This window comes from Bubalus kerabau, chromosome 8, assembly GCF_029407905.1.
Source record: "Bubalus kerabau isolate K-KA32 ecotype Philippines breed swamp buffalo chromosome 8, PCC_UOA_SB_1v2, whole genome shotgun sequence".
Classification (NCBI taxonomy): Eukaryota; Metazoa; Chordata; class Mammalia; order Artiodactyla; family Bovidae; genus Bubalus; species Bubalus kerabau.
The window spans coordinates 88,523,964-88,668,142 of record NC_073631.1 but is presented as its reverse complement, the minus strand read 5'-3'; the positions used below and the strand labels follow the sequence as shown (position 1 = coordinate 88,668,142).

Genomic DNA, 144,179 nt, shown 5'->3' with positions numbered 1-144,179 from the left:
TTTAGTTGTGTGTTTTTTTTTAATAGTTGAGATTTAATTACTTAAATGTGACGATTAAATTATTGGCCATTGATGATTAAACTCAGTCTCCAGCCCCTCTCCCTTGCCTGGAAGTTGAAGGTTGATGCTGAAGGTCCTTATCCTCTCATTGAAAGTGGAAATGAAAATTGCTCAGTCATGTCCCACTCTTTGCAACTCCATGGACTATGCAGTCCATGGAATTCTCTAGGCCAGAATACTGGAGTAGGTAGCTTTTCCTTCTCCAGACAATCTTCCCAACCCAGGGATTGAACCCAGGTCTTCCACATTGCAGGTGGATTCTTTACCAGCTGAATCACAAGGGAAGCATGGGAAGCCCTATTCTTTCATTTCCCATTTGCATTTTCTTGTGATTAGTCCTTATTTGGAAGCCATCTATGGGCCTGCCAAGTCATCTCAGCAGAAGACAGGTATGGTGGAAAAAAGCTTGTTATAAATAACAAAAGATACATCACTCAGTCCAAGAGTTTTAGAATCTCTGTGTCAGAAACTAAGGACAAAGATCAAATATATTTTTTATTATACCACATCTATCCATCTCATGTCTCTCCTATTAGGCACAATAAAAAGTTAAGTTGTCCTTAGGAACCAGTTTAAAGGGGCTCCCACTAACCAAATCTGGGAATGATAAAAGACTGAGGAGGCAAAACTTAACTAGAAATCTCAACTGTGAAATGCTGAAGCAATAGTAAAGTTTGAAAGTAACCGTTTGGCAACAATCAGTTCAGGCCAAAATCATGAGTGGATACAAGAACAAATGGATACCAGTGTGATGAGAAATAGGACATCTAAGTAGTCTCAAAGTATCTCCTCTCAAATACTTTGGTATTTGTTAAAAGAGAAGTATTTTTGAGAAATCTGGCAGATACTACCTAAACTCATAACGAATTCTAATATTAAGAGAAATGAGGCAAATTAATAGCATATGCCTCCTGACAAGATGCTTTGGAAAAACCCAACATTGCTTTTGTAGTATTTGTGCCAAAAATGTAGAACCTGAATCTAATCGTGGAAGAATATCAGACAAGCCCGAACTGAGAATATTCTACAAAGTAACTTACCTAGAGTCTTTAAACATTGTCAGGATCATGCAAGACAAAACAAAACATGACAAATCAAAAAACTGCAGAGGCGCTATTCCAGATTAAAGGAAGACTAAGCCTCAAAACTGCAAATGCTTCAGTATCACCCACCCCTAAAGATGTGTTGAATAGACATGAAATTTGAATATATATAAATGTTCACAGTTCTAATACAGGGAGCTATCTTTGCTTTACAGATGCAGGACATATTCTTTCAAAACAACCCTTTAGCACTATGACTCTTAAAAACATAATTTTTACAATTAAAAGGATATTTTAAAAAATCTCTAATTCCCTAATTATGATTGTTTGAATAAGTGCTTTCCCATCAAATAAATAAAAAGCACTTGATTTTACAAAATGAAGCACTTATTGGAAAAACAGAAAATATTTGAGTTTGATTTTTTTTTTCCTGAATGACTATATATATGCATTTGTATGTAGTTAAAATATATATGAACCAAGTGTGTTTGATCAAGAACTATATTTTTCAGCACAGTCTTAGGCTCAAAATTACATTTACTCTTTAGTTTGATAAGAACAGGCCACAAGTCAAGTAATAAATAAGTAGTTTAATTATCACAAGTACATTTCTTAAATGGCAGTTTTAAGTCTTTGTTGTTTTTCAGTCACTAAGTCGTGTCCGACTCTTTGAGATCCCATGAACTGCAGCATGCCAGGCTCCTCTGTCCTTCACTATAGCCTGGAGTTCGCTCAAATTCATGTCCATTGAATTGGTGATGCTATCTAACCATCTCACCCTCTGCCACCCCCTCCTCCTTTTGCCTTAAATCTTCCCCAGCATCAGGATCTTTTCTAATGAGTTGGCTCTTCGCATGAGGCGGCCAAAGTACTGGAGCTTCAATTTTAGCATCAGTCCTTCCAATGAATATTCAGGGTTGATTTCTTTAGGATTGACTGATTTGATCTCCTTTCAGCTCAAGAGATTCTCGAGTCTTCCCCAGTCCCACAGTTCGAAAGTATCAATTCTCTGGTGGTCAGCCGTCTTTATGGTCCAACTCTCACATCTGTACATGACTACGGGAAAATCCATGGCTTTAATTATACGGACCTTTGTCAGCAAAGTGGTATCTCTGCTTTTTAATATGCTGTCTAGGGTTGTCATAGCTTTTCTTCTAAGGAGCAAGTGTCTTTTAATTTCATGGCTACAGTCACAGTCCACAGTGGTTTTTGAGCCCAAGGAAATAAAATCTGTCACTGCTTTCAGTTTTTCCCCTTCTATTTGCCATGAAGTGATGGGATTCGATGCCATGATCTTAGTTTTTTGAATGTTGAGTTTCAAGCCAGCTTTTTCACTCTCATCAAGAGGCTCTCTAGTTCCTCTTCACTTTCAGCCATTTGAATGGTATCATCGGCATATCTGAGGTTGCTGAGTTTTAAGTCTTGCTTAGTAGCAAAAGCCCTGGTTGTAAAACAATAAAAATTGTGGGCAGGAAGTTATTCAAACTAACCTTACCCATCTCTGCCCTGCTCCTCCTTAGTTTGCTCAACGTTCTTAATGCACTTAGTGCTACTGAACTGTACACTTTAAAATGTTTAAAATGGTAAATTTAGGTTATGTGTATTTACCACAAAAATTAAGAAATGACATGTAACTATTTCATTTACAATGTTTTAGACGTTTTCCCAATTTCTTTATTATTTGGAAAAAGGTTTTCAAAAGTCAGCATCACAGATATTGCTGTGATCAAGGTGCTTTGTAAAAGAAAATTCATCAACTTTTTGATGACTATAAGCCATAATCCCTAGGAAGGCCAGTCAAGGAACTTCAGCTTCGGCTGCCTCCTTATTCCTTCCTACATGAAGCATTAGTAAATGACAGTCTTTATTTGGATGTGGACTGTGCAGTCCCATTCTCCCAAAGCTTTGTCTTCACTGCTTCTATTGTACCAATGTCTACTTCTGTTGTTGTTGTTGTTGTTTTTTTTTACTAGCTGCAGCCTTCTTGTTGCATTCACATTCTCAAAATGGGAGTCAGATGATCACAATTAGTGTCTATCGAAACTATAGCTTCTCTGACTGGCAGAGTTCTTAGAAGTTGCCAGGCCAGACATTGATAAATGCAAAATGCAATGTTTTGGCCAGGTTTCCAGGGGCATATGACACAAAGCATGGAAGCAATTATGGAAAAACTGGTTCAGGATATTTTATTGAGCATTAAACAACCACTTTGAAGGGTTAATGTAGCATGCATTGGATCACTGCTACACTGCATGCATTGAACTTTTGTATCAGCCAAATTAGAATTAACGCTATCACTACATACAGACTCAGACAGAATGCACTGTTAATTGGTGCACTAAGTGAAACAGTTCATCAGAATCAGCTGGGCTGGACGGCAGTGTAATCTATGACCCTGGCTTCGGATTCCTAACCAAACTAAAGGTCTAAAGAACAGCAGCGGATTGTGACTTGTTACATTTTTTTTTAAGATCTCATTTGTCATAATTACTGTATCTTGTACTTAATACATTTCATCACCATCAATTGAAGCCGTACTTTATCTAAAATGACCAGATAATATCACCACTACCAAGATTCTGGACCACAGCCAGTCCTCTGGCATTTCAGTGATCCTTGATGCAATCTAACACCGCTGTGAACAGGATGTTGAAGCAGCTGTTGCAGTAAGCTGAAAAGGGACATTTGCGATCAGTGAGCAGAAGAAACACACAGCAAACCGTACAAGCCAAGGTCAAGTCATGCAATAATGCCTTGAACAAAACATGATCTTCTTGGTTGAGAGTTTACTTGAATAAATGAAGGCAGACTCGGAAATACAGCAGTCATTTCCCAGTAAAAATTCTCCTTCGGCAAAACTTAAGCATTTAAAATTTATTTATGTATTCATGTAAATTAGCCAATATGTGATTTTTCAAATTACTCTTTTGATAATTAAAGAATAAGCTTTTAGGCTGAGTAATATTTCATTATATTGAATGTATCATGTTATTGAAATAAGTTAGACAAAGACAAACACTCTATGTTCTCACTTATATGTGGAATCTAAAAAATAAAACATATGCATGCATATGACAAAACTTAAACAGACTCACAGATATAAAGAACAAACTAGTAGTTAGTGGAGACGGAAGCAGGGAGGGGGGAGATAAGGGTTTGGGATTAAGAGACACGGACTGCTATGCATAAATTAAATAAGCAACAAGGATATATTGTACCACACAGGTAAATAGAATAACTATTTTGAAGTAATTTTAAATGGAGTGTAATCTATAAAAACATAGAATTACTAGGTTGTATACTTGCAACTAATATAATTTTATAAATCAACTATACTTCAATAAAGGAGAAGGCAATGGCACCCACTCCAGTACTCTTGCCTGGAGAATCCATGGACGGAGGAGCTTGGTGGGCTGCAGACCATGGGGTCGCTGGGAGTTGGACCTGACTGAGCGACTTCACTTTCACTTTTCACTTTCATGCACTGCAGAAGGAAATGGCAACCCACTCCAGTGTTCTTGCCTGGAGAATCCTAGGGACGGGGAAGCCTGGTGGGCTGCCATCTGTGGGGTCGCACAGAGTCGGACATGACTGAAGGGACTTAGCAGCAGCAGCATACTTCAATAAAAATAGAAAATAAAAAAGAATAGATAATAAATCAAGGAAGTGAAAAAGGGGTCAAATAGAAGAGTAAGTGCACTTTCTTTCGCAATTCAGGCTTGGAAAAGATACTGAATGTTAAAGAAAAGAAAACTTAGTCCTTAGAAGAGGTGTGAGTGAACTGGGTCATAGACAAGAAGAAGCTGGTGGAGTTGAATCTGAGATAACAATACCAGGACATGAAACCATAAGCCCGGGATTGTCATGTAAATGACAACATCCCTAAGCCAGGAAATCATTAAACATTTGGATAAGAAAACAAACAAAAAAGGTTTCTCAATGTGAGATGGCAATTTTTTTTAAGTCTTCATTGAATTTGTTACAAATATTGCTTCTGTGTTATGTTTTGGTTTTTTGGCCACAGGGCATGTGGGGTCTTACCTCCCCAGTTCAGTTCAGTTCAGTCCAGTTCAGTCGCTCAGTCATGTCCGACTATTCACGACCCCATGAATTGCAGCACACCAGGCCTCCCTGCTGCTGCTGGTGCTGCTAAGTCACTTCAGTTGTGTCCAACTCTGTGCAACCCCATAGATGGCCTCCCACCAGGCTCCGCTGTCCCTGGGATTCTCCAGGCAAGAACACCGGAGTGGGTTGACATTTCCTTCTCCAATGCATGAAAGTGAAAAGTGAAAGTGAAGTCGCTCAGTCGTGTCCGACTCTTTGCAACCCCATGAATTGCAGCACACCAAGCCTCCCTGTCCATCACCAACTCCCGGAGTTTACTCAAACCCACGTCCATAGAGTCAGTGATGCCATCCAGCCATCTCATCCTCTGTTGTCCCCTTCTCCTTCTGCCCCCAATCCCTCCCAGCATCAGGATCTTTTCCAATGAGTCAACTCTTCTCATGAGGTGGCCAAAGTATTGGAGTTTCAGCTTTAGCATCAGTCCTTCTAATGAACACTGATCTCCTTTACGATGGACTGGTTGGATCTCCCTGCAGTCCAAGGGACTCTCAAGAGTCTTCTCCAACATCACAGTTCAAAAGCATCAATTCTTGGTGCTCAGCTTTCTTCACAGTCCAACTCTCACATCCATACATGACCACTGGAAAAACCATAGCCTTGACTAGATGGACCTTTGTTGGCAAAGTAATATCTCTGCCTTTTAATAGGCTATCTAGGTTGGTCATAACTTTCCTTCCAAGGAGTAAGCGTCTTTTAATTTCATGGCTGAAATCACCATCTGCAGTGATTTTGGAGCCCCCCAAAACAAAGTCTGACACTGTTTCCACTGTTTTCCCATCTATTTTCCACCTCCCCAGTCAGGTATCAAATATGCACCGCTTGCATTGTAAGGCGAAGTCTTAACCCCTGGACTGCCAGGGAAGACCAAAGATGGCTAATTTCTTAAACAATGGATGATACTGGCCTTTCTCCCCCCTCTTATCTATGAAAATAAATTCTAGCTATATCTAGTCAGTTCCCTGTCCCTCTGGACCCACCACCACAGTTCTACTGATCTCCAAAAAAGGTCCTGTCTTGTTTCTCTTGTCTTTGGAACTTTCATGACGAACTATTAAAAGAAGAAATGTGGGCCCAAAGAGAACAATTTGAGTACTAGAGTGGCTTGAGGATTAAAACTTTCATGGAGAACTTTCAGAGGAATTTTGGAAGGAGGGGCATGGAAACTACGATATGAGAATGATGCTGATGAAATGGGGAAGGAGAATTTTAAGCATTGCAGTAGAAATATGCTGCCTTCATGGACTTTAAGAAATGTATGTGAAGAGTTTAAATTACTTTAAAATGATCTCTTTGGTTGTGACTCCTTTACTGATCTGGGTCTGAACCTTGTGGACTATGACTCTATAAACAGTGCATTCGCCTGTACAAACATCCTCAGTTTAATCCAACAGCTGTGCATGTATCTTGCTGAAGCTGCAGCGAAGAGATGGAGTCTTCATAGAGGTTTGGGTTGTGAACAAGAAAACACAGTGCAGATAAAATTATTAACTTGCTTTCATTAATTGTCATTGATCATATCTTTCGTGATAATAGTTTCTTTTCTGCTTTGTGTCTGGAATATAAAAGTCTAACAGCTTTAATTGGTTAATTTCTGACTTCAATTACTCTATTTTTCTCAACTCTACATTCTTATAGACAGGAATTTTCAAAGACATGGCCTCTATGGATAGGGAGCTACTTTGTAGTTTTTGAAAATTTTATTTTTCATAAATTTTATTGTTCATCTCAACCGCAGTTTGGTCTCTCCTTCCACACCTAGATTTCAGACACACAGACACATCAACCTACAATTAACTAGACCTATATGAAGATGTGACTGCCTGTCCTGTGCTCTTCTCTCTCTTCCCCCATTTCTGTTTCTCTTGCTATTACACACACACACACATACACATACACTTAATGGCATAACGAAAAAGGTGGCAATAAGATACTTTTATAACACATTTCCCTCTGCTAAATACAAAGAGTTGATGGTACTTCCTATTTGAGCCTTGCAGTTTCAGTCTGAAACTGTATGAAAAGATACTGTAATTTAAAAATAATTAGTGAAGGCCTGGATGCTCAAGCAAAATGTACCTTGAATACTGCCGCAGTCTGAACTGAGTAAGTTTGATAAGAGATCTAGCCACAGTGAAAGAGCCTAGCTTCCAGTGTCTGTATTTATAACTTATTATAATAGTATGTATCTATGTATGTCTGCATGCTCTGTCATGTCTGACTCTTTGCAATCCCGTGGACTGTAGCCTGTCAGGCTCCTCTGTCCACGGGATTTTCCAGTCAAGAATATTGAAGTGGGTTGCCATTTCCTCCAGGGGATCTTCCGGATCTCTCTCTTTTGTTTTGGCAGGTGAATTCTTTACCACTGTGCTAATCTCAAATTTGTAATGACTTTTAATGCCATAAATGCTGTAGGGGAACCACAGCGTTGAATAAGTATCAGGTGAGCCCTGCTGGAGAAGCAGTTATTCAGAGAAGTGCCTGATCAGGCCCAGCCCAGAGAGTTTTGCAAACTCTGTTCTCCAACAGCAACATCTAGTGTAGAGTACCCTTCCCATTAGCTAGGTGTCAAAGAAAAACCAGAGCTGGATGGTAGTTAAGGCTGTAAAAACAGATTTTATTAAAAAAAGAAAAAGCTATTGCAATTGGTGAAAAAGACCTTAGCACAGAACTGGCTGAATTTTGAATATAACCTGGAAAAATGAGAATTTTTTCCAGGGAGCAGCCTAGGGATTGGTGGATGGAAAATTACTGTGGGGAACTATCAGGAGTAAGGGGGAATTCTAGCTACACTGATTTAATAGGATTCTTGGGAAAAGTCAGGCCAGGGCGATCTGACAGAACTTGGGGAATGGTGAAGGATGAGGAACTTGATGTTAAGGGTGATCAGATATGCAGGAAGGGGAATTCTGCCTAAATCCATTTAGCAGGATTCTTGCTAAAATTAGAAATTAAAGGATGAACACAGAAGCCCAAAACTCAAGGTCTAGGTGAAGAAGAGCCTGACTAAATTTCAGTCATGGAGGGAATCTTTGTCAGTAAAAATTGGACAAGTTATCTGCACCCATGTTCTGTGACCCAACTGTCTGGTTCCAAAGGGTGAACATCGAGCTGTTCCTGAGTTTGCCCTTTCCATTAGTTCCAAACACAAAGTCAACCTCTATTGTTTTCTTTGGGCTTTTGATAATGGATATAAAATTTCCTCCAGTTTTGTCTGTAATGTATTTTATAAACACATAATTTGCTATTGGAAATGTCTTCTCCTTTCAATTCTCTTACACAACTAAACCCTTCTGAAGATGGTAAGACCAATTTATCTGCATATGAGAAATACTAAAAAACAAAAAACCGTGTTCCCCCAAGTTTTTGCTTTTCCACGATTGTAGACTCGTCAACCCAACTAGTCAACTACTCTCTCTGACAAGAGTCTTTCTTTACACTCAAATTCCTAATTCTCCTGGGAAGTTCCACAGTGGCCCCATCAGAAATTTTCCCTGAGGTATGCTCCACAAGTTACTCATCACACACCTTCAAAAATACAATCGTTTGCCTCAGTCTTGATTTTAATTAAAAATCACTTTTAGCAAGATGATTTTCTACCTTGACAGGTAAAAGTGTGTGGACTAGCTTTAGAGAGAGTTCTTGGTCTTTTCTCAGTCGTGGGCAGGTGCAGAGCTCTGACCCCTGCCTTTTGGTTAAGGCACCACCACAGTACTATCACTACTTTAGGAACCCTTGTTAGGGGAGAGATATAGTCACAAATTATCCTTTTATTCCTGAGAGCAAGCAGTTCAAACCCCAGAGGCTTTAGGTTCTCCAAACAGAACACTTGCGGGTAGGAGACACCTTTGTTCAGCTGAACTAGAAGCATAATCTCTCACTCTGGTCATTCTTTTACTAAGACCGTGTCTGTGTCTTTAGTTTTGCTTTTCAAGGCAACTTACTTTTCCGTTAGTCTTTCTATTTCTCCCATTTCCAATTTCCTTCGGTACATGATTTTTCTGGAAAGAATAAATGCCACCATGACACTTGATTATGACCTCTATACCTCTATTCAGTAGGCAGCCAGGCCATTCTGAAATCCATAGTATTTTCTTACACTGAATTTTTCTGGCTTACATCAGTATGTTCCACTTCTTGCAAGGATACAAGGCTGTGACATTCTATTTAGGCTGAGATAGGTTTGAGTATGAGGGTTTAATCTGATGGATGGGGATCTTCTCAGCTCCCATTCTGAGGTAAAGGGCTTTAGATTCTCAGTGAAGGATTAGGACTTGCAAGCCCTGAGAGACTGAGACCTTCTACAGAGTCCACCAGTATAAGGGATCTATGAGTTACTCGGGTTATTTCGGTCACCACTGAGTAAGAGACTACTTCTCTCCTCTGTGGTTAACATGGCATTGACGAGTCATTTGAGTGACATATTTCTTTCTAAAGTGATATTTCTATTTTCCTAACAGATTTATAAAACAAGTACCTTTTTGGTACATATCTTTTGTATCACATAGAAATTATATATATTTTATATTAGTTTCTCCTGAAAGAGTCTATTTTTCTGTTACTAAAATTGTCATATATGTTTGATTTAAATACCATTATTAATTCCCTTATTTTAAAAACTATGACATAAGATTGTTTGGTCAATTTCCAATTTGAAAAATTATTTTAAAAACTAATTATTTAATAAAATTAGAACCTTTTTGCTACTTCTGACAAAAAATTTTTCCCATTTTATCAAATAGTGAAAACTGAACAAATGCTAACAGTTGCCAAGCCATCAACTTTCTGCTTATGCTGTACAAAACATACAATTTTAAACAGGCAGACATATGGGCTTTAGATCATGTTTATGTAGGCATTTGTGAATTAAATTCAAAAAATGTTCTGTCTCAAATTATAACTATATCTTTCACCTTAGGGCAATCCATATAAATTAATACATTAGGTTTTTGTAGAGTTAGTATGTTCCAGTTAATGAGAGAATATTTTGCAGTTACTAGAAAATATTTTTCTTTTTTGATGGTGGTGGTATTTGGTTTATATTGAGGTATAATTTGCATATAATGCAAATCATTCTTTTTGCATTTTGAAAAATACACTGCAATCAAGATAGAGTACAGTTCGGCCCTCATTCCAAATTCACTTATGTACCTTATGTCATTATCCTTTTGTCTCAGACTGAGTCCCTGGTATACAAAACCCGTGACTAATGTGTTTTCTGTCCCTGTAGTTTTGCCATTTTCAGAATGCCATGTAAATAGAATCAGACATTACGCAGCTTTTTGAGTCAGATCTTTTTTTAACTTATCATAATAGATTTAGATTCATTGATGTTTTTGTGTTTATCAGAAGTGTATTCCTTTGAATAGCTGAGTGGTATTCCACTGATGGGTATACCATGGTTTGTTAACTCATTCATCAGTTGAAGGTGATATCGCTTGTTTCCAATTTTTGGTAATTATAGAAAACTGTTCTAAACAGTTGGTTTATTCTTTTTGTCTTCTTAAATATCAAATTGAGTGAGGATGAATTTATAGAAATGACAATGGTATAACAAGAAACTCCTATCAAAGCACTACAGTATAGTTTCCTTGGAGATATTTTCCTAAACATGCAATGTATTACCTATGATCAAGGTATAGGTAAATATTTCTTATCTGATATCTTTGTCATCTAAGAATTCTTTACCACAGTGACTTAGGTCTGATCCATCTGGGACTCAGTTGCCCTCAGATTACATAGTATGTATATAATTTATTAAAATCATTCTATCTTTGCTCTTTAAAAAAAATCAAATAATATGATAGGAATCAGAAGATCTTTAGCTAGGTGAAAGACAACTTAATGACAAAGTGATCAAGATGCATAAAATAAAAGAAGGACAGTTTATGCTTTTTCTAACAGCTGTTGGCCAAGACCAAATTCAATCAGCTCTATATGAGGCAATGGAGAGGAATGGGAGAGATTGATCTCTATGTGTTAATGGGATGGGGTCTATGTCTTCTCAGCTGTGTAGTACACCATATCACCCAGTGCTTTGTGCATAACGGTTTCAGTAAATGAAAAAAATAGTGCATCAATATGTGTACATATATATTGAGACCCCAAGGAAGAAACATCAATATACCATATTATACTTCACTCCACTACATTTCCCACATTAAGAAATCACACTTTTTGACTTACTAAATATTTTTCTAACTTCTTTCTGTTTTAAATCTCCATGCTCTAACTCTATAAATACATAGTAAGTCCAGGAAAATAAAAGGATGTATTTTATTAACTAAGCTTACAAACTTTTAACATGCCTCCTGATGAGTTCTTTTGGAGAAATTCTTTCATGGTGAAAAAATATATATAATTTAAAAATTATGGGAATAGGATTTATAAATGAAAGACAGTTATAAAAAATTAGGAGTTTTGTGATATTCAGGATATATAATACAAATTTTTTCTTTTGAAGCTAAGGTTGGTTTTATCATTAGTTGAAAACTATTTTCTCCCACAAAGTTAATATTGAGCATATATTTAAAGAAAGGGAGTAAAATGAAGAGCTTACTTGGTCTACCATGAATTTGTTTTAGACAAATTGGTCATTAAGGGAAATACTTATAACCAAACTAGCTGTAGGTGAGTTGCTTAGAAAGCCATGGATTTCACAGATCTGGGATTAATACCTGAAATCTTTATTGCAAAAAATAGTAATTAGGCTGAAATCACTTTGAAGAACTTATTATATAGAAATAAATATTATCAGTTTGTAAATATTTGCACATGAGAATATTTATTGAAAGATTTTAATGGTCTAAAACTATACCAATTTGAGTGTTATTACTAGAAGAATGGGTAATTAATTTTAGTACTTCCACACAACACAGCTACTCAGAAGTATGAATTCTATTTGTATTTATTGACTCAGAGGCACATATATGATGTATTTTTTTCAAACTTTAAACTTTTTATTTTGTATTGGGTATAGCCAATTAACAATGTTGTGGTAGTTTCAGGTGAACAGTGAAGAGACTCAGCCAGACATACACATGTATCCATTCTCTCCCCAAACCCCCTCCCATCCAGGCTGGCACACAGCACTGAGCGGAGCTCCATGTACTACACAATAGGTCCTTGCTGATTATCCATTTTAAATACAGCAGTGTGTACATAACCTTCCCAGAGTCCCTAACTATCCCTTCTCCCTAACAACCATAAGTTTGTTTTCGAAGTCTGTGTGTCTCTTTCTGTAAGTTCATTTGTATCATTTCTTTTACATTCCACATATAAGGGACATTATACAATATTTCCCCTTCTCTGTCTGACTTACTTCATTCAGTATGACACTCTTTAAGTTCATCCATATTGCTGCAAATGGCACTATTTCATTCTTTTTAATGGCTAAGTAATATTCCATTGTTTATATATGCCACATCTTCTTTATCCATTCCTCTTTAGGTGGGCAATTAGGTTGGTTCCATGACTTGGCTATAGTGAATAGTGCTGCAATGATCATTGGGGGCACATATCCTTTGGGATCATGTTTTCTTCTGGGTATATGCCCAGAAGTGGGATTGTAGGGTCATATGGTAATTCTATTTTTAGTTTTTTTAAGGAAACTCCATACTGTTCTCCATAGTGGCTGTACCAATTTACATTCCCACCAACAGTGTAGGAGGGTTCCCTTCTCTTGACACCCTCTCCAGCATTTGTTGTTTATGGGATTTTTGATGATAGACATTCTGACCGGTGTGAGGTGATATCCCATTGTAGTTTTGATTTGCATTTTTATAATAACCAATGATGTTGAACATCTTTTCATGTGCTTATTGGCCCTATGTATGCCCTTTTTAGAGAAATGTCTATTCAGGTCTTCCACCCATATTTTGAGTGGGTTGTTTGTTTTGATGCTGTTAAGCATCATAAAGTGTTTGTAACTTTTGGAGACTAATCTCTTATGGTCACATCATTTGCAAATATTTTCTCCCAGTCTGTGGGTTGTCTTTTTATTCTGTTTATTGTTTTCTTTGATGTATGTGATGCATTTTTAAAGGAAAACATCTGACTGCATTTAATGAATATAGTGTTACTCTATTTTTTTAAAACAATTCACAAAACCTGTGAGTATGTGTCAATGAGAGAGAGAGAAGGAGAAAGACAGAAACAGAAAGAGAGAGAGACAGAGAAAGAGAAGAGAAGGAGAGAGCGGCTGTGATTTTGCACTGGTTTGTGTGATCATGTGGAAATGCAGGTTACCTCTGCAGAAGGTATGTGGGCAGAAAGGTATTTAAAACATGAGGTAGTGTATCTTCCTCTATTTTTGTATAACTTTTGCTTGGCTCGGTTGCTATAATAAACACGTGTTCCTGTTATAATTTACCGACAGTTAGCAAAATTAAAATTTAAAATTGCTATTTGAGCAAACAGCAGCTTTCTCCTCATTTCATCTAGACCTCTTTTCCCTACAGCAAATTTATGGCTAATCAAGCAAGAGTTCTTAATAACTAACTGCTTTTGGTAATTTAAAGACTCCCCTGCCTAGAGGCTGAACACGATGTCCTCCCAAGTTCCCTCTGATTTGGCACATAAACTTAGATTCAAATGAACATTTACTCATCTATATTAAATGACATGAAACTATATGGCACATTTTAGCCCCAAATATTTTTCTCCGATTTAATCTGTTGATCTCTGTAGAATTAGTATTTTTAAATTGAATCAAGTGAATGGTGGATTTTCAAGAAGTTTACATCTAGAAAATTTCCATGAAAAAAAAAAATATATATATATATATGATGCTAGTGCTAAGTCACTTATAGTCGTATCCAACTCTTTGTGACTCCATGAACTGCAGCTCACCAGGCCCCTCTGTCCATGGGATTCTTCAGGCAAGAAAACTGGAGTGGGTTGCCATTTCCTTCTCCAGTATATATATGTGTATATATATATATATGCACAAATATATATATATGTGTATATATATATATATGCACAAATTGAGATTTAAAAATTGCAATGGAAATAAAGATGATATGAGAAAATAAAGAAGCTAGTTGCCATTTTAAAGGCAATACTGTTTGCTAATCTGAAAATTACATTTATAACTTTTCAGTTGCTTCTTGATTTTTGTCATGCTCGCTTGATTTGTTATATGTAATATTTTCTTCCTATATCAAAACTTTTGAAGCACTGTAAGCCACCTTCTTACAGTAAAAATGAAGGTTGAGGTTAGGAAGTAGAAGGCACTAGAGATGATTTTCTATAGCATCTTAAATTAACCATGGAATGAAATGGAAGTATTCTGCAAGGAAAAGTAGAGCTGTGTTATTTTCTTCCTCATCACACCAAGTGACCACAACTACGCAATTACAACAAAATCTAGTATATATTTCAAAGATTTTCCCTTCTGAAACTGAACTTTGAGAGACAAGGATCAGACTTCCATGTTTCATAAATATTCATGATCTTCACGAATTTATAAACTTTCATTCATAAATATCATCTATCTAACCATATTCAGTAATTCGATAGATGTAGATTTAAAAATCTCCTTGTAAATGTTTTCTGTAAATAACCCAAGTATAATAAGCAAATAATTGCTACTGCAACCTTGGGTGACAAAGAGAAAATAAAAGTACCTTGTCTTCTTCCTTCCTTTGCTTTCCAGGAAATTTAGAGATACAAATATTCTCTGTATGTTATATTCCTATATATAATTGTAGGCATTCCATTTATTATGGAAGAACGTGGGATGTGATGCAGTTATCAAGTGGTGCTTGGTATGTAAGAAATCAATTTAGGAAGATCTGCTCCTGTATGTCTACAGCCGTAGGCTCTGGTAACTTACAGAATGGCCTGATGGGAGACTCTAATCACATGGACACCTACCTCTTCTCCTCTCATTTCTATGCAGAGATGTTGATGAGTTAGTTTCTGTAAGCTCAGCTTCATCATTCTTGATTGCGGTGCCTACTTCATAGGGTTGTGAAGGAGATTTCATAAAGGGTGGCTTGCAAAGTACTCAGCAAAGGGCCTGGCACAAAATCAGTGGTCTGCATATGTTGACCATTAATGATATAAAGTATGTTCAAGCTCATTTTTGAATCCACTGAACTAGAAAAATTGTTTTGTTCTTTTTTTTTTTTTTTTTTTGCTTTCATTTTCCAGGTCCACATTCAAAAAAATCAATTTAAGACCAAGATAATTTAAACAAAAGTATAGCTAAATCTCAGACCAATTAGACCAAGAAAACTTCTGATTCTGAAGGAAACATAATGGGAAATGCGCTTCTGAACTGCCATGGTTCTTAAGAAGTAGTCAAAGGAGAGAGCATCAAAGGAAAATAACCAGAGAGAACTCCGCTTGAAGCTTCTGGAAGACAGAAATAGCAGTTGCAGGTGATTTTAACCAATCTTCAAATTTTCTTTCTTGAAACTGCCACTATGAGGAGTGAGAAAGTGGTTTTACGAAGTACTTTTTTACCTCTGCCCCTAATAGCTGGTTGCTGTGAATCATCAAAAAGATGCAAGAGAGGTGAAAAGGTAAAAGGAAAAAAAAGTAAAAGGTGAGAGGGAAACTATTAATTTTGTATTATTGTAAGCTTATAAAAGCAGTCTCATTTTAAAAAATGCCCAAGATTGAAGAAAAGGTGAAGGAAAAGAAGGAGTGCTTGTTAATCAACTAAAATGTGCTAAGCACTCAGGTAGGTGGTTTGTATATACATATAGCATTGACTTCATCATTTCATTAATCTCACAAAGATGCTTAGTCAGGATAGGGTAGGTTATCCTGTGATAACAGCTCTCAGCGGCTTAAATGCAGCCAGATTCTAGGTTTGGTAATTCTGAAAGGCAGCCTTTTCCACATGATGACTCATATTTGCCATTCCATATCATATCAATACATTCTTCTAAATTGAAAAGAAAGATACTTTGTAAAGTTTCATAATGCCACTTAATGCGTCTTCCCAGAAATGACATATTATATATACTTGCACTCACATTTCATTGGCCAAAGTGAATTACATCAGTCTGTGTCACTTCAACGGGGAACAGAATGCAGTTTTCTCATGTACCCCAAAGCAGGAGACTCAGAAATTCTGGTGAGCAGATGTCTATCACAAAAAGGGACTTCCTATTTTGAAGGTAAAAAATCTGACATTCAGAGACGCTCGCAACTTAGGCAAAATCACTCTTTCTATTTGGTATATTGGAATGTAAAACTCCTAAATCTATATTATTTAACCATTGTAATGTTTTGTTTGACATATATTCACTATTGCTTTGATATCAATGTTACACACAGAACAAACATATTTTCTACTTAAATTAATGTAAAAGTAAGCATTATAAGTTATCCCATAGCTAAATCACACAGAGAACTGTGCCAATTATTGTGAAAACTACTAATATCATAATCATGGACTTTGGAAGGAGTTATTCTTATCTGCTATTGATTCTGAGATCAAAAAGTTTCGATCTTGCAGTGTCTCTGTGTTTTTTGTTTTGGTTTTTGTTTTTGAAAGGATTTTAGCACTTGTGTGTCCTGAAGGAACCTCTCTTGTACACTTACAGCCTAGTAAGATCCATGGCATGCAGTTCAAAGAAATTGCACCAATTAGGCTAAGAACATTTTCCAGATTCAAGGAAGCCTTCTCCACATTTGAGCATAGTCTGAGGATCAGTGGAGATAGTAGTTCAAAGGGACTAGTCAGTTTAGTAAAATAAGTACCTTGGTTACCCATTAAATTTGCCTTTGTAAATAAAGTATAGTGAGTTTCCCTTTGATCTTATGAAGATAGTCCTGCGTGCTATACATAGCACAGAGATGAAAGTAGACGAGGCTGCTTAAAATGAAATATGCTACTGAGTAATATAAAGCTTTCAAACTCTTGAGCAGAAGCAGAAGTAATCTGGTAATGTCCTTGTTTGCAGTATTTTCATAGGGCATTTGGTGTTAATTTCAGTTATTTTCTTATTAAAATGAATAAACAACTGACACTATAGGGAAAATGTTACAGAACATTAGGCATAAATATGATCAATGATTTATGAAAGGCTGCATATATTTGTTTCCATTTCTTCAAAATAGCATCTAGCTTTCATATTGTCTCATCAAGAATCCCTTATCACTGTCCTCTTTGGTCAGGACATTTATATTTTTAATTTAATAAAAATGTCTATATATATAAAATTTTTAATTTTATTTTTAAATTTAATAAAATTTTCTCTATATATATAAATTTTAATTCCATTTTTAAATTTTGATAAAATTTTCTATATTTCTATAGAAATTTTAATTTTTAATTTTAATTTTTAATCTATTTTTAAATTTTTTGACACAATTTTCTTATTATTGATAAAGGATGGTACATTAAAAATTAGAAAAATAAGGAAAATTAGATGTTGTAGTTTCCATTTTAATAAGCCACTCCAACCTTCTGGTAGATTTTTTCTGGTGCACTTCTCTTCTCAAATGTCAAGTTTTATGCTAGTTTTTAACAAATCCAGGCCAGGGTTTTTGCTAATATTTAGCTTATATTCTAAGTACTGGCATTTTAATAGAGGTTTTGAACCCAAAGGAATGAATCTCTCTTGGAGGAATTTTCAACACAAGTGATGGATGGAGTGTAAGGGGTGGTCTGAATAGGGTGCAGTGATGAGCTCCCACTGGCATTCCAGTCACCATTTGGAAAGCTAACCCTGGCTGAGGTATATATATAATATGTACAATAATTCTTACTCTGGCTTTGTGGCAGTCTGATTATATTGTCTTCTTAAAAGTTTATTGGAGAAAATTTATTTTATTAAATCCCTAAATTATAAAGTTCGGGCTTTCAGGATTTATGTGATTTTATTTTATTTGACATTTAAAAAAATTACCTAGTTTTCGACTGTCATAAGGTGGCTCAGATGGTAAAGAACCTGTCTGCAATGTAGGAGACCCAGCTTCAGTCCCTGGGGTGGGAAGATCCCCTGGAGAGGGAAATGGCTACCCACTCCAGTATTCTTACCAGGAGAATTCCCCGGAAAGAGGAGCCTGGTAAGCTCCAGTCCGTGGGGTTGCAAAGAGTCAGACACGACTGAGTCTTTCACACTTTCAAGTGTAAACAATGGTTTCCATTTTTCGTTTAGAAGTTATTTTTAATAAATTCAGCTTATGCTCACATTTGATTATACGTTTTCTGATGAATAAAAGAAATTTCTCTATGTATCTTTTTTAAATTAGAGGGAAATTATATATGGATAAACAGAGAATTAGCAGAATTACATTTCTGTATCTGCAAAGCCAACTACCTTAGGCAGAATGATGGCCACCCAAACATGTTCCTGTCTAATTCCTGGGGCTTGTTACTATCTGTATCTTACATGGATAAAGCTACTTTGAAGATACAGTTAATCTTAAGGACCTTGAGATGGGGACAACTGGATTATCCAAGTGGGTCCAACCCAATCATCTGAGTCCTTTTAAGAACCTCTCAGGCTAAGGAGAGAATTGGAAGGAAGGATGGTTAGAGAGATGGAGGAAGTGAGCTATAATCCACCAAGTATGTATAGTCTTTAGAAGCTGAAAAACACAAAGAAATGTATGATCTTGTAGAACTCAGGACAGGCATGCAGCCCTGCAAAAATCCTGATTTCAACCTAGGAGATCTGTGTTAGACTTCTGAGTTCTAGAATTGTAAGACAATAAATTGGTGCTGTTTTAAGTCATTTAGTTCACAGTCATTTGTTACAGCAGCAATAGAAAAATAATACAGATTTTAGTACCAGAAGTGAGATTTGAACCCATATAAACAGACCACCTGACCTGCCTCCTGAGAAATTTGTATGCAGGTCAGGAAGCAACAGTTAGAACTGGACATGGAACAACAGACTGGTTCCAAATAGGAAAAGGAGTACGTCAAGGCTATATATTGTCACCCTGTTTATTTAACTTATATACAGAGTACATCATGAGAAATACTGGGCTGGAAGAAGCACAAGCTGGAATCAAGATTGCCGGCAGAAATATCAATAACCTCAGATATGCAGATGACACCACCCTTATGGCAGAAAGTGAGGAGGAACTAAAGAGCCTCTTGATGAAAGTGAAAGAGGAGAGTGAAAAAGTTGGCTTAAAACTCAACATTCAAAAACCAAAGATCATGGCATCTGGTCCCATCACTTCATGGGAAATAGATGGGGAAACAGTGTCAGACTTTATTTTTTGGGGGGCTCCAAAATCACTGCAGATGGTGACTGCAGCCATGAAATTAAAAGACGCTTACTCCTTGGAAGGAAAGTTATGACCAACCTAGATAGCATATTGAAAAGCAGAGATGTTACTTTGCCAACAAAGGTCTGTCTAGTCAAGGCTATGGTTTTTCCAGTGGTCATGTATGGATGTGAGAGTTGGACTGTGAAGAAAGCTGAGCGCCAAAGAATTGATGCTTTTGAACTGTGGTGTTGGAGAAGACTCTTGAGAGTCCCTTGGATTGCAAGGAGATCCAACCAGTCCATTCTGAAGGAGATCAGCCCTGGGATTTTTTTGGAAAGAATGATGCTGAAGCTGAAACTCCAATATTTCAGCCACCTCATGCGAAGAGTTGACTCATTGGAAAAGACTCTGATGCTGGGAGGGATTGGGGGCAGGAGGAGAAGGGGACGACAGAGGATGAGATGGCTGGATGGCATCACCGACTCGATGGACGTGAGTCTGAGTGAACTCTGGGAGTTGGTGATGGACAGGGAGAACTGGCGTGCTGCAATTCATGGGGTTGCAAAGAGTCGGACACGACTGAGCGACTGAACTGAACTGAACTGAACACACAATATACCAGATATTACTGTTGCTTCAACTGGAGAAAAAAAATGTTTCAGAATACAATTTAAAAATAAATATGAAAAAGCAATGCTACATGTACAATTTTTGAATAATTTTTTGTGTGTAAGACATGTTTCTTTTTGGTTCACAATGAAAATGGTATTTTATTGGTTTTTCTAATTATATGAATACTATGAGAACAATTCAGCAAAAAACTTCCAAATATAAACAAACCAAAACCCATCTGACTTCTCCCCATCTGGAGAGATCATCTATTGATTTTTTGATGGCTGCTATTTTAGACATCTCTATTTTTATACATAAACTCTATACATAAAATTTTACATAAATGGAATCATCACACTTGCCATTTTTATCATGAATAAGCTATTTTTTATTTTTGAAATGTACTATTCATATATAATATATTAAAATATAGAACTAGTGTATGCATAATAACAAGAAACACCTCTGTACCCAACAATGCAGATTAACTGTACTTGGAAAGTCCCCTGTGCTCCATACTAGTTTCATTTCCCCACCTCTACTCCCAGAATTAACCAGTTTTTTTACTTTTATTTTAACCTTTCCTTGATGTACAGGGAAGCCTTGTGTGCTGCTGTCCATGGGGTCACAAAGAGTTGGACATGACTGAATGACTGTTTTGAACTGCTTAAAAATAAGCTCAGCACTCATGTATTTATTACTAAACAATTATTTTTTTTAATTTTAAAAGATTAAGCTGCAAGCTAGACATGTCTATAAAAAGAAAGCAATTACTACTATTAAATGAAGGTTCCCAGGAGAATGTAACAGAAAAGACCTGTCTGCCTTGTGGTGGGGTTTTATCTCCATGGAGTCTATTCAGTACTTCTCTTATGATTCTGGTGGGACTGTGTTATCCTTCATGGATTTGGAATTGAGGGAATTAAGATTGAGATATAATAATGGATGAGAATAGAGACATGTAGAGTGTTTTGAAAGGCAGAAAGCTTTCAGGCCCATGAGATTTGACATCAACTAGATTTTTTATGTTAACAGAACATAAAAAAAAAAAAAACAACTACAGGTGAGAAAAGTGATTGATCTTCAATAGAAATGTGGGAAAATGAGAATCTTTGTCATGGGCTGTACCATCCTGACTTCATCAGGGTAGATGCTGTCCTGATCTAACCTTTTCCAGCCCTTTCACAGAACAGAGCAATTCCTCATGTGAAGATGGTTGTTGCCAGGGCTCACAGGGCACTTATTCCCTCTTGTGTAGGTAGAACTGAGAAGGATTCCTGAAGAGACATCCTGTTGTTTTTTCTTTTCCTTGTTTCCTTCTTCCCACAGGAGGAGAAATGTCTTATCTAGTAAGAGAAGATGGAAGAGAGAGATGTCTTTCTTCACCCTCGTCTCTTTCTTACAATCCAATGTTTTTATACCTAGATGTGAATACCTTTACTTGTCTTAGAACTCAGGAAAGCAAAATCCAACTGAGAAGCAAGGCCACCTGCAGAAGTTAGAGACTCTAACCTGACTTGAATGTGATTCACTTCTAATGGATATGAGCCACATGAAGTTTTTTTCTTTCACTGTGGAAGTCCTTATTATAAACTTTTGTAATCTACCAAGTTCAGTACATTCTAGCCCTGTCACAGACAGGATCCAGGTTTATCCCAGGACTTGTTTGAGGTCACTGAGCAGATGAGTAGGCAGCTCCAAAAATGCTATGGGGATGTAACCCTCAAAATTGTGTGAGATGGTATGTTTCCTTTGTGGTAAAGTTTTCATATCTGGGAGGTGTAGAATTAGCTGTAGAAAAGAACCAAAATGTAATATTAATACTTTTATAATAATTAAAGTGTGCATACTTGCTATATTAAGTAGATGTAATGCATAAGAGGCTTTAACCTGTTAGAAAAACAGGTCAACCTTGTAACATTGTTTTAAAATGCCTAACTGAGAAGTGATAGAGGATCATGTGTCTAGACTGAATATAATTAATTTTATAAAAGTATTTGAAGATTTAAAAAACTTGAAACCAGTTTTAACGTTCATTTATTGATTTTCTAAGTATTGCTTAAATACTTGAGCAAGTTTGTTAGATAATTTATGTATGCATAGGAAAAAAAGAGCATATTAAATGCGCTAGGGCAGCTTAAAATGTTTAAAAGGAGTTAAATTAACAAGATTTATAACTGGTCCAGATAGCAACTAAAGACCTCCTTTAAAGGGACTGTGAAAATGTTATCTTTCTACATGGGATAATAAGGTTTATAAAATGAACTGAAAACTGCAAAGAAGAACAAATCCCATTTTACATATAAAGTTAATTGCTCAGTTGTGTCCGACTCTTTGCAACTGTAGCCCGCCAGGCTCCTCTGACCATAGCCTTCTCCAGGCAAGAATATTGGAGTGGGTAGCTATTCCTTTCTCCAGAGGATCTTCCCTACCCAAGGGCTGAACTTAGGTCTCCTGCATTGCAGGTAGATTCTTTACCACCTGAGCCACCAGGGAAGCCCCTTTTTACATTTCAGGTCAGTTCAGTTCAGTCGCTCAGTCATGTCCGACTCTTTGCGACCCCATGAATCGCAGCACGCCAGGCCTCCCTGTCTATCACCAACTCCCAGAGTTCACTCAGACTCACGTCCATCGAGTCGGTGATGCCATCCAGCCATCTCATCCTCTATCGTCCCCTTCTCCTCCTGCCCCCAATCCCTCCCAGCATCAGAGTCTTTTCCAATGAGTCAACTCTTCGCATGAGGTGGCCAAAGTACTGGAGTTTCAGCTTTAGCATCATTCCTTCCAAAGAAATCTCAGGGCTGATCTCCTTCAGAATGGACTGGTTGGATCTCCTTGCAATCCAAGGGACTCTCAAGAGTCTTCTCCAACATCACAGTTCAAAAGCATCAATTCTTCGGCGCTCAGCCTTCCTCACAGTCCAACTCTCACATCCATACATGACCACTGGAAAAACCATAGCCTTGACTAGACGGACCTTAGTTGGCAAAGTAATGTCTCTGCTTTTCAATATGCTATCTAGGTTGGTCATAACTTTTCTTCCAAGGAGTAAGCCTCTTTTACATTTAAGTATACTAAATTGATTACTTTTTAACTAACAGTCTATTAATGATTTTTTTCCACTTGGGACCCAATCTGGAAGAATGCAGATTCTCATTCAGTAGGAATCACTTTTAGTGTCAGACACAGATCAAAATCCTGCTATCGAAAAGTTGATGTCAATGTCTGCTGCTGCTGCTGCTAAGTCGCTTCAGTTGTGTCCAACTCTGTGCGACCCCATAGACGGCAGCCCACCAGGCTCCCCCGTACCTGGGATTCTCTAAGCAAGAACACTGGAGTGGGTTGCCATTTCCTTCTCCAATTCATGAAAGTGAAACGTGAAAGTGAAGTCACTCAGTCCTGTCTGACTCTTCGTGACCCCATGGACTCCAGCCTACCAGGCTGCTCTGTCCATGGGATTTTCCAGGCAAGAGTACTGGAGGGGGGTGCCTTTGCCTTCTCCTGAGATCAATGTCTAGATTAGGTAAATTCACTAGAGGATGCCAACTTAGGACGGCCCTTTGAAAGTTAGGCAGCTAACTTTGAATATACTACATTCTGACCACATTATGACCAAGTCCTTTCCTTTTCTGGAACTTCTACAACATTATTTAGTGCCTTATTAAAATAAGTTGTTTCTTTGAAGTACTGAGTATTTAAAGTATGACGTATCCTAATGATTAAAGCACACACTTTGGGTAATCATTGATTCTTATGGTTCTCAAGCAAGTAAGCTCTGGTAATAATGGAGACAGACTTGAAACTTTAATAATGTAATTTACCTAACTTCCTAATGAGTTTCATGAGTTTGCACTTCAAAAGAGCTTTTGCCTCTTCTCTAGGTCTTGTTGTGTGAAGCATGAATAGATCACTGGTTATCAATGGCAGGAGAGTTTTGGAACCAGACAGATGTTAGTATGAATTAGAGTTCATCTGCATACTAGGTCTGAGACCTTGGACCAGGTATTCAACCTCTTAGTTTTCTCATCTGTAAATTGAAAATGATAATATCCACCTTTGATGGTTGTTAGAAAGCTTAGAGATATTATATGAAAAGAGGCAGTAGACAACTGGTCTTCAATGGAATAACACATGTGATTTTTATAAGTAGTGTAAAAACGAGGGAGTGTATGTGTTGTTAGGTGAGAAAGGGTTAATTTCAGCAGTGGGTTGAGTATGTGTGTGTGTTGTGTGTGTGCAGATGAAGGGCCAGCTGCCTTGACAATATGCTGCTGCAGTGAATCATGGCTGGCTGCCAAACGGAGGCTCCAAAGACCCTTGTGCAATGTTAGGCGATGATCTGCAGGGTGTAAATGATACCCTGCAAAAACTTGAACTTCAGACTTCATGGGGTTGGATCTCTGGCCTCATACAATCTCCCAGAGATCACATATCCCATACACCATTGGAGTGAGAAAAATCCCTAAGCCTAGCAATTGTCCCTATAGATTTTTGGCTGCCTACTTAATTCCTTAAGGTCTCCTTCATTCACCAGTCACATGCCCTAGTGTTAGTTTTTTTCCTATAACCAGTTGATGTTTGTGTTTTTTTTTTTTTTAATCCTATCCCCAACCATGATTATTCCAGGCAAAAAACTCTTATGGAAATCATAAAAAATGCTGTCTTCTACATACTGTTGTGGTTGCTGAAATTCTGAAAGGGGCATTTTATATCAGTCTCCAGCTGTAAACAATGTTAAAAGAATCAAATAGAATGATCCAGGAGACAGAGATAGAAAGAGATCAAAGCTGATGAGAATATTTGGATGCAAAAAAAAGCAAGGTTTTTAAAGGAAGCTATATGAAAGGGAAAAGAGCTCTTCCATCAACAATCTTACCGAAATCCACTATTTTTCAATTAAGTCTTTGTCTAAAGCCACCTTTTATTAGGAAATTTTTTTTCAGACTTCTAGGTGTGCATGTACTGTCCTAGTTTCCTGACCAGGAATGGAACTGTGCCCCCTGCTTTGGGAGCACAGACGCTCAACCATTGGACAGCCAGGGGAGTCCCTAAAGTCACCTTTTAAATGGAACAACATGTATATATATAAACATAGACACACAGTATGCATGTATGAGTTTTCTGGTCTATTTTAATATTGAAGACAAAAAAAGTGTTCCTCTGGTCCTTATTCCTTTAAATATAGAATAGCAGTATAATTTAGTAAGAAGAACTCAAAATTTGAACTAGCTGGACCAGTTTTGTGGTTTATGAAATGGGATAAATTGTTGAACCTCTGAGGTGATTCACCTAGCTTAAAATTCTAGTTCTATCCTTTATTGTCGTGTAGCCTTGGACAAATTTATTTACTGTCAGGAACCTCACTTCTCTTTTCTGTAATAATAAGACAGTGATTTCTACTTTTTTTTTTTTCTGGAGAGTAGATTGAATGGAGCAAATATCAGTGTGGCAAAGGCTGAGGAAGTATCCCACTTGAGAAACTGCAGTTTTTTTGACTAGGTGGGTAGCATTGAGTGCAGCAAATGAGACAGATTTGCAGTGTGTTTTACAGTAGAATTGACAGAACTTTCCATTAGAGTGGAAATGAATGGTGATCCCACTTACCGCTTGTTCAGAAGTGATGTAGCGTTCCATCGCTAAGAACTCCATTATGCACATATGTACTTGACATAACCTGTAGCTGGTTGGATGCTAGAAACTGGAGTTCCCAGTAGAAGTGTTCTGGGCTAGAGATGTACTTATAGGAGTCATCAAGATACCAATGCAGTTTAAAGCTTGAGAACTAATTGAGATGGTACAAGGGTGTGGTGGGGAGACTGGAGGAAAAGAAAAAGAAGAAAAATAACGAGAAGGACCAGAGTGGGCTCAGGAAATACAGCTGCTCCCCATTCCATCATCCCCCCAGTGCCCTGCAGGGAGAAAGGACTCTTGAAACTGATCCCACTGTCTCTTTCCAGGGTTAATTTAGCAGAGTAAGAAGAGGACAGTAGAGACATATTTGAAAGCCTTAAATAGAAGCAGCTGCTGACTCTTCTGAGTAGTAATTTGATGACTATTTATTTAGCTTTAGCAGAATAATTTTGTGGAATAGATGAAACATTTTAAAATAATCTTATGCTGACACTATATGCCTTTATGTCTTACCAATATTTTACAACTGCATGGCTAGATTTACAGAAGGGCATTTCCAGGTAGAATTGAGATATTTTTAGAGTTAAAAAAAGTTGGGTATTCTATATGTTCAATTTGAGCTAGAAATAAGTAAATATTTCTGTTAATATTCCAAAGTGCTATATTTATGTTCATGATGAATGATCATTCCTATTTGTGCTTTCCATATTATTATAAAATAAAATAAAGCTATATTGGCAATTTGCATCTATTACGTCTGTGATAGTAAGTGCTCTTTTTGGTAAATAGTGGAAAGCAATAATTTCATGAGCCAATGAGAGGTTTGAATGATTATTTTATGAACTAAGAAACTTTTTATCAATCTTCTGATCTGGCCTGTAAGTTTGGGAACTTTTTTCCCCTTTCTTTCTTCCTTCTCTCAGGAATGAAAGAGATGAAAATCTAAAGCGTCCCTGTTACGCTCTGCACTGAAGTCACTAAGTTAAAAAACAAGTTCAGCAAGTTTTAAAGAAAAGACCTGTTAGTTAAGTAGAAGGCAAATATTTTCATTAGTGCTTAGTGGAAAAGGGAAAGTTTCATGTGACACTTCAATGTTCAGTCACTTCTTACCCCAAGTCCTTTTACCTCAGAGAAGAGGGAGAAAACAAAATGAGGAATTAGAAATGACAGTTTACATCAGCCAAAAAAACAAAACAAAAAATACTTTTCCACTAAATGCAGAAAGAAGAAATGGTACTATTTTATTCAGTACCTCAGGGCTTTTTCAGTTAAATTAGAAACTCAGTTTGGGGGGCGATGTTTTTGATTAGGATGGAACAATTAAGAATAACTGAAAAAAAAAAAAAAAAAGAATAACTGAGAAGATGCTCAATGTAGTAAGGAAGATAGAGAAAGGAAGTAGGTTCCTATAGCCCATCCAATTGTGTGAATGGGGCTTCCCTGGTGGCTCAGAAGGTAAAGAATCTGCCTGCAATGCAGGAGACCTGGGTTTGATCCTTGGGTTGGGAAGATCCCCTGGGAAGATCCCAGGGAACCCTTGGAGGAGGGCATGGCAACCCACTCCAGTATTCTTGCCTGGAGAATCCCCATGAACAGAGGGCCCTGGCAGGCCACATTCCATGGGCTTGCAAAGAGTCAGATATGACTGAGTAACTAACACTTCACATTGTGTGTATGTGATGGAGATCAAAATGAACACCATCTCAAACCTAGATGGTGCCAAGAAGGCTGTATTTAACTTCTAGAAGTGAGGTGATACACCTGGACACAATGCAACTTAACCAAGGCCTTTGAGATATGTCTCTGGAGGAGGAAGGGGTTTCTCTCCACGGTGGTCCTCATCCTAGGGAACTCAGTTTGAAAAGGGGAGAGAAAGCTGTTTCATTTTATTTTTTTATCTTTTTTTTATATATTTATTTTTGGCTATGCTCGATTTTCATTGCTTTCAGGGCTTTTCTCTAGTTACTGCGAGAGAAGACTACTCTCTGCTGCAGTGCAAAGGCTTCTCATTGCTGTGGCTTCTTTTGTTATGGAGCACGGGCTCTAGGGCCCTAGGGATTCAGTAGTTCCAGCACATGGAATCAGTAGTTGTGATTCCTGGGCCCTAGAGCACAGGCTCAATAGTTGTGGCACACAGGCTTAGGTGCTCTGTGGCATGTGGGATCTTCCTGGACCAGGGGTTGAACCCGGGTCTTCTGCATTGACAGGCAGATTCTTTACCACTGAGCCACCAGGGAAGCCGAAAGCTGTTTCATTTTAGACTTGTCCACGTAATTGTTAGTGAGGAGAGATGATCTCTGTTAGAAGTACTATCTTCAATCCAGATCCAAAGGAAGCTTGCAGCAGGAAACTAACTCAAAAATTCACATGAAAATTTGCACAGGAAAATACTGTGATCACAAATTGCTCTGATCATGAACCTAGTAAATACATTGTTACACTGGCTGGAGGAGGACTAGCTCAACCTTCCACAAGCACACCTTCTTCTACTTCAACCAAGAGAGGAGAGGGGAAAAAAACATAAAAAGGGAGACACAAGGGCAGTGCAGTCATGCTTACATCATCAGGAGCAGCAGCTCACTAAAATGCAGCACAAAATTGACAATGGAAGTTGAGTCACCACATTGGAGCCTGTATATAGAACAAGTTCTCACCAGGGACTGAGGGAGATAGGCTGGACCTCACTGAAAGAAAGAAGTGTATAAAAGCTTGCAGTTTAAAAACAAACAGAAAACTATGGTTATCATTCCTTCCCCCTGCAAATATATTCTTTCATATCCATGAAAAACGGCAGCAAGCATTGAGGTTGCACTTGAAATACTTAATATTATGGTCCAGACAACAACAAACTGGAACGGATGTTCCGTAGATCCTGGCAGGCAAGTGCTGCCCCAAATTTAATGCTTTATTTTCTAGATGGTGCCAAGCTTGTGGGAGAGTGGGCCGGATGGCTGGGGAGTCAAAACTCAGAGCAGCAGTGATTTCAGGAGCATTTAATATTTTAATGACCAGTAGAGCCATATCCATGCTTGCCAGATGAATATAAACTCTGATGAAATTATACATGAGTTCCCAAATGTTCCCTCCCTCTTGAAAACTTGACAAGGTTGTGCAGCCTTTTTTTTTTTTTTTTAATATTTTGGTTCAATAATGAATCTGAGCATGCCTCCTTGATCATTCATCGCACATTTACTTTACTACACATTAATTTTGGTGATAGACAAACTTTTAAAACTACTTCTTTTGAGAATTTCTACTTCAGATCTCCTACCAAAATTGAATTATTATCAAATGGCTTTTACAGGTCACAAATCAAGATTTCATTCATATATATAAACAACATTTTAATGTACAGCTGCACTTGAAATATCTCTGAATCTTTATATATAAAGATTTGGGAAGAACTCATTTAGCACAGCCTTTCTAAGCATAGTTTTTAAAAAGCTAGTCAGAATAGCAAATAAACTACTGATCATAAATTACTTTTAAAAGTACTAATAGGAAAGATTGATTTTTTTTTTTTTTTTTTTTTTTGCGCCATTGATGCAAACAGGGGAAGAAACTGATTCAGAGGCAAATCAATTGTGTTAGCATGTCTAAACAGAGTGGATGTCCCGACCATCCAAAAAAATACACACATTAAGTTGCTTTCCAGCCCAGGCTATTCTTACCATCCTTTAGCTCTCTGTTGATTAAGGGCCACATTTTCAGAGGGTTTTACTGGTAGCTCAGCTGGTAAAGAATCTGCCTGAAATGCAGGAGACCCCAGTTCGATTCCTGGGTCAGGAAGATTCCCTGGAGAAGGGATAAGCTGCCCATTCCAGAATTCATGGGCTTCCCTGGTGACTCAGATGGTAAAGAATGCACCTGCAATGTGAGAGACCTGGGTTCAATCCCTGGGTTGGGAAGATCCCCTGGAGGAGGGCATGGCAACCCACTCCAGTAATCTTGCCTGGAGAATCCCCATGGGTAGAAGAGCCTGGCAGGCTACAGTCATTGGGTTTCAACAAGTTAGATACGACTGAACGATTATGCATACACTTTCCAGAGAGAAGCAAGAACACAGGATCCTGGGAAAGAGGATAGACTCTCAGTCTTGTTGGGTTGTTCAGAATTTCCCTGGTTATGGGAGGATGGAAAAAAATTATTAGAGTATTAGGGAACTTGGAAAATTTTCTCTTTTGGAGAATCATAGTCCTATCTTCAGATGCTTTATCCCAGAGGGAAAAGGATGATTTAAAAAAAAATCTAATGCCAGGATCATAGATATATAGGTAAAAATAGGCTTGGCTCAGCAATGAGTGATATGAGTGTAAAACCATCTTTGTATTCCTGCTTTTCTCCTGTTCAACCATCTTATTAACTCTTCCTTTTCTGGTTCTTCTTTCTTTCTTATTTCAACCTCCTCCCCTTTCTTCCCCCAAGATCTCTTCCTCTGCTCCTTTTTCCTGTTTCCTTCCCTCCCTCATTCCTTTTCTGTTCCAACTCCAGTCACACCGTGCTTCCTTAATGCTTTCCTCCTCTTGTAATGTTTCAGCACAAACAACCAAGCATAATCTGGGAAACTGGTCCTGAAGTGTTTTGTGGGGTTTCGAGCTAAGGGTGTATAAGAAAGATTTTATGATGTGGATACTGTAAAAGGTTTAAAGTGGTAAAATATTCAGACTTTCTATAGTTAAGATCTTTAGACTAGAGTATATAAAAAGGGTACAGATTAAATTAAATGTGCCTTAGTGCTGCTAACTAATTAAACTAATCATGAACACTCATGATTTGCCTTATCATTTTTACATTAAGAAAATTTCTCAAATGGAGGATAATTGCAGCCAAAGCCTACTTTTAACCATGCTTTTCTGTTCTGATGCATTACTGATTTCTTTTGTATTATAATTGTTGTTTTCATCAGAGTGCATTTTGTTTCTTTTTCAGTATTCAAGTAGGGGATGCAACATGCAAAGTGGGAAGTGTGCCTTAATGAACCAGTTATTGAAATGAGTTTGATATTTCTAGTCCAAATGATTGCAGTTTTATTATCTGTGTGGTAAAAGAAAATTCCAGAACACTTGGTACTACCATTTGTTTTAACAGAAAACATATCTTTTGAAAATTAGAACTTTCTCTCATTCTCTTCAACTGAGAATTTCAAATGTACTTATACTGAGCTATGAATGATTACCGATGTACTAATTTGTGATGACTGTTAAATCACAAAAATCATATAATATTGCCATTTTTATCTTGAATAATAGTGGGTTAAATGCATTATGATTGATGGTCTTGAATCTGAATGAACAGAGAAAATTAGTAACTATTAATTGGCACAGATTAATAAACTACAATTATACCTTCTATGAATGTCCAAAGTTAAAAAATTATAGCACTAAGTATGAATGAGTATGCATAATACAATTGCATGTTTTGATTCACAGCCATCTTCAGACTTGAAAGATAAAAGAAGAATAAGAAAGAAAGCAAATTTAACACTTATAATGCCAGATACACCTAGAGGAAATATAAGTATTTGATTTATGTAACACAAGCACAATTTCCAAACCCTCTTAGAAGCAGGAGATTGTTTTTAACCAATAGAAAGCAAGTAAAGTCACTCAGTTGTGTCTGACTCTTTGCAACCTCATGGACTGTAGCCTGCCAGGCTCCTCCATCCATGGGATTTTTCAGATAAGAATACTGGAGTGGATTGCCATTTCTTTCTCCGGGGGATCTTCCTGACCCAGGGATCGAACCAGGGTCTCTGGCCCTGCAGCAGACTCTTTACCATCTGGGCCACCAGGGAAGCCCAAAGACAACATGTAAATTAATATTATGTACCTAACTTTGGACTTAAACAAATAAGTCCAATAATTGGTCCAAAATGGACCAATAAGTGGTTTGTTATAATACCAAAACACCAAACTATTGTTATCAATAGAGTTGAAGGACTTTCTCCATATCAGCACTTAATGTTTAAACTTAAGTAAAGGATGACAGGTTATGAATATTTTGCTTCTAAAAAACCTACCATGGATAGTAATTTTTGTCAAAACTCAAAAGGACAGAATTTTAAAATATGTGATCTAGTTGTTCAATGTTGGAACTATAATATTAAAATGAAAGAAGTTTATAGAATGCTGTGGAAACCTCAGCAGTGGCCACAGGACTGGAAAAGATCAGTTTTCATTCCAATCCCAAAGAAAGGCAATGCCAAAGAATGCTCAAACTCTGCACAATTGCACTCTTCTCACATGCTAGTAAAGTAATGCTCAAAATTCTCCAAGCCAGGCTTCAGCAATACGTGAACCGTGAACTTCCTGATGTTCAAGCCGGTTTTAGAAAAGGCAGAGGAACCAGAGATCAAATTGCCAACATCTCCTGGATCATCAAAAAAGCAAGAGAGTTCCAGAAAAATATCTGCTTTATTGACTATGCCAAAGCCTTTGACTGTGTGGATCACAATAAACTGTGGAAAATTCTTCAAGAGAAGGGAATACCAGACCGCATGATCTGCCTCTTGAGAAATCTGTATGCAGGTCAGGAAGCAACAGTTAGAACTGGACATGGAACAACAGACTGGTTCCAAATAGGAAAAGGAGTACGTCAAGGCTGTATATTGTCACCTTGCTTATTTAACTTACATGCAGAGTACATCATGAGAAACGCTGGGCTGGAAGAAGCACAAGCTGGAATCAAGATTGCTGGGAGAAATATCAATAACCTCAGATATGCAGATGACACTACCCTTATGGCAGAAAGTGAGGAGGAACTAAAAAGCCTCTTGATGAAAGTGAAAGAGGAGAGTGAAAAAGTTGGCTTAAAGCTCAACATTCAGAAAACGAAGATCATGGCATCCGGTCCCACCACTTCATGGGAAATAGATGGGGAAACAGTGGAAACAGTGTCAGACTTTATTTTTCTGGGCTCCAAAATCACTGCAGATGGTGACTGCAGCCATGAAATTAAAAGACGCTTACTCCTTGGAAGGAAAGTTATGACCAACCTAGATAGCATATTCAAAAGCAGAGACATTACTTTGCCAACAAAGGTCCGTCTAGTCAAGGCTATGGTTTTTCCAGTGGTCATGTATGGATGTGAGAGTTAGACTGTGAAGAAGGCTGAGCACCTTTTTGAACTGTGGTGTTGGAGAAGACTCTTGAGAGTCCTTTGGACTGCAAGGAGATCCAACCAGTCCATTCTGAGGGAGATCAGCCCTGGGTGTTCTTTGGAAGGAATGATGCTAAAGCTGAAACTCCAGTACTTTGACCACCTCATGTGAAGAGTTGACTCATTGGAAAAGACTCTGATGCTGGGAGGAATTGGGGGCAGGAGGAGAAGGGGACGACAGAGGATGAGATGGCTGGATGGCATCACTGTCTCGATGGACATGAGTCTGAGTGAACTCCGGGAGTTGGTGATGGACAGGGAGGCCTGGCATGCTGCGATTCATGGGGTTGCAAAGAGTCGGACATGACTGAGCGACTGAACTGAGGGATGAAAAACTCTGTCTGTGCAGAAAGAGAGCCATTAAACAGCCCTAGGTTTCTTGGCTCAGGAAAAATCTGGATAAGAACCTCATCTTGGGTTTCCTAGTGCCCTGGTCATTTCACTCACCCGATAGGCTTGAAGATTTGGAAATATTATAATCTGCAAGAAGCAAGTTTTCCTTCAAATATTTTCTCACAGATGTTTTTCAAAAGGTTAGTTCAGTAATACTTCTATGACTGGAGTTACTGATCTTCGAACTTTAATGACACAGAACATAAATGGGTAAAAGCACACACATGTACACACACACCTTGTGCAAAAACAGATATCATGAAATCCTTACACTAAAGCTCATGCATTTTTCTAGACCCTCATTAGGGTGTATTTCTTCTTACTTTGAGTTCCATTTTGTCATCTTGCTTCTTCTGATTTTTTCTGCCCAGAGTAGAGTAGAAGATTCTTCCTTTGCTTCTGACAGTAAAGAGAGCAAGGTGCAGGTAAGAGCTATGTTGCAGGCTCACTGTGATTAAAATAACAAACAAACCAACAAAAACAGCCAGACAGTTAGGAAGACCGTTTTGTCACAAACTCACTCAGGAGTGAAGCTAATAACTTGCTCATTTCTAAAAGCTATGAGAGCCACCCTGAAAAGAGACTTTAAAATATTCACTGTTAAACTGTTAAACTCATGCAAGTTTAAGCAAACAAACACAAAGACACAAAAGCCATCAAATCTTTACAGGTCAATCTAGGAAAGAGCCAGGGACAGTGCCCCAGCTCTGGGGTTTGAGGTATATGTCTGAATGGTCAAGGCAGACCCAGACTTGCTTCTTGCAGGTTTCAGTATCCAAGAAAGTCCAGCAATATGGGTGAGTAAATGTGTGTATGCATGTGAGTAAATGTGTGTATGCATGTGCTTGGAGTGTGGTTAGAGTCGTGGGGGGCTGATAGGGTTGGAGGGAGTTGAAGAACATCAAGAAAATTCCAAGTTGAGTAAGTCAGAGCACTGTAGTAGTTTAAGGGTCCATTCTCAAAGGGTCCTAGAAAAGTAAGAATGCAAATGAAATATAGGGAGCTAGATCTAGCTTCTAGAAAAAGAGATTAAGAATAGTATTAGGGCCTAGGCAAGAAGACAGGCTTTATGGGAGAATTTCTGATTCTAACTAAGAATTGAAATTGGAATGTCAGGTAGGGAAAGAAGGCAGGGGCCCATAGTTAGTTCTGGATCAAGTGTCAGGCCAATAGAGATAGGCCACAGCTAGGGTCAAAGGGAAGCTCAGAAGCTCTGGTAGCAAATAGACTTGGCCTTCCTTCCAGCTTGTTTTAGCACCAGAGTGGGGATCAGGAACTTAACAAGTAACTGCTAAGGAAGATAAGGGCTAGTGTCAAGATCTCTGATGAGGCAGAACAGAGGAATCCCTTCCTCGCTCTGCTCTTCTTCCCATCCTTCCATCTTTCCTTTCTATTTTTTAAAAATTATTACTTTATCTATGATCCAGCAATCATACTCCTGGGTATATACCCAGAGAAAACCATAATCCCAAAAGATACACACACAGCAATGTTCATTGCAGTAGTGTTTACAATATCCAGGACATGGAAACAATGTAAGTGTCCAGCAAGGATAAAGAAGATGTGGCACATATATATAACAGAATATTACTCAGCCATAAAAAGGAATGAAATGGTACCATTTGCAGAGACATGGATGGACCTAGCGACTGTTATACAGAATGAAGACAGAAAGAGAAATACAAATATCGAATAATATCGTTTATATGTGGAATCTAGAAAAAATGGTACAGATGGACCTATTTGCAAAGCAGAAATAGAGACTCAGGCCTAGAGAACAAATGAATGGATTCCAAGGAGGGGAAGGGTGAGCGTGAGATGAATTGGGAGACTGGGATTGACATGTATATACAGCTGTGTATAAAGATAGCTAATGAGAACCTACTGTATAGCACAGGGATCCCTGTCTGGGGCTCTATAGTGACCTAAATGGGAAGGAAATCCAAAAAAGAGGGGATATATTTAAGCATATGGTTGATTCACTTTGCTGTACAACAGAAAATAAAACAACATTGTAAAGCAACTTTATTCCAGTAAAATTGTTTTTTAAAAATTACTATCTTATCACAACAGTCTTTGGCCTAGTCCATTATAGTTTTGCTCCTACCCACCTCTGTTGTGCTATTATTGGCAATTTTTTACAGTTGTATTCCTATATGTAATAGGACACATTTCATGGATATCATGTATTGCTTATACATATTTTGTTTATATATGATCTATTTATATGTATAAATATAAAATGTGTCATTGAGTCTAGAACACTTGCCATTTGGTTATTTTTTACTGACATTGTCTCCATGATGTGACACTGACGTCATACCTTCCTGTGCTTCTCTAGTCATACTTCCTTTTGTGCTGTGAACATATTTATAATGGCTACTTTGACATCTTTTTTTGTTAGCCCCAACATCAGGTCAGTGTCACAGGCTGTTTCTGTTGTCTGCTTTTCCCCCCTGGTGTATGAGTCACAATTTCCTGTTTCTTTTCAGGCCTCCACATTTTTTGTTGGAAACTAGGTATTTTAGATAATTCACTGTAACAACTCTAGGTACTGGTCACTTCCTCCCACGTTGGGGCTTGTGACTGTTACTTGCTTGTTTGTTTGTTGAGCGATTGGTTCAATCTTTTATTTGAGAGAAGTCTATCTTCCTCCATGGTGTTAAGCCTCTCATATTGCTGCTCAGGGAGACACAGCTCTGGGTGCCCCCACCAGCCTGGGTTGACGGTGGGGCTGGCTGGGTTCTCTTCTACTCTGTTCTTGACACCACCAGCTGGTAAACTCCACTAATTGCCTGTTGTTGCTTCCCTTTCTTTCTTTTTTTTCTTTTTTTGATGTGGACCATTTTTTTAAAGTCTTAATTGAATTTGTTATAAAACTGCTTCGGGGGTTTTATAACAAACCCCTGTTTTATGATTTGGCTTTTTGGCCATGAAGCATGTGGGATCTTAGCGCTCTAAATAAGGTTGGAACCTGCAAGCCCTGTATTGGGAGGCGAAGTCTTAACCACTGGACCACTGGAGAAGTCCTTGCTGTTTCTTATATGGTTTTCAATAATGCTGCCAGGAATATGCAGGTTTCCCAGGTGGCTAGTGGTAAAGAACCTGCCTGCCAATGTAGGAGACCTAAGAAATCCGGGTTCCCTCCCTGGGTCGAGAAGATCCCCTGGAGGAGGGCATGGCAACTCACTCCAGTATTTTTGCTTGAAGAATCCCAGGATGAGATGGTTGGATGGCATCATTGAGTCAATGGACATGAGCTTGAGCAAACTCTGGGAGACAGTGAAGGACAGGGATGCCTGGCGTGCTGCAGTCCCTGGGGTTGCAAAGAGCTGGACATGACTGAGCAACTGAAGAACAACAACCAGGCATATATTCCTCTACAACCTAATCCAATCAAAATGTGGCTTCTTGGAAGGATGTTTCCAGGGTCAGGGTTTGCTTTTTTTTCTGATTCCAGATGACTCCTCCCAGCTATCTTAATTCCATGTTCTCTTCTGAAAGCTATCTACCTGCTACGTGGGCTGTGAATCTCTTGCTGATTGCCTTGCACCAGAATGTCCCTTAGGAAGAAAACTGTCTGAAAGTTGAGATCTCTAGAGCATAGTTTGACAGAAGACTGTTGTTTTTCAGGTCCTGTCTGACTCTTCAGGACCCCATGAACAGCAGCACGCCAGGCTTCCCTGTCCCTCCCCATCTCCTGAAGTTTGCACCAATTCTTCAGCATTCTGTCTTCTTTAAATGGCCCAGTTCTTAAAACCATATGTGACAGAAGACAATAAAATAAAAAAGATAGCTATGTCATTTGCATGAGAAGTGACCAGGAATTTGGGGTTGGAATGTAAACAGTGGGAGAACAGTACAGAGAAAGCGGGGTCAGTCAACACGGAAACTCCAGGTAAAGACAACTAGGAAAAAATGAGCAGTGCCAGAATAGCACAAGATTTCTAATATTTGTTTTTGCCATCTATGTGATGCTGCTGCAGAAGTCCTCTCAGATTCTTTGGGACTTCAGTCAAAGACAGCTATGAACAGACGGTTGTGCTGGTGATATTTTGAGGGGGGAAAGGCTCTTTTTCTGAAGATTATTGCCCTTTAGTGAAGTGAAGTTGCTCAGTCATGTCCAACTCTTTGCTACCCCGTGGACTGTAGCCCACCAGGCTCCTCCATCCATGGGATTCTCCAGGCAAGAATACTGGGGTGGGTTGCCATTTCCTTCTCCAGGGGATCTTCCTGACCCAGGGATCGAACCCAGGTCTCCTGTATTGCAGGCAGACGTTTTAACCTTATTGCCCTTTAGAGAAGACAAAAGCATGCACAGGATGAGAAGATGATCTTCAGAACCTTCTAGAAGGTGACCTTTTATATACAGAATTCGGGAAGGACTGTTTCCCCTTCTTCTCACATCCCAAGAATCTCCCAGTTCAGTTCAGTCACTCAGTCATGTCCGACTCTTTGCGACCCCATGAATCACAGCACGCTGGGCCTCCCTGTCCATCACCAACTCCTGGAGTTCACTCAAACTCATGTCCATCGAGTCGGTGATGCCATCCAGCCATCTCATCCTCTGTCGTCCCCTTTTCCTCCTGCCCCCAATCCCTCCCAGCATCAGGGTTTTTTCCAATGAGTCAACTCTTCGCATGAGGTGGTCAAATTATTGGAGGTTCAGCTCTAGCATCAGTCCTTCCAAAGAACACCCAGGACTGATCTCCTTCAGAATGAACTGGTTGGATCTCCTTGCAGAGACTCTCAAAAGTCTTCTCCAACATCACAGTTCAAAAGCATCAATTCTTCAGTGATCAGCTTTCTTCACAGTCCAACTCTCACATCATACATGACCACTGGAAAAACCATAGCCTTGACAAGATGAATATTTGTTGGCAAACTAATGTCTCTGCTTTTGAATATGCTATCTAGGTTGGTCATAACTTTCCTTCCAAGGAGTAAGCGTCTTTTAATTTCATGGCTGCAATTACCATCTGCAGTGATTTTGGAGCCCAGAAAAATAAAGTCTGACACTGTTTCCACATCTATTTCCCATGAAGTGATGGGACTGGATGCCATGATCTTCGTTTTCTGAATGTTGAGATTTAAGCCAACTTTTTCACTCTCCTCTTTCACTTTCATCAAGAGGCTTTTTAGTTCCCTTCATTTTCTGCCATAAGGGTGGTGTCATCTGCATATCTGAGGTTATTGATATTTCTTCCGGCAGTCTTGATTCCAGCTTGTGCTTCTTCCAGCCCAGCATTTCTCATGATGTACTCTGCATAGAAGTTAAATAAGCAGGGTGACAATATACAGCCTCGATGTACTCCTTTTCCTATTTGGAAGCATTCTGTTGTTCCATGTCCAGTTCTAACTGTTGCTTCCTGACCTGCATATAAGTTTCTCAAGAGGCAGTTCAGGTGGTCTGGTATTCCTATCTCTTGAAGAATTTTCCACAGTTTATTGTGATCCACACAGTCAAAGGCTTTGGCATAGTCAATAAAGCAGAAATAGATGTTTTTCTGGAATTCTCTTGCTTTTTCGATGATCCAGCGGATGTTGGCAATTTGGTCTCTGGTTCCTCTGCCTTTTCTAAAACCAGCTTGAACATCTGGAAGTTCACAGTTCACGTACCGCTGAATCCTGGCTTGGAGAATTTTGAGCATTACTTTATTAGCGTGTGAGATGAGTGCAACTGTGCAGTAGTTTGAGCATTCTTTGGCATTGTCTTTCTTTGGGATTGGAATGGAAACTGATCTTTTCCAGTCCTGTGGCAACTGCTGAGTTTTCCAAATTTGCTGGCATATTGAGTGCAGCACTTTTACAGCATCATCCTTCAGGATTTGAAATAGCTCAACTGGAATTCCATCACCTCCACTAGCTTTGCTCATAGTGATGCTTTCTAAGGCCCACTTGACTTGGCATTCCAGGATGTCAGGCTCTAGGTGAGTGATCACACCATTGTGATTGTCTGGGTAGTTAAGATCTTTTTTGTACAGTTGTTCTGTGTATTCTTGCCACCTCTTCTTAATATCTTCTGTTTCTGTTAGGTCCATACCATTTCTGTCCTTTATCGAGACCATCTTTGCATGAAATGTTCCCTTGGTATCTCTAATTTTCTTGAAGAGATCTCTAGTCTTTCCCATTCTGTTGTTTTCCTCTATTTCTTTGCATTGATCGCTGAGGAAGGCTTTCTTGTTTCTCCTTGCTATTCTTTGGAACTCTGCATTCAGATGCTTATATCTTTCCTTTTCTCCTTTGCTTTTCGCTTCTCTTCTTTTCACAGCTATTTGTAAGGCCTCCCCAGACAGCCATTTTGCAATCTCCCAAGAAATGGCAAAGGGAAAACAAGTTTACCCACTGCTTGCAGGAAAGAGGCTCAGCTTATTCTATTTAAACCTCAAAGGACAGTGTAACCCCAGCTAAATTTAGGCCCCTCACATATGACATAATACTGACGACCACTTTAGGAGGTAGGTATACAGATAAGGAAACTGAGGCTTATGGAGGTGAGGTCATTTGCTCATTATCACATTACCAGCAAGAGAGAAGCCAGCGTTCTGATCCAGGTCTGACTTTAAACCCCTGCTATTGTTGGTTATGTTAATTCTTCTGATAACATGGAACGCTTCAGTGGCTGTCATTGCCTCTGAATAATGGGCCAACTCCTCAGCCCTTAATCCGGAAACCACAAGCTTTTTTAATCTTAACATTGTGACTCTTAAAAGTAGAAACTAGAGTTATTTCTCTGGGACTGTGGTTCTTGTGCTTGAATCATGTTTTTCTAGGAAACTGCATTCATCTCCGTGGACCAGGCTCACCTGACAGAGTCTTGGCAGAGAGGGGCTCTATTACCTTGACATACATGTGGTGGAAGTGGGGGGTCCTCTTCATGCCTTTGGGGAACATTTCCATGTTTTTGTTGCCCAACTCCTGTGCCACTGAATTCTGTCTGTCTGCCAGGGCACCTGCCTGGGACCATTTGCTGAGCCTCTCTGATGCTGCCATCTGTCTTCCTGCTGAGATTTCCACTTCGCCCCCACCAACACATTCCCTTCATACTTGGTTCCGCTTGGCTGCCTGAATTCACATTGCCCTTTGATGGGTCTTCACTCCAGTTCCAGTCACACCCTAATTGATTGGTCTAGTTTTTAGGTTCTGGCCATCCCTGTCCGCTCCCATAACTGAACAAGGAGCTGCGAAACTCTGGATGGGCAACAAACGGGATCCATTCATGGGAGAGTTGGCAACACTGGCCTGAATACAGTGAGGGGTGTGGAGGAAGGAAGATGAGAAATGATTTCTAGTGTTCTTAGTATACATGCAAGTTGGGGATCATAAAAGAAAGAAAAGTGCAAGACGGAGTCATGTCCAACTCTCCATGACGCCATGGACTGTATAGCCTGCTAGGCTTCTCTGTCCACAGAATTCTCCAGGCAAGAATATTGGATTGGGTTCCCTTCTCCAGGGGATTTTCCCCACCCAGGAATAAAACCCAGGTCCCCTGCATTGCAGGTGGATTCTTTACCAACTGAGCTAACAGGGAAGCTTCAAGACAGAGAGTAAACTTAAATAGCATAAGTTTTTGGTTGTTACAGTCTCATTTTCATGCCCCATCTAAGGAAAGTTAGTTAAATTAACATATTGATTAATTAAATTAAAATATTGGTCAGCCTTGCAGCCCAAGCTGGCTGCTGCTACGTTTGAAGCCACTTTCTCTGAAGGGAGAACCAACTCATCTTCACACTGGCAGACTTACAAGGTTCCTCTCTATGACCCAGTGCTAAGGTGGCAGAGACTTATAAAACACCATCAATATAAAATTCACAATAGAAAACACAGAATTTAATTCCTAGTAGTCATTCTGGAAAATATGTGTGAGTTTTCTAAAACAAACATATTATACCCTAAGTCTTTTTTTTTTTTCTTTCCAGCTTTAGTTAGTAATATTCCTGATAAAGCTAAGAAATATATTAATAGTAAAAACTCTTGTAATTTATTAAAACTACCTGTATGAGTTATGTATGGATGACTTATGTCCCTGACATGATATCTTTTCCTTTATTACTATGAATAGTAATCATTTGAGACTACTTTCTAAGAAAGAATACAAACGATACAAAGATAGTAAAACAATGGCAATTGTTAGTTCTTGGCAATTAAAAAAAAGCAGTATCATCACTGAAATAAAGCAGGAATGCACTTTTTCCCCCCTTATTTATCAGTCGATCATTCACACATTCATACCATGAAATATGAAATGAAAATTTATTACATCTCTAATTTGCCACACATGGTTATGGCTAATATATATGCACACAAATAATGACATAAAAATAGAAAATCTAAATTTTAATGATAAAACTTTCATAAAGGCTGAATTATAATCACAAAATCACAATTCTTTTTGTTGCATAAAATAGTTTATATATGAAAGCTGAGGACATTCAAGAGTTTGGATTAGCTAACTGAAAATAATTTTAAACTTAAATATTTGTATCTGGTGTAAATAAATAAATGTTTAATGAATGTACTGTTGGAGGAACCTAAATGTTTTAAAAAACAGTAAGTGAATTGAAGGGGTAGCAGATGAAGACAGATGTCTAGTATTCATGATAAATATTTGTTTATCTTTCTTCTAGTTGTTGTGGATGTGACAAGAAACTGATGTCATAAGATAATGGAATGATTCCTTAGGGATCTTTCTAAGAAAAATAGTGCTTGGCGCCTGTTTGTAAATGGAACCTAAATTCCTTCCTTTTATTTATAGCTTGTTTTAAAGAATTGTCAATTAAGACTTTTTACAAAGGGAAAGAATTCTTAAGTTCTGTAAGTTTGACCTTCTGAAGAGAAAGTAGGCTAATGATGTTACAAGTTCTTTGAGACTCAAAATTATGTTATAACTTTTGGTATCTCCTGGCACAATTCTGAGTTTGTACTAACAATTAAATAAATATTTATTGAATAGGATTCGATTATTTGTACCAATGTCAGCTGGTGAAATGAGTCCAAATCCTGAACTGTGTACAGAGGATGAGGTTTGGATAAACTTTGAGGAAATTCTTCTAGGAGTTTATACCAGGGTACTAATTTGGACCATTCTTTATCCAGTCATATGGTTTACAAAGGTAAATGTGGATACAGGATAGAAGCTGATGGCATGGGATGGAAATGATGTGATCTGAATTTTCTTAGGGTTCTTTGCTGTTGCCAGGATGTTCCTGCTTCAGGAGCTAAGCATCTTTGCTGAGTAGGACCGCAGACATTTTTGGCTGAGAGCTGGGATTTCAGCAGTGAACAGGAGAAAAAATGGCAGCACCCATTTTTTTCTCCACCTTGCAGTTCAAAAATCTGATTATTTTCAGCTATCTACCCTCTTCCATTTGATCATGTGCTTCAGAGAATTGCCCCAGGCAGAGGAAAGGCATCTAGATTTCTTTAAACAAGTCAAGACCCATATCCTTACCAATAATCTGTGCATGCATCAGTATGTGATAGGGTTCTAGTTGATGAATCATAAGGAATAACCTGTTGCAAAACTTCTGGGAGAGGGCTCCTTGAGTATAAGGGAGAGCCATAGGTGGAAATAGCTTATGCCCTCTGTAAAAGTAAAACCTGTACGTAATGCCTGGATTTGCACAGTTACCTTGTAAGGCAATGGCACCCCACTCCAGTACTCTTGCCTGGCAAATCCCATGGACGGAGGAGCCTGGTGGGCTGCAGTCCATGGGGTTGCTAGGAGTTGGACACGACTGAGTGACTTCACTTTCACTTTTCACTTTCACTTTTCACTTTCATGCATTGCAGAAGGAAATGGCAACCCACTCCAGTGTTCTTGCCTGGAGAATTCCAGGGATGGAGGAGCCTGGCGGGCTGCCATCTATGGGGTCGCACAGAGTTGGAGACAACTGAAGCGACTTAGCAGCAGCAGCAGCAGCATGTGAGTATGAGAAGATGAAGCCCAAGAATGTTAGCTGACACACTGTGTGTATCAGAAGAGTTCGGTGGTAAAAGAGTTGATTCCTTGATGTCATTGCTAACGTGATGGATGGTTATTTTTGGATTTGTGAAATAATATATTTATGTATATCCTTATTGTTGTGGCACTTTGAATTGAATATTTAGTTTGCATAGAATTGCCAGAATTATCAAATAAAGATGCAGGATGCACAGTTAAATTTGAATTTCAGATAGGCAATGAATAATTTTTTAGTATGTGTATGTCCAGTGTGATACTTGACCCATGTAATATTTGGGACATCTTTATGCCAAAATTTTTTTATTGTTGATCTGAAATGCAAATCCTGCATTTTATTTGTCAAGCTTATAGTTGAGTGAAGTCTACTTAATTCAGTGCTGAAAGGCTATTCTCGGGTCCTACTGAGTATACTCTTTCAGAAGTAAACAGTAAAAGTAGATTCTCCAGTCATAGTTTAAGTATACATATTTGAAAGAGCTTCATATGCTCAAGAACTAATAAAATGTCTAGAATATTTTTCTTCTTGAGGATCATCAGTGAATTTCCACCCAAATTTGAAATAGTATTGTAATGAAGGGTAACACTGGGAAGAATCAGACCCATTTTAGAACCTCACTTTCTTTACTTACTACCCGTTTGGCCCTGGGGAAATCAGCTCTCATAGTCTCAGTATCCAACTATGTCATTACGAGACATCAATAAGATAGTTTATGAGGAACACTTATTATGTCAGGCACCTGTGTGCATGTGTGTGTGTGCATGTGTGTGTGTGCACGTGCATGCTCCGTTGTGTCTGACTCTTTGTGATCCCATGGACTGTAGCTCACCAGGCTTCTCTGTCCATGGAGTTTTCCAGGTAAGAATACTGGAGTGGGTTTCCGTTTTCTGCTCCAGTGGATCTTTCTGACGCAGGGATCAAACTTGCATCTCTTTTGTCTCCCACACTGGCAGGTAGATTCTTTACTTTTGAGCCACCTGGAGAAACTGTCAGACACATAATACTTCTCAAAACATATTAGATCTCTTTCCTGTATTAATTGTGAAGAACCATCCAAGGAATACTGTGAAGGTTTTATACCAAGAAGCAATAGAAACTCACTCACCCTACCAAAATGCCTATGCAGTTCCTTCCTTCTGCACAATCTGAGCAGAAAGAGCACAATAAGATATGGACAAATGAGTTGCCTTGTGGAGTGAAGAACTTGTATTACCTTATTGCTTAGCTAGCTGAGTTTTGTTCCAGTTCTAGAAGCAACACAAGAGGTAACCAGGATGGCAGAATAGAAGGACATGTGCTCATTTTCTCCGTGAGAACTCCAAAATTGCAACTCGCTGCTGAACAACCGGAAAAGGCAATGGCACCCCACTCCAGTACTCTTGCCTGGAGAATCCCATGGACAGAAGAGCCTGGAAGGCTGTAGTCCATGGGGTCGCTAAGAGTCCAACACAACTGAGCAATTTCACTTTCACTTTTCATTTTTATGCATTGGAGAAGAAAATGGCAACCCACTCCAGTGTTCTTGCCTGGAGAATCCCAGGGACAGAAAAGCCATCTATGGGGCTGCCATCTATGGGGTCGCACAGAGTTGGACATGACTGCCGCTACTTAGCAGCAGCAGCAGCAGCTGAACAACCATCAATAGGAGAATGTTGGATCCCACCAAATAAAGGATATCCACATCCAAGGGCACAGGAGAAGCCCCAACAATATGGTAGGAGGGGTGAAATCATGTTTAGAATCAAACCCCATACCCACCAGAGATGCTTAGAGGGCTCAAAAAAAAAAAAAAACATTGTGTGCACAAGGACCCATGTAGCATGTGGCAAAACCCTCTTGGAGGAGATCGCCATTAGCCCCACCATAGAGCTGCCAAGCAGATGACCCATAAACTGCAGAACAATTATACCAAAGAAATTCTTGCACTGTTAAGAAAATTCTAGGACTCAAGATAACTGCACCTGGTCCCATCATTTCATGCAAACAGATGGGAAAACAATGGAAACGGTGACAGACTTTATTTTCTTGGGCTTCAAAATCACTGCAGATGGTGACTGCAGCTGTGAAATTAAAAGACACTTGCTCCTTGGAAGAAAAGCTGTGACAAACCTAGATAGCATATTAAAAAGCAGAGACACTACTTTGCCAACAAAGGTTCATCTAGTCAAAGCTATGGTTTTTCCAGTAGTCATGGATGGATATGAGAATTGGATCATAAAGAAGGCTGAGCGCTGAAGAATTGACGCTTTTGAACTGTGTTGTTGGAGAAGACTTTTGAGAGTCCCTTGAACTGCAAGGAGATCCAACCAGTCAATCCTAAAGGAAATCAGTTCTGAATATTCATTGGAAGGACTGATGCTGAAGCTCAGTTTGCATTAGCCACCTAATGCAAAGAACTGACTCATTGGAAAAGACCCCGATGCTGGGAAAGATTGAAGGCAGGAGGAGAAGGAGATGACGCCTCCGAGATGAGATGGTTTGATGGCATCATCAGTTCTATGGACATGAGTTTGAACAAGCTCTGGGAGTTGATGATGGACAGGGAAGCCTGGCGTGCTGCAGTCCATGGTGTTGCAAAGAGTTGGACATGACTGAGCAACTAAACTGAACTGAACTGAGCTAGGAGCAACACACATATGATTGCTTGTAAATAGTGACTGCTATTGCTTTCTACACTGAAGAGTTTTGTCTTTTCTCGAAGGGCAGACAGTGAAACAGTCACTCATTTGTGTCTGACTCTTTGCAACCTCATAGACGGTGGCCCACCAGGTTCCTCTGTCCATGGAGTTCTCCAGGCAAGAATACTCGAGTGGGTGGCCCTTTCCTTTTCTAGGGGATCAAACTTGCGTCTCCTGCATTACAGGAGGATTCTTTGCCATCTGAGCTACCAGGGGGAAGTATAGGGACCCATCTTATCCTCAGTCTTTTCAGCATATGGCACCTTCACTCAAAGGTACTGAGTGAAGCGTACGCAACCATTAAACTGGGTTCCTACTTCACAGGTGAGCAAGAAACAGATCATAACACTTTATTCGTGTGTTATTCTATGTTCAAACCATCATGCCCATTGGGGATTTTTCTATTCTACCCTTGTAGCTATTCTCACAGAGAAAAATGTAGAGCCGACAGAATGACAGCTTTACAGCTGTCAAGTCTTACTGTGCTTCTATGATCCCAGAGAAGAGAATACTTGGAGTGGGAGGGCCTAGCAGCTGCCCTCAAGGAGTCGAACGGCTGTCAGATGGGAGAAGGATTGCTCGTGCTGTGGATTCCAAAAGGCAGAATGAGAGTTGAGTGGTACCAGTTATAGGCAGGTATGGTCAGACTTAAGCTATTAAAACTAACCAGTTCTGCAATGCCTCAAATATGGTGAGGGCTCCTCTACTGAGATGTTGATCCACAGACTTGTATAAACCATTCTTCAGGAATATTAGAACAGGAATTGCAGCTCTCTCTTCTTCTTAATTTATAGAAACAATCCCAGGTATCATTTCATGGTGAGGGATTTGATCCAGCTGAACCTGAAGAAACTCCTTTGCTAGTTTTTAGGCATCTGTAGAGTGTTAGCTTCAGGGGTTTTCAAACTTTGCTACAGATTAGAATTACCTTGCAAACTTTGAAAAATCTGGATGACCAGGCCACATCTGCAGAGATTCCAAATTAATTGGTGTGGGTTATAGTCTGAGTATTTGGGTTTGTCCAAAACTACCTCAGTGGTTCTAATACACAGCGATTTTGAGACTCACTGAACTACTTAGAGCATATGATTCTGGATTTTAGTTTGGAATCTGATTTCATTAGAGGTGTAACTTTTAAAGCTTCTCGTGGCTCTATATTCCTCATTTACTAAAAGCAGGTGGAGGTGAGGGTGGGATATGTACTTCTAAATCATCTTCCTCTAAAATTTTATTATTCTGGAGCCCTTATAGGTTTAAGATTTTTTTTTAAAAGATTTTATTTATTTTGTTTTTTGGCTGTGGTGGGTCTTCATTTCTGCACATAGGCTTTCTCTGGTTGAGGAGAAAGGGGGCTACTCTCTAGCTGTGGTGTGTGGGCTCCAGACAGCGGCCTCAGTAGTTATAGTGCTTAGGCTTAGTTGCTCTGGGGCATGTGGGATCTTAGTTTCAGAAGTGAAGTGAAGTGAATTTGCTCAGTTATGTCCAACTCTTTGCAACCCAGTGGACTGTAGCCCACCATGCTCCTCTGTCCATGGGATTTTTCCAGGCAAGAGTACTGGAGTGGGTTGCCATTTCCTTCTCCAGAGGATCTTCCGGACCCAGGGATCGAACCCAGGTCTCCTGCATTGTAAGCAACATGCTTTACCATCTGAGCCACCAGGGAAGTCCTTAGTTCCAGAACCAGAGATCAAACCCCTGTCCCCTGCATTGGCAGGCAGATTCTTAACAACTGGACCACTAGGGAAGCCCAGATTGATGAATTTGAAAGATATTTTTCCTGCTTTCTAGAAAGAGAAGAGTATCTCTGTTCAGGGACCTGGGAGTGACTGGCACACTTTCTATCATTTTTAATGGCAGTCATAGACTCCCCTCGTGGTGGGGATATTTCTGTCACTCAGAGGAATGCGTGGCATCAACAGCATTCAGATGGTGGGTGGTTCCAGGCCCTCTGCTTGGAACTTGTATACATCCCAATTTGAGCAGTAACTGAGGATCAAAGAGGGTTGCTTTGCTCCTCGCTGTGATTCCAGAAGATACTTTGTGGCCAGACTTATCCTCATCTGATGGGTGACTGGACATTTTCTTGGTGTTCAGAGTGTATGGCTGTCTTTGTGCTCTTTGAAGCTTGCTGCCTTACACTCAGCTTAGCCACTTGCTTGCCAAGACTTTTCCTCCCATAACACAGGACACTCAAATTCTCTTTGGGTCTTAATTTTACTTCTATCCAAATGACAATGTGTGTCTCTTCATTACCCTGGTCATGTAGCAATTGATGCTAGACAGGCAATGAGGGATGTAGGACTCCATTTTACTCCCTGTCTACTCTGAAGAAAATTTAAGGAGGACTCCTATTATTAGGTTTCTTCAAAGATACTGCTTATATTTTTAGGTAATTCATATTTGTTAGTGAAACTTTATTTGCCACACAACGTGCACAGAAGTCATCAGAAATGTGAACTACAAAGCATAAAACATTAAAATTAGATAGCATTTTACATGTGAAATTTCTTAACTTTCAAAGGAGAAGGCACGTTTGGAAGTACAGTTTCCCCTAGTAAGATTTCCTAAATTTCTAGTTAAAAAAAATTCAAAACCCATCACTACTGTACACAATTCAAGATAAACCACCCAGTTAAAACTCAATCTTATTGCGAGAAACCTTTGGAAAATTTGGGCTACTTGTGAAAGGGTTAAAGGCATTCTTCCTATTCCGGGTGTCAGACCTTCACATGCCTACCCTGGGGTGTAAGTAAATGCTCTGAGTGCATTATGCAAGTGGGAAAGAACTGTTTTCTTTCTTTCTTTCTTTCTTTTTTTTTTTAACTCAGGGAGGGCAACAAAGCAATAAGAAGGAGTAGAGGGCACCACCTTAGTGACAAATCACAGGAGGTGGCTCTCGAAAGGTTGTGAAAACTAGTTTCTCATTGCAGGAACTAAGCTGGGCCACTCCACCCCCCTTCTCAAACACAAATATTTTCATATAATAAAAGCCTGTTTCCCTATGGCTATAACCCAGCCTCCCCTCCTCCGACACCACCATTTTAAAGGGGCTTGCTGCGCGAACGTTTTCAAAGCGCCTAGGCTTTAGCTTTCTCTGGCCCGCGTAAAGGTGAGGCGTCCCTTCGGGGGGCTCGCGACTGGCTAGGGGACAAGAAACAGCCACTAGGCTCGCGGCCGGGCGGCCGGTGGCCCGAGCATGCGCCGAGAGTGCGTGCAGCTGGCCCTGGCCGCCGCCGCTGCCTCGTCCGGACTTGGCGTGGACTTGGGAGGGACAGCGGCGCTGGGAGGTGGCTTAGTAGAGACTTTCCAGCAACTGCTGCCCAGGACTTTTTTTTTTTTTTTTTCCTTTTTCCCAGGAGGCGGCGACGGCGGCGGGGGGGACGAGGGGAGAGGAAGAGAAGGAAGCGTCTCCAGTTTGAGCCAATGCAGCCCTGCGGCTGTCCGGGAGGAGCGCCCCTGCCCCGATGAGCCCCCGCCGCGCTTCCCAGACTGTCCCCCGGCGGGATCGGGGCGCGGAGCCCAGCGCGGACGGTGAGTGGCCGCGCGTCTCTCGTCCTTCCTGCCCGCTGTCCCGCCAGCCCGCCGGCGCTGTGTGCTAAACTACTTAGAGGCTGGCTCCGGGGCTCCCAGCCGCCCGCGCTTCCCCGCGCGCCCTGCCGGGGGCGCGCGCCGGGGTGGCGGGGCCGCTGACCGCGCTGGGCTTTGTGCTCCTCCGGCGGCTGGGAGCGCGGGGTCGCGGCCGGGACCGGGGTCGGGGCCGGGGGAGGGGGGGACATGAATGACTAAGCCGGCGTCTGCACAGCTGCACCGGCCCTAATTCCCCTGCGCCCCTCCCCGCCCCCCGCCCCCGACTAATCCATCATTCCGGGGCCGAAACATCATTTCTCACATTCTCCCAGAGAAACCCTAGTCGCCGGGCGGAATCCCAGCTCAGCGCTGCGCCCCCTCCAGTGGCCCGTGTTCACACCGGAGCTGCGGGATGCGGAAGGGGCTGCGGAGGTGGGGGGCGCAGGAACTGTCCCAATGAGAGGGGCACTCGCACCTTCGATGTCTCGGGCGGCATTTGTGACATCTCCGGGGGGGTGGGGGGTGGTGTGCTTTCCAACCTTCGGGACCGCTCGGAGCAGAGCTGTCCCGGAGGAGCGGTGTGGATTGAGGGAGGTTTTAAAGAGCGTCTCATCAGAATGCAGAGGACACCGCCGCGTGTCTCCTGAGAACGCAAATCTAGTGTGCGCATTCATTCATCTAGGGAGACGATCTTTTCTCTTCCCCAGCAGGTGTTATCTGAAGCCGGTTTGGAACTTTGGGAAGTTTAGGTTACTATTATAACTTTAACAAGTGATTTGCCATGAAACGATGTCTAGAATGAAATAGGCTTCGGACCAGACCCTGGACCGGGCTGAGGGCTGACAGAGGAGAGATGTGCGGGGGTTGGGGAGCGCGGTGGTCAGGAGTCTCCTGTTCTCCCCCGCCCTCTGCAGATCGCTGCTGTTTAGCCCGTGGGGGTAGGATGTGTTGAAAGGATGGGGCTTCTCTCTCTTGGGGCTCACGATGGCGAGAGAAGATTCTGTGAAGTGCTTGCGCTGCCTGCTCTACGCGCTCAATCTGCTCTTCTGGGTAAGTCAAGCAGCCCACTTGCACCAACAGGTGGGGACGGCTGGACTCGGCTTCCTGCAGCCACCACATAAAGCGCCAAAGGGCATGGCTAAGCATTAATTAATTACATGCGATCACACCCTGTATTTTTCGCAGAAGTATATTTTGACCTTTAAATGCCTTTGATCTAGCTCAAGTTCCATTTGTAATTAGAAAAAAGAAATCCACCCCTGGATACTAGTGGCAGTAAAATTAGACTTGAAGTTAATCTAGGGATATAAATAAATGCACGTGCTTGTGCTTGTAGATAAGAAAATTTTGACATACTACTTAGGGAACTGCTTGTTTTCAGGAATTTCAGATAACCGTGCAAGCCATAAATTGTTTCCTTACGTCATCCTATAAAATTTGGTTGGAGCAAGAAGTCTTACTATTTTTTTTTCGGTTGTAGGAATTCATACCCAGATATCCTATTAAGAGACTGCGTAGAGTTTTCTAGGAGATTCCTTATAGTCTGAAAAGGTGGTTTTCATGTAACTATTTCTAAGTTGGCAAAGTTTTAAGGAATTTTGTGTATGCTTTTGGAAAATCCCATAACCATTTAAGGAAATAAAATACATAAAATTTAACAAGCTCATGGAAATCTTTATGCCTTTTGAGTTAGTGACTTTTTATGCTTTGCAGCCAGGCATAAATGTTCATTAAGTGTTATTAATAATCACATTGTTATTTACAAAACTTATGAGCAAACTATAAAAATTAAAACAGTGTTGCTTTCAGAAGCTGTCATGCTTAAGCAGATACTTTTTTTGTGTGCCAAATTTGTATTCTATTAGTAATTTATATTCAGAATGTTCTGTTGGAATTTTTAATGAGTAATGTGTTTATTTGGCTGACCTGCTGGGCTTGAGCAGCTTTTTTGCATTCGGTTATGACATATGGTCTCTAGAGGATGACATTTTGGTTGAACTTATGGATGGTTCCATTTTAAGGTGACAAATTAAGCCTTAATTCTGCAAGTAATCGGAAAGATATCAAAACAGGTAACATTTTTTTTCTCAACATGAAAATTAAAGCATATTTGCCACCTGGAAATGTAAAATACCTAATTGATCTTATTGCAGTTTTTAATTCTAAAAATGTACATATTTAAGTGGGTCATTAAATTATCTGCTTACCTATAAAGTATTAAGATCTCTAACACTGTGTCTCTAAAATGTGTAATAACGGTTACTTCTGTTTACTAGTTTTTCACTTTTCTACTTTATGGTTTTTAATTACAGAATCATCACATTTTTATAACTAAAAGGGAATTTAAAGATCATCTGTTGAACTTCCTTACTTTGGGTATGAGAAAAATAAATGTAGGTTAGTGACTTGCCAAAGGTCAAATAGCCCATTGATGACAGTGTCAGGAGCAGAACTTGGCTTTCTTGCCCCTAGACAGGGCCTTTACTTGGATGAGTACTGTGTTTGAACCTTGGAATTACTAGGGCATTTTTTATTCGACAAAGAATAATTTTTTTGGCAATTTTCTCAATAATTTGTATCATGTGTATGTGTTGGGGAGATTCAAATCATTTAACAAAAATATTGCCCTTCTGAGTAATGAAATTTGAAACACGTATTCCTTAAACTCCTCCATGGCTCTTTGTGTCCCCAAAGAATGTAGAATGTTGTTTCTTTGTTGTTATCTGGTCCTTCAACACTCTTACTTTCCTTGTGCATGTTTTGATTTATTGAAATTGCTTCCCCCTTTCTCTAGCCCTTCTCGTCTCCAAATATCATCTCTCTGCCACCAAAATAATATGTGCTAATTGCCTAGTGTGCATCCTTCAGTATTTTTCTTTATTTCATGAGAAAATATCTTTTCTCATACCTGTTCACATATGCCCATTCAGGTACATATTTGCTATTTTTTATTAGGCTGTTTTTCTCATTTGGCTAGAGTTGAAGAGTGGGATTGCTATGTGAGAGGATATGTAATGATGACAACCAAATAGCTGATATTTATGTAGTGCTTACTATGTCTGCCAGGCATATTTAGTGTCTCAGTTTCCTAGTCAGTGAAATAGGAATGGTAGTTCCTATATTTTAGAGTTGTTGGAAGGATTAGAGTTGATATACATAAAGTACTTGGACAGTGCTACTTAATAAGAGCCGTCGATGTAGTAGCAGTAGCAATGATAGCTGTAGTACCTGCAGTTGTTACTCCTGCTACATAATGATGCTCAGTAATAGTCTACTGTAATAAGAAGATTGCCAGTTGAATCAAAGGAATCATTGTATTAGTAATAGTCATTGTATTGATAATAGTAGTAACTGTTATTGTTATGATTAATACTACTACTGTTTCTACCACTCCTGCATTCCTCTGATCTAGTAATCCTGTCCTGGGAATCCATCTCCTAGAAATAAAAGTACCCATATACTCTGTTATAGGTACACAACTATTTGCTGCCATCTTGTTGGTATTTTGACACCTTTTGACTTTCACCAATCTGAAAAGTTTAAAATGTTATTTCACTGATACTTAATTTTTTTTCCTCCTCCACTAGCAGTAAGCTTGAGCATCACTTTATATAAACAAATCATTTTATATAAACAGAGTTTTGTATGTTTTCAGTAGAATTTTTCTCTTGAATTTTATATATATATATATATATATATATATATATACATATATATATATATATATATAGTTCTTGTGTTCTCTTAAAGCACCTGCCTTTCTTATCTTGGTTAAGGTTTCTTTTTCCATATGGACTTTAAGATTGTTTTGTACAATTAAAAATATCTGTTGGGAGTTTTGTTGGAGCTGTATGAAACATATACATTAACTTTGGGAACATTGATGTTATTCTTTCAATGATAAAGCAATGTTTGCACATCCTATATTTCTTTATTGAATGCGAAGCAGTTTTATTCCTTGTGCCGGGCACATTCCTGGACATCCTGAGGCTAATTTCTCATCTAATTCTCATAATAGCCATGAAAAATGGGAGTGGAGGGAGTAGTAAAGAGACGTTACTCAGAGAAGTTCATTCACTTGTTAGTAAGTTAGCAGAACAGAGTTAAAGTCTTTTTTTTTTTTTCCTCTAAGCGCAGCAAAAGTTTTACTGTTGGGATTGGTGGTGAATTTATTTGCAGCAGAGAAGTAAACATCTTCAGTAGGAAGGGATTAGCTGTCCACCTGCTCATTCCAAGTCCGCCACAGCAGTGCTTCTCAACCTCCATGTGCCTACAAATCACCTGGGCATCTTATTAAAATGCAGATTCTGATATGGTACCTCTGGGGTTGGGCCTGAGAGCCTGCATTCCTAAAAGCCCCTCTGTGATGCCATTGCCTCTAGTCTGAGTGCCAAACTTGGAGGAGCAAGGCTTTAATCCTTGCTTTTAGTTCTTTTGAAATTAAAAGCAGAACAAACCAGTGTGGCATGAACTTGAGTTTATCATGAGGATAGAGAGAATGATTGTTCTGGTGTCTGGTTTTGTGGGATTGAGATAACTGCTCTTGTTACCTTTGGGATCAAAAGCTGTATCCTTTTACTTTTCACATAGCATTTCTTGTTTTGGTCACTAAGTTGTGCCCGACTCTTTGCGACCGTGTGGACTATAGCCCACCAGGCTCCTCTGTCCATGGGATCTCCCAGGCAAGAATACTGGAGTGGGTTGCCATTTCCTTCTCCAGAGGACCTTCCCGACTCAGGCATCAAACCCAAGTCTCCTGCATTGGCAGGCAGATTCTTTACTGCTGAGCCACCAGGGAAGCATTAAACATAGACTAGCACTTAATGTAGACTTTTCCACTATTCACTTCTACTATACTGATATCTTCTCCCCTTCTCTACTGAACAAGAATTTTAAGGAAAGAAAAATAAATTTTATTTGGAAAAACACTGAGGACCTATACAATTTTGGTTTTGTGTTCCGGGAGTTGGATATTAAGCTGATTCGTTTCGGTAAAATTATATCTTGCATATTTAATTGTTAAGTGGGAGGTATAGATAGACCTGTCTAAGAGGAAGCAATTCAGAGTATTCAGGATCACAATTGCACCACATTCATTCATTGCTATGTATCCGGTCACCTTGATTTACCATCTGTTGAGTGGCTCTTTTGCTTAAAGAAGCGTGAGACTGGTTCTGCTGTATTGGGATGGGCAGAAAGATCTGGGCCCCTGAGGTTTGTCATGAGTTTTGTGGGTTTGTAATGGGGAAGGGCACATGAGACAGAGGGAATGTGAACAAACTGCCCGAAGAGTCCTTTTGAGACCATGATTCACGTTCTGGCCACGATGGAGCAAGGAAATGGGTTATTTTTACCTCAAATGTATCACACTTTTCCTTTCTAAATGACATATTATTTCATAAATGAAAGCTTTCCTCCATTTTAAAGACAAGTTCTGTGGCTTTATCGTATGAGTGTTTGCCATTCTTAGATGATAATTTTCTGCTATTGGAAATATGAATGCATATGTTCTTTTTGGAAATTCCTGAAATTGGTGAACACAACAGTCCTCACACGTTTGTTTATTATTTTCTATAAGTATAATATCCCGTCTGTATTAAAGTCTCTTTTCTCACCAGCAGATAGGAGCCATTGTTACCATTACCAAAGATAGTAGCAAGAGAGAGGAACTACTCTTGGTGAAATATGAAAAAAAGCTTATAAAAGAAAGCCTAAAAAGTAGACAGGAAATCTGGTTCACACTTTTGGGATCCATACAAGCTAGATGAAAAAAACAGAAGTCTTTATGTTTGGTTTCTTTTTCTCCAGCTCTCTGTAGTGAATCTTAGGTGTTTGACCCATGAAGACCCTAAAGAGGTTCTTGGCAAGTGGGTGTTTGCATTCACACAACATTTATATAGTCATATGAAAATACGACTTTTAAAATTGATGCCATCCCCCTCGCCGTCCGCCCAGCTTTATACTATGAAAGGCATTCCAGTTTACTTTAACTCTTCCTAAGGAATAGTGGGGAGCCCTCCAAGAAATGTCAGTGCTTTTTAAAAATAAACATTAAATAAACTTTAGTCTCAGGGGCAAAGCTAATACAATTTTTTTTAATGCAGTTGGCTCAGCTGAGCAAAGACAGGCCACTGCATGCTTCTTAAGGAAGTGTTTCAAGGAGAAGGGCGTGGAGGTTTCTTTGGGTCACAGTCTTGCTGCCAACTGGACTCATAGGCCCCTCACTCATCATCTCCACTCAGAACAGTCACAGTCATGTCTCTGAAGAAACCATGGTGTAGAACGAGGCCATTCCCCTTTCTTTGACCTGCAGCGTCTATGGAGTAACCGGTTCATTTATTGTGGAAATCAGGCCAAGTTTGATAGTTAAGTTAAAGGGATCGTCTCTCTTGATAATGATGCCAGGATAACAGGGGTTCAAAGCGGAGCCATCCTGGTCAGAGCAGGATGTATGGTCACCTGTCTGCAGGGCAACATGATCTATAGAAACTATTAGTCAGCACAGTTCCTAGGTGCTATTGATTTATTCAGGCCTAATTAGCAGATGTTCATGCTTAAATGATGCCCACAGGTAATCTCCGGAACTCATTTCAGCCATCATTTACAATGCCTGCTCTTTCACAGCATTTACCAACAGTCTTATCTGTTTGCTCTTTTCTGCTGCTGCCCCCAGCGCTAGAAGGGAAGCTGGTTGAGGCATGAACTGATTAAAAAGCAGAGGGGGGCAGGCCTGGAAACATGAAATGGGCATGTTCCCGGGAAATCCTTGCCTTGGGCTACCAGCTTCCAAATTATCAAAAATTGATTTACCTTTACATTTTAATAAATAAGAGTTAGAGTCTTTTTGTTTTTTAAGAAAAAAGGGAATTTTAAGAGCACCTAGTTCAATTTCTTCATTTTCAACATGAGCGAACAGTTTCTAAAAGTTTGAATTACTTGTCCAAGTTCTCTGTAGAGACAGAAATGTAACTAAGTTCCCGGTCCCTGTTCCCCACTCTGCTCTTTGCTAACAGATTTGACATAAAAAGAGAAGTTTAGGTAGGAGGCTTTAGACATCTGTCAGCCTGGAGCAGAAATGACTGGTGTTACTGTCACCTTATATGAGATTATATATTATGTGTGTCAGACAGCTGAAGGATGAAAATGGCTGTTTTTGGACTGTGACCTTACTATTTGGTGGAAACTATACATATACATTTCATAATAAATTCTGATTTAGAAAACCTGATTTTCATTTTTTACATGATTAGATTCAAGCAAAGCCAGAATGTATCAGCAAGATAGCACATTTCATTTTTATAAATATTTGTTAAGAGCTCACATTTTCTAAATGTTTTTGCAAGACAGAAGGTGGCAAAGGACCTGCCAAGTAGTACATGAAATATATTTCTTTAGAGTAATATTTGTGAGGACTTTCCTGGCGGTCCAATGGTTAAGACTTTGCCTTCAATGTACAGGGTGCAGGCTGGATCCCTGGTCAGGGAGCTAACTCCCACATGCATTGTGGCCAAAAAAAAACAAAACAGAAAACAGAAGCAATATGGTAACAAATTCAATAAAGACTGTGAAAATTATTCACATAAAAAAAATCTTAAAAAAGCAATATTTGTGTTATTTTCTAAATATTCCTTGAACTACAGGTAATATTTTTCTATATTGGAGAAGATGTAAGGAGCTATGAACCTTGCTACATGTGATAGCTACAATGCACTAATAATTTAGTCATCATGAATGGCAGTTGAAGAATTATTTTAAGTGGGAAAATTAGTGGGCAATAGCATTATTAGTAAGGAGTCCTAAATTACTTGCATAATTTGTCCTTCTGGATTTAATAACATCAGGATTAGATACTGAGGTGACCGAATCTCATTTTAGCTTTGTTTCTTGCTATAATATGTACTGTGTTCATTGTTACCATTATTATTTTCTCAACCCTAGTGAGTAAAATTGTTCCGAGAATTGAACTGTTCTCATACACTTAACATGGCTGGAAATAATGTCAATAAAAAGCAGCTTCTTTTCAGAATTGCTTGCTTGCTATGAGATCAAGCTTGTGTTGGTCTTATTTATTTTGCCTGATAACTCTATGCACAGTTGTGACACTTGGATAACTACAGTGAAAAAAAGCAGTTGAGCCAAGTAGAATACGACGTTTGCAGTTTAAAGGACTTTTGAGAACACTTAAGCCAGCTTCTGACCTGATATATAAATCTTTGATCATGTAATGTGGCAAGCGTCTCTCAACTGGAAAACTTCCAGTGATAGAAAGCTCGGTTCTACTTAAAGCATCTCCTGATTTTGCTGAGCTTCTCCATTAGTTAGCTTGTCTGACAAGTTGAAATCATCTTCCTTTAATTATGTTCTCATTCATTCATCTAACATGTAGCAGGTCTCACTACTAGGCCTGGTACTGTATTGTGAGAGGAAGCTAGAGGCAGTGGTCTGTGACCTCTAGTCGATGAGATGGGTGGGTAAGGCAACCGTAGATCAGTGCTCTGAAGTCTAGACAAGAACACTGACTCTGGGTAAGGAGGGAGCTGGGAGAAAAGCCTCATGTTTGAGCTGGTCTTTAAGGATAAGGTTGTTCTGCTCCTGAGATGGACAGGCTGGAGCAGAATTGCATTTTAGGCAGAGGGAACGACAGGGACAAAGACATAGGTTCAGGAGGTCTGCAGCGGTACATATCAGAGAAGCAGAAGCTAGACTTTGGTCATCCGAGGACAGAATGTGTGTGGGAAGGAGCTGGCAGGAAATAAGTTGAAGGAAGAGGTCAAAGGGTAACTGGAGAGGGCCCCGTGTGTCTGCTGCAGAATTTAAACTTATTCTCTAGGAGAGAGCTGGAGGAAGTAGAAGTGAGCGATGGCAAGGAGCCATAAGGGGCAGCTATTAGAGGTTTATAAGCAGAAGAACTTGATTTGCATTTTATAAAGCTAACTGAAGGGTGAATTTGAGGTGAAATCCATGAACTGGAGAGTCCTATTGTAAGATGATTATAATTGCCTGGCAAGAGGTTGAGGGCCTGGACTAGCCGGAAGTGGCAGGAAAGGGGGAGGAATTCACGAGGCGTGTTGCGGGAACAATCTGCAGGACTTGAAAGTAATGAGATGTAGACTGAGGAAGAGGGAGAGGTTCAGGCTGCCTGCCAAGGTGCCAGTGACTGTGATTGAAGCATTGATCATACCATTTACTGAGAAAGGAAGAACAGTGGGAGGGACATATAGGTATCCAGAAGAATGAAGACGAGTTCAGTTTTAGAGATGTCAGAACCAAGAATGGCTGTGGAAGTTCAGTAGATGGTTCTATTTCAAGTCTGCCTTTTCCCTGCATTTGTTAGACCTTCATGTAGCAGAAGATTCCATTTTTGAACTGATTTAGGATGCTAAAGCTGAAACTCCAGTACTTTGGCCACCTCATGCGAAGAGTTGACTCATTGGAAAAGACTCTGATGCTGGGAGGGATTGGGGGCAGGAGGAGAAGGGGACAACAGAGGATAAGATGGCTGTACGGCATCACTGACTCGATGGATGAGTCTGAATAAACTCCAGGAGTTGGTGATGGACAGGGAGGCCTGGCGTGCTGTGATTTATGGGGTCGCAAAGAGTCGGACACGACTGAGTGACTGAACTGAACTGAATTGAGGAGTTGTCTCCTAAACTGAGAAAGATTAAGAGAAAGCCCTGAGGTCAAAAGTGGCTTGAGATAGTAATAGATAGTATGTAAAAGAATCCTGCTCTTTTTTCATCCCCGGAATCCTCTATGAAGTCGGACTTGCTATTATAATGTTTTATATGGGAGGAAACTGAAGCTTAGGAAAGGTTAAGTGACACACCCAAAGTCATGAAGATGGAAAGGAGCAGAGCTGAACTCAAATTCAAACCAAGACTTTTGGATTCAATGGCATCTCATGGTCATTGTCATCACATGACTAACAAACAGTGACCTCTAGGACCCGTGATCTGGCCCCTGTCTGGCTTTTCATGCCTGCCCTGTGCCGGTCTCCCTTCCTTGAACATATCCTGCTGCCTTCCACTCTGGGACTCTTGCTGTTCTTTCTGACTGGAATGTTCTTTTCAGCCTCCCTTTCCCTAATGAACTTGATAATTATCCTTTAGATCTTAGCTGTCTGGAGAAGGCCCTTTGACCCCATGGACTAGGTCAGCCACCCTAAAATGAGTTCCTACAGTAACTCATATTATTCCTTCCTCTTACTTAATTACAGTTTACAGTTACACGTTTATGTCTCTCATGAGTTGACTAACATGTGACCTCTTCACTTAGTATAAAATTTCAACATAGATTTGAGAGGGTGCCTGCTATTGCCAATCAGTATATCTCCAGTTCATTGCACAGTGCCTGACAGAGAGCAGCTGATCAATATATATTTTTTGAAAGAAAGAATCAATTCAGAACCATGCTTTTAACCATTCTACCATATTAGAAATGTTTTTGAATATGCTGTTTTTAGAAAAAACATTTTTGTTATGAATGGATGTTAGTCACTCAGTCATGCATGACTCTTTGCAACCCCATGGACTGCAGCCCACCAGGCTCCTGTCTATGTGATTTTCCAGGCAGGGATACTGGAGTGGGTTGCCATTCCCTTCTCCAGGGAAGTTATGAATGGAAGTACTGTTTATATAATGACAACCACTGATACTATATTATACAAAATGAAGAATCTGATAATTTATTGCTACCTGTCTTGAAAGTGAAAGTGTTAGCTGCTTAGTCATGTCCTATTCTTTGTGACCCCACGGACTGTGGTCTCTGTACATGGAATTCTCCAGGCAAGAATAATAGAGTGGGTATCCATTCCCTTCTCCAGGGGATTTTCCTGACCAGGGATCAAACCCAGGTCTCTTGCATTGTAGGCAGATTCTTTACTGTCTGAGCCACAAGCCCTAATAGCTGTCTTAGAGCTATGATAATTGAAAATTGGCTCAACAGCCTGTGAGAAATTAAAATATGGAGAAATCAGTATCAGTTATTATTCTGACGATGGTAGAAGAGGATTATTGATAACTGCCAAAGAATTAAGGTGAATAAATAAAATGGCACAATGGTAGAATTTCCTGACCTCCTTAAACATATGTTATTTGAACACCCACATATAGCCAAGTAGAGGAAGACCATTTAGCCTCAGATTTAATCAAATGGTTTATGGTCCCCTGCTAGCTCTGTGTGTTGTAATAGGTTCTGTGATTATTGAGGACTGGTAAAGCCAATAGATCAGAAGATAACTGTCATTGAAAATGGCTTCTCTGGTAGCTCAGCTGGTAAAGAATCTACCTGTAATGCAGGAGACTTGGATTTGATCCCTGGGCTGGGAAGATCCCCTGGAGAAGGGAACGGCTACCCACTCCAGTATTCTGGCCTGGAGGATTTCATGGACACTGGAGCCTGGCAGGCTACAGTCTATGAGGTTGCAAAGAGTCAGACACGACTGAGAGACTTTCACTTCATTTTACTTCACTTCAGGGTCAACAGATCAGAAGATAACTGTCATTGAAAGCGTTGTGTGTTATACTTGAAGATCCCAAGTGACAGAGTACAGTTCTCATCATGGTGGACCAAGAGGGGAAGCATGGGATCCATCACAAGGCAGGGAGAGAAGGGCACTGGGCAAGTACTTTTACTGGGGCTTCTTCAAGAAGGAACTTGCAAGGCAGGGTAAATAGGTTTTGGATTGGCTAATTTGAATACTTTCAGCAGCCTCTCTCCCTAGTTGTCTGGCACGTGGACCTTGTGGTGATTTGGGCAGGTGTAGAGTGGCCTGGAATGAAAGAGCTCGATAAAGGAGTGGTTGGGAGTGTGCACTCTGGATTGCTTGGTTTGTATTTAAAAATGAAAGCTATGTCCCTTGGAGAAGGACTCCTCCTAAGGTCAGATAGAAGGTGGCCAAGGCAAGGTGACTCAGGCATATTATCGGTTTGTCCAGACCAAGATGTGTCCAGCATGAGCATGTAGAACAGATGTTAAAGCATCAAGTTTGCAGGAGCTAGAAACACAGTTAATACACTGTGACAGAGCCCCTGGGGAACTTTTATTAGGTTTACAATCTGTTCTTCACTCCCAACAGGGATGAGGGTGGTAATGTGTGTGTGCTCACAAGTGTGCCTGTGTGTGCTCACTCACTCAGTCATGTCCCACTCATTGTGACAGTCTGGACTATAGCCTGCCAGGCTCCTCCAGACAAGAATACTCGAGTGGTTTGCCATTTCCTACTCCAGGGGATCTTCCCAATGCAGGGCTTGAACCCGAGTCTCTTGTGTCTCCTGCATTGGCACATGGATTCTTTACCACTGAGCCACCTGGGAAACCCATACAAGGCATTTTCGAGGATGGTAATAACTGGCCTCATTCTCCTCTGAGCTGTGGGCCAGAGGTTCTTAACCTGTTTTAGGCCATTGAGCCCTGAGCCTTCATTCAGCAAAGAATGTTGTTTGGATGCTCAGACTGAGCCTGGCCATGACAGACAGATGATCCTCGTGCTACTCCCTGCTCCCCACCCTCTTTGAGAAAGAAACCCTCCATGCTACTGAAGCTCCTCCCGTTTGTGGAGCATAATGCTTCTTTCTGTGTTTGGAAGGTAGTTAGTGACTAACTCTGAAGCTTCAGAGATGAAGGCCTGGATTTGAATCCAGCTCTACCGTTCAGAATCTGCAAGACCTTGAACAGGTTTTCATGTCACATTTTACACTGTAATTATCTAGAAGCTCCACAGAAGCTGGGATCTTGCTACTTTTATACATTTTTTGGGTCTGAGACTCTGATACAGAGAATACAAGGCAGATGGTTGGTGCTGAGTAAATGAAGTAGTTCCCCTTACCCTCAGTTTCATTTTCTGTAGTTTCGATCAGACATGGTCAATCGTGGTCCTAAAATATTAGATGGAAAATTCCAGAAATCAACAATTCATAAGTTTTATGTGGTTCTGAGAAGCAGTATGAAACCTCCCACTGTCAGGTCTAGGATGTGGCTCATCCCTTTGTCCACTATAGCCGTGCTGCAGATGCCACTCGCCCATTAATATATACAGGATTTGAGACACTCTGTGGTTTCAGGCACCCACTGGATTTCTTAGAAGATATCCTCTTTGGATAAGGGGGGAATCTACTGTATTTGCAGCTAGATGAAGACGACATAAGGTTACCAGTTGATTTTCCAGGCAGGTGACTATGTTTCACTGAACAAGAGGTCACAGAGCTCCAGGTGTCATGCTTACCTGGGAGCCCTTATTGAGAACGCATGTTTTATGGCCACTCTTTGAGTCAGTAAAGACTCATTCCTGTCTTGTATGTTCATTATTTCAGCATTTAAAGAAAACTTCTAACATAATGGTAATTAATGTTCATTAGATGCCAGAAACTATTAAAAATCAAATTAAGCTGAAATTTACTGTATTGCACTTAAGGTAAGGCACATTTGAGAAAATTTTCTGAAAGACCTTTAGAACTTAGGCTTAACTTTCAGCTCTTAGAAAAACCTCCCAGGAAGGCTCATTTTGAACATATTCTAGATAGTAGCTGTTTAATTTTGTTTTTTTTTTTTTTAATTATGGACAATTTAAAACACACAGAAGTAGAGAGCAGAGTATAATTAATCCCCAGTTACGCACACAACCTCCACTTCCCACTTAACTCCCATGCATCATGATTATTTATTAAACCATTCATCATGTATCTCTAAAAGGTAAAGATTCTTTTAAAAAAGTAATACCATTGTCATATCTACAATACTAAATAATAATTTCCTAATATTTTCAAATACCCAGTCATGTTAAAATATCCCCCATCATCTCATAAATGGTTCTTTGTGGTTGGTTCATTTAAATCAGGATCCAAACCAGGTCAACATGGCCTTGAACAATCTCTTTTAAGTTAAAACAGTTTCACCTTCCATCTTTTTATTCCACTTGCCAGTTTTTTTTTTTTTTTAATTGGAGTATAATTGCTTTGAAATATTGTATTAGTTTCTGCTGTAGAATAAAGTGAATCAGCTGTAAGTACACATATATCCCCTTCCTCTTGAGCCTGCCTTCCACACCCCCACCATCCCACCCCTCTAGGTCATCACAGAGCACCAAGCTGAGCTCCCTGTGCTATACGGCAGCTTCCCATTAGCTATCTGTTTTACACATGGTGGTGTATTTATGTCAAACCTGATCTCCCAATTCATCCTGCCCTCCCCTTCCCTTGTTGTGTCCACATGTCCATTCTCAACATCTGTCTCTGTTCCTGCCCTGGAACTAGGTTCAACTGTACTATTTTTCTATATATATGCATTGATATATGATATTTGTTTTTCTCTTTCTGACTTATTTCACTCTGTATGACAGATTCAAGGTCTGTCCACATCTCTACAAATGACCCAGCTTTTTTAATTAAAGAAACCAGATCATTTGTTCTGTAAAATTTCTTACATTTTTTATTTTGTCGATTGCATGCCCATGGTGGCGTTTAACAAGTTTAAATCTGTTCTTTGTATTTCCTGTAAACTGATAGTTAGAGCTTGAGGCTTGATTAGATTCACGTTTGACTTTTTGGTAAAAATACCTCAAAAGTATCTTTGAGTACTTCTGATTGCATCACGTTGGGAGATATTATCTCTGTTGTCTCTTTTTGTGGTGTTAAGATTGATCAGGGCATCTGGTATTTTATGTCTCCATTCTAAAAGTCCCCATCAGGGCTGGTGGTCCAGTGGCTAAGACTAACACAGAGGGTTGGAGTTCCATCTGTGGTCAGGGAACTAGATCCTACAAGCCACAGCTAAAGATCCTGTGTGCCACAACTAAGACCTGGGGCAGCCAATAAATAAATTCAATAAATATTTTTTAAAAAGTCCCCATCAGTCCTCTTTCACTTAATGCAGTAGCTCTCAGCCCTGTACTACCTATTAGAACATCTGTGCAGCCTTTACACACTTCTGATGCACAGGCTCCACTTCCAAGAATTTATTCAGGGTTGACTTGGGCTCAGCAATTTTTTTAAGTGTCCTGGGTGATTCTGATGTACAGACAGGACTGAGAGCCACTGACCTGATAATTTTGGCAGTCATTGAGGATCTTTGCCAAGAGAGCCATTATTTCAGAAAAGATTGTCAAATAGTGATATTCTATCTTGCTTTCTGTACATATTAGCTGATATTCTTCTGTAAAAACTTTCATTAAGTCTTTGGTTCTTTCTCTAGTTTGTATGGGGAAAATTGAATAAACATTGGATTCTTATCAGTTTTCTGAATGATGAGTTGAATATCTAATATCCTCCAAAGCTGGTTAGTGAGTTTTGTTTAAATATTTTTGTGAATTCATAGATTTTAGTGTATTGGATGTTTTAACCATTGCAGTTGTTATTATTATGTATTATTTTGATGGCCAAATTGTTTAACTTTAGCCAGTGGAAGTCCTTTGAAGTTAGTGCCTGTGACTTTTTGGACATCAGTAATATTTTATTGCTTCCTTGCTTTTACGTATGATGTATTTTAGGCTCATCTTGTACATTTGATAATTTAGTTGTTCTGTGAAATTCCTGTCCTGGACTTTCTAATAGTTCAGCTCTCCGTGTCCTATTTAGTGACATTCTATTTAGTGGCTATGATGTAATTACAAAACAGAATGGCAGATATTTATAGTAAAAGTAAATTTCAACAGGTGGTAAATGGTCATTAGGAAAAATCATAATAATTATGTAAATAAAATCCTCGATATTTTGTTATAAGTCCTGCAGAGCATGATGAATAACTGCTTGGTCACCAATTTGTAATTTTTTACCCACAGTTAATGTCCATCAGCGTGTTGGCTGTGTCTGCTTGGATGAGGGACTACCTAAATAATGTTCTGACTTTAACTGCAGAAACAAGGTAGGTTTTATAATTAATGATTAAATTCTTTCATCAGGGTTTCCTCAGACACTAGTTTCTAAGAAACTTTGCCCTCAGCTGTTTAGATGGTAGTGCTCACCCCCGATCATTTGGAAAGTTTTTCCTGCCCATGGTAACACTTGGATTTTCTAGAATTTTCATTAAGGTATACTGCTGTTTGTAGAGGACACCTCTGGTTATGGTAATACCACCTGCCTGTCCTGGCAGTGTTTGAACCAAGCCATATTTGTTACAATGGACAGCACACCTACTTTTCCTTAAGAAAATACTTGCCAACTTTTTCTTGCCTTCATATTCCTGAGCTAATGAAAACCAAACCCCGCATGTCATTTTCTTACCCAATTTCAAGGATTAATCCACTAACATCACAAATGGCAAACTACTTAATGTCTCTGAGCCTCATTTTCTTCATCTCTGAATAGGAATTATATACCTCTTTGAATTTTCCTAAGGATTTCTGTAAAGTCCTTAACAGGATGGAGCTTAGTAAGCACTTAGTCATGGTCTTTTTTCTGTTATCCTAGTTATTACTCTTACTGTTAAGGCTCTAGTTAATCATTTTTCATGGTTTTTGAGCAGAGAAGGCATCTCCCTCCCTTCTTTATAATATAGACCAATTTCCCTTTCCATAGCAGTGTTTCATATTTTTGGAAAAGTGCACACTGCATGCGGAGTCCCAGATCAGAGAAGAGAGTCTTCTCAGCTGGGAAATACTGAAGTTTCATGTGGTTTCCTCATGAAAGTTAAGGCTTCGGCGCTAATATTAAGTGGACTTTTTAAACTGTAGGTCCCTATCTTATAATATATTTTAAATGAGCTGAGATGGGAAGTTTTTTTCTTTTTTTTTGTACCACTTGTATAAAAAACTAAACCAAACAAGATAAAACATAAAACAAACAAGCAAGTTGGTGACGGCATGTGCACAAGTCCTTTGTGTTTTGTGCTATGTCTTGGGTGCCTTTTTATTCTATTTATAATATAAAGACTTAATGAAAGTATCATAGAAGAATATCTGCTTCTGTGTGCAGAAAGTGAGATGGGATATTGCTATTCGACCATCTTTTCTGTTCTTCTTTCAGGGTAGAGGAGGCTGTCATTCTGACTTACTTTCCTGTGGTTCATCCGGTCATGATTGCCGTTTGCTGTTTCCTAATCATCGTGGGGATGTTAGGATACTGTGGAACAGTGAAAAGAAATCTGTTACTACTTGCATGGGTATGGTGTTTATATCTCATCTTTATTGTGGTTAAAGAGACCAACCGGTATTGTATTATTGGTTCATCAGTGCAGGAGATTATATACGTAGGGAACTGTGAGAGCAGTTCCCTAATCTGTGGTCATTGTTCAACATCCTGTGAGAAGGGAAGTGTTCTTTCCATGAGAAATGATGTCAGTACAAGTGTTTGCTGTACTCACAAGATGAAGTGTAAAAATATGTACACTATTTAATTATTTCACTCAGGCCACATGTTGACATTTTTATTTGAAAGTATGAGTTTTTTTTTCTAGTGTCAGGGACCTTATTACCACTCCAATAAGCCTTTTGGGACTTGAACTGAGATGTCATCATGGAATTCCGTTTCTTTCTCTCCTTTCTTGTTGTAAACAAACCCACCACTTAAACCCATGTGGAATTCAGGGGGTGAGGTAACAGAGAGAAAGGCATCATAATCCTAGTGCTACCTTTACATATGGCAACCCACTCCAGTTTTCTTGCCTGGAGAATCCCCACGGGCAGCGGAGCTGGTGGGCCACAGTCCATGGGGTCACAGAGTCAGGCGCGACTGAGTGACTAAGCACCAAGCACCTTTACCTAGGTTAGTGAAAAGAAGTAAGCCTCAATTTCCATAATCTTAGTTTTTTTTTTTTAAATTTGGGAAGAATTGGACTAAATTACTTCTTAAATTTCCTTTAGTACTCCATTTCTATGATTCCAAAATCTATGATTAGATTTTTAGCTTAGAAATGAGCAACCCCCCCTTTAATATGAAACATTTAAAATACAGTTTACACATAAATTTTTGAAGCTCATTGAGTGTATAAAATATGTTAGTGGCACCAGGTAGTTGAGACTGCTAAAATGTAATTGTGGACACTTCAGACTCCTAAAAAAGCAATTTATTGAGTATATCCCTTTCTTTGCAGTAGTTCTCAATGGTATCTGTGCACTCATTTCTTATAGGGAACTTAAAAAAATTTTTTTTAGTGGTGTGCTGATATGCTGGATACCTGAGCAGAAAAAAGCCCTGATTTGTAGCATTTGAAGATTTCTGTGGTGTAAATACTCCCAGCATGGTCAATTTCAGGTTACCAACACAGTGTTGCTGAATGCAGAGCTGGGGAGAGATGAGCACAAATTCTCATTCCGGAGCCAGCTCCTGCACACCAGGGCTCGCCTGGCTTCTGTCCCAAGCCCATTAAAACAGAATCTTAGCGTGAAGCTAAACTAAAGCTTTGCATTTCACAGGAACAACCTGTGTTAATGTATTACTTGGCTTCATGGATGATGACTCTTCAGGTTGTGTGACTGGAAAACAGAAAATGCTGCAGAAAATAAACTACCCTCAGAGAAGGGGTACATGCCCATTTCCTCACTTCTGTCCACTTTGGTATACAATGATCTTGATTATATTTTATTTATAATATGTCATTGTTCTTTCAGGGGAAAGGAGGTGGAAGGGTTTAGAATCTTATGCTGCAATTTAAGAAATCTGGATAATAATTTAAACATAAAATAAAGGACTTATATAAAACATATTTTAAAGGATGGATAAGGTATCGAAACTTAAAATCTCAGAATCATTTTCTAAAACCACAGTCTTACAATGATGTCCCATGTATACAGTCATTAGGTCTGGCTACTATTAATATGATTCTTCCTCCTCCCAACCTGTATGATTCTGGATGGTTCCTGGACTGTGGGATGGGGAGGAGTAGGATAACATATTTCATAGAATCTCGAAGACTTTTAGGAACATATTTTGAAAACCATCTATACATTCCTTTAGGTTATTTGAATGGAAGTAAAACAATTTGACAAATAAGGTAATTTGGGCTCTCCTTGGGGCAGGATGAATCATAGAGACTTGTGCATAGGAGCTAGTTTGTGATGCTGAAAGAACCTTATGATGCAAAGGTGGCACGGAGGGCTGAGGTTCTAAGGACCGGTAATTTGTTCATTCATTCATTCTTCAAACACTTCAGAGAATATAGGCACTACTAACCTTTGCCATCAGACCAGGTTATACACAGTGGATAGACAGTTTCACTTCTGTCTGAAGAGACCTCTAGTAAGATTTACTATGAGTACTGAGGCTAGAGAAGAGCTCCAAGCTCAATCCCAAGGGATCAGCCCACCCTTCAGGAGGATGACTGGAGTAGTTTGATGATGCTGTATCCCATCCCCTCCCCTTTTCCCTGGTTGTTCTTGTTGTTAGTCGCTCAGTCATGTCCGACTCTTTGCAACCCCATGGACTGCAACATGCCAGGCTTCCCTGTCCTTCACTATCTTCTGGAGAAGAAGATAGTGTCCATTGACATGACTCTGTCATGTCCATTGAGTGTCAATGATGCTACCCAATCATCTCATCCTCTGTCGCCCCCATCTCCTCCTACCCTCAGTCTTTCCCAGTATCAGGATCTTTTCCAATGAGTCAGCTCTTTTCACAGGTTGCCAAAGTATTGGAGTTTCAGCTTCAGCATCAGTTCTTCCAATGAATATTCAGAGTTGATTTCCTTTAGAATTGACAGGTTTGATCTCCTTGCTGCCCACGGGACTCTCAAGAGTCTTCTCCAACACCACAGTTCAAAAGTGGATGTACTCTTTTCCATAAAGCAGCTTTTGGTGCATCGCTGTTCCCCATGTCCATGGCTGCCATCTGCATGTTGGTCGTTTTCTTCCCCTTGACTATCTGTGGCAGTTTTTCCCCCATTCACATCAGGCTGCTTCTCTCCTCCTAGCAAGTTTCCTGTCTAGACCCAGCACAACCTATCCCTTGCTTGAAGAATGATCTGTAATCTTAGGTCCCAGTTACCTGTCGCTCATAACTAATCTGCTTCTCAGACAGTTTTTTTATTCCCTTCTGGCTTTCTTTCCGTAGCCTCTTTCTCTAAACAGTTGCCAAGTCCCATAAGGTTCTAGTTCTACAACTTTCGGATCCTGTGTGCCTTCTTTTCTATTCTCATTTGGAATGCCCAGAATCAGGTTCTTCTGACTTCTTACTGAAACACTTCATAGCCCCCTAACTAAACTTCCTGCCTCTGTTGTCTCTTTCTAATTTACCCCAAGCCAGTGCTGCAAGGTTAATATAATGCTACAGTGACCACATGACTCCTGTTTTCCAAAACCTTGAAAGACTCTTGATGGGGTAATGAAGTGTTTAGAGACCCCTTAATCTTGCATCAAGCTCTTCTGCAATCAAACCTTCATCTGTCACTTCTAGCTTTCTTACTTCATTATTTTCTGGTCCAACTGGATTTTCTGACCCATGAACGAACTTTTCTGGCTGTGTTCTTTCCTGCCCTTATTCTTGCTGTTCTCTTAGCTAGGGATTTCTTCTAATACTTCTGTTTCAGTACTAACGGCCTGTTACAGTTTGTCTGAAATAGTGCCTCCTGAAATTGTAATAATGATGAAGATGATGATGATAATCAAAAGTAGCTGACTTTTCTCAGGTACTGACAAAACGTAAGGCTTACAGGCTGTATAGGTTTACATAAAGAGTTTTATATTAATTAAACAGTTTTGTCCTCTCCACAATTCTAATGAGATGTACTGTGCTTAGTCACTCAGTCATGTCTGACTCTTTTCGACCCCATGGACTTTAGTCCACCAGGCTCCTCTGTCCATGGGGATTCTCTAGGTAAGAATACTGGAGTGGGTTGCCATGCCCTCCTCCAGCAGATCTTCCCAACCCAGGGATTGGACCCAGGTCTCGTGCATTGCAGATGGATTCTTTACCATCTGAGCCTGAGATAGATACTATTATTATTCACCATATTGTAGGTGAGGGAATGAGGCACAGATTGGTTTAATTATTTGCCTAAGTTTGCATAGCTAATAAATGGAGCATATGGTATTCAGACCATCACAGTCTAGTTCTAACAACATATGTGTAACACCTTCATGACACTGTTTTACTCTTTGTGTGTGTGTGTTAGTCACTCAGTCATGTCCAACTCTTTGTGACCCCATGAACTGTAGCCTGCCAAGCTCCTCTGTTCATGGGAATCTCCAGGCAAGAATACTGGAGTGGGTTGCCATTTCCTTCTCCAGGGATTTTGCTCTTTAATTGCTTCCTTTTCCTAAATACTTAAGTATCTTAATTCAATATGGATTATGTATCTTACATTGTATAAAATGTTTTCTATAAATCTTTCATTTTAAACTCAACAATCATCTAAGATAGATAATTATAAATGAAGTTCAGAGAGGTTTATTAATATGTCCAAGGTCACTCAGCAGTAACAGGTAAAGCTTTGATTCAGACCTCCATGTTTCTGACTGCCAAGTCCATTCTCACTGGGCTTTTACCAGGGTCTCCAACAGACATGTTTCAACGTTTGAAGTTCAGTGCTTTTCTCTTATTATAAATTTCTTTTTTTATAACCAGCCCAGATTATCAGACTGCAAACAGCTTGATAATATGAACCATTCATCTTGCCTATTGCTTTAATAGTTTTTTTATGAACTCAAATAATAACCAGAAAATTAGAACAGTGTGAGTAGAAATGGTCAGCACATCAGATGAAGGATGGTGTCTGGAAGACAATGATGGATGAGATTTTCAGGCAGGAACCTGGCTGTTAGGTTCAGACAGTAGTGGCTTGTTAAAGTGGAGCAGCACTCATGCAGGTTATGATGGGTTATGAGGTCTTTGGCAAATATTTGCAAGGCAACTCTCATGGTTTCTTCTTTTGTGTCCTTTAGCTTTTTATCCTAATTAAAAAAAAAGTTTGAAAGGTTCCTTAATTGTAGTTGTAAATTTTAAGAAAGCCCAATGCATTCAATCCAACTTGTGCACTTCCTTGTATTCAAAATCATGCTTCACTTTTAAGACCCATAAACTAGCTTAGAGGAGGAAACATTTTTCTTTTTTTAAAGACAACTTGTATCTCTGAGAGCTGCCATATCTCTTGCATGATTACTAAAAAAAGAGCTGACAACTGGGCGATGGTGCTACTTAAGCATAAGTCAAAGTCAAAATGCCATTATTCATCTGACTGGTCAAGAAAAAGCTTTACAACTCTCCTACCCTCTACCTGACTCCTACCCCCACCCCCCAAAGAAACAACTGCAGGCTAAGAGGCCATCTGTAGGAAAACATTTATTGAGAATCATGATCAAGAATTTGACCCTTCTATTGAATTATAGGTACAAATTGTTAAAACACCCTAATTTAAGTTTCCTAAACATACAATTAAATTTGCATTTCAGCTAGACACGAATAATATTTTCGTATAAGTATTTTCCTTGCAACATTTAGGATATACATCTACTAAAACATTTTCTTATCTGAAAGTCAAATTTAAATGAGCATCTTGTATTTTTATTTCCTGAAGTTAGCAACCCTACTGTAACCAGATTTGTTCTTATAAATGTGAAACTGTCACAGAACAGAAACTTCGATGTATTTGTAGTAAGAGATTATGAGTAATTAAATCCCAATTATATTGGGAAGACACGCCAAAATGACTAAGAAGATAAACTTGAATGTGCCATGACTTTCAAAGTAATTTCAGTAGCAGAACTTCTTTTCTGTTTTAGAGAGAAATCAAAGCTAAATGGAAATTGGTTTTAAGCCTTAGATGGGTACTTCCCAAGGCTTTTAGCTGTAGACTAAATGAAATTCATTTGTTATTGCAGTTCTACCTTGCTATTAACATAGGCATTAGGAAAGCAGTGCCAGCTCAGGGGAAATGTAAACAGGTTGAACAGACGTGTTTACAATATCGACAGCAGCTGAATGTCACCATCAGGAGATTGTCATTTGTCAGAGTGCGATGTTAATATGTACTCCACTGCCAGCAACCCACAACTTGTCAGGTCCTGGTCAGAAATTAAGTTGCATGCATCTCACATGTGTAAGATCAGTACCTTATATATAAATGGAAAGGTTTTATTTTATTTTTTCACCCTTATTATCCCAGAGAATTTTCACATAGCTAGTGATTATGTGGAAGCACTTTTAAACTTTCTTAAAATATCCAGTGGTTGCACCAGATTTGAAATGATTCTCTTGATGGAAATCAAGTACATTTTTAATGGCCATGGAGAAATAAACCATCCTAGGTGTTCTGTTGTTTAAAATCATAATGCAAAACTGGAATATCTTAAAATTGGAGTTAATTTCCTATGGACTCAAAGTTCTTCTTTCAAGTAGTTACACATTTAATAGTGATAATGCTACTGATAACCTATTAAGTTAAAATTAAACTATTAAATTAAGTATCTTTATTATCTGCTAATAGTTTTGGTTGATAGCCTAGTATCTTTATTTCTAAGTCAAGGTCCATCATATCATTGATTACATGTTCAGCATCTGCCCAGAGTTTTGCTCTGTTTTCTCAGAAAATACTTATAGCAACTTTATATGGTTAGATGTATTTTATAACTGAGGGAAAGTAAGAGTACCCAGTCTGTGATAAACATGAGATACAGAGATGAAATGGGATACTGCAAAGAAAATAAAAAAGCAAAATAGACTATTAAAGTTATAAATAAATTAGTGTGGGAACCCTGAATAAGGAGCAGCTGGAGGTTTCCAGTAGATTTTGCAGGAGAGTCTTTGTTTGAGCTGGATGTTGAAAGTGTATAAGAGTTTTCTGGCGGAGGAGGGAAGTTACATGCAGACTGTGTGCAAAGATGTACATGTGTTCCCCATCCTGAACCCCCCTCCCACATCCCTCCCCATCCCATCCCTCAGGGTCAACTGATTCATGTCAATGTATGGCAAAACCCACTACAATATTGTAAAGTGATTAGCCTCCAATTAAAATAAATATATTAATTTAAAAAAAGAAGAAAACGAACCACATTAAACAAGCATTTCTAATGAAAAAAAAAAAAAGAACTGTGAAAGAACTTGGCAAGTTTAGGCAAAATTTAGAAATTCTGGTGGCTATGGTGTCAGTGAAAAGTGGTTGAAGTAGTCTGAAGACCATGAAGATCTTTGTAGGAGAGTCTAATGTTTTCCCTTGGATTGTGGTCAGTGAGTGTGTCTAGCATTTGATGAAATGATAACATTTAGGAGTGGAGGCTTTGGGAAGGATGGTTAGTGGTTATACACAAGTAGGAGAGCTGGGTTTGATCCCTGGGTCAGGAAGATCTCCTGGAGAAGGAAATGGCAAACCACTCCAGTGTTCTTGCCTGGGAAATCCCATGGACAGAGAAGCCTTGGCAGGCTTCAGTCCATGGGGTCACAAAAAAGCTGGACATGACTGATTGACCGAGCACAACCCCTAGTCCTTGGAAGCATGGACGGGGTCTGGACCAAGACTCTGGGGACTGGATGGAAGACAGCTGAATTCAGCATACCTTTCTGAGATAGTATTTTTGCACATGATAGTAATGTTTGAATTACTTGACATCAGGAAACAGGATATTATTCAGTATCTATGTGTTTCTAATCTAATAGAAACATATCCCATTCAATATAGGCATTTTATTTTGACATGTTAACTAGAATTCTTTTAAAGTTGTAGTTTTAAAATTTAGTTGTTAAACTCACAAAAATTTCAGTCAGAGGAAACCAAAGATGATGTAGACATTTCTGCATCCAGAGGCTCAGTTTGCACATCTTGGTTTCTTAAAAGAAGCTGGCCTGATTGCCTCTAATTATACCCCAGGAAAGCACATAAGCAAATGTATTTGAAAGGAAATGTCATGATATTCCTGCCCTTAGTGGTGGGTCTTTGTGACAGGATCTGGAGTGTTCTTTGGGCTTTTTGCTTACTTTAGGGTTTGAAGTATGAATGGCTCAAGGTTTTGTATTTCTGACTTTGGTATAATTTAGGTATATTCTGTCATAGTAAGCATTTTAAGCTTTGTTATATATTGTTTCTTAATATATACATTTGCAATAGCTTTGGCTAAATGTAAGCCATATAAATCTATACCTATCGATTTGGTGAATGTTCCCAGTCTGTGTGGAGTTCAGTGACGGATATTTCTCTGGCAGCACGTGCTCTTAAAAGGGTGATTTCAGCAGATGCTACCTTGAGGCTAATTCAGCAATTGTGTAGAGTTTCTGCTTCCACGTTTGCTATTGACTTCCTTTGGCCTGGGTGGAGCAGTAACTATTCATTTGAAATCATATCAGTGTCTAGAAGACTTAGGAAATAGAGCTAAATCAATAGTCAAGCAAATGACACAAAAGATGAGAGAATTAAGAACTAATTATTTAAGCTATAATGAGGAAAATAACTTTTAGAAAGACTTTCTGGAAAAATGAAGTTTAAAATTTACTTGTATGCAATATCTGAAGAATGTGAATTTTTCTTTACTTTCTTTTTTTTTCTTTTTGGCCATGCTGGGTGGCATGCAGGGGCTTAGTTTCCAGTAGGTGAGGTGGTTTGGTCACTTAGTTTCATCGGACTCTTTTGTGACTCCATGGACTGTAGCCCATCAGGCTCCTCTGTCCATGGCATTTCCAGGGCAAAAATACTGGAGTGGGTTGTCATTTCCTTCTTTAGGGAATCTTCCCAACCCAGGGATCAAACCTGCCTCTCCTGCATTGACAGGCCAGGGAAGTTTCCTGACCATGTGTGGAACCCGTGCAGTGGTAGCTTGGAATCTTAACCACTGGGAACCACCAGGGAAGTGCCCATTTCCTTCTTTATTCAGATGCAGGGTGATAACAGGCTCTGATAATGTGCTCAAATTAAGATGAATCTTCTCAGCTCACATGACAGAAACACTAATTTTAGTTTAAATATAAGCACTGTAGTTGTATCACTTAGTATTCCTCTTAAGCAATATATTTGAATTATTCAGAAATAAGTGATTATCCCTGAATTTTCTTTAGATTACCATATTATTTCAGTTTTTGATGCTGTTGTTCAGTCGCTAAGTCGTGTCTGACTCTTTGCAAGCCCATGGACTGCAGCACGCCAGGCTTCCCTGTAAAACTTTATAATTTGGAAGCTATGCATTTTCTCAGTATGGTCACAGCTGTGAAGACATTTCAGAAACATCTTTTTTTTTTTTTTATATTTTTTATTTTATTTTTAAACCTGAAACACTGTATTAGTTTTGCCAAACATCAAAACGAATCCGCCACAGGTATACATGTGCTCCCCATCCTGAACCCTCTTTTAGAATACTGGAATTTTATTAGATTATATATCCAATGTCAAAATTGTTTCTAATTAAGTAAACATATGAATCTGTTCAGTGACTCTTCTAGGAAAACAACCATTTAAAATATAAATTTTCCAGTTTCTGTGCAGAGTTTACACAGCTGAATTGAAGACACGGACTGATAACTTTTAAGGAGACCCTGAGAAGTTTTTGTTTTGTAATTAAAATACTTTAATTCTAAAAGCTCTTTTTTGTGTTGTTAAAGTACTTAAAAACAACAACCACCACTATGAGGAAGGATAGATAGCTTCTTCTATGGGAAGTATTTAATAGCGAAAAGAGGAAGCATTTGAACTGAGATCTAAGGGGGAAGGCAGAATTCCGGTGAATCATGGGCAGAGATGGGCAAAGGTTGATGGAAAGACCTTTGCTGGGGAAGCAAGGGACTTTGAGGAATTGAAAGGCTAGTGGAGAGAGTAATTGTGATAAGATTCAGAAGTTCATGGAGTGCTTGGCAAAGGGCATGTGTAGGTCATTGGAGAGACGTGTGCCAGGCATGCCAGGCTAAGACTTGACTGTGTGACTTAAGCCAAATCATGGAGATGTCTTGAATATCCTGTGCATGTACTCTGCAGTGTGAAGTTTGGGGAGCTGAAGAGTGATGTGATCTGCTCTATCTTTTGCCACATAACCCTGAAGCAGTATCCCTTCTTACTTTCTTCTGGGCTCTTATCTCATTTACCCGGCAGGGGATCGCTACCCAATCCTGCCGCTCTGGGCTAAGTGGACTCCGCATTTAGAGAAACTTTTTTAATGATAGAAGAGAGAATGGAAGATGCATTTTTCTTCTACCAATGTGCCTTTACTAATGAAGGAATAAAGGTTTTCAGGTGGGGCAGTCTAGCTAAGGTTTTAGAAATTTTTCACAGATGTACATCAGAAATAAAAATTTTATTACTCTGGATGTTTTGAGTTCAGGTTTAATAGCAAAGTTATAGTCATATCAAGCTAAAGTAGGCACCAGGAAACTGGGTGTGCGGCAAGGGTGCTCTCAGGGAGACCAGCCAGACAAGGGCTCTTGTGGAATGGTCAGAACAGTAGTTCTTGGAATGCTGCCACAGTTTCCCAGACTCAGGGGAAAAAATGTTCCATAAACAGTTGACTAGTAGCAGAGGATTGTTACAGAACTGCTTAACTTGTTTAAGAACAAAATTTTTAAGCACGTTAGAAGCACTTATCTAATGATAATGGATATGGACCTTTCAAATTATTATTAGTCTGTCTATAAAAACAGGTCTTCAAGGATCTCAACTTTTCAACATTCTTATAACTAAAATATTTGTTGTAACAAACATGCATTAAAAAAATTCATCTGTAATTGGTGCGATTAAATTGTGTCTTCCACCAACTAGATTCTATTACTGATGTTTGGGCACTTTGGTGACAATTTTGTAATTATATCGTTATTCACATATGATTTTCTTTCCCTGAACTTTAAGTGTGACTGTGGACAGACAGGCTTGTGTTCTTACATTTTATTATTTTAAAAAGGAAGATACATATTTTTGGTTCAGGAATAAAGTATTTTTACTCGAGTAGATTTATCAAAAAACTAAAGAAAAACAGAATAAACTTCTTCACTTGAAATAAATATTTGTATTCATGGATTTATAAAATTTAAAGAATACATTCCCCTTTAATACTCTTAAAAAATTTTTTTTTGGCCTTGCTATGCAGCCTGCAAAAACCCCAGTTCCCTGAGAAGGGACTGAACCTGTCACCTCTGCAGTGGAAGCGTGGAGCCCCAACCACTGGACCACCAGGGAATTCCTTTAAAACTCTTTTAACAAGTTGGCTTGAGATTTTCCTAAAAAATGTGCAAAGATAAGTTAAAATGTGTATCTTGTCTGAAAATAAAGGTAAAGCCAAAGAATGTGATTTAGAATATAATTTTGCAAATATAGATCAATTTAAAAGTTATTATAGATAGTAAAGTATGTATTCTCTTTTTATCTAATAAGTCTCTTAGAATTTCCAATTTCCTAGCCTGCTCTAACTGGTGTTGTCTTAAAGATGCCTGTGGGAATGACTCCTGGCCCTCTGGTGTTTGCAGGGGATCTGACCACACTGGGGTCTGAGTGAGAGGCATGACTGGGATTGAATCCAGTGTCCTTTGTGTTGCTTGGGATACTTCCTCTGTACTTTCCCATCCAGGTTCTGGTGATGGAGACCCCTGTCTCGCATTTTGAGGAACAGCCCAGTAATGCGTAGAGACAGCCTCTTCTAAGACCAGTAACACCCTGTAAATCTTTTGCAATGGGGCCGAGCTTGTAGACTTTAGCTGACCTGGCTTACAAAGCAGCAGAAACTATATATGTGGTGACCTGTCTAGCGTGACCAGTTGCTTTATTGTCTCACCCTTAATGGTTTACCTGTCACGCTATACATTACTGACCCTGAGAACCCATAGCCCTTGGCTGAGTCCCTCTGATCCTGGCATAACACATTTCTCTGTCTCGCGGTTTGAACTGCGTGTGAAGCAAACACCTACTAATCTCAACTTCACTAGCATCTCTGATAGAGAAACTAGTGCATCAATTACCAGTGTCAATAAGATGGAAAGGAGGGTGAATTAAGATACATTATTACAAAAAGTTTTCTATATTTTTACTCAAATGTAAGCATGCACAAAGGACCACAGCTTACCAATCACTTTCTTACTTTAGCTCACTTTTCTGCATGGGCTCAAGAATGACAAGACTTTATTTCTTCAAAAACTGGTGTATGGTTCTAGCTTTTTCTCAACTAGATTGAACTCATCTCATTTATGATTCTTTAAAGAAAGGAAATTTAATGTTGCCTTTTTTTTTGGAAATTTTTGTAAAGACACACGAAGCGTGGTGAATAATTGGCCTTCAGAAAGTACCAAGCCTATGTCTGCTATGACATCGTTTTGAGACTTGGCTAAAACAAAGGCTTTGTGTAGGGATGTGTTCTAAGCACAAGTGCTCTTGGACTGTTAGTTTCATCCGGGTGGATTCTTAACAGAATGTCGGCTGTTCCATTATCTTGTACAAATATTTGGCAGTGGAATTCTCTTATTTACTAACTATAAGTAATATAATATTTTTAAACCTCCAATCACTGGGAAAGGAAAAATAAACAACTGACACAGAGATACTTAACGCTGAAAGCTTGCAGAGTTTAGCATTTGACAGGGTAGAGACTGGAGTTTATCATTTATCATTTAGTGAATTCAGGCTTTCATCAAACTTTTTGTTTATTAAAAGTGTTGGTTACGTAGTATGTAAGTAGGAGTCCAAAGGCACCATGTTTTTAAAATATTCAAATGTCTGGTCAAGTATGTTATATTTTAAAATAGTTTTTATTTGCAGAGAGGTAAGTCTCAGGTTGTATTCATTTTCCAAGATAAGCAAATCTGACTTTGGTGGTTTTAAATTGTGTTGAATGTTACTTAAGGAAAAAACCTGAGTCTTTACTTATAAATTAAGAGGCTAGCAGATTAAAATAACTTTTACAATGTTTATAATTTTTACTTTTTGCTTAGTGAAATATATCCTTACTGAGGAGGTTCTGTGATATGTAGTTGATTATCTGCTCGCTGGCGCAGAAAAACTTATGAGAAAGACATACAGTTTTGCTTTAATGTAAAAATTCTTTTCCAGGAAAACAGTTTGGAGAATAACTATTTTGTCTATTTATGGTAGGGCTTCCCAGGTGGCACTAGTGGTAAAGAATCCGCCTGCCCGTGCCGGAGATGCAAGAGACACAGTTTCACTTCCTGGGTGGGGAAGATCCTCTGGAGTAGGAAATGGTATTTTTACTGAGTAGGCTCCAGTATTCTTGACTGGGAAATTCTGTGGACACAAGAGCCTGGTGAGCTACAGTCTATGGGGTTGCAAAGAGTCAGACATGACTGAGTGCACACACACACACACACGCACACACTATTTATGGTACATTGGATATAGGATTCTTTGTTTCCTTTAGATAGCATATATCTCAGAGTCCTCTGTCCATAAAACTGGATAGGATGAGGCCAAGTTTTATATTAATAGAGCATATTTCTTATAAAAAGGCTCTTCGTAATTGAATGTATCTTTTCCTATATTTCTCAACTGCTTATAAAGTTTAATATCCTCAATAAATATTAGAACTCAATAAATTGATTGGCTTTGTTAAGGCAGATTGCTTTCTTGTTTTCATTAGATTGATAGAAGTTAGAAATGAAAAAATTAAATGAGTCTGTTTTCTCCAAAGTAAAAAGTATTTGAAATATTTTATATAAAAGCTTAAGTAATGCTTATTTCATTTATTAGTGTTTTTATGAAAGTTCAGTGAAAGAACTGTTAAGCACTCATTGGCCATATGGCACTGTATTTCATTATAAAAATTGCAAAATATGAATAAGAACAAAAATTAATTTTACTATTAATTTAAAAAAAGCTGATCTGACTGACTTAATATAAGTTCAAAACATGAAAAGAGGAGGTGGAATTTTTGATGTAACTTGTCCAGGAACTTGACATAGCAGTTAAGGCAGCATTTGTGCCTTTAACTAGGCATTATTCAGTTCAGTTCAGTTCAGTCGCTCAGTTGTGTCCGATTGTTTGTGACCCCATGAATCGCAGCACGCCAGGCCTCCCTGTCCATCACCAACTCCCGGAGTTCACTCAAACTCATGTCCATCGAGTCAGTGACGCCATCCAGCCATCTCATCCTCTGTCATCCCCTTCTCCTCATGCCCCCAGTCCCTCCCAGCATCAGGGTCTTTTCCAATGAGTCAGCTCTTCACATGAGGTGGCCTAAGTACTGGAGTTTCAGCTTTAGCATCAATCCTTCCAAAGAACACCCAGGACTGATCTCCTTTAGAGTGGATTGGTTGAATCTCCTTGCAGTCCAAGGGACTCTCAAGAGTCTTCTCCAACACCACAGTTCAAAAGCATCAGTCCTTCGGCACTCAGCTTTCTTCATAGTCCAACTCTCACATCCATACATGACTACTGGAAAAAACCATAGCCTTGACTAGATGGACCTTTGTTGGCAAAGTAATGTCTCTGCTTTTGAATATGCTATCTAGGTTGGTCATAACTTTCCTTCCAAGGAGTAAGCGTCTTTTAATTTCATGGCTGCAATCACCATCTGCAGCAATTTTGGAGCCCCCAAAAATAAAGTCTGACACTGTTTCTACTCTATTAGATGGAGGGAAAAAGGAATATTTTTGCTATCCTTAAAATTTTGATATTATTGGTGGTCTTTTTTTCCCCTACTGGATAAGTTCAAAGATGAGAATAAGGTGTTTTAGTTCAAAGACAAGAAAGCTTTTGTAAATACCCATGGGAGCATGTACTTGTATGTATGTGTGTTCCGTAGTTGGGATCTATAGGTGATGGGTTGTAAGGTATTGTTAACGTCACCATCAACATGCCTCATATAACATGTACTATTTTCCAACCACTATTGTACGTGCTTTACATGTATCAGCTCATTAAATTCTCTCAACTGTACCATAAGGTTCCCATTGTTGTTATCTCCTTTTTGTACATGGGGACACAGAAACACAGAAAAGTTAAGTGATGTGCCCAACTATTAAGTGGTCAAGTCGGTATCTGAATTCAGGATGCTTGGCTGCAGTAACTGTGCTGTGAGCATTCTGTTGTCTCAGTGAATCTAGTTCCATTCTCTCTTTCAAAGGTATAGCTAATTATATTTTTGCAATACTTATTGAAGAATAACATATAATGTACATACATCCTTGGCATAATAAGCACACATACATTTGTATATAGGCATATATATATATAAGAATACTTGATTTTTACCTACTTTTATATACTTTTAATTTTCTACATTTACAGTACTTGATTATATGTACAAACATAGATGTTTCTTGGGCAAATAAACTAAATCCAAGCCTCTCTCTCATGGAACAAAATTGCCCCTAATATAGAGTTCTAAGCTTCAAAATTTTGTGACTAAAGTGAATTCTCCAAGTTAGAAAATAATCCAGCTCACACTGATTTAAATAGACTGTATATGTGGTTTTAATAAGCAGTATCACAGGACAGATTCAAATTTCCAAATAGGGTCTAGTGAAAGAGATGTCTGGGAGGTTGTAACTCACATTTGTGTGCATACATGCTGTCATTTCAGTAGTGTCCGACTCTTTGCGACACTGCGGACCGTAGCCTGCCAGGCCCCTCTCTCTGTCCATGGAATTTCATAGGCAAGAATACTGGAGTGGGTTGCCATGCCCTCCTTCAGGGGATCTTCCCGACCCAGGGATGGAACCTGCATTATGTCTCCTGCATTGGCAGATGGGTTCTTTACTGCTAGTACCACCTGGGAAGCCCAAATTACATTTAAATATGTATCTTTTGTATTTTGTATAGCATCCCTATTTTCAGTTAGTGAAGGTACATTTAGCATAAGATGTTTCATCACCTGAGCATAAGTTTCTGTCATTCACCCCCTTTACTCCCCATAACTATGAAGTATAATTGAGCTACTTTAAATTTTCAGCCTTTTTGAATAACCTTTTCTATACAAAACATTAAATCCTCCAGCTACCAGCCTTTTTATCTTGATCACCAGGTTGTCAGGGGCAGGGCTATTGTTTAATTTTATTTTTACTTTTATCAGAGTGCTTCATACACAAAATGTAAATTTAATTCTAAAATGCTTCTTATGAAAAATAGTAGTCCTCCACCTTTTTCATTTTACACTCCAAAGAAAGAAGCAACCACTTTCAATTTTTGTTTTAGCAGATTCCTTTGAAATTTTCATCCATGTCTTTACATCACATTTTAATATAACTCTTTCATTCTAGTTTTAAGGTCTATCCATTGACATCTATGGAATAGGAGGAACTGGTATCCTTTCCTGCCCTCAGCAAACCCCGTCCCCCACCACGCATACTTCCTGTCTCCCCTCAACACCGATATATCATTTTGGTTAGAATAGTGTTTACATGATCATGACTATGTAAATGTTATTCACAGTTGGGCAAGGTAAATTATTGGGTTTACCTTTTCTTTCTGGAATAATACTTTGGATTTTGGGGGGGAATTAATAATTCTCCTTGTTTTTCATGTATTATTATTTCTAACTCAACTTCTGGTGTATGTTTTCTCCTTGTATATTCAAATATTTGGGGTATTCTATCGATGATTCTTTTTAAATAAATCTCAGTGTGTCTTAGACCCAGTCTAGACTGTTGGAGCTATTGCCGTCATGGGATATCCCTTGACCACCATTCTGAGATTTCCTTTGCCTCGCTTTTGTTTTAGATCCCTTGTTTCCTGGAATCCAGGTCATTGTCCTGCTCTGTTTAGTCTCTCATTTTAGGGAGCATACCTTCCAGTAGTTTCCTGAAAAAACATACATAGGAAATACAGTTTTTAAAAAACTGCCTGCCTAAAAAATGGCTTTATATACCCTTACATGTTCTTTTTTTTAAAAAAAAAATTGTTTTTGTTGGAGTATAGTTGATTTACAATGTTGTGTTTGTTTCAGATGCACAACAAAGTGTGATTCAGTTATACATATACATATATTCATTCTTTTTTAGATTCTTTTCTCATGTTGGTTATCACAGAATATTGAGTAGAGTTCCCTGTGTAGTAGGTCCTTGTTGGTTATCTATTGTATTTAGTAGTATGTGTGTATTAATCCCAAGCTCCTGATTTATCCTTCCTCCCCATGCTTTCCCTTTGGTAACTGTAAGTTTGTTTTCAATATCTGTAAGTCTGTTTTTGTTTAGTAAATAAGTTCGTTTATGTCATTGTTAAAAATTAGATTCTGCATATGAATGGTAACATATATGTCTTTCTCTGTCCGACTTACTTCACTTAGTACAATAATCTTCATGTCCATCCATGTTGCTACCCTTATGTGTTAATTCTGATGGCTATAGAATTATAGGTTGGAATTAATTTTTCCCTCTGAATTTTGAAGACATTCTTCTGCTGCCTCGGGCTTCCAATATTTTACTGAGAAGTCCAGTGCTATTTTGGTTTTGAACCTTTGTGGGAAAAGTATTTAAATATGAACTATTCTGTTTCTAGTATTCTCCTTTATCCTCGACTATACCTAGTGTCCCCAGTTTTGAGACTCTGTTTTACTGATTCCACAGAATAACACCCCATCTTTTAACTTCTGTACTGGTAGGGGTGGGTAGTCACTCAGCTACATAGTAGAGAAGGGGACCAGAGGGCTCTAATTTCTTCCTAAACAAGTTTTCAACACATCATCCTCTTTTTAGCTCTACCTTCATCCACTTCCACAGGTGGATGCCCATACCAGGGCTGCCAGTACCTGAGCATCTGGGGGCCTCTGTATATGAATCAGGTTATTATCAGCTTTCTCCACTGCCGATTAAGCATTCAGCTTTGGGGACTGCTGAGAAACTTGCTGTTCATCTATTTGCTTTGTACCTTCTAAAATATGCTTGCTATTGTCTTCTTTTCCTTTATCTCTGGGTGAAGTTTCAAGAGGGAAAAGGGATAAAGGCGTGTATTTAACCTACTTTCTTTAGGGGGAAGTTCTGGGGAGTGGGGTAAGTGTCAGGGGACCAGCTTATTTTTATAAATCAATATTTGTTTAAGAAAAGACCTCCTTGAGCTTTTACTCTCTTGTCTGTACACATATAATAAGATGAAATAATCTTTAATAAGGGAAATGAATCCCCTTTATTTCTCTTGGAGGACGTGTTTATTTACAAGTCATGAAGGGTTAAATAGGAAGGCAGGATTCCATGCCTTTACCTTCCTCCTCAAATACTTCCAGGGGACAGAGGGACTAGTAAACTGTGCCATTCTTGCCCTTCTGTGGCCAAGCTTTGCTTAAAATAACAGAAGAATTGATTTCAGTATTTTGAAAAAAGAAGTCGAGTTCCCCACCCTCCACACCCTTCCTTCTTTAGTTTCCTAATAAAGATGTTTTGAAAAATACCAGCTATATTCTCAGTGGACAGGGATTTTTGCTAAAGATTTCACCAAATAACTTGGGGGATTAGCTGTTCTCTAGTGGAAGTGGCTGGTTGTCTTTAGGATGAAACGAGCAGTTTTACTTGCTGTCATCCTCCAATCATAGTTACATCTATTAAAGAAATATTCATGGAGTAAGTGTTCTGTGCCAGGCAGTGTGTTAAATATTTAAAATATAATGGTACTTCTTGTACTCCTGGAGTTTATTTTCTAATAGATACCAGGGTATGGTTAATAATAGCTACCCTTTAGGTAATGATTCCTATGGGACAGTTCTTTACCTGGCCAAATCCTTAGTGCAGTACTGCAAGGTAATTTTAATATTCTCATTTTCCAGATGAGGAAATTGAGGCTTAGTGGTTTGCCCAAGGTCAACCAACTGGTATGTAAAAGAGCCAGAATCTGAAGCCAGTCTATTTTATCTCGAAGCTCATGTTCTTACATTTGTATAGTTGAAAAAAGTCAACAAAGCAATTTCACCTACAGTGTTTTACCTAATCTTCTATTATCTAACTCAGTTGAGGATGCTTATTTTTTAATTGAAAGGTAGTTAGTCTCAGCTTCAGAGATTTAGTGAAAAAAAATCATTAATTAATTGCATAATTTTGAAGGTGTATCTTATTATTAGCTTGCTTTACTTGATGCAGTTTTTCATGAATATATGTTTAGGGATAAAACTTATTCATAGAACACAATTTTAGCTTGCAGTAGAACTTAGCTCTTTTAAGAAAGTCATATCAAATCATTTTTAAAGCAAATAAAATAGTTTGTTAAAGCAAATAATTGTATTCTAAGTCCCTTGTATAAATACACTTCTTCAGACTTTATTTATTTAAAATATCCAGTTGATAGAAGCTCAGGAAAGATGAAGAGAGTCTGCATATGGTTCCTTTTCTTTAACTATGTAAATTGTCTTAAATGTTTAAAGGTGTACTGAACTATCATAAGCTAATCCTCCAAAAAGACAAGTTTACTACAGAGAGGCAATATTTAGAATAGAAATGTGTAAGCAGAAGTCAAGGGGAGTCAAATATTAGCAAGAAACTCAGAGCTTAAATTAGCCAGAGAAATTTAAGGAAATCTGAATTTTTTTTTTTTTCAGTTAGTAAGCTGATCATTATTCCCACTGACATTTATTAAATACCTGCTGTGTGACAGGTGCTCCTTAGGCACTGAGGATAAAATAATGTTTATGAACAAGATCCCTGCCAGCCAGAACCGATGGTCTGGCAGTTTAGTGAGCACAGTGACTTGTGGGTGAGGCAGCCAACTGGTTTAAAAGCAGAAGCCGCTGAGAGCTGATGTACAGGAGCTCTGCTACACAAGGGGGAGGAGAAACATAAAATGATAAAGAACAAGAGATGAAATCCTGGAAAACAATGATGAGGAAGAAACTGCCATACACTGCAGGGAATTAACGGCAAATCCAGGAGGAAAGGACAAGTCCATATGAGATTGTATTTCAAAACCTACTTCAGAATAGCATTTGTATAATGCTTTACAAACTCAAAATTTTAAAATTTCCCAACCACTTTCCCATGTGTCAAATAAGATCATAACAGTGAAGAAGACTTTCTTTTTATCTTCATCAGACAGATGAGCAGACTGAACTCAGGGCAGTTGAATGATTTTCCAGAGATTAGAGTGTTTCAGAGCTGAGTTTGAACTGCTATCAGCTGACTCCAAATTCAGAGCTTTTTCCACCGTTCTAGGACAGCATTTGTGGAGGAAGAGGGCAAGAGTTGCTCTGCAAATGCGATTGTGGGCTTAGTCGCTTAGTCGTGTCCAGCTCTTTGTGACTCCATGGACTGTAGTTCTCCAGGTTCCTCTGTCCATGGGGCTTTTCCAGGCAAAAATAATAGAGTGGATTGCCATGTCCTTCTCCAGGGGATCCTCTAGACCCAGGGACTGAACCCAGGTCTCCCACATCTCAGGCAGATTCTTTACTGTCTGAGCCACCAAGGAAGCAATGTGATTGGTACAGATCATCTCAGCACACCATGTGTGTGGGGGAGAGTAAGAGCTGGAGAGACACAGGTTGACATCATTAGGAGAGATCCACTAATGTTCCAATAATGTTGAGGACAACAGACGGTTTTGTAGTGAAATGTGATACGCATGTACACTTCCTACCATAACAAAGCTCAGCGGGAGCTGTTGCTGAATTCTTTGCTGGTTTTGTTCTGTGTAAACTATGGATTAACACCAGGTTTTATAAATGCTGCTCTTAGATCCAGCCCTTAAACTAAAAGTGACTGAGTGATTCTCTGTGCGATGATCAATATGAGGATGATTTTTTCTCCTCCTTTATCTAACCGGAAGTCAGTTTTGGACAAAACTTAGGCTGGAGATCTGAGAAAGCAAAAGTATATCATAGTGTAATTTTTTTTTTTCTGGAGTCTCACTTTCTCCTAGGGTCTTATTAAAGATAAGAACATTTACCTAGTGTATAGTTATGGAACATTTGTTGTTGTTGTTGTTTTGTAATATAAAGTGCAGATATGGTATTGTTCATATCTAGACATTTCTTAAGTATTAAGGTGAATTTGGAGAAAAACTCACTTGGAGTACTGTGTTCACGAATTTTCTTCTAATTAAGGCTAAAATCTTCAAAGGAAGGCAGTACTTGGAAATGAGATCTGAGTGGATTGAAACTGACCAGAAATACTACATAGGCTGAAAATAAAAAGACTTATAAAATGGAATCTCTTTAAGAAAATATTACTTTATCTTTTGTATAGCAATGGTCCCCAACCTTTTTGGCACCAGAGAAGACACATTTTCCATGACTGGCCTGGCTTCTGTGGTTGCAGAGCACAAACTCTAGGCGCACGAGCTTCTGTGGTTGCAGTACGTGGGCTCAGCAGTTGTGGCTTGCTGGCTGTAGGGTATGTGGGCTTCGGTAGTTGCAGCACACAGGCTCAGTAGTTGTGGCTTTCAGGCTTTGGAGCTTGAACTCAGTAGTTGGGGCACATGGGCTTAGGTGCTCCTTGGCATGTGGAATCATCCCAGACCAGGGATTGAACCCATGTCCCCTGCAGTGGCAGGCGGATCCTTATCCACTGTGCCACTAGGAAAGTCCATTGGAATTGTTTTAATTCTGCTGGAATTAGTGAACTTTCAGAAAGCCCATTCTTTCTCGCCCTTTTACTATTTACTTTTGTAAAGTGACCTGCATGACTGGAGAAGTGGCAAGGAACAGCACATAGAACATGCTGCGGTGGTCTAGGTCTCTAAAATTTATTATGCATGTTCTTGAGCAAGTCATATTGTATACTTTTCTCATTAATTTCTTCATTTGTAAAATAAGGTAGTGTTATCTGTTGAGAGAATTAATTATAAAAGCATTTGATAAATGGAGTACTATCCAAACGACCCACTTAGGTAAGTATTGAATGTTGTCTGCCGATGCCTCAAAATTTGCTGAAATTTTCCCCATCTGCTCCCTAGGGAGGGAGCTTCTTGAATATGTGTCTCTGGTTTCTTGTTCTTTGGGTGAACAACACTGAATAATACTTAGCTTGTCTCTGATGACTGTATTTTACTTTGATTCTATCCTAACAGCATTCATTTTCTGTTCTCCTACAGTATTTTGGAAGTTTACTTGTCATTTTCTGTGTAGAACTGGCTTGTGGTGTTTGGACATATGAACAAGAAATAATGGTGAGTTCAAAATGGAATATAACCACACTCTGAAACAGTATTTGTTCAGCCTTTTAAATCAGATACTCTGGGTTTGTTAGGCACATGGTTATTAATTTGAATGTTTATGCTTTCTGTCACAATGCATACTCCCAATACTTCTAAAATGTAATGTTTTCTCTCCTGTCTCTACATCACAGTTAGTTCCAAAGTGTAATTTGTAATATTTCATTTCCTCTACTCCAATACATGTCTTTAATTCCAAAGATTGCTTAGATATGGATATAATAAACCAAAATAATATATGTTCTTGAACAATTTTATGAAGTTCTGAGTGAATAATAGGAAATGTTCACATTTGCAACAGGTCTTAAGAAATCTTGAAAAGCTACTTGAAAACCTTGTAAAATGCTGACTTCAGCTGTAGGATGATGTCTAGGAAACATGCCCTTCTGTTTACAGCAAGCTGAACTGTCTTCTTCCAAATTAAGAAGTGTGCGTTAGAATGAATGAGAATGAGTTTCTTAACCTTAAGGTTTTACCAGCCATGTTTGGTTTACCACTCACACCTTTGCTCCACTGGGCATTATTACTTCTTTAATGTTTGCTCACTCCATTGGTAAAAATTGGTGCATTGATTATCAGTGAGGTTGAGCACCTTTGTATGTCTGTGAAGGCTGCCTACTCTGAGCCTCATAGAAGAATTCTATTTCAGGAAGATGATGCTTTTTTCAACATGTAGTCTTTGGGTTGTGTATAGCATGAGTCCATCAGAGTGATTCTTTAAAATGCACAGTATAAGTCTGTAGGCCAGACCTGCTAAATTGGAATAGAGGGAAAGGCGGGGACTGGGTATTCGTATTTGTGGCAAGTTCTCCAGATGAGTCCTCAACATTTCAAAACTTAAGAGTGCTCTTTTTGTTTGTTTGTTTGATTTTTTACTATGTATTTATTTGTCTGCGTGGCATATGAGCTCTTAGTTCCTTGACCAGGGATCAAACCCTTGCCCACTGCAGTGGAAGCGTGGAGTCTTAACCTCCAGATCATCAGGGAAGCCCCTAAGAGCTCTTGAGAAGAGAAAATTCTTTTACGTTTCTGAGAGGCGTTTTGGGAGCTGTGTTAGAAAATTGAAGACATTTCTGGTGCTGATGCAGTTTTTAAAGGTTCTATGTTGAATCTGCAACTGTACTGTGACTCTGTTTTAATACTAAGTGATAATTACAGCCTAGTGGCTACTCTACATAATTCAGCTTACACGTAGGCTGCCCTTTGGCACTGCCACACCTCTGAACCCCTCTGAAAATACTCACGCTTTCAATATGTGACAACTCTCAGGAAGAAGAGGGAATTTATGGTTATTTTCTTCTCTGTTAAAAATTGAAAAGTCAGGGCAGGTTCTAGCTAGTTTAATATAAAGTTAAACACTATCTTCAAAACAAAATGTCCCATTAAAATAGAAAGGCTCTTGCTGTCTTTGAAAATCATATTTTCACACTATCCCTAGAAACTAGGTTTGTTAAGTAAGTGAAGTGGTAATTGGGTCCAGGGACTCAGTTTTGGTGTCATTAATTGTTTCTGATTTCAAAAAACACATGGATCTCCTTAACATTTAAGAATAGATAGTAAATTATATAATTCTCATAAATTATACAGTAATTATACAGTAAATTGGTGCTGGGAAAGATTGAAGGCAGGAGGAGAAGGGGAGGACAGAGGATGAGATGGTTGGATGGCATCACCAACTCGATGGACATAACTTTGAGCAAGCTCCAGAAGTTGGTGATGGACAGGGAAGCCTGGTGTGCTGCGGTCCATGGGGTTGCAGAGTCGGACACGACTGAGTGACTGAACTTAACTATATAATTCTCGATGGCCTCATTTCAACATTTTTGTTCTTTTTTGGTAATTAAAAGGTTTTCAAAGTGAGTTTACTTTCTAGTGGATTTTAAAAATGGTTTGTATAGTGTGTATGTCATATTAATATTTGATTAATTTCCTAAGTTATAATGAGTTTGAAATGAATTAATTTAAGTATTTGAAAGGAAATCTTTGGACTCTAATGTAGTTCTAAGGAACTTGAGGAGACAGGAATGTATGTATTTTAGGTACTTTCTCCTATTCTACGAAGGGGTCATTGGCAAATATTTTCTTAGTATCACAGTGGTGCTGCATGGGTGTACACTGCTGTGCCAGCTGAAGCATACATCACTGTTTTGCTTGTGTAAATCTCCTCCCCCCTCCATTAAGTCACCAGGATAAAATAAGGGCTGTTTAAAAGAGAAATGTGGAAAGTAGTCCTTTAGGAAAAAAGTTTGTCAGAATTTTTTTTATTGCTTTTGCACTAATAGCAGTGTGAATGAAAAGTGCCATTAAGGTTTATTAGCTGCCAAATTTTGCAGAACCCAGCCTTTACATAGAATGGGCTTTGTGCTCTTAGCTGTTCCACGCAAGAAGCCAATATACGTGTGTGTTTTCCTTCATGGCCAGATCACTGTATTTTGTGCCAGAACCTCAATGACCTCCTCTGTTTCTTGCTATATTTAGTCTCAGATGGATTGTGGTCACAAGAGGGAAACAACTTATATTTATTTTGGAAAATAAATTAAAAATAAGACTGTTCTAATAACCAGATCTAATAACCAAAAAGATCCTGATCCTGGGAAAGACTGAGGGCGAGAGGAGAAGGGGGGCAATAGAGGATGAGATGGTTGAATGGCATCATCGACACAATGAACACGACTTTGAGCAAACTCTGGGAGGTAATGAAGGACAGGGAAGCCTGGCATGCTGGAATCCATGGGGTTGCAAAGAGTCAGACACAACTTAGTGACTGAACAATAGCAATAACCAAATCAAGATATTTGGGGTCAGACAGCCTATTTCCCCATTATTTCTGTTTTTTATACATATTCACTTCCCATTCATCATTCCTTCTCTAGATAAAATCTGTCAATAATATTAACTGCTTCAGATTATACATTTCTAGAGAATTTATTTCACTTCCATTTATTTTATGTTCAAAGGATATGAGATAATAAGAATTTATAGGAAGTAGCTTGAACTTTGGTTAGTTCTCTGAACTTTGTTGAAACCATATGAACACAAAGAATACCCAATCAGCTTATTATTTAGGGAACAAAGTTGTGTACCTAGATGTTGGGGTGTTTTCTTTTGTATTGTGCATTTCCAAGTAATAAAAATGAAAATTAACAAAGGAACAAAATGAAGATTTTTTGTGGCCAGGAATTTTTAAACTACTGTTGCTATTACTATTGTTAAAAATAAGATTTCAAAAAGATATGAATCTTGAATTAGTGTCACATTTGCTCAGCTAAGCCCAGTTCATATTGCCCCATAGATCAGATGTGGACGTCTGTCTAGTCTCCTAAGAGTTACCTTAATACCACAGGTGTGGCGAGACTACGATTTGTGCGACCCCATTTCTCCTGTGGCACTGTAGATAAATCTATACAAACCCTTCCAAAAAGGTTGAAGAGGAGGGAATACCTTCCAACTCATTCTATGTAGCCAGCATTATCATGATGCCAAAAACTAGATAAAGAGATTAAAAGAAAACTATAGATTAATGTCTCTCATGACAGATATAAAAATTCAAAACAATGTTTTAATAAATCAAATTCCAGCTATAAGAAAATCACAGCATGATATGCTGAAACTTGATTTCTTGCCAGCTGTTGTGTTGTGTACCTGAAGCTCTGTTGTGATTAAACTCTGTCAATTGCCTCTAAAATCCAATTCTTGAAAATATATTTACAAGGTTATTCTAGAATGAGGCTTGACTTGAACTTAACTCTTTCTCTTCTTAATTCTTCTCTGTTGATTTTAGTATCATAATCTGTAATCACTTCAAAGAACAATTTCATAGCATTATGTACTCAAATCAAAGGGCATTTTTCAGCAGGATCATTTATTTTTAGGAGCTCTTCAGGTGTATCTATAGAACACATTGCAGGCAGATTCTTTACTGTTTGTACCATCAGGGAAGCCCATAGAACACATAGCTTATTTGTTTGTGATTTCCTTAAACTTGATATTGGCATTAAGTGATTTCACATTATTTTGCTTAGTATGAAGTAACTCCTCATTTAGCACATGTAGAGCTTATTCACTAAGTATTTAATAACCCTGAGTTAATTTAAACCACAAACAAATGTAAATTTAAGATAGTATCTGTCAACTGCAGTATATTCCAAGTAAGTATATGTGGATGAGTCTATGAGTGATTGTGTTTGTGAATATGTAAACACATATGTGTCTGAATGTGGCTGTTTGAATGTTACAGTTGTTGATATTTTGTTTCTTTTAATTTCTAGGTTCCAGTTCAGTGGTCAGACATGGTCACTTTGAAAGCCAGAATGACAAATTATGGCTTACCGAGATACCGGTGGCTTACTCATGCTTGGAATTTTTTTCAGAGAGAGGTAAGTGCTACATTTTCTAAGGTAGAGGTTATGGAATAAATGGCACATGTTCATGAGTGTGCAGAGCTTTGGCTTTGGTCATTTTCTCTGTGTTGAACAGTTAAGCCCATGATTTAGTTACCACTGGTGTAGTTCTTTATCAAGAAATACTTGAAGTAGCTCTATGCCCTGCTTTTCTTCCCATATACATCATTTCCCCTTCATTTCACATGGTTCACGTATACTTTAGAGTTTTTTAAAGCTCTTTTGCTAAACTACTGTAAATTTTCCCTTTTTAATGAGAATTCCTTGATAACTACCCAAGCTGTATTTGAATGGATCATTTTTCATTATTTTTAGAGCTCTCTATAATTTAAACACCATTAAGAAATTTAAAATAATGGGTCTCATTGGGGAATTAGGACTCAGTATATCATTAAAAGCATAGCTTTTTAGAAAGAAAGACCTTCCTTCAAATTCTAGCTCTGCTGCTTACTATTACATGAGCTTCTCTAATTTTCTTAACTTCTTTAAGCCTCAGTCTCCTCATCTGCAAAATGGGGATAATAAAAGCACCTGTCTCTTCTGGGTGTTGAAAAAATTAAATGGGATCCTGAGTTTGATCTCATTTAGCTTATGATTGTTAACATAACATTACAAAGTTAGGTGCTTTTAGGTTTTTGTACTTACCTTGCATATAGCACCTCATCCCATTATCTTCTCAAAGAGGGACTATATTTAGTTGATTAAAATCTGGTTACTTTAACCATTGATTCAAGCAAAGTTCTTCTCCCAAGCAGTTTCCCCGTGATTGGAGTGAGATTCTCAGGTGACCAAGTATATCTCTTTCTGTTCATGTCATTTACCCTGGGCTCCGAGTGTTTGAGGATCAGTGTCTTGCACAATAGGTGTTCTGCTATCTGCTCAGTCACTCTGTCTTGGATACGTGCAGAGGTTCAAGACCAGGGTAAACTCCAAATCTGGCTCTTTGTGTTGCAGTTGTTGAGATGGTGAAAATTATCATTGCAGCACAGATTTCCTGTTTATTTAAATGCTTCCTGACTTTGTTTGTTTACTTTTCCTCTGTATTAAAAGCAATGTGAAGGGAAAATAAATGAAGCATGTGGGGAATTTATAGTAAGCTGTGTTCAGCTACTGCCCTGAATGGGAGCTTCCCAGAGCTCTTTATTTTCTGAGATTTGTGATGTAGACCATGATATTCCAAGTCAAAAAATAAAATGAGGTGTTTTTTTTTTTTCCTCCCTAATGGTACAAAGAGGGATCCAACTTAGGTAGACGGTATAGCACTGCAAACAGTAGCACTCCTGTTTTTGGATTTGTTGTATATTAAGTTCTCTCCTCCATCTCGTAGGCCTATTTCACCCAAAAGGAGGTGGGGAAAACCTCAGGGCCTCCTGGAAGAGTTTTTGAAAGGCCCTTGTATTAATTTGCTAGAGCTGCATCCATAACAAAGTACCACAGACTGGGTGGCTTAAACATCAGAAATGTATTGTCTCACAATTCTGGAGGCTGGAAGTCTGAGATCAAGGCATCAGCAGGATTGCTTTTTTTCTGAGACCTCTGTCCTGGGCTTGCAGATGGCCAAAGTCATCTCCCTGTGTCTTCTTTTGTGTCATCTTCCCTCTGTATTTAAATTTCCCCTTCTTATAAAGACATCAGTCCTATGGGATTCCCGGAGAAGGAAATTTCAACCCACTCCAGTATTCTTGCCTGAAGAATCCCATGGACAGAGGAGCCTGGTGGGCTATAGTCCATGGAGTTACAAAGAGTCAGACACATCTGAGCGACTAAACAGCAGCATATGGGACTAGGTCCCACCCTTGTGACCTTAGATTAATTAAATTACTTCTGTAAAGATATTTCTTCCCAAATATGGTCACATTCTGGAGGTTAGAACCTCACCCCATGAATTTTGCTGGTAGGGTCGGGAGGACACAGTTCAGCTGATAACACTCTTCTCCCAAAATAAATTGTAGAGCTGACAGCAACCTTGTCAGGCAGCAGTTTTCCTGACTTTTCATTCAGTGTGGTTTAGGCATGCATCTCACTTTAGTGGACACTCACTTGAGATCTAGTGATGTTTATTCAATACTTTTTAAAAAAACTGATGCTAAAAATCTATTTTTTTTTTTTAACATAGAGGTGGGAGTACAGGCTTGGGAATGAATAGGCTCCATCACTTACTGATTGGTGATCTTGGTAACTTACTTGACCTGTTCATCAGAGACCATGGTTCTGCTTATGTGAAATGGTGGTGGGATTTTCCAGTTGACAACATGTTAGAGGAGTGATTCCATCTCACAATGTGACTCTACAGGAGGCAGGAATAGTCTAAGGAGATGTAGTCCATAGTGATGTATGGCTTAAGAATGGGTTTGTGTCATAAGGGAGTTCTCAGGAAGAATTTCAGTATCAATTCAGTATCTTCTATTGATGAAGAAAAACAATTATGTAAAAAGAAACAATATCTCAGTGACTTATTAAAATAAAAGAGTGTTTGGTCCAGAACGTGAAATGCTTAAATTATTTGGAAAAGTCATTTCTGTGCAGCCCCTCACTTCGTGACAAGGCCAGATAAATGGACTGTTCTATTGTGGATGGAGTCAGAGTGTTCCCAGAACTGTCCTCCTGTCATCACACAGAAAAACACACGATGTTAGGAAATGAGAAGTAGGTTTCCTCTGCATGCAGGGATGTAAAAAGACTAACCTGGAAATGTAGTAGTTTATGATTTTGAGAAAGTGGTCATTTCTACTATGTGTGTGTTTTTATGGATACTTAATGACAGGTGAAATATATGGTATTAAACTATGTTTGCCTTAATTTGTGATATTTGTGGTATAATTGTATCTTTTAGACAAAAATATATAAAAGGAAAATACTAAAATTATTTCTCAAGTTTCTTGGAAAATTTAATATTACTCATAGCATCAGTGATTCATCATTTATAGTATTCAAGATGATTTTTTTTCTCTTTCAAAATAGATGTTTAAACAACTGAAAACATGTTAAATCATCTCTTGTTTCATTTCACAAAAGAAGTTCAGAATTCTTTAAAGTTTGTTTTAGATAAATTTTGAAATGGTGGGTTGTGATATTTTATGATGCAGAGTTAATCCTGAACACAGATTGATCAGTTGGCCCACATGATTTTCAAAGCCAGCCGCTCTTGGCAGAATTCTTCTCAGTGACTGCTCATGTATAGTCTTTCTTTCTGACTGTATGGAAGAGTAATCCTCCTCTACCCAAGGGCAGAAAGTTTTCATAGTTAATTACTCTGAATCTAATCTAAATTAAGCAGTCCTTAAGCAGTGTTTCTAAACCTTGGCCAGAGAAAGTTTTTGTTAATACTTGGTGAAATGAGACTTAAAAAAAAAAAAAAAGACAATTTAGTTTGTCTTAAACCCAACTTTATTCAAGCTAAAAGCACATCATTTTTTCTGAGATTATGGTGATAGGGTATGACAGCTTTTTTCAAGATTCTCACTCAGTTGAATAAAAATTTGTCGGCCAAACCTATGTTTATATCTCAGAAATTTTTGGAAATTTAGTGGTTAATGAACTCAAGTTGGGTAATATTTGTGATGCGGGCTGTTGGCCAAAAATCTTTCTACAGAGATTGCAGAAACATTTAGTATAATATTTGAATTTATGAAGCAGTTAAGTCGGTAACTAGGCAATATGCAAACAGATTGATCAACTATTCCCTAGTAGCTAGACGCTTAATGTTAAATGCATGATTTCAGCTATTTGTTTTGTTAGTATGCATATTAATACTATCGCTCCATGATCACTTGTAGAGGAGCTTACACTTGGGGAGTGAGTCTCAGTCATGCCTGATCTGTCTTCGTGCATTATGGGCATTATTGTTCCGAATTGTTCCATTATGAAGTCCTCTCCTACATTTCTGTTGTCAGCATAGAATGTGCACATATCATTACTTGATGACAGAAGTGACTTTAGCTCTGGGTGCAAAAATTTGAGAAATCTAACGTTTAATCTCCCAAAAGTTAAGAAAATATTTTTGTTGTTTCTGAGCCTGACCAGTCATTCTTTTGCAGTTCAAGTGCTGTGGAGTTGTCTATTTCACCGACTGGCTGGAAATGACAGAGATGGACTGGCCCCCGGATTCCTGTTGTGTTAGGGAATTCCCAGGATGTTCCAAACAGGCCCACCAGGAAGATCTCAGTGACCTCTATCAAGAGGTAAGGCCATGTGTCATTCACTTATCATGGAAGTGAAGAACCAACAACAGGCCAATGCAGTTTTCCTCCTCTATCTAAATATGAAGAACTTGAAATATTTTTCCTCTGAAATGTGAAGAAAGGGAACCAAGCTAAAAATAAATATAAAAGTCTGAATACTGATCACATTTTAACAGAGAAAATTGGGAAAGATTAGGTTTTAGAATTAATTGGAGTTTGAACTGTGTTATCTAGAACCAAGCTCCATTGCTGTCTCCTAAGGGTGCTTTTAAAATAGACATGCAGAGTGTGTGACTAACTCTGGATTTTCAGGAAGACAAGGTTTGGAGTTCCTGAGCAGAATAGGTATTTAGGGCTTCCGTATATTCTAAAACATGGGAGTAGGGGAGAGGAAGAAAACAAACAAAACAAAACAAAATGACAAAACACACATACACACACACACACACACACACACACACACCAATTGTGTGTTTCTCTCCACTCCCCAGAGAAAATGCTGTCCTCAAGTCTTCAGGTCCCCCTGCTGGTTAATGATCAGTGATGTTAGTTTTAGCTGGTTTAATGACAGATGCTCACTAGGATTCAAATCAGTTGTCAAGTGGCCAAGAAACTTTCATAGTTATGTTTTCTGGGAGAATTTATTGGAATCATCAGTTATTCATTTGTTAGCAGAATTGTTCTTATTCCTTCATTTTTAATGGTGACTTTCAAACTTCGTTAGGGGAATCTTATTTTCAAGTTAAAATCTAGAACTACATCATTCCAGTATAGTTGTGCTGTGCTGAGGATAGCTGTGCTGTGCTTAGTCTCTCAGTCATGTCTGACTCTTTGAGACCCCATGGACTGTAGCCCGCCAGGCTCCTTGTCCATGGGGATTCTCCAGGCAAGAATACTGGAGTGGGCTTTCATGCGCTCCTCCAGGGGATGTTCCCAACCTAGGGATTGAACCCAGGTCTCCCACATTGCAGGTGGATTCTTTACCATCTGAGCCACCTGGGAAGCCCAAGGATACTGGAGTGGATAGTCTATTCCTTCTCCAGGGGATCTTCCCGACCCAGGAATCAAACCCAGGTCTCCTGCATTGCAGGTGGATTCTTTACCAGCCAATAGCTACATGTTCTTATTTCAATTAAAATTAAACCAAATAAAAATTGCATTTGCTCAGTTGCATTAGCCACATTTTAAGTGCTCCACAGCTACTTGGGACTAGCAGTTCCTATGTAGGACCACACAGATATAAACATCTTTACAGGAGGTTTTATAGTCTTGATCTAGAATAGAGGCTCAAAATGTAAATCAGATGCCAGGAAGCTGCTCCAGCTGATGGGCTGGGATCATTTCCCAGATACCTCACGAGTCAAGCATCTGGGTACCACAAATCATCTTAACATAAAAATAAAATTGACACCATTCATAATATGATATATACACACAACACATATCTGTTTTTCCCTGGAAATACTATTATTGTTCCAAACACCTTTTAGGCCATCTGCTAAAGTCAGTTGTAAAGATACACAAAGAGAAAATCAGTTTTATTATAGTTTAAATTAATAAATTTGAAAAAGATGCTGGATTACCCATACAAGTGCTTCATCTCATACATATCTTAAATATGAGTAACTTTTGGCTGTTAAAAAATTCATCTGAGAGGACAAGGCTATGTCACATTTAAGATATCCAAAGTAAAGTTCTTTGGGCTCTGAAGACATGCCACAGAGAGAAGTGCCAAATATTTTTAAGAGATTCAGAATTGTGTTAGTCTTCCTAAGGTAGGAAAGTACCACAGTGTGAGTAGCTTAAACAAAACGTATTTATTGACTCACAGTTCTAAAGGCTGTATGTCTGAGATGAAGGTGTCAGCAAGGTCGGTTCCTTCTGATGCCTGTGAGGAAACATCTGTTCTGGGCCCCTCCCTCAGTTTCTGGTGGTTTGCTGTCCATCACTGGCATTCCTTGGCTTGTAGAAGCATCACCCACGTCTCTGCCTTTATCTTTACATGGCAGTCTCCCTGTTTGCATTTGTCTCCAAGTTTCCCTTTTTCATAAGGACACCAGTCACACTGGACCAGGGGCCCATCCTTCCCTGCTATGACCTCATCTTAACTAACTCTATCTGCAGAGACTCTATTTTCAAATAAGATCACATTCTGAAGTTCTGGGGATTAGGTCCTTAACATATGAATTTGGAGGGGCCAAGAATTTTTGAAGCAGCTGAATAACTCAGGTTGTTTATTTTAAAGAATAATCAAAATACTTGTAGTCATGCCCCACACTACTGGGAAGTATTGTGTTTAGATGTTATCATTTGAAGCATATTATGCTTAGTAGCATTTTGGCTTTGAATGAAAAGAATATACAAGATATATTGAACAAAGAATTATTTGTTCAGTGTCTCTTGAGTTCCTCAGTGATATGCTACATCTTTTTGGGGGGGTTAAAGTTGAATATTGGTTGGTATCTGTAGTAGGGATGGTCACCTAAGTTCAATAGTTAAAAGTCTTGTTGATTTCATAAAACAGGAGGCTGTGCTAAATATTTCTAAGATAATAGTAAATGCAGACATAATTGTGGATATTCAAAGACATTATAACTCACCACTAGGTTTAAAAAAAAAAAGCAAAACAGATGATTATAGACAGACATTTACTTATTGGAATGTGAGCCCCAGGGAGTGCTGCCTCCTGGGATAAAAAAAAAAAATTCAGAATAAAATCCAAAACCAAAATCCATAAAAAGCCCCAGATGATTACAGAAGAGATGTGAATGTAGACATATGAGTTTAAACCTATCAGTGTTCCTAGTGTGAACTTAGTCTAATCCATTTGTTAATTCTTAGGAGTAGGAAGTCAATATGGGAAATTATTGGGCTACATATATAATAATTTCTACCTTCTTTGGTGATTAATACTAGTAACATGATTATAACCAATATTGACCCTTGAGAATGACAGAACATGGATGTATTTGCCATATCTTCCCACAAAATCTGAATATGGACAGATTCACTTCAATTTTGTTACTTAGTTGAGAAGCAATTAATTAAATATTTAATGAAAATTTTTGGTTTAAAAAGGCAATTCACTTTTCCTGGTAGTATTTTAATGGTGCTTTACTTCAGGATGTCTATAATTGCTGTTACATGAATTTTAAGATTAAAAAGAGCTACACTATTGTGCGTGGGCCAATTGATGATCCATATTATTTTAAAAGATTTTTCATATTTTCATCAAAGACTTTCAAAAGCAAGCTGACATTATCAGTTCTGAGATGTTCTATAGACAGACTTCCAGCAGAGATAGAGGTTCATTATATCAGAGTAATTTGCATTTTATAATTAATAACAGATGCTGATATTGATAATGATATAGCACATAATTATATGTATAGCTGACTTACAAAAGTGGATAACTTAGTAGCTTTATGGCACAAATACAATTAAATCCATCATTAAAGATAAGAGTTAATTCCTCTCTGCCCTGAAGAACATGTTTCCTAATTGCAGTGTGCCCAGAGATCATCCACCTGAACTATGAGGGGTCTAAAAGGGTAAACAAGTGAGGAACAGCTATTGGTATTCAGGAAATTTATTCTGAAATAGTAAGTACTAAAAAGAGATATTTTGATGTCTCCAATATTTCAAAATTCATCATTCTGAACAGGAACTAGACTTATTCATTGTTGCTCCAAGGGCCAGAAGTTACAGGAAGGAAATTTTGAATCAATAGAAGGAAGACCTTGCTCATCAAAATCCGTCCAATTGTGATAAAGGTTCTCTTGTAAAACAGTGAGTGTCTCATCACTAAAAATATTAAAGTCAAGGTCAGATAACTGTGTCATTGGTGGGTAGAATGGATTTTTAAATTAAGAGTGAATCTGGACTAGATGAACTTCAAGGTCCCTTTTATCTTTCATATTCTGTAAGCTTAGAGATAAGAACTGACTTTCTTCCTGCAATCTTTCTTCAGCAGTCTGAAATCAAGGAAATAAATCATTCTGAACCATCTGGTGGCCTGCATGGTCCCTGACCCAATAATATTTTATGAAATATTTAAAATCTGTGAAAAATGACAGAGTGGAAATAGAGCAGTAATCACACATTTTAAAAACATTTTTATCAGAGGTATTGTTTGGTTTGGCACACAGATCCTCAAATATCCGTAATGAGCTATCCACTTGTATAAAAGTATACATTCAAAAATTCACAGATGAAAATATCTCTGAACATCAATTTGGTTCTGTTCCATTCATTCTTTCAAAAGTTTTGCTTACTGGTTTCCAAGTGCTGTTGTGAATGCTGAAGATATAGTGGAGAATGTTGGAGACAAAAAGTTCTCCTGCAGTATAACTTATATTCTAGTTAGACATTTAACAAGAAAAAAATAGCAATAAAAGATCATTTCAAGTGGTGAAAAGCACTTTGAAGACTCTGAACAGGGCCATGTGCTAAAGAATGACTTTCTTGGTGAAAGTGAAGTGAAAGTCACTCAGTCGTGTCCAACTCTTTGTGACCCCATGGACTATAGTGGAATGGGTAGCCTTTCCCTTCTCCAGGGGATCTCCCCAACCCAGGGATTGAACCCAGCTGCCCGCATTGCAGGCAGATTTTTTTACAAGCTGAGCCAGAAGGGAAGCCCAAGAATACTGGAGTGGGTAGCCTATCCCTTCTCCAGTGGATCTTCCTGACCCAGGAATTAAACCAGGGTCTCCTGCATTGCAGGTGGATTCTTTACCAACTGAACTATCAGGGAAGCCCTATGAAGGGATTACTTAAGACAGGCTGTTTAGGAACAGGTTCTCTTAGGAGATGACATTTGAATCTAGCCCAGTTGGTGACAAGGATTTGGCCTGGCAAAGATTTTTGAAGAGTATCTTTTCGCCCAGAAAACTGCAAGTGTAAAAGCTACCCCTCCTTCAACCTGGAGGTGGCTGGACCACAGATTCCTGGCTACTTCCTACCCTCTAATTTGATTTTTAATGTACTCACACTCTCTAAATATTAGGTGTGAGACTTGGCTTCAATGAAACATCAGAGTTTAAGTTGGTAAAATACAGGACTAAGATGCATCTCTTCCTTCTCTCCCTTGCTGAGTTTTCCATCCTGTCAGCTACTAGAGCTCTAGACTTGACTGGAGAATAAGAAGAGAGAAAGAAGACTAAAGAAGGCTGGTAGAGTTAAAAGTTTGGGTAAAATAGGGACTTCTTACTCCTTGCCCAGGGACTTTACCCCAAGCCCAACTCTTGGATGGGCTTCAAGAGAAAAGTGATACTGTTGTAATTGTTTTTGATATTTTGCATGCATTTTTTCAGTGACCGGTATCCATAGCTTTCATCAGCTTTTCTCGGGAAAAAACAATATACCTAAAAGTGTGAAGAAACACAGTTGTAGGGAATAGTTACAGTGCTTGCTATCTCAGATAGAAAATGAAGAAAAAACATCTCCTCAAAAAAAAATTGAAAAAGCATTTTTATCCTCTGTGCCACCTCAAGAAAAAGAAATGGAGGTAAGCACACTCACAACAGGCCCTATTTCAAAAGGACCAACTCAAATGTACAAGCAAGAGGGAGAGAGAGTCAAATAAAGTATATGTCCAAAGACACAATCCTTTGTTTTGTAGTTAGGAGAAAGACAACTGTTCAGAGATGGACTGCTTCTTCAGAAAATTAGTTATTCACAGAGGTTATGCAAGGGCCAGACAGTCAGCTGGTTTCCATGAAGCTCTGTGCCATTTAGACACTTTTTCTTTAGACCTTTAATCTTGACAAGTTCCCTGTGGTATTGGGTTTGAATATCAAATATTCTTAATACTTTCCTTTATGGCAAATAATTTTGCGCTAAACCATTTCTTCCTTTTTAGATGGTTTTTTGTTTCTTTTCTGAGTGACAGAAACCTCCCTATATAAATAGAGAGATAGAGGAGGGCAGGGCTTCCCCGCTGGCTTAGCAGTAAAAGAATCTGCCTGCAATGCAGGAGATGCAGGAGTCTTGGGTTCGATCCCTGGGTCGGAAAGATCCCCTGGAGGAGGAAATGGCAACCCACTCCAGTATTCTGGCCTGGAGACTCCCATGGACAGAAGAGTCTGGCTGGGTTACAGTTCATGGGGTCTCAGAGTCGGACACGACTAAGCACGAGCCTGAGGGGTGTGGGTATGAAGGGGATGTGTCTTTCTCTCTGAGTCCAGACTTGCAGGAAGAAGAACGGAGATGATGATGGTGTGTCTAGGTCTGCAGTCCTCTCAGAAAGCAAACGGACATGCAGAGATGCTCCCCTAAGTTGAAGGTGGGGGCAGCCATGGTGATCATGTGAGATGGCTTGTTTTGAGGCTTTTCTCCCAGTTGTGTGTTAACCTTTCGGTGAGCTGAGAATCAGGAATTCAGCTTTCCTGGGATTGGAGGTCCTGGCCCCACCCATCTTCTTTGCACCCTGCTGTCCTTGAAAATGATATTCATTTTATAATCTGTGTACATTTTTTCTGGGGAGGGGCAATAATCTCAGCCCTCAACTCTCTTTGTTAATACTCGTCTCCTGCCAACATTTTTGTTAGAATTAGAAAGGTGAGTCAGTCCCATGTGTCTGCTTTGACTAATAGAAGTTTAAATTTATGATTTTCACACACAGCATCCTACACACATAAATATTATGTCAGCACTTCTGAACCAGAGGAAAAAAGATGACAGAGTGTTGTGGGTACAGAAGGATGGGGTGGGGAATGGGGTGTGGCCTTCTGGCAGGCTCTACCTAGGTATGGGATGGATTATTTTTTTCCCAGCTCATCCTGCTGTTGTGCTGCTAGTAGGATTCTTCTCGGGACCAGGTAAATTGCCATGCCCCAAACAAACAAAATTAGGGGCAAGTGTTGAAAAAAGGAGCCCGAGGCAGGAAGGAAGAGGTAACAGCTTAGAACCTTGGCCAGGTACCATCCAGTTGCACTACCGTGAAATTGGTTAAATCTGTGAAGGAATGATCCTCCCGTCAGTGACTAGGAAAAGAGGTGGGAAGGAGATGATCCTGACCTGGGGCATGGGAAGAAGCCTGACACTGGGTGGGCGGTTCTTCATTGCCACTGTCTTATAATGGAGTTGTGCGGTGAGAACACACAGAGCAGGTAGTAGATACTGGGTCTCCAGTCTTATTAAAGGCCAAGTGAATGTTAGCCAGTTGCCGAAAAACATGTGGGTGGCTTGGGTCCCTAAAGGACTTTTCAGGCAGAGGCAATGGTGCAGAATTAGAGCTAGAAGCAGGACAGCCCAGTGGGTGCAAGGGGCATGGGAAGGGCTGGACAGGGCAGGCGCTGACTTATGAAAAGCCCTGTATGTCCTGCTAATGCGTGTATTTTATCCTGAAGTCTGTGAGTAGTTGCCAGATGAAAAGACAAACAAGTTCACCAATTTGAGGCATTGTTAGGAAAGCAAAGCTGAGGACAGAGTAGTTATGGGATGCTGATTTATTAATGATGAAGCGCCATTTTCAGATAAACACACATAGAATTGCCTGAACGGTGAACGGTAGGAAGCTTTTCAAGTTCCATGGTTATTTAGATGGAATATCCCCAAGAAGTTCCATTCTGAAGGCTCCTTTATATAAAGGCAAAGACACTCCCTTGTGCTTCTCTGCTGACTTCATTATCTCCTCCCTTAACTGCTGGCAGGGATCGGGGTTGACTGGGACCTGGGGTGATAGCTGTCTTATCATCCAAGCCTTGCAGGACCAGTTTGGGCTTGGTGGGGGTGGAAATTCCTTTTATCTTCAAGCTTTGCTTGATCTAATCAGGTCTTGAACTGTTCTGCCGGTTTTGCTTTGGGTATACAAATGCCTTCTTTCCTTTCTCTCTCTGTCTCAATATAGTCACTGGCGAGTTTCCTGTTACCTATTCACTATTCAAACAATTTATTTTTCCTCCTGTGCTTTATTAGTAGAGACTTGCAAATTTTACCTTTAGAAGGTACCGATATAGAAAGCCATAATAATATTTTGACGTGAGAAAGTACCTCACAGAGTAACAATTTTAAATTTATGCTTTAAAAAAATCATTAGGTTGGCTTTGTGGAGTCTGAGTGGAGGTGAGAATTGTGTCTTGATGGGGTGAGAAGGGAATCAGGTAGGGAACTGTGCAGGTAATTCACATGAGTGATTATAAGGGCTGGAATTCAGGTGTGCCATTGAGGAGGGCAAGGAGGGAATGAATGTGAAAGAAAGTTAAAGGGGAAGAATGAATAGAATGATGACTGGGGTGGGTGTGGGGAGTGAGTGACAGGGAAGCTGCAGGGACAAGGATGCTTGACATTGACTTGGACTCTGGAGAGATGAAGAAGTCATTTGTTGAGGGGAGCAGTAGGATTTGATTAGCTCCATTTTGGAAATGCTGAGCTTAAGGTTCCTGTCAGGGCTTCCATGTGCAGAAACCCACTAGGAAGTATGAAGCTCAGGAGACAGAATTCAGCCAGAGATCTGGGTTTTGTGTGCCCTGTTTAGGAAAGTGCTAGCTCCAAATACAATGGCTTGCATAAGGTAGAACTCTGTTTCTCTCTCATAGGTCAGCCAGCTGGTCCAGGCTGCCAGGCAGCCCTATTGTACAGGTTTACCCAGGGGTCTTGGGTGGTTAGACAGTGTCACTTTTTTAAACATTTGTCTTCCACAATTGCTCCTATTTTCCTTAAGTTGCAGTAGTGGGGAGGAGGAGGAAGTAGGACGGGGAGCATCCAATGCATGAAGCTCTGCCCTCCGCACCTCTGCACACGTTCCCTGGGCTTACAAGACTGTGCTTAGCAGCAAGGAAGGCTGGTAAGTGTGGTCTCTGGATAGGAGGCTATGTTCCTGTAGAAAATGCTATGCTAGGAAGAGTGGAGAACAGACTAGGGCAAGTGGGATGTCTTAACAGTTTCCAGGTGTTATCAATATGTAGGCGGCAATAAAACTACACAAAGAGATGGCATAATATATGCAGCAAAGGACAGAAGTTGGGGAATGGCAATACTTAAAGACAGAGAAGACACCTGTTGTAGATAGAGAAGAAATGGAAAGCATTGTCCTAAAGGCCAAGGGAGGAGAGGATTCTAGGAATGAGTTTTCCTTAGTGAGGAACCATGGTTCAGGTTAAGGCTAGTCTCCAAACTAGACTCTTTGGGTTAACCTCTCTGTGCTTCACTTTTATTACCTTTAAAATGAAGATAACAAATACCCATCTCATGTGAGTGAATTAGCATGTTTACAACCCTTCAAATAGTGCCTGTCTGTAACATATACTACAGTAATAGCTGAGAGTCAAAGTAAATTAGGGATTGAAAAGGACACATAGGGTTTTTCAAATAGAGTCACATATAGAACTCTCTGAGCAAGCATTTTATGTACGTTATATAAATGTATATATAAGCCCTATAACATTTATTTGAAGGTGCTATATCATTATCTCCATTTTACAGATAAGAAAGGTGAGGCACAGAGAGGTTCAGTGCCCTAGTCCAGTTTCATAGAGCTAGTCAGTGACTGAACTCAGATCTATTTGATTCCAAAGCCCGTACTTGTATTAGTCACTAAAATTTCAAGACGTGGAGTACATGGTGAGGAGAAAGCTGAGTGTTTGTATATTTTTTCACTTCTAAACCTCAATTTCCTTATCCATCAAATGAGATAGTAGTAGTATCTGCCTCATTATAATTTTAAAAAAATTAAGCTACTTAATAAGAAACCCTTCGCAAATCACTTGACACGAAATAAACACAAACCTTCAATGCATGGTGGTAGCAAATGACAATTATAACAGGAATTTATTAACATTTATTAGGGTAAATAGAAAAAATAGTGACCCATGATTAGATTTTTAACTAACCAAATTGCCCTAAATTTTGCTAGTAATGGCAGGAAAATATGCATTTTCTAGTTCTGTTTGTGTTGGCCGAAGGTAGATTTTAGATCAAGGTTTTGGGGACTTCATGTGGTTTCTCATTTCATTTTCACATTTTTCCAGTTCTTAAGGACAAACATTTAGGTGGACAAAAGCGCCTAGTGAGAGATGATGTCTAATTAGCGATTTGTATTTATACATTTTCTGCTCAGACAGTGAACATCTGCCCCTGCACCTCACCTTCCTAGGGAGAATACTACCTTCTGGGTTTTCTGACACTTGTTGTTCAGTCACTAAGTCATGTCTGACTCTTTGCAACCCCATGGACTATAGCACACCAGGCTCCTCTGTCCTTCACTGTCTCCTGGAGTTTGCTGGAATCATGTGCATTGAGTCAGTGATGCTGTCTACTCATCTCATCCTCTGCAGTTCCCTTTTCCTTTTGTCTTCAGCCTTTCCCAGCATCAGGGTCTTTTTCCAGTGAGCGGGCTCTTCACATCAGGTGGCCAAAGTACTGGAACTTCAGCTTCAGCATCAGTCCTTCCAATAAATATTCAGGGTTGATTTCCTTTAGGATTGACTGGTTTGATCTCCTTGCTGTACAAGGGACTGTTAAGAGTCTTCTCCAGTACCACAATTTAAAAGCATCCATTCTTCAGCACTCAGCCATTTTTATGGTTCCACTCTCACATCTGTACATCAATATTGGAAAAACCATAATTTTGACTATACTGATCTTTGTCACAAACTGATGTCTCTGCTTTTTAACATGCTGTCTAGCTTTTCATAGCTTTCCTTCCAAGGAGCAAGCATCTTTTAATTTCATGGCTGCAGTCACCATCTACGGTGATTTTGGAGCCCAAGAAAATAAAATCTGTCACGGCTTTCACTTTCCCCCTTCTATTAGCCATGAAGTGATGGGACTGGATGCCATAATCTGAGTTTTTATAATGTTGAGCTTTAAGATAGCTTTTTCACTCTCCTCTTTCACCCTCATATTTTTGGTAAAAATGACAGATGTCCAATAAATATAGTCTTTTAAACTTGGGATTCTTCATCTCTAATGGGGATCTTGTGAAGATGAAATGAGATACAAGTGTCTGTGGGTTTTTTTGAGATACATGAAGACTTTTTCTACTGCTTTTCCTGTGTATGGGTTTGAGTAACTTTACTCTTAACAAAACAGAAAATCTTGTAGTGAATTTTATTACTTGCTGTTTAATTTTTTTTAAGGACGGGTTTATTTTCCTGCAGAGCTTATGCTTATCAGTGGAGAACTTTTGCTCCAACCTCTTTAAAGCTCATGAACTCATGAACTGCTATCACTCAGTTTTTCAATTTTAAAATAAATAGGACTGAATGTTATTTATTTGTACTTGATAATTAACACTGTCATCTCAAACTTGGGAGTTATGTTTATTATGAAAAATCAGTTATGAAGATATCAATACTGGCATGTATTGGCACCTAGATTTTATTTATACTTTATCTTCATAAGCACATTAGAAGTCTGTCTAATTTTTTGATGTGGCCTGTGAATATTGAGTACTGAAAAGCCACAGGAGTTCTTCTAATTTTAGAAACTCATCTTGGAGCTTGATCAGAGAATAATTTCAAGTGTATAATTTCCTCAAGTGAAGTAAGGCATCTTGACATGCCTTCAGATAGATTCCAGGAAATACAGGGATTAGTGATTTCTCTCTGATAAAATGGTAGTGTTGTTATTTACAGTTGACCAGAATTTTAACATTGCAGCGAGCAAAGTAGGTTAGCCAGCTTGTCTTATTCCATACCTTTGAATTATCTGAGGTTATTAATGCAGTGCTAACATGGCTTTATTTAGGAAGAAAACATATTCAAGGTAAATCAACTCAGTATTTTATTTTGAGAAAAGCAAATAAATGCAATTTAGTTATTTCCTATTGTGAGTAAAAGAGTCTTTGTGAAATGGAATGCAGTTTTGAACTCTAACATTTCTGTTTTCTTTTTTGTCTCACTCAACAGCAAACACTCAACAGTGTTTATTTGGGCAACTAAATATCTGTGAATAGTAGAATAGATTATATAGAGACACATTTATATTTTTTTTTCTCTAGACTTAGTGTCTTGCTTTTCAACAAAAAAATCCAAGTTTATACTGAAAAGTGTGAATCTTATTCATGATTATTTGACTGGCTCAAAATAAGCTCACAACTTGTATTCAGACTGAACTACTTTGAAGAGGGTGTTGCAGAATAGGCCATAAACCCTGGAGCTGTTTCTATGAAGAATTCAGAGAGTGGCTGAGGCAGACAATCATATTGTACACAGAAATCTGAAAAAAATACTCTCTTTTCAAGAAGAAGAATATTCATTTGGAAAGTTAATCCTTAACTTTAAGTAATGGTGTAAGCAATTCCCTGAAATTCAGCGTGATACCTAATAGGCTGCAAGTTTTTACAGTGCCTCCTGAATTACCAAAGAAATATTAAATTGTACACAATGTAGAGGGATTTGTGCTTTATTTATATGTTTACACCTTGTATATTTTTTATTAAATGATTTAATGCAACATACAACAAAAAGGCACAATGGATGAATAATAAAAATAAGATTTATTTATTGGATAAAGCTAAATAAGTCCTAGAGAAGTAATGTAGAACATGATTAATATAATTAACATTGCTGTGTGTTATATATAAAAGTTGTTAAGAGAGTAAATCCTAAGAGTTCTCATTACAACTCTTAAATGTAAAAATGTTTCTTCTTTTTCTTTTCTTTTGTATCTATATGAGATGATGGATATTCAGTAAACTTATTGTGATAATCATTTCATGATATATGTAAGTCAAATTATTATGTTGTATGCCCTAAACTTACACAGTGCTGTGTGAATTATAACTCAATAAAACTGGAAGGGAAAAATACATAAATAGCGGTAGAAAGCCAGGATTAAAGAAAGAGTAATTGGACATGCTTGATGTGAAGGCAAATGGGATTACTGTGGTTTAGTTTCATATTTGTCCTTGAGCTTTCTGAAAGCCCAGGTGAAACGACACATAATCGTCTGGATCATTTTAATGTTTGGAGGGCATGTATTCTAGTTTTTCAAAGGGAGCAAAATTCTAAAGTATTTGCTCAAGTGCAGTTTTATATCTACCACTCTAAAATACCTAGGAAAATACCTTCAATATTATTTTTCAAAAATTTTATAGAGTAATTTCTTATGGTGTTCTTCAATATCGTTGAAATACACTTCAGTGGAAAATAAAACGTAAGGGCACAGGTTAATATATTGCAGCATGGCAGAATTTGGTAGTCTGGTGTGGTATTCAGATATAAGTTGAAGTACCTAGAGATGGCAATTGGTTTTATTTATTTTAAAGAGTCTATAGATAACATCTCTTTTTGAGGGGTTTTTGATAGAGAAGGACAAACTGTAATTTAATAAATTCTGATGACAAACTTAGTACTAAACTAAATACTTACATTCTGTCTAGTTTGGGAGTTATCTTTGTAAACTAAATGAAGAAGTAATAGGGCTGATTTATTTATTAAAAATTGATATTTGGCAAAACCAATACAATATTGTAAAGTTTAAAAATAAAATTAAAAAAAAAATTGAGGAGTCTAACTAGGACCTTTGCTTTGAATAAACCACCTTTACCCTCCTTGACATGGAGATAATCTTCCAGTCCAGTGATGTCTAAGGAGGCCAGGTCCTGACTATGAGCCATAACGATACAATCCTATGTCCACTTTTTTGGGCGGAACTGAAAACCTTTTTTCACTGGGATCCAAACCCATTCATGACAGCCTGGATTGTCTTAATATTTTGTTGCATTTTCTTGTGTGGCCACTGAGGTTTCCTTAGATTCCCAGAACCAGTAAGTCTTCCAGACTTTGCTGAGGAAGCATAGAGCCTCAATTAATATGAGCCAGAGGTGAGATCTTAGGGCCTTCTTAGTTCTTTCTTGAACATGTGCACAGTCCTGGGATTGAGCATAACCTTACTCACATGTGTAACTTTCTAGATCCCTGCAAATATGTCAGAGCTTTGCCAAAACCACAAAGGACTTCACATTCTCCAGTTTTTCCCCTTTGGCTTTTGACTAGCCCATTGTGTGCAACTATTATCCACTGCCTCAGGCAGCCTCAGTGTTGAGCAGTTACCTGTGAATGCTTTTGACAAATACTCCCCAGAGGGAAAATTCTGTTGCCCAGGTTGAACTGCAAGTCAAGACAAATAAAGACAGCTTTGCTAGTGAGCTCTTTCAGGGAACCACCAGATAGGACAAATAATGGCAGTTCTCTGACAGTGGGTCTTTGAAGGAGCTCCAACCCCTTTTCTGTTGCCTTTGGTGGCTGCCAGACCACTGATTTTTACCATAATTGTGGGCTGTTTATTTTCAAGGCTCCTGCAGAGCTGGGGAAGGGGTATGGGAGTAAAGCAAATTAAAATGCCACAAAGTTTGCTGTTCTTACTGAGATTCAGGTGCTTCTCTTGAATAAATGCTCCTCAGATTGCTGCAAGCATTTGGTTAATTTCCAGAGTTCAAAAAAAAGTTGACTCTGACAGTTTTCTGTAGTGCTTTCATTGCTTATATGGGGGACAGGCTATTCAGAGGTCCTTTTTCTGCCAGTTTTGTGGATGTTACTCTAGAAGTGCTTTTTAGCCATATTTTTACAAATTAAAAAGCTGAACTTTTTGACTTCTAAGTTCCCCTCCCACTCTGGAACATTCACTGTTATCTAATATATCACATTCCCAAATATCCTAGATAATATAATTTACTGTATCTTTGTTTTGGTATATGTGGCTGTTTAAAATAAAATTGAAACAGACTTTACTGCATGCCAGAGTATGAAGCACAGTTGATTTCTGCTTTGTTTTAATCACAAATTAAAAAGTATTACCTTTTCTGCATAGTTATTCAGCTTAGAGTGAGTTAGTCTAAAGGGATGGGAGATCTTTACATGCCAATGGGAAGAACTATATAAAATTTAAGCACCAGAGACTGCTGAAAAGGTAAAAATCAAATAATAATTGACTTGTTTCACAGGGTTGTATCATTAGCATATACATTTCTTGAGTAGTTTACCTTTAATTGTGGAATTTATTTTAATTGTTCTTTATTCATTAAAGATCCATTTTTGTACTAAGTACTGAAAACATAGTTGAGGAGTCAACTAAACCATGCAAAGCCATTTTATATCAATTTCTTTGGAGATGGATATGATGATCTGTGCTGCATTACTCAGCAATGATGTTAATTTCCAAATGTCTGAAGCTAAACCTTTTTAAGTAGTTTTGATGTGCCTCTTTCCAATCTATGTTAAATCTTTTTTTGCATCATGAGGAGAGTCATGATCTAAAGTCTCGGTGGCAAACATCATTTTGGATAGTTACTTCACTGTCTTGAGAAACAGTGACCCCCCACCTTCACTGTTACAGGTGGGCAAGGATTATTTCATCAGTACTCAGTGGGAACACAATGCCATGCTTTTGGTGTTTCATTCTCTAAAAAAGTTTTGTACTCATACTTGTCCATTAATAACTGCTTTTCATAGATTTTGCAGCCCTTTTAATTTGTGCTTTCTAATCTTCTGTGGGCTGATATACCAGATAAATCTGATCCCTACTGAGCTCTTACTATATATGAGATCACATTCTAGGTGTTTAATTGTGCTTGTTCATTTAATTTCCCCAAGATCACAAACAGGCCGGCCCTATTATTATTCATGTTTTCATACAAGAAAACTGAATCACAGAGAGATTAAGTAACATGAACAGTCACAAAGCTTATAAATAGCAGAGCAGGGATTTGAATTCAGAATTCTGGCTCTGAAGTTCATGATCTATATGGTGTCATATAAGGATATTAGAATTACATATAAGCATAAGTGTGAGTGGGTTCTGATGAATTTCCTGAGTGGAATCTTTGAAAAATACCTGAGTGTCGGTGATTGTCTTTGTGTCATCTATTTTGGTTTCTCAGTGTGTGTGTGTGCGTGTGTGTGTGTGTGTATTAACTAGGCAAGATGAATAGAGAAGTTATTTTATTAAAGCAGTATTAAGTATCAATAGTATTACTTATAAATATTTTAACTTCACTTTTGGTGAAATTGATAAAACTTTGCTAATGTTTTGCTGTTAATTTGCATTACATGGTATACCAGAAAAGGTAGTTACTGAAATGTGTCTGTGACTAGTTTTACATGATTTTTATTTCTTACAAGTAATGACTTATTAGGGTATAGTTACTTATAAGTGTCTTTGGAAATTTAAGAGTTATGTATTATGTATTCCTCTCCTCTACTATAATCCACAAATTAACAATAGGCTGGTTCAGTAGCCTTGGTTTCCTTGATTTAGTTGAGTTATTTATAGAATCTGGGGAAGGAAACAAGAAGGCAGTTATTTTAATAATTAAAATTTATTTTCAAAGAATGCACACCTCTATCTCCAATCCAGCGGCTCACAGGGGTTCCCTCTTGAGAGTCACTATCTTAAAAGTTTGTAATTCAAGTTGTTTGGTTCCACTAACTGATGGATGATTTTATTTTTCACTATTTTGATCCTCTGTAACACAGAGGAATATTGACCATATTATTTCTTTTACAGGGTTGTGGGAAGAAAATGTATTCCTTTTTGAGAGGAACCAAACAGCTGCAGGTGCTGAGGTTTCTGGGGATCTCCATTGGAGTGACACAGATCCTGGCCATGATTCTCACCATTACTCTGCTCTGGGCTCTCTACTATGACAGACGGGAGCCTGGGACAGACCAAATGATGGCTCTGAAGAATGACACCACTCAGCACCTGCCTTGTCATTCAGTGGAACTGTTGAAACCAAGCCTGTCGAGGATCTTTGAACACACATCCATGGCAAACAGCTTTAACACACATTTTGAGATGGAGGAATTATAGAGACTGTCAAAGAAGGAAACCACAAATTTATTTTACTGGACTTGTGAATTTTTTGAACACACACTTAACTGTTTCAGAAATGTGTAGAAATGAAAATGTTGCCATAAAAGGATACCCAAGCACATAACGTTCCACTCTTTGAAAGGAAGTGGGAAAAGTCCCATATATGATAAAGCACCACCTGGACAATAGTTGATACCTTTTGTAATGCTGAGGACAGATCTAATACCCACTTTATAGCCTGTGTAAGATTTTTACTGAACACAGTTATGCTTTGAGGTTTATGCTTTGGCAGAGTTTGACCAGCATTTCTGCATCCATGTAAATGTGCTGAAACATGCTAGGTGGAGTTGGAGCTACAGTAAAGTTTGATTTACTTCCATAAGCTTACTAGTATATAAAGTTCCAAATAACTGCTAACATAGGAAGTTAGACAGTACTAATGACTTTTATTACTTGGTGATATATTCTTTTGAGGAGAAATAGATTATACATAAGTACACTCTGAAGATTGGTGACTACCTAAATGTGATTTTTGCTGGTTACTAAAAATATTCTTACTACTTACAAGAGCAAACTATAACATTGTCTCAAACTGATCAGGGATATATGTGTATATGAGTCTGTGTTAAGTCTGTATAATTCAGTAGATTTCAGTTCTTATAACATTAAGAATAACAATTGTGAAAAGGATAAATCCATAGTGTATAGCACCATTATTTTAACCTTGCCTGTTAATAGAGCTTTAACATTCTGTCTTGGGTTTATATTACATACATAAGTGTTAACTTAAATACTTAACCACTAATTTTGAAAAATTACTCATGTGATACAAAGGAATCATTATAATTCAGAATGCAGTCTAGTTTCTAGGAAGTATTAACAGAAAAAGTTTACATATAACTTTAGTTCATTTAGCAAAGACCTGGATGTTATCCTTCTGCCAAACTGAGACTCATTTTGACACTAAACACTTTATATAAAGGAACTTATCTTTGCCTTCTCCAAACTAGAAGCAGCAGTCTCCAAGTCTCAATATAATTCTACAGAGAATAGTTTTCCTTTTCTCTAGCAAAAAGCCAAGAGAATCTTAAAGTAAGTGACAATTTAGCTAGAGGTTTTCTTTGCCTTATTTCACTGATTAAGATACTGTGGTGAATTACACAGATTATTAAATTTTTTACAAGAGTAAACTATATTTATTTGAAATGGGAAAAGTGCATTTTACTGTATTTTGTGTATTATGTTTATTTCTCAGAAAATAGAAAGGAAATTAAAATGTGTCAATAAATATTTTCTAGAGAGTAAAAATTTGTCTTTGTCTAATTTTTATACTTAATAATCACTTTCACTATTCAAAATATTAGCAAGGGGGAAAATCTGAGTTAACATGGTTGAATAAAGTAATAATAACTATCTCCAAAACCCAAAGCTACTCTGTAAGAATATGCATCTTCACTGAAAAATGACAAAAAGATGCCCATTTACTTTTCAAGTTTTCTTTTTGAGCTAAATGATAAATAATGTAGTCATCTGATATAATACAAAATATGCCCACTTATGTCAATTTATCTTCTCAGTGTTTTCATATCCCAGTTTCTTAAAGTAATTTTCTGAAGAAAATGAGCCTAAGGAATACAATATTTGAAATCAACTGCTAAATATCATCTTTACCATAACTTAAATAAAAATTGAGTAGATAACTTGCTCAATCAGAACCATAAGCATCCCCAGGACTTCCCTGGTGGTACAGTGGTTAAGACTCCACACTTCGACTGCAGGAGACATGGGTTTGAACTATGGGTCAGGGAACTAAGATGACACATACTTCATGGTGCTAAGTCACTTCAGTCGTGTCTGACTCTGCGACCCCATGGACGGTAGCCCACCAGGCTCCTCTGTCCATGGCATTCTTCAAGCAAGAACACTGGAGTGGGTTGCCATGTCCTCCTCCAGGGGATCCTCCCAACACAGGGATTGAACCTTCATCTCTTACGTCTCTTAGCTGGCAGGTTCTTTACCACTGGTGCCACCTGGGAAGCACACATACTGCATGCTGCTGCTGCTGCTGCTAAGTCACTTCAGCCGTATCCGACTCTGTGCGACCCCATAGACGGCAGCCCACCAGGCCTCCTCATCCCTGGGATTCTCCAGGCAAGAATACTGGAGTGGGTTGCCATTTCCTTCTCCAATGCATGAAAGTAAAAAGTGAAAGTGAAGTCGCTCAGTCTTGTCTGACTCTTAGCGACCCCATGGACTCCAGTCTACCAGGCTCCTCCATCCATGGATTTTCCAGGCAAGAGTACTGGAGTGGGGTGCCATTGCCTTCTCCGACATACTGCATAGTGTGGTCCAAAATATTAAAAAATTAAACAAAAACAAAAACATAAGTATCCCTTTTTTAAATTTATTCAACACCTCAGCTTCCCATAATTTCACCTAAAATGCCAAGTAATTAAGACAGCTGTATTATTTGAATTATTTGGCTAATTTAGCTACTAAATTTTATTATTAGTCTAATTTAGCTATTTCTTTTTTGAAATATCTTACAGTCACAGAAAGAACAAGCATATGTTATGTTGAGCTCAGTTAAAAACAATGACAACAACAAAATATATAAAATTAATTTATAAATTTTTGATGTATTACCTGACTTAATAGTCTCAAGAATACTCGACATAAATTTAGACAATCACCTCATGCACTTATACACTGCTTAATGGGGCCAAATGACATTTATAGCAGTAGACCACAAAGGCTTCTTATGGTTGCAATGCACCTGGAATAATAAAACCGCAAGGGACTTTAAAAAGTGTATTTAATACAGTGGAGCTGAGGGAATTCACTGGGCACATTGCAAACAAATAGCTGTTTCTTTGCTATTTTTAAAAGCTTTATTTAAAAAAAACCCAATATTTCTTATAGTAAGAAATTAAGAAGATTATTTTCAGACTGGTGAATAGTCAATTCAAAATGTCCTGGAGATTCAGGGATGACAATAAGAGATGGTATCTGTCCTCTTACATTGTAAAATCTGGTTGTAATAGCCACCAATGAGAATAATAGAAGAATACTCAGCTAATGGGGCCCTGCTTAAGAATATGAGATGAAGAAGGTGGACTTCAACCTGAGTCAGGAAGGAAGAGGGGAGCTTAGCTAGCTCGAGCAGAATATTCCAGGAGCCACTAACTCTGAGGTTAAAAAATTACATTACTTGGACTCACAGACTTAGAGAACAAAGTTATGGTTACTATGGAGCAGGGGGAAGGGTGGGATAAAGGGATGGTTGGGGAGATTGAAATCAATATGTACACACTGCTATATTTGAAACAGATAACAAACAAGGACCTATTATATAGCATATGGAGCTCTGTTCAATGCTTGTGACAGCCTGGATGAGAGGCAAGTTTGGGGGAGAGTGGATACATGTAGGAGAAGGCAATGGCACCCCACTCCGGTACTCTTGCCTGGAAAATCCCATGGATGGAGGAGCCTGGTAGGCTGCAGTCCATGGGGTCGCTAAGAGTCAGACACGACTGAGCGACTTCACTTTCACTTTCCACTTTCATGCATTGGAGAAGGAAATGGCAACCCACTGGTGGGCTTCCATCTATGGGGTTGCACAGAGTTGGACACGACTGAAGTGACTTAGCAGCAGCAGCATCAGGATACAGGTATATGCATGGCTGAAACACTTTGCTGTCCACCTGAAATGATCACAACATTGTTAATTAGCTATACTCCAATACAGAAGATAAGAAAAGATGTCCAGGTCATAAACAATTCTAAGAGGTGGAAATGGTGTTGAAAGTGTTGGGGGAAAATAGTTACACTGTTTGAAGGACAGGGCCTGCCATTCAAGGTGCATAGATGTAGCATAGAAAGCTTGAAGAGATACCATGGGAAAGGTGGTGGTGGTTTAGATGCCAAGTTGTGTCCAATTCTTGGGACCCCATAGACTGTAGCCCGCTAGGCTCCTCTGTCCATGGGATTTCCCAGGAAAGTATACTAGAATGGGTTGCCATTTCCTTCTCCAGGAGATCTTCTCAATCCTGAATCGAACCCAGGTCTCCTGCACTACAGGCAGATTCTTTACCAACTGAGCTATGAGGGAAGTCCATGGGAAAAGGAAATGGGAGAAATTTGGGTTTGGGGACTTCATTCTGTGAACTCAGTGGTGAGTTACCAAAGTATTTTCAGAAAGAGAAGTGATTTGTGCTTGGGGAATTTAACTGGATTAGCCACTTGAGAAGCTGGGAACAGGGGCACAGGTACATCCACTACACAGCTCTGTGGGGTGGGCCATCGTTTCGCTGGTATCCGTTAAGGAGTGCTTTGGAGTTGCAGGAGCCTAAAGTCTCTTGAAGGGCTTCCCAGGTGACACTAAGTGGTAAAGAACTCATCTGCCACCAGATGGAGCAGTGGTAAAGAATCTGCCTGCCAAGGCAGGAGACACAACAGTTGCAATTTTGATCCCTGGGTCAGGAAGATCCCCTGGAATAGGAAATGGCAACTCACTCCAATATTCTTGTCTGGAAACTTCCATGGACACAGGAGCCTGGCAGGCTACAGTCCATGGGGCCACAAAGAGTTGGACATGAAGCCTCTGGAGAGGGCCAGGCTGATTGCTGTTGTCGTATTCCAGGAGAGAGCAGAAACCTCACTAGGGCAATGGAAGTCATAAAACGTAGTGCAGGGCACAAATGACCAAAGGGCGAATCCACAAAGATGACATCAGACTGATCTTGCAGGGTATGAGACGAGAAGTGAACGGACTGAAATGTCTAGATTTTGTACTGGGAAATTGGCTACGGCATTAACCTAGACAGAACACTGGAGGGGGGAACCAGTGTGTGGGAAGGTAATTAATTTGGTTTGGGACATGCTGGGTTGGACATGCCTGCAGGACATGCAGATGGAAGTGTCTACAGGCAGCTGTAAATTCCCGTCTGGAGCTCATGAGAGTTCACTTCAAGCCTGAGAATTTTTATGCACTGCTTTCCTATCTCAGGAAGCCTGACAGAAAATGGGCTGAGAACCAAATCTTATATGAGGGGAATCTTAAGCAGCATGCTACAGGATCTTTTTGTTTCAACTTCCACATCTGTGTGTGAGTCAAGGGAGGTAAAGAAAAGAGAAATGAACACACCACTGAATCTTCTGTGGCAAATGGAGCCGCCTCCTTTTGAAACAATACTGCCAACTGCCATGTTGCCTTACCTGACCCCACTTCCTATCTTTCTGTGATTTACCAGTGACTTAGTCTCTCCTAATAGCTGAGGTCTCATTTCCTCATGTGCACAAACATTCACGTGTCCAACCACCTCCTAGAAACACATATGGATAGTCTTCAATATCCTCTTGGAAGCTCACCTATTTTCTATTATGATATGTGATTATTACGGCTATTCTTAGTCTCATGCACTCATGGGTGCCTACCAGGTGACAGGCCAGAAGCTGCTAGGTGTTTTCCACATTTTTTTTTCTCTCTGCTGTTCACAACTTTTCCAAAACCTATAGCATCATTAACCTCATTTTTCATATGAAAAAGGACTAGGAGAGACTGGAAAATATATTTAAGTAGTAAGTGTGGCCCTCCATCTTCCTCGCTCTCAGTTTTGTGATGTGGCATCTTCACCAGCCTGTGGGGAAGCTCAGCTCATGCTTCACATAGAAAAGGCAGATCGTCTCACAGGTGAATCAGTATCTCCAGGACCAGTTTGTCTCCAAATTCTGTTACTTCTTCCCTCAAAATGACTTTTTTGTCTAATGATTTCCTTCTTCCCACTATATTCCCAGAACAAGTTCAAATGATCTAAAGCTTTGTTTGAAGTCATAAATTGCTCTCCCCACCCCTTGTCTCCTCCCACTGATCTGTTTTGCACACACAGCCAACTTAATTTCTTTACTCAGTTTTACTGAGGATTTAAGTAAAGGACAAGATCAAACCAGTCAATTTTAAGGGAAATCAACCCTGAATACTCACTGTAAGGACTGTTGCTGAAGCTGAAACTCCAGCATTTTGGTTATCTAAGGCAAACAGCCGACTCATTGGAAAAGTCCCTGATGCTGGGAAAGATTGAAGGCAGAAGGAGAAGAGGGTGTCAGAGGATGAGATGGCTAGATGGCATCACCGATGCAATGAACATAAACTTGGGCAAACTTCGGGAGATGGTGAGGGAAGAGGCCTGGCGTGCTGCAGTCCATGGGGTCTCAAAGAGTCAGACATGACTGAGCAACTAAGCACAGTACACACACACACACACACACACACGCACACACACAAAGTATTAGTTTTGACAAACATACATATATATATTATACATACTCATGAACACACACACTCTTTATCAAAACCACAATCACGATCTAGAATATTTCATCATCTCAAAGAGTTTTATCATGTCCCTTTGCTATAAATTCTTCCAATCCCCAATTCTAGCTCCAGGTAACACTGATGTGTTGCTCAAATTAATTCTTGTAAAACACAATTTTAGCATGTCACTTCCTTACACACTTCCAGGGATTCCCTATTTAAACTAAGACAGAGCTTCCCAGTTCGTTAGTGTGTAAGTCATTTCTATAGCACCCTGGGTCAATGAGCCTCAGAGGTGACTGGCCAACCTAGGTCTTGGCTAGTTAAGTGAAGACTACAGGGAAGCAATAGCTCAGCACACACTATAGGTGTAATACACAGTGGCCTACACAAAGTAGAAGTGACTTTATAAAACATATGTGTGTGAGTAGCCCGAGGCTTGCTGCCTGAGGATGTCAGAGTGTCAGACTCCTCTCCTGCTACTGAGCTGTGCCATGCTCCCCTTATTCACCGGGTCCCAAATGACACACTCGACTTCCACAATTCAGGTGGCAGGCTGGGGAAAGTGAAAAGTGAAAGGGGAGGAGGCTCGCCTCTTTCCTTTGAGGACATGCGCAGAAGCCCACACTGCTTTCATTCACATATCATGGCTGGAGGGGTGAGTGGGAAACAGTCTTTGTTCTGGAGACCCATGTATCCAGCTAAGCCAGGAAGTTCAATGACCATAGAAGGAGAGGCAAGTGGGTATTTGAGTCCACTAGAAGGCAATGGCACCCCACTCAAGTACTCTTGCCTGGAAAATCCTATGGACAGAGGAGCCTGGAAGGCTGCAGTCCATGGGGTCGCTGAGGGTCGGACACGACTGAGTGACTTCACTTTCATGCATTGGAGAAGGAAATGGCAACCCACTCCAGTGTTCTTGCCTGGAGAATCCCAGGGACGGGGGAGCCTGGTGGGCTGCTGTCTATGGGGTCACACAGAGTCGGACATGACTGAAGCGACTTAGCAGCAGCAGCAGCAGCAGCCATCTCTGCTGCATGCCTAAGTGTCTGCAGAATAAAATCTTCCACTTAAACTTCTTTTTCCAAACCTATCCCCTAAAAGTTTCCCACTTGTCCCTGTATACCACCAGATGGGTCAACCACGGTTCCCTCATTGCCTCCACCATCCCGCACATCCTGGCCTCCTTGTCTTTGCTCACCTTATGGTGCTTCCCTGACATGCCATCATCGCCATAGTTCACCTTGCTCTCAACCTTCAGGTCCCAGTGCAGCAGCCACTCCCTCTCTGAAGCTTTCCCTGACCACGCCACCCCTTAGCCATCCTTCCTTCTCTGAGCTCAGTATTTATTTGTTGCTACTCTGCTCCTTGCATTTTCCATTTTATAATATTATTTTTCATTGATAGTATTTTTTCTTTATATATCTGGTCTCACGAGAGAAAATATTTTGCCATTTTGTATCCCACTCAGCATTTTGCATAAGCCTAGATAGTGTTTCTTATGTATGTTATAAATCACTATGTATGTGAATTAATATATGCATGAACTGTGAGTTGGTTAAATGAATCAAAAGCTATTGTCCTAAATGATTCCAAGAAGGAGAAACTGCTCTAAAGGGTATCGTCTCTTCTTGGGTGAGATGGAACACTGGGTTATCAAAGGCTAAATACTTATTTAGCTATAAATGGATGTAGATTGCATCTGCAGAATGTGTTTAGAGCTTAGCCAAGTCTTACTAATGTCTGAGTGAACTATCAAATTGTATTTGTGGTCTAATCATATAATAGTATCTTAGATTTATAAAATGCTTTTATGCCTAACTTGCAATCCTTTAACTTTTAAATCTACATTTATTTAACTGGGAGTGTACAGAGTAAAAGCTGAGTGCACATCCTTGAAGAAATCTCTGGAGAGCTGGAGGTTGGAGCAGATCACTACTAATGTTGCAATTTCCATGCAAATTCCAGAAAGCAACTTAAAAAAAAATGTGGTAATCCAAAATTTTTTGCTGAGTACATCAGAGTGTTTGATTTATTCTTCTCGTAATCTCAGTGAGGTCAGTTTTATAAAGCTAAGGTAAGTATGGATCAGTGACGTTAAAAAACATGCCCAGAATTATATGGCCAGTAAATGATAGGGTTGGGATTTTAACAGATTTTTTAAAACTCAGGGTCTATGCTCTTAACTGCTTTATAAGAGGGCTATGGCTTCTTGCTGTTTTGACTAAGATCAAGTGTGGAATGGGGGCTTTCCTGGTGACTCAGTGGTAAAGAATATACCTGCCAATGTAGGAGATGTAAGAGGTTAATCCCTGGTTCAATCTCTGGGTCAGGAAGATCCCCTGGAGTAGAAAATGGTAGCCCTCTGCAGTATTCTTGTCTGAAAAATTACATGGACAGAGGAGCCTTGTGGGCTACAGTCCATGGGATTCCAAAGAGTCAGACATAACAGCAACTGAGCACATTGTGGTAACAAATTTCCTAAGTTATTTTTAATTTATTGGTCATGGTATATTGTCAATTTAATATATTGCTAAATTTTACTAACTTGTACTTCTTCCTGATTTTGTGTGTATATATTTAAAAGTTACATTCATTTGTTTTGTATATGTGTGACACATTCATTTTTGGTAGATATTATCAAAAGGACAAGTTAGAGTCCTTTAAATATATTTAATTAAAACTTAATTTTGGTTTAAATATGTGGAAGGTATACATACTGTCGTTGTTTGTATAAGAAAAGAAATTCTTCAGTCTATTGCTATCAACATTGAAAATGTAAAATAGGATTTCTGCTTCCAGCCAAGATGGAATAACAGGAGCCAAATTTACCCTTCTGCCTGATATAAGCAACAATAATGATACTGAAGCTGAAACTCCAGTACTTTGGCCACCTCATGCGAAGAGTTGCCTCATTGGAAAAGACTCTGATACTGGGAGGGACTGGGGGCAGAAGAAGGGGACGACAGAGGATGAGATGGCTGGATGGCATCACTGACTCAATGGACGTGAGTCTGAGTGAACTCCGGGAGTTGGTGATGGACAGGGAGGCCTGAAGTGCTGCGATTCATGGGGTTGCAAAGAGTCGGACACGACTGAGTGACTGAACTGAACTGAACTGAACAAAATATTTGAAACATGGATTTTAAAACACTGAATATCAGACAAGAAAGGATAGTGATCTATGAGGCTGGTAACAAAAGAGGTGAGTCCTACAGTTTTCCCAACTCATTGCCTTGAGAGAGCTTCCAGGATGTGGCAAAAGGATGGAGAATCTAAGTAGAGCCTAGAGAACTCCACAATGAGAAGAAACGGAGCTCAGAATACAGGGAGAGTAGGGCATTATGAGTTTGGAAGACTGAGTAATGGAAGAGAGAGATGCACAGACAAAAAGCCTGATGGATATGACTGTCCCCTTTGCGTGTTCAACATATTCAAAAGAATTAGAGCAATGCCTGGTGCCCACATATGGCTGGGAATAGTGCTGTTTCACCAGCCAGACTAGAAAATCTCATAATTCACAGCGTAGTGGGTGGAGTACTCAGAAAGGCTCACCTCAGTAGTGGAGAATAGCTAGCCTCCAAATTAATATGACTCTACTGGCACCAAATACATCATAAAAGTAAGGCCCTAGATTATCATGCTGCTTCCACATACTATAAGTGCATCTGGAACAAAGCTCAAGACTATTTAAGGAAATACAAAGGTCTCCTTGCTGGAGCATAAAGAGAACATTTATAAAATTTGATAATCAGTCAAAGATGATTAGCTAAAAAGCAAAAAAAAAATGATCCTAAGTGAAGAGAAAAACATAAATTGAATTAGATCCAGAATACATGTTAAAGCTAGCAAAGGTATTAAAAGAATAATTATTGTGGTGTTCCATGTGTTAAAAAAATGAAGCAGAGATGGGAAGATATTTTTAATAAAGAAATTTTTAGAGATGAAAACTATAAAGTGTGATGTGAAAGATATGCTGGATAGAACTAACAGAACACTAGTCACTGAGGAAGAAGAGACTAATGCATTTCAAGACATAGCAATATAAATGATGCAAAAAAGAAACCAGTGATAGAAAGAAATCAGAAACACTGAAAAGTGCATCACTGAACTGTGACACATTCAAATGGTCTAACATACACGTACCCTGTGTCCTCAAAGGAAAGGGGCAAGAGAAGGACTGGAATAAATGTTAGAAAAAATTTCCAAGTTTGATTTTAAAAGATCCAAGAATATAAAAGGACTCCAACCACAAAAACATGAAGGAAAATTACATCAAGGCACGATATAATCAAATCTTGAAAGAGGTCAGAGGAAAACAGTCTTTATGTAGAGGGGAACAAGCATCTTTATGACAAAACAATGTATTCAAGAGGGCAGTGGAATAATGTATATCTTGTGTAGAAATAAAAAATTATCAAATTAGAGCTCTCTACCCATAGAAAAATCTTTTCAATGAGATAAAGTGAAAACTTTTTCAGACATACAAAAGCTGAAAAAAAATCCATTGTCAACAGACCATACGTGAGATGTCAAAGGATAATAGAGGGGCTACTACATGAGTAAATATGTGAGACTTTTTTCTTATTCTACAAGGCAAGAGAAAGAATGAAAAAGGATTCAGATTTTCTTTATTTGTAGACCACATGATTGTCTCTATAGAAAATCCATTGAAATCTACAAAAGTACTATTAGAATTAAGAAGCTATTTTAGGAAGAATGCAAAATACAAAGTCAAAATGAAAAACTAAATTATTTCCTATATATTCGGTTCAGTTCAGTTCAGTTGCTCAGTTGTGTCCAACTCTTTGCGACCCCATGAAATAACCAGAAATTGAAATTGAAAAGTGCCATTTATTATTATGGACTTCCCAGGTGGCTCAGTAGGTTAATGAATCCACCTGCCAATTCAAGAGATGCAGAAGACACAGGTTCAATCCCTGGGTAGGGAAGATCCCCTGGAGAAGAAATGGCAACCCTCTCCAGTATTCTTGCCTGGAGAATCCCATGGACAGAGGAGCTGGGCAGGCTACAGTCCATGGGGTCACAAAGGATCAGACATGATTAACTGAGCATGGATTTATAATCACATTAAGATACTAAAGGGCTTCCCTTGTAGCTCAGCTGGTAAAGAATCCACCTGCAATGCAGGAGACCCTCGTTCAGTTTCTGGGTTGGAAAGATCCGTTAGAGAAGTAATAGGCTACCCCCTTCAGTATTCTTGGGCCTCCCTGATAGCTCAGCTGGTAAAGAATCTGCCTGCAACGCGGGAGACCTGGGTTTGATCCCTGGGTTGAGAAAATCCCCTGGAGAAGGGAACAGCTACCCACTCCAGTATTCTGGCCTGGAGAATTCCATGGACAGAGGAAACTGGCAGGCTATGGTCCATAGGGTCACAAAGAGTCAGAAACGACTGAGTAACTTTCACTTTCAGTTCATTTCAATTCAGTCACTTTGATACTAAAAGATATTTCTTGGAATGAAAAAGATATGAAAGACCTCTACATTGAAAGCTATAAAGCATTTTTGAGAGAAATTAAGTAACACATAAGTAAATGAAGATATATAGCATGTTCCTGAATCAGAAAGATTATTACTGTTAACATGATAATTTGTCCTCAGTTGATCTTTTGATTCAATATAATTTCCATCAGTATCCCAGAAAGTGTTCATGTAGAAATTGACAACCTAATTCTCAAATTCAGATGAAAATGCAAAAGAACTAAAATATTTTTAAAAATTTGTACCAGAAGAACAAATTTTAAGGATAAATACTATGGAATTTTGAAGAATATTTTAATGCTATCAAGACTATGTGGTACTGATATCAAAATAGACAAATAGAGTCATGAAACAGAATAAAAAGTCTAGCAATAAACCCTACATATATAAGAACAATTGATTTTGAGCATAAGTGCAAAGACAATTCAGTGGCAAAGACAATTTAGTGGTAAAAGGATAGTCTTTACTTTCAACAAACAGCACTGGACAAATTAGGTATCCATAAACAAAAACAAATAAAACTCCCCCCTTCAACTTTGTTCCATGCCTCAGACCATGAACAAAAGTAATTAAAAACTGGTCACAAACATAAATATACAACTGAAAAATAATACTTCTATAAAAACATAGGAAAAGATTTGTAACCTCAGATCAGGTAATTTCCTAGATATGGTACCAAAACATATTCCTTTTCCCTTTGTGTATGTATGGATATTCAAAGCAACGTTAGTAAAAATCACAAGAATTAAGCTGAATGAAAGAGGCCAAACCATAAATATAGTGCATACTATGTGATTCAGTTTATACAATACTCTAGAAAATGCAAATTAATCTGTAGTGACAAAAGCAGATCAGTGGTTGCTTTGGGGAGGACATGGAGGGAGGGAAAGCACATGGGCATGAGGAGACTGTCATGGGGATGCTAGGAAATTCAAGAGCTATCTCAAGCTCTGACTGTGCTTGAACCCCATTTCCTATAGGCTAGGTCCCTACTGGCCTGTTTGGACTGTGGTTCACTTCCTACCTTGCTCCTACTTGAACTGTATGTTCGCAGTCATGCCCTGAGCATCGCTGACATTTTCTTCATTAACCACTTGAGCAATTTTTGAACCCTAGTGTCTAGTCATTAATCGTTTATTAGAACTTAGCATAATTTCTCCTGCTTTAATCTTTTTTATAAGATTTTTTTGATGTGGATGATTTTAAAAGTCTTTTTTGAATGTGTTACAATATTGCTTCTGTTTTATGTCCTGGTTTTTTGGTTGCAGGGCATGTGGGATTTTAGCTCCCTGACCAGGTATCGAACCCACACCCCCTGCATTGGAAGGCGAAGTTTTAACCACTCAACTGCAAAGGAAGTCCCTCTCCTGCTATACTTTAAGATAATTTTGCCGTATCAGAACTGAACAAATCAAATACTGAGCCAGCTATTAAGCCTGATAGGTTGGGACCATGCAATGATTCAGCAACAAGCTAAGCAATCAGATGTAGCCTCTCCTCCACTCCTCAGGGATTTCATTCTGCTCCAACCCAGAATATCTCTGCCATGCTCTCAGAATGTATTCTTCTCCTTATTCTTAAAAGAAGGTTTAACAAGATAGGCCTATAAATAATGGTCTTTGATTGATCTAGTAAAGAAATACAGACAGCATCTGTTACTTACTGAGGCAGGAGAAAGTTTACCCCTGTTGTAGAATTCATTGTTTAAATGCTTGCCAAAGGGCAGGGTCTGGTAACTCGAACGGTTAAATGGGAGAAAAAATAGATGCACAGAATTAAAAATTAAGCCTTGGGCTATTACCTTTTATATATTATGGATGAGGTGTGTGAGAATTTAACTGCTCTTGTGTTGTTAAGTTCTCCATACATGCATAGCTTAAAAATCTATTTCCCTCTGGAAAGCTGTCCTCTGACAAAATTGGAGACGAAAATTGCTGTGATGAAGGTATAATGTGCTATTATTCTGCTGAGGTTCAATATGAATCAATCTGACAATCAGATGTCTAATGATGGTTCCTAATTCCCTTCTAATCTTTCCTCATTTTCTTTGGAATTCATCTTCTTATTTGTCTCTTGCCAAGTTTGAGACCAATTCAGTTCAGTTTAGTGAGACCCATTGAACATCTGCTATGTAGAATAAGTTGGGCTGGACACTGTGAAGATCAGAATATATATATGTGTGTATATATATATATATATATGTTATAATCCCTGCCTCAAGGAACTCACAGTGTAATTGAGAGATCAGGCAAATGGACATGGACTTGTTAACTGGTGCCTGGTAGTTTCTGGCAACTGAAGGTACTCATTAATCTGTGAATTGGATTTAAAACCCTGAAAAAGAGTGTAAGGCTAGATGCAATGTGTGTGGTACAGATATAGGATTTCAGAAATAGCAAGACATCAAAGTAGGCTGAAGTTTTGGTGCATCATGGAAAAATTGTATTTGTGGTGAAGCAAGTTTTAATGAGAAGGATATTTCAGGTTAGGGCCATTATGAAAATCAAAGAGATGGGCGTCAGCATCGTGTGTGTCTCCTGCAGAGAGAAGCCCTTTATGATTAGAGAAGATGGAAACATAGAGGTAGGTTGGGTCAGATAATGGAGGACCTTGTATGAATTTTGGACTTAATTCTGAGGCTTCTGAGGGCACTGGGGAACCCCACAAGTATTTTTATCAGCAGAGCCCTATTTTTGAAGTTTACGTTTGTGTAACATGCAGGATAGTCTGAAACAAAAGTACTCTGAAGGCTAGGAGACCTGAGTGTAGAGCAATAGAAACTGGGTAATGATAAGTTGAAGTATTATGCTTGCAACATGGTTGAGAAAAGAAAAGCCAATTATGGAAAGTAGAAAATCATGAATCTCACAAATCGTGAAGAACAAATTTTGACTTCCTGATTTGGAACTCAAAATTTAGGACAATAGAGTCCCAGATACAGAAGAGGAAAAGAAAAGGTGGAACTGTTGTAAAGATTTTGTTTTTGATTCAAGTTTGAGATTGTCATGACCAAGTCAGGTTCTTAAAGGAGAAGATGTTTAGTAGTGATGAGCTTAGAGCCTTGAAAACAATGGGATTGTCTTCTGTTAACTCAGCAGTGCCTCTGTTTCTTCCTTCTCCTATCTTTCATAGGAAAGAAATATGGTGCTCATTCCTCAAAATTTCCTTCTTATGTGGCTTCAGGGTAGCTTATTCCAATAAGAGCCGTTTTTATAATGTTCAGAAGGCCCCGTCTTCATTTGTTCCTGAGGCAGCTGTAGTCTGACTTCTCACTGAGGGCCTCATGGTATTTGAGCAATCGTTTCTAGACTTCTGGGCACCTTCTGGACTTTTGCTTCCTTCAGCCCTTAAGTTGGGCATGCTTCTAATTCCCTGTATTAAATCTCTTTCTACTCAAAATTTCTAGACTGGAGTCCTCTTTCCTCATGAATTCTGACACAAAAGCACATTCCCTGTGAAGAGATGATGAGTGATGACAGAGACTGAGTGATAATTTTGTGCGTGTGTGTTGGAGAAGTACAACTAATGAAAGACGCAGAGAAGAAATGGCATGAAAGTTAAGAAAAAACTGAGCACGTCATGAAAGAGAGGCTACTTAAGGGAGATTTTTGAGGAGAAACATTTTTTAAAAAATTCAGGTGAAGGGACAAAATAATCTGTAGAGACATGGATGAACCTAGAATCTATCATATGGTGTGAAGTAAGTCAGAAAGAGAAAAACAAATATTATATATTAACTCATATATATGGAATCTAAAAACATAATGCAGATGAACCTGTTTGCAGGGGAGGAATAGAGAAGCAGACATAGAGATGGATGTGTGGGTATTGGTAAGGAAAGGAAAATGGGATGAATTGGGAGATTGGGACTGAGATATATACACACCTTGTATAAAACAGATAGTAGAAACCTCTTGCATATCGCAGGGAGCTCAGCTCATTGCTCTGTGGTGACCTAGAGGGGTGAGATGGGGAAGGATGGGAGGGAGGTCCCAGAGGGAGGGGATATATGTATACACATGGCTGATTCACTTCACTGTACAGCAGAAACTAACACAACATCGTAAAGCAACTATACCCCCCAACATTTGTTAAAGTTAAAAAATTAAAGAGGACTGCTTGCTGAGAAAATGGTGTCATATTTGTCAAGGTGAAGGACAACTTGTAGGAATTTAGTTTCCATGTATTGTTATTCACACACATTTAATTACAGGGCCAGTTAGAATGATATCACCAAAATAGCATCCATAATGTTTGGTGGGATGATCAGATGATCAAGCTCCCTGGAACTTGATTACCACAGAGGAGACAAAGTCTTGAAAGCCCTGAATTAATAAATGGAATGTATAGTATTGCCCTGCCACATAAAAGCAAATTGCTTCTCTGGTCTTTACTAATTGGTCTAGAGGAAAAGCATTTGGCACATTTTATAGTGGCATGCTATTAATCACATTTTGACCAACAGTGCAAGAGGCAACACTACCTGATTATTTTTATGAGAGTCCATGTAAGTGTACAAGATCCATGTGTCTTTGGCATAAACCATGTACGTGAATTAAATGGATTGGGTAGAAATCTCCACCACTTACTTTTCAAATTTGATACTGGCACCTGTTTCTGACATATTCCTGGTGATTTTTGAAGGGAGGGGGCTATTCCAATCACTTTCATTCGATCCTTCCTACTTTATAGCCCTTACTCCATAGATCAAACAGCTGAAGTGGATATATTTTCTGTTGTTGAAGCAGGATTTATATTCAGAAACTGCACAGATGAGTTCACACCCATGAGGTCTAATTTTTGCATTCTTTCTCTGTATTATAATAAAGGCTTTCTGGCTTCTCAGCTCGATTTAATGTAGGTCGTTGATCAGAAAACGAAGATCATGGCATCTGGTCCCATCACTTCATGGGAAATAGATGGCGAAACAGTGGAAACAGTGTCAGACTTTGTTTTTTTGGGCTCCAAAATCACTGCAGATGGTGACTGCAGCCATGAAATTAAAGGACGCTTACTCCTTGGAAGGAAAGTGATGACCAACCTAGATAGCATATTCAAAAGCAGAGACATTACTTTGCCAACAAAAGCCAGTCTAGTCAAGGCTATGGTTTTTCCTGTGGTCATGTATGGATGTGAGAGTTGGACTGTGAAGAAGGCTGAGCGCCAAAGAATTAATGCTTTTGAACTGTGGTGTTGGAGAAGACTCTTGAGAGTCCCTTGGACTGCAAGGAGATCCAACCAGTCCATTCTGAAGGAGATCAGCCCTGGGATTTCTTTGGAGGGAATGATGCTAAAGCTGAAACTCCAATACTTTGGCCACCTCATGTGAAGAGTTGACTGATTGGAAAAGTCTCTGATGCTGGGAGGGATTGGGGGCAGGAGGAGAAGGGAATGACAGAGGATGAGATGGCTGGATGGCATCACTGACTTGATGGACGTTGAGTCTGAGTGAACTCTGGGAGTTGGTGATGGACGGGGAGGCCTGGCGTGCCGCAATTCATGGGGTTGCAAAGAGTAGGACACGACTGAGCAACTGAACTGAACTGACTTCCTTAAGTCCCTCCTCCGAGTAGGGCCACACTTCCAGAATTAGTATTAGTACTGAGCCAGTTCAATAATGTCTGAAGAGTATTCCTCTTTCCCCATGGCACAGTCACAATAGTAAATGAGAGCAGGTTGCTTTAGGAAACTTAAGGAAGAAGATTTACATGGCCTTCTTGTGGTGGTGTGGCAAGGGAGATCCTTAAGGGAATCTGGTTCTCCTTTCATTTATAGGGTATGTTTATAAGCTGGCTCAAGTTTAGAAATTGAGTGACAAGTTGTGACTCTCTGTGATGTCAAAGTCAAGACTCTTTTCACAAGAATTAAAGATTAAAAATGGCTTTCTTATATTATCCAGTGCTCGAATATATTTGTTTTAGGAACACCATAATCAATGAGCCACTCACAAAGATTTCTGTGGATTAAACACTTTTGATTACTGCTCGAATCCAGCTGTCCATGTGTTTCTTCACCTCCTGCTGTTGCTTAATGTGTGAATCAGTGAGCCCAATTCAAAGGGAGCATCTCTCAACATCAACACTGGCTTGAAGCACCCTGAGCTTTTTAGGAGGTCTGTCCTTTCCTTGGAGAAGGCAATGGCACCCCACTCCAGTACTCTTGCCTGGAAAATCCCATGGATGGAGGAGCCTGGTAGGCTGCAGTCCATAGGGTCGCTAAGAGTCAGACACGACTGAGCGACTTCACTTTCACTTTCCACTTTCATGCATTGGAGAAGGCAATGGCAACCCACTCCAGTGTTCTTGCCTGGAGAATCCCATGGACGGAGAAGCCTGGTAGGCTGCAGTCCATGGGGTTGCACAGAGTCGGACATGACTGAAGTGACTTAGCAGCAGCAGCAGCAGTCTTTTCCTGGGTTGTTGTTGATGCTTAGTTGCTTGGTTGTGCTGGGGGACTCTTTGCAACCCCATGGGCTGTAACCCACCAGGCTCCTCTGTCCACAGGATTTTCCAGGTAAGAATACTGGAGTGGGTTGCTATTTCCTCCTCCAGGTGATCTTCCTGACCCAGGAATCAAACCTGTGTCTCCTGCATCTCCTGTATTGGCAGGAAGATAGTATATTTCTCAATGCATTGGTAAATGTAGTAATTTCTAAACACTCCCTTGGACTAGACTTACTGGGTTGGTGAAGGGGACACACATGATAAAATCACTCCAAATTCCTGATTTCCTAAATCTTTGAATCTGTCCTTCTACAATATACCAAAGACATCTGGTATCTCAACTTCATTTAGATTGCATATATAATAATATACATACCTATATAAACACATACACATATGTAGTTATAGATATAACAATTATTGAAAAGTAAATTGTCAGTGTAACATCTTAGGTTTGTATCTGAAAAGTGAAGAAGGAAACTGGAATCTGAAAATCTTCACCTGCCATTTTAATGCTTTTTTTCTTAAAAATAATAAAAATATCTGAGCCAAACAAAGCACAACATTAACATTTGTTGCATCTCAGTAGTGAGAACACAACTGTTTGTTTATTCTTTCTATTCTTCAGTATTTCCAAAATATTCCATATTAAAAATATTCTAAACTCTCAAACAATCAAGATGAAGCCAATGGTTGAAAGTAAATATGTTTGTAAGCACAGATCACATTGCAGGTGTTTGGAAAAGTAATTCTCAACATAAAAGCCCTTAAAAAGAATTGATCACCAAAAAATTAACCTCTAAGAAGACAAAGACAGAAGTAGATGAAATTGATGCTCTAATTCAAAATTTTTTATGAAGAGATGATAATTCTGCATGTTTCTTTGAGTAGTTAGATGCGTCAATCTTGCCATTATGATGGTTTTATTCATTCATTCCTGGAGACCAGGCACTTCTCCTAGGAATGCCCTTTTCCTTTATACTAGAGGTTAGGAGAGGAAGAAGCTAATAAAAAAGAAAAATTTAAGTCTGATGCCACAGTTATTGCAATAGCCAAGCAAGAGCACATATATTTTGTTTATACACATTTCATCTCAAAGTGTGGGTTTTATGTGTATGTGGCCTTTAACACTATCATCTGCTTACCACTGAATGCTGTGATGACTGATTCTTTTTAATGACTTTAACAGAGAGAAAGGAGAATAGAAACTGATGCTGAAAACACTAGCTAACCCAACCAGAACTGACAGCTCTTCCCTGAGATTTTCTGTGTCTTTAATTCAATAAAATAGCTTGGACTGAGAATTCTCAAAGAGGAGTAAGAGCAAGCTTCTAATAACCACTTATAAAAGTGAAATAGAAGAATTGCTGAATCAGGAGTATGAAGCTACACTGAGACACTTGGGGAGAAATGTGTACTTTGGAGTAAAATGTGCTGAGCTCATGCAATATATGAACAATTTGAAAGAAGAACATTTAGGGTCACCTGAATAAATGTATTCCCTCCTCAAACAAACCATTGACCTCTATCCAGCTATTTCTATCCACACACCACTAGCAGAGGGAGTAGATAGGATTATCCCCAAACCCTGTCATTTAAAAGGACTTTTCACATCTTTATTTAACCCTCTCATCACTATGGGAGATGAGCAGAACTTCATTTCAGAGATGGAGACATTGAGGAACAAGACTGAATACATATTCCCAGTCTCACAGCCAGGTGATGGTAGAGCCCAGGCTTCTGGGATTTTGCTTTACATCTCACTGACTCTTCATTCTCCTTACTCTTTCTGTGTTCTCTTGGTCTTGACTTTCCAGTTTTAGGGAGATTGAGAATGTTTATAGCATTTTGGAAATCCTTTATGAAACACATAGTGTATTGACTCTAAGGGATAGTGTTTCATCACCAGGAATACTGATTCAGGTAGGTAGTACTTTGACCAAAATAACTGAAGGTGGAAGATGTTACCCACACTTAGACGCATGCCACAAGGGCTCATTTCTGTGCAGACAAAAAATGTGATCAATTTTGGTCTCTCCAAATACCCTTAGCATATTTGACTTTTTTTTCTCTTAGGAGTAAAGCAGTAGGGGGGAAGCTTATTACACATTTGTTACACAATGGCAACCCACTCCAGTACTCTTGCCTGGAAAATCCCATGGACAGAGGAGCCTGGAAGGCTGCAGTCCATGGGGTCACTAAGAGTCGGACACAACTGAGTGACTTCACTTTCACTTTTCACTTTCATGCATTGGAGAAGGAAATGGCAACCCACTCCAGTGTTCTTGCCTGGAGAATCCCAGGGATGGGGGAGCCTGGTGGGCTGCGGTCTATGGGATCACACAGAGTCAGATACGACTGAGGCAACTTGGCAGCAGCAGCAGTTACACAGCATATTCTGTCCTCTATGCTGAGTCATTAGTCATCTATTGCTTTTAACATGCTAAGCCTAAAACTTAATGGCTTATTTACTTAATGGCTTGTAGGGGAAAGAAGGGTAGGGATAAATTAGGAGTTTAGGATAACATATACACACTACTATATATAAAACAGATAATCAGCAAAGACATACTGTATAGCACAAGGAACTATATTCAATATTTTGTAATAACCTATATGATAAAGGGCTTCCCAGGTGGTGCTGGTGGTAAAGAGCCCACCTCCCGAGGCAGGAGATGCAAGAGATGTGCGTTCCATCCCTGGGTTGGGAAGATTCCCTGGAGGAGGGCATGGCAACCCACTCCAGTATTCTTGCCTGAAGAATCCCAGGGACAGAGAAGCCTGGCAGGCTATAGTCCATGGGGTCACAAAGAGACATGACTAAAGATATTTAGCATGCACACAAAAGGAAAAAGAACATGAAAAAAATATAATTCTATATATCCCATGGACTGAGGAGCCTGTTAGGCTGCAATCCATGGGCTCGCTAAGAGTCGGGCACGACTGAGCGACTTCACTTTCACTTTTCACTTTCATGCATTGGAGAAGGAAATGGCAGCCCGCTCCAGTGTTCTTGGCTGGAGAATCCCAGGGACAGGGGAGCCTGGTGGGCTGCCGTCTATGGGGTCTCACAGAGTCAGAAACGACTGAAGTGACTTAGCATAGCATAGCATATCCATGTCTATAGACATATATCTGAATCACTTTGCTATACACCTGAAACTAACACCAGATTGTAAAACAACTATATCTTAATTTAATAAAAGACACTTAATGACTTAAAATAACAAATACTTATTATCTCATAATTTCTGAGAGCTGCTCAATTGGATGGCTCTAGCTCAGGGTTCCTCATGGAGACATTGGATGAGGCAACCGTTATCTGGAGGTTCGCCTGGGAACAGAGGATCCAGTTCCAAGATGGTTCACTTAAATGGCTGGCAAGTTGAGATGAGCTGTCCACCAGAGCCCTCAGGTCTTCTGTATGTCAGTCACCTCAGAGCACAAATGAACCTCAGATCAAGTGATCCGAGAGAGAGAAAGTGAGAAGGAGCAAGAATGCTTACCCAAAATGGAAGCTTCCATCTTTTTATAATCTGATCTTGAAGTCATAGCCTATCACTTTGCCAGATCCAATAAATTAGAAGTTACATGCAGCTCACACACAGGGGAGGGAAATTCAGCTCTACTTGGAAGAGGGAGTATCAAAGAGTTCTTGGACATATCCTTAGAACCACAACAATACCTTGCTCAAATTAGCTTTGCAGGAGAAAGCACATAAAGTAGACAGATTCTTTTTCAGCTGGTTCACATATTTCTGAGGCTGCTAAGTCGCTTTAGTCATGTCTGACTCTTTGTGACCCCATGGACTGTAGCTCACCAGGCTTCTCTGTCCATGGGATTCTCCAGGCAAGAATACCAGAATGGGCTGCCATTTCCTCCTCCAGGGATTGAAACTGTGTCTTTCGCAGCTCCTGCATTGCAGGCAGATTCTTTTTACCTGAGTCACTGGGGAAACTCGTGGTATTTGTCATCCTTTACTAAACAGTTTCTTCTGTATTCTTTGCTGTCCCACCTTCTTCACTTGCCTTGAAATGATGGAGGGTCTCTGGCTGCTCAGAGCTCTTCTTTATGCACACACCCACCTTCCCAACACCCTCTCGCACCATCTCCAAACTCCACCCCTATTTCTCACAATTCTTATGTTTCTGTCTTCAGCCTTGATCTCTCCTTGTAGTTCTGGTTTTATACATCCAGCTTCTCCTTGATATTTCCAGAAGGATCACACGCATTTAAAATGTACCATGGCTCACAGAACTCTTGCTTCCAGAGTATTCTCCCAGCCCCCCCATTTTCAGTAAATCCACCCAGTTGTTTAAGCTCTTCCTCACCTCCTGTCTAATCCCTCAGCAAGTTCTGTTGGCACTTTGCTCAGTGTCTTTTCTGGGTCTACCAGTGTCTCCATCTTTACTGTTCTCACTCTAGTCCAAGTCAGCTCTCCTCTCACCTGGACCATGGCAATTGCCTCCTAAGAGGTTTCCCTGTTTCTTCTCTGGTCCTTGTAAGTATTCTCCGTAGCCCAGCCATGATGGCACTTTGAAAATAAATTCAGTTTTTATCACACCTGCATTTAAAACACATAACGACTTTCTATACTTAGAAAGCCACTTAGAATAATAAACCCAAACTCTTTGCTCTGACTTAGAATTTTGTACACTTTCTTGTCCCTGCTCACTGACCAGTGACACTGATCGTCACTGTACACAGTACTTAGTTAGGTATGTCAGCATACACTGTGTGGGCATTTGTATCTGTGTGTATGTGTGTTTGTGTGCATGTTGTGTGGGTGTGTATAATGTATGTGTGTCTCAATGTGTTGTTAGTGTGTGTCTGGAAATTTGTCTGAGTGTATGCATGTGTGTGTGTTTGTGTGTGCCTTCCCATGTGTATCTGGTGTGTCTGGTATATACAGGGCCATCTCGATCCACCCTGTAGTTTAGGCAGAATAGACTGCTCCCTTGAGAAAACTCAGAGACCACAGATATCTTCTCTCTCAATATTAATATTTCTCTAGAGATGCATTAAGTTTAAGTGGTTTCCTTTCAATTGCAAATATCCTGGGAGTTGCATCCATCATCTGTATCTTCTTGTGAGTTGTGATAATTAGATTATATTCCTCCCAGCACTTGGTGAAGACAGTCAGAGATAAGACCGAGTGTAGGGAGCTCATAAAATGAGTCCCACGGCCCCTTGGGTGGTAGGGTGGCAGCTTGCTGACTCAGGTGCCACTTCCTGAATGATCTCCCTGGATCACAAGGATTCCTTCTCATCTGCAGGACTGGGCAACACTGGGGAATGAGAGACAGCACAGAGAAGAAGTGCAAGGCGAAAAAAGAAACATGAAAAAGTCCGTTTTCCCCAAGTATATATGAGTGCCATCCATGCCTGGTATGGCTTTGTGCTTCAGAGATTTCTGGGTGCTCTTCAGAGTAAAGTCATTCCTCCTTTTATTCAGAGCAGTGTAAGGGCATGCTCGTTCCCATGAGATACAGTAATTCCTTGGGGAGCACAAACAGAGGACAGCAATGTAGCACATTCAGCAACTACTCCGTGTCTGTTACAACAGGACTACAAGAGCACCACCATTAGGGAGGTGCCCCGCAGGAAGCCACCTCCTCCCATCCTCCCTGCAGTGTCTTGTCCTTCTCCTGCACTCTGATTCCATGCCACTCTTTCTTCACTCTCCATATTTCTCTTCCCTTCCCTGAAACTTCAACCTTTATTTTTCTATCTACTAGATCTTTCTTACCAATATTGGAACATGTCATCTTATATCCCATTAAGTTGAGAAAATGAAACAAACAAACAAACAAAAAAACACTTTCCTTTTTATCCCATTTCTTCTCAGAAATCTCTTCATCTTTGAGCTGTGCTTTGGAGGGAAGGAGTTCCAGAATGTTTTCTCCAGTTCAAGTTTCTAATACAGTGTAGCTTTTGCTTTCCTCATGTCACATCATGGGCTTTGGTTTAATTGAATAATGCCCACTCTGGTGCCACATCGTCCAAACACCTGCACTTCATACCTTACTAGGCATGTTAGCAGTGTTCAGTGAGTTGCCCCTTCTCTTTGTCTTGAAATCCTCCACACTCACCCTGCTTCCTCTTGCTCACTGATTATTTTTTTTCAGACTACTTTCTAGCTCTTCCTAGAAAGAGGATCCTTCTCTTATGTTACACTTTGTTGCATACTCTTGAATTTAAATACCTCTTCTGTGATGCTGATTCCCCAGTGAATAAGTGCAATGAATCCTCTTTTGTGCTGTAACTTCCCTCCTGTATCTGACTGCTTACTTAAAGATCAAAGAGAGAGATCCCTAGAGTTGTTCAGTTCAGTTCAGTTCAGTCCTCAGCTCAGTCGTGTCCGACTCTGCAACCCCATGGACTGCAGCACGCCAGGCCTCCCTGTCCATTACCAACTCCTGGAGTTTACTCAAACTCATGTCCATTGAGTTAGTGATGCCATGCAACCATCTCATCCTCCGTCGTCCCCTTCTCCTCCCGCCTTCAATCTTTCCCAGCATCAGGGTCTTTTCCAGTGAGTCAGTTCTTCGCATCAGGTGGCCATAGTATAGGAGTTTCAGCTTCAGCATCTGTCCTTCCAATGAATATTCAGGACTGATTTCATTTAGAATGGACAGGTTGGATCTCTTTGCAGTCCAAGGTACTTTCAAGAGTCTTCTCCAACATCAAGTTCAAAAGCATCAATTCTTCTGTGCTCAGCTTTCTTTATAGTCCAACTCTCACATCCAAACATGACTACTGGAAAAACCATAGCTTTGACTAGATGGACCTTAGAGTTATTAGGTATTCAGGATTCAGAGTCCGAGTCAAAAAGCTGTGTGACTTTATGTAAGTTTGCAAAAATTCTGCTTTTTTGTCTATAAATTAGAAGAAAGTAATAGTATGTATTTTGAGAATTGGAATGTTAGTCCTGTCATAGTAAACAAAGATGTCACAGGCACCAGCAATTGCAGCCACGATGGATGGTGAGCTGGTGAGCCGTGAGGGAACTCAGGAGGGAAAGAACACCTTCCCTAGATGGCTAGAACATCTAGCAGCCATCAGACTGTAGAAACTTCCCACCATGAGCCCTGAGGAAATTCAGGATGTGAAAACACAGGATAGTGGCCCCAAATAGCTGAGGTGCATATCAAAAAAATGAGTTCAGTGAACCCAGACTCTTGAGTCAGAAAGACTAGAGTTCTATGTAACTTCCCATGCATAGAACACTAAATTTCTTAACTTGGGTTATCTGGTTTTCTTTAATTAACAATGATTTTGATGTTCAGACTTCCTGCCCTTTGTTGCAAACCTTGTATATAACCTGGCTCCTCTCTTCACCTCCTCAGAAAGTTCTCTCAGGATTACTTGAGATGCTGTTTCCCAGGCTTGAAGTCCTAAAAATTCTCACCAAATAAAACATAACTCTCAACTTTTGGGTTGTGAATATGTTTTAATTCCACAGCTTTGTAGGGTTTTTCTGATGACAATTAAACGAATACATTTAAAACACTTAAAAATTGTGCCTGACATATAGTAAACATTTAATAAATATTTATCAATTCTCCTTATTATTATTTATCCCCTTTCCTTACATGTTCAAAGCAACACTTCTGATTGTCTCAGCAAATGACATTTCCACTCAGCTATTGAAATCAGAAATTGGTAGTTTTCTTAGAATTTTCTCATGCTGACACTCATCACTACCAAGTCTCCTTGACTTTAACTACAGACTGTTCCTTAAGTCATCCAGTTGTCTCAGACACCACTCTACATCAGCCACACCTCATCTCTCACTTGAGTTACTGAGATGGGTTCCTAATTAGACTTCCTGCTTCCTTTGCTGCCTGCTTCTCTGACTGATTCTTCAGCACACAGCAACTAGAGTGATCTTTAAAAAGCACAAACTGGTTCCTGTCACTCCTCTGCTCAAAACTCTTCATGATTTCCCAGTGGACTGAGGACAAAGTCCAAGATCCTTAAGTGGAAGGGCCTATAAATTTAGACACCTTCTGCCATGTCTACTTCCCAAGCTGTGTTCAATCCCCCATCACTCACTGTGGCTCATCCACACAGCCATTATAACAGGTTTTCAAACTTTTCAAGGGCTTTTCTACCTTGTGAATTTCAATTTTGCTTCTAGGGGCTGCCTGGAATGTTTTTATCCCCCTTTTTGAGATAATTCCCACTTCCCTCTTTTGAGCCCCAGTAAATGTCATTTCCTCAAAAAGAACTTTTCTGGACCTTGAATCTTAACAATTTGAAATTATATATTATCCGTGTATTGATTTGCGTACTGATAGTCTTTTCAACGGGATGAAAATACTATGATGATGGAAATCATTTGTCTTGTCCCTTGTTTTATTTCAAGCATTGAGCAGGGTAATGCTTAATCAACATTTGTTGAATTAATGAAGTGAAGGAAAGAATTGTGGTTGGTGCAAGTCCTTAGTCATTTCATTGATGAAAACATAGTAGTACAGTTATAAGCAAGTCACAAGATGTCTAGATTTATTGCCTTTAAATGATGAAATTCAGAATTGTGTATTACATGCAGATTTGATACTATTTAGTTTTACAATTAACATAAGGAGAGACTGTGGTCGAGGGGGAAGTGCATGGGTTTTGTAGCAGATTCAGGTTTAATGACATCTTAATCATTTACTGGTGGTGTGACAGGTAAAGTCCGTTTCCTAGCTTGGAAAATGGTTTTTCTAACTCCAGAGTTGTTGCAGAGACTTGAGATGGATGGCTTAAGTTGTTTGCTTTATAAATAAATATTAGCTGTCATTTTTACTGGAAGACCTTTGTGTTAGTACTTAAATACAAAAGGGAAAGACATAGGAACCAAAAATGATAAACTGTTGACTTCTTTAAAATATCCAGAAAAAGTTGGCCTCCAACTTTTAGATCCTATAAAGGCCTGAAATAAGACATAGTAGAAGGGAAAAATAAAAACCCATGAACTTTACTGAAATCAAATAGATTGATTCTTAAAATTCCAAAGACAAAGGTATATGTGCTTCCTAGGCCTGGAATGTTCTGTGTGTGTCTGGTTCTTCCCTCTGCATGTCCCACATGCTTTTTCCTAGAGGCCTTTTCTTTAACACCATGTTAAGTCTCCCTCAACTTCTCCCTACCGTACCATTTCATGGCTGATATGAACATTTTATGGGCTCCCCAGGTGGCACTGGTTGTAAAGAACCCACCTGCCAATACAGGAGATGCAGGTTTGATCCTCTGGTTTGGGAAGATCCCCTGGAGGAGGAAATGGCAACCCACTCCAGTATTCTTGCCTGGAGAAATCTGTAGATAGAGGAGCCTAATGGGCTATGGTCCATAGGATCACAAAGAATTGGACATTCAGCTTCCCTGATAGCTCAGTTGGTAAAGAATTTGCCTGCAATGCTGGAGACCTGAGTTCAATTCCTGGGTTGGGAAGATCCCCTGGAGAAGGAAATGGCAACCCACTCCAGTATTCTTGCTTGGAAAATCCCAAGGACAGAGGAGCCTGGCAAGCTACAGTCAATAGGGTCGCGAGTTGGACACGACTTAGCACTATCTTTCTTTCTGAAGTGACTTACGTGGATGCACTATGACACTTTATACTTTTATCCTAGAATGTATGTCACTATGAACTTAGGCTCTTAATTGTATTTCTACATTTGATGGATTTAATTCAAGTAGATGATAAATACTGAAAAGGAGCAGAGCATACCACTCCAAAATATGACTGTACAAGTTTAGGAGTTGCCACTCCAACATATGTTGCTATGGTATATTGATTGGGCTTCCGCCATGACTTAGACAGTAAAGACTCTGCCTGCAATGCAGGAGACCGGGGTTCAGTCCCTGGATCTGGAAGATCATCTGGAGAAGGGAACGGCAACCCACTCCAGTATTATTGCCTGGAGAAGTCCATGGACAGAGGAGCCTGGTGGGCTACAGTCCATGGGGTCTCATGTAGTGGGGCATGACTGAGTGACTTTGGGAACTTTTTGTAGGCACTTGAAAAACAGTAAAGACAGGGAGAGATGTCCTCTGAACTGATCTCATCTGCCTAAAGATAGAGCTCCAAAAGCAACTCCTGTGTCATCAAGTCTCCCCAGGCATTTTGTCAACCAAGGTGGACTGACTGTTGCTATAGGAGAGGAGACTTGCAGTTAACACCATATCCAGACACACTTTGTCATAAACAATTATACTTTCTATCTGTTCTTCTAAGGGCCCAATTGCCTTTTCTAAAAATCATTTACTCTCCCCTAAGAGATCTCGGGGCTTCCCTGGTGGCTCAGGGGTAAAGAATCTGCCTGCAATGCAGGAGCCCTAGGAGACACAGATCGATCCTTGGATCAGGAAGATCCCCTGGAAAAGGACATGGCAACCCACTCCAGTATTTTTGCCTGGAGAATCCCATGGACAGAGGAGACTGGCATGCTTCAGTCCATGGGGTCGCAAAGATTGGACATGACTTAGTGACTGAACAAAAAAATAAAAACAATATACAGGTTAATAAACTTCTTTATTTTTCTTGGATTGTTTTTCTCTTGTTAATCTGTGTTTTGTATCAAAGGGTCTGAGACAAGAATTCACAAGGGTAAAGGGAAAATGATTTTTCCTCCCTTACAATGTCAACAAGGGTAGGATCTTGTTACTGATTTATCCCAGGTACTAACACACTGCATGGAACATAAGATGTGCTCACAAAGAAAAGGAATGAATAGAATGGCTACCTGTACAGCCTGAGAGCCATTATGCCCTTCTGCAGAACTATTTTTGTCATAGCTGGAGTTTAATGCAAGATTCATCCCTTTAAAAAAAATCCACTTCCTTTTTAGAAAAACCTCTTGAAATTCACCCAGTTTTAAGCTGCATTATACTATCAATTAAAGGAGCTGAAAATGACTTTCTTGAGTTGCATCTTCACTGTTTAATATTCAGGATGCATTTAATGTGCCCTTTGAGTAAGGGGACTTTGCTTCCATCCTCTGGGGTGTCCCCACTTCTCCACAATAGTGTCATATACAGTGATTAACATGGACTAGAGAACGTGGGCATGTGTATACCTCTGTGAATCTTATAAATTATAAAGTCCAAACAAAGTGGTTTAGTCCCTTGAAAAGTAGGGAGAATAGGGCAGAAGTTCATAGATACGTTTTGTAAGTGAGGATTTGAAGTTGTTAGTGTCCTTCTTAACTTCATGGTAATAGAATACAGGGATAGCTTGGTTTTCGCAACTTTAATATCAGATAAAATTACTTCAAAATTGAAAACAAATTTAGCCAAGAAATGAATTAAAAATTTTGGAAACCTATCTATTGCTTTACTTCAAAGTATCCTAAGAGACAGATTCTCAACACATTTCCAAGTTAAAAAGCAATGAGTTTCCCCTTTACATGTGTATACTAAAAATTGTTGCTGCTTTATTTTCCCCCTGTTCCAGCTAACCTGCAGTTTCAAGCATTCTAAGCTTTGAAGTTTGGAAAAGAGACAATGTTGTCTGGTAATCCTACGAATGCTAACTGTGATGGTTCTTTTCAAGAAGATTCGTTTAAAAAGCCTAGACATTACCACATTATAATTTCTACAATCAACAAAGATAAAAAACAATGCCCAAAGATATGACTACGGGCAAGAAAAACTTTCCTTTCACATTTCATTAAAACATATCAGGCAATAAAATGAATGGAACTCCACATTCCGCCTCTGTGTGTGTGTGTTCAGTTCAGTCTCCCAGTCGTGTCCAACTCTTTGCGACCCCATGAACGGCAGCACACCAAGCTTCCCTGTCCATCACCAACTCCCGGAGTCCATCCAAACCCATGTCCATTTAGTCGGTGATGCCATCCAACCATCTTATCCTCTGTCATCCCCTTCTCTTCCCGCCTTCAATCTTTCCCAGCATCAAGGTCTTTTCAAATGAGTCAGCTCTTCGCATCAGGTGACCAAAGTATTGGAGTTTCAGCTTCAACATCAGTCCTTCCAATGAACACCCAGGACTGATCTCCTTTATGATGGACTGGTTGGATCTCCTTGCAGTCCAAGGGACTCTCAATAGTCTTCTCCAACACCACAGTTCAAAAGCAACAATTCTTCTGCACTTAACTTTCTTTATAGTCCAGCTCTCACATCCATACATGCCTACTGGAAAAACCATAGCCTTGACTAGATGGACCTTTGTTGACCAAGTAATGTCTCTGCTTTTTAGTATGCTGTCTAGGTTGGTCATAACTTTCCTTCTGAGGAGTAAGTGTCTTTTAATTTCATTGCT

General features: G+C 39.2%; 1 protein-coding gene across 2 annotated transcripts; it reads left to right on the top strand.

The window, feature by feature from the left end:
• Positions 1–49,195: 49,195 nt before the first annotated feature.
• On the top strand, positions 49,196–114,952 carry TSPAN12 (tetraspanin 12). Of its 2 annotated transcripts, none has more exons than XM_055590777.1 (8): positions 49,196–49,380; positions 50,331–50,466; positions 65,192–65,274; positions 66,375–66,510; positions 88,192–88,266; positions 92,580–92,687; positions 96,749–96,892; positions 113,342–114,952. In XM_055590777.1, exons 2-8 carry the CDS (start codon positions 50,401–50,403, stop codon positions 113,645–113,647), a joined length of 918 nt encoding a protein of 305 aa, XP_055446752.1. In that variant the 5' UTR covers positions 49,196–49,380; positions 50,331–50,400; the 3' UTR covers positions 113,648–114,952. The 2 variants fall into 2 exon arrangements, with proteins under 2 accessions (XP_055446752.1, XP_055446753.1); XM_055590778.1 differs by lacking the exon at positions 49,196–49,380 and adding an exon at positions 49,729–49,848.
• The last annotated feature ends 29,227 nt before the right edge of the window (positions 114,953–144,179 follow it).

Coding starts and splice junctions, on each gene's coding strand:
- TSPAN12 (XM_055590777.1), top strand. CDS start 50,401: ATGGCGAGAGAAGATTCTGTGAAGTGCTTGCGCTGCCTGCTCTACGCG. Junction 65,275..66,374: donor ACTTTAACTGCAGAAACAAG/GTAGGTTTTATA, acceptor TTCTTCTTTCAG/GGTAGAGGAGGCTGTCATTC. Junction 66,511..88,191: donor ATCTGTTACTACTTGCATGG/GTATGGTGTTTA, acceptor GTTCTCCTACAG/TATTTTGGAAGTTTACTTGT.